Source organism: Coenobita brevimanus, chromosome 80, assembly GCF_032717465.1.
Source record: "Coenobita brevimanus isolate Jiangsu-jjx chromosome 80, ASM3271746v2, whole genome shotgun sequence".
In the NCBI taxonomy this organism is placed as follows: Eukaryota; Metazoa; Arthropoda; class Malacostraca; order Decapoda; family Coenobitidae; genus Coenobita; species Coenobita brevimanus.
The window spans coordinates 8,161,661-8,294,305 of record NC_137033.1 but is presented as its reverse complement, the minus strand read 5'-3'; the positions used below and the strand labels follow the sequence as shown (position 1 = coordinate 8,294,305).

Here is a 132,645-nt window from a genome sequence, read left to right as displayed (position 1 = left end):
GGATGCAGTGGGGTAGGGCTGGCGCTAGGTGGGGTGTAGTGGGGTAGAATAGGGGTTGGGTGGGGTGCAACGGGGTAGGATCGGGACTGGGCGGGGTGCATTGGGATAGGAGCGGAGTTGGATGGGGTGCAGTGTGGAAGGATTAGGGTTTGGTGGGGTGCAGTGGGGTAATGGCAGCGCATGGTGGGGTGCAGTGGGGTAGGATCGGAGTTGGGTGGGATGCAGTGGGGTAGGATTGGAGTTCGTTGGGTTGCAGCGGGGTAGGATTGGGGTTGCGTGGGGTGCATTTGGGTAGGATCAGGGTTGGATGGATTGTAGTGCGGTACAAGCTGGGTTGTGTGGTGTGCATTTGGGTAGGATCAGGGTTGGATGGATTGCAGTGGGTTACATGCTGGGTTGTGTGGGGTGAAGTAGAAAGGACCCGGTGCTGAGTAGGGTAGAATCGGGTACGAGCGATGATTGAGGGAGTACAATGGGATGGGATCGGTACGGTATGGTACGAGCGTGATTTGATGCTATGCAGTAGGGTAGGAGTGGGTTGGGTGGGTAGGAGAGGGGTTGTGTGCAGTGCAGTAGGGTAGGACCAGGTGTTGAATGGGGTAGAGTGGGGTACGAGCGATGTTGGATTGGGTGCAGTGGGATGGGAATGGGGTTGGGTGGGGTTGAGTGTGGTACAAGCGGGGATGGGTGGAGAGCAGTCAGATAGGACTGGGGTTGGGTGCAGCGCAGTGGAATAATGGCGTGCTTGGATGGGGTGAAGTAGGGGTAAAGTGGGGTTTTGTTGGGTGAGGTGGGGTTGGATCGGGATTGGATAGGATGCAGTGGAGTAGGAAGGGTGCTGGGTAGGGTGTAGTGGAGTACCGTGGGGTAGGAGCGGTGTTTATTGGGCTGCAGTAAGGTAGGACCAAGGGTGGGTGTGGTGCATTTTTTTTTTTTTATATATATATAATGAATGGAGGAAGGAAAAACAAAGGGAAAAAAAATAAGTCCATGTGCCTAAAGGCATCTTCCATTCATAAAATACTTATCGGTATAACAATTGGATTTAAAATCGAGAGGATTAAATGTATGTGGGAAGCAACTCCCAGGAAGTGAATTCCAGAGAGTTGTAGTTCTGGGGATAAATGAATTTTGATAAGCAGAGGTTCTGCATTGTGGGGGAGAGAGTGTAAGTTCATGGGCGCTCCCAGCTGCCCGAGTATTTCGGGAGAAAATGCAAATTGGGTAGGAGCAAGGTTTGGTGGGGTACAGTTGGGTAGGAGGGTGTAGGGTGGGATGCAGGGGGTTCGAGTGAGATCGTTCTTAGTTTGGGGCTAACGAAGACTGTTTCTGTCCCATCATCCTACGAGGGTTTTCTTAAGCTACTTGAAATTGTCTGAAGCTAGCAAAAAATAAGAGTAAATAGTGACGTCAATAAATTGAGTGCGCTGTGGTTTAGGCGCTACGGTTTAAGTCTCGGAGGTGGCCAGATTTTTTTGTTTTTGTTTATCATGTAGGTGTTTTAAATTTTATTATTGCTACCTCTAGACGATTTAATACAGAGTTGAGTAGGTTTCTCTTATGGAAGAGCAACGTGAAAATTACACACAACCCCTCTAGTTCGAAAAATAAATTACCCTATCCGAATTTACCTTAAACTACCGTATCAAAACTAATCTGCCTTTGCTGACTACAGCACCCGACCCTTCCCTACGTTATCTGACTATATCCTACCCCAATCTACCCTACACTGCCCTACCAAACCTAACCTACCTTGTTTGACTACCATACCCAACTCCATCCAATCTACCCTACCTGATTCTACCCTACCAAACCTAATCTACGTTGCTTGCCTATTTTATCCTACCCTACATTAATGTCCTCTATCCTAACCTTCCCTGCCCTACCCTATACTATTTTACCCTACCCTACCCAACAATACATTACCCTATCCTATCCCACAATACATTACCCTACCCAATCCCACACTAATTTGCCCTACCAAACCTGATCTACCTTGCTTTCCCGTTTTACCCTGCCCTATACTGTTATCCTCTATCCTAACCTACGCTGACCTACCCAACCCTACATTACCCTACCCAACCCAACACTACACTCCCTTCCCTGTCCCACACTACTTTACCTTACCCTGTCCCACATTACTTCACCCTACCCTACCTTACCCTACCTTACCCTACCCTACCTTACCCTACCCTCAATTAACCTACAATCCTGTCCTCTACCCTACCCTACCCAACCCTACCCTAATTTACCCTACCCTACCCTAACGTACCCTACCCTACCCTACCCTAACTTACCCTACCCTACACTTTATCCTATCATCCCATCCCCTCCCCTCCCCTAACCTACAATCCCGTCCTCTACTCTACCCTACTGTACCCTAACTTACCCTACTCTACACTTTACCCTACCCTACCCTACACCACTGTCCTCTAACCCACCCTACCGAACCTATACGTACCTACCTACCTACCTACCTCCCCTACTCAACCTCACGTCAAAAACCTACCCAACACTGCATCCTTAGGCACTCCACAACCCATGCAAAGGATAACATTTGTTAATCACCCTATTTTAAGAAATTTTCAAGAGAATTATTGAACCAAAATTTTTTATAGAATTTAGGAGGCTGGAAGTATTTCATAATTTGTATTAATAATCTGTTTCTTTATGTTTATATTGATTTATTGCTTATATTTGTGTATCATTGTTTAAATACTCTTTCCCCTTTCACTTGGCCTAAAATTTTTGTCTCTCCAACTTCATTCCGAAATTGTAACTAAAGATTAACGCTGGAACCCTAACTTTCTTTTCTCTCCCCGAACCTACCTTACCCTACCCTGCCCTATTCTTCTCTGTCCTACTTCACCCTACCCTACTCTACCCTACCTTACACTATCCTATCTTCCCCTACAATACCCTTCCCCACCCTACCATACCCTACCCTTTCCTAACCTACCTTACCCTACCCTACCTTATCATACCCTACCGAACTCCTCTCTACCCCTTAACCTACCTTACCCTACCCTACCCAACTCCTATCCCACCCTACCCTACCGTACCCCACCTTACCCTACCCAACCCTACTCTTCTCTACTCTGCCCTATCCTACTCTTCCCTACCCTACCCTGCCCCTACCCTAGGTTATTAAATCTCTTTACCACCATTTTCTATTTTTTCTTTTCACCTTCAGACAATATTCTTCAGCAGCCTTTTGAACTGGAGGGGTTAAACTTGAGCGGGTTTGGGTGGGTGCATTGGGGTAGGATCGGGGTTGGGTGGGTTACAGTGGGATAGGATCAGGGTTGGGTGAGGTGCGGTGGAGTAGAAGAGGGGTTGAGTGGGGTGCAGTGGGGTAGGAGCAAGGTTAGGTGGGGTGCAATGGGATAGGAGAGGGATCTGGTGGAATGCATTGGGGTAGCAGCGAGATTGGGTAGGGTGCAGTGGGGTAAAGATGGTGTTTGGTTCGGTGCACTGGGGTAATGGTGGTGCTTAGTGGGGTGCATTGAGGTAGGATCGGGGTTGGGTAGGTGCAATGGAGTAGAACGGGATTGGGTGGGGTGCAGTGGGTTAGGATCTGGGTTGGGTGGGGTGCAATGGGGAAGGAGCGGGATTGGGTGGGGTGCGGTGGAGTAGGAGCGGGGTTGGGTGGGGGTGCAGTGGGATAGGATCGGGGTTGGGTGGGATGTAGGGGGGGTAGGATCGGGTTGGGGGAACTGGGGGTTGGCGTCGGGTTAGGTGGGGTGTGATATTAGTTTGAAGAAAGTAAATAAGTCGTTTCTTAGTCTGGTAGTTAATGAAGACTGTTTCTGTCCCGTCATCTTGAAAGGGTTTCCTTAAATTGTTTGAAATCGTCTGAAGCCAAGCAATAATAGAGTGAAAAATGACGTCAGCAGATGGAATGCGCTGTTCTTGACGCCAAGGATCGAGTCTTGGAGGTGGACAGATGTTTTATATATCATGTGGACGTTTTGTATTTTATTTTTGATACCTCCAGACGATGTGATTTAGCTTTAGGTAGCCTTGTCTTATAGAAGGTTCAGTGAAACTTATATCTAACCCCTCCATTTCGAAAATAGTTATATGAGTCCTCGTGCTGAATTAGCCTGGAATTCTCGCATTCCAGCCATAAGGTGGCGCCACCGATGCATTGCTGCGACGAAAGGAGGTCAAGCGGACACCTCCCTTTTTGCTCTAATTTGGTGCAAAATTGCCATCTCTCTCTCTCTTTTTAATGCTGAGTCATAAGTATAGCTTAACGGTGGAATTTTTTTTCCTTTTTTAGGTTATTTCTCGTAGCTCAGAGGCAGCGTGAGACAATACTACGACCCTGCATCCATTTCATAGCATTTCTTAGTGGCTAGCATCGTATTCTAGTGTTAATGTATTGCTACGGGTCAGAAATCGAGATGGGGAGATGGCAGGTGTATTTTTAACCAAGTTAAAGTGAGTAAAATATCGTATTGCATCTCGCAGGTTCCTCTAAGGCTCTCTCAGCCAAACAGCATAGTCTCCCCCTTCAGCTGAACATAGAGCACGCCCTAGCATTAGAGGATTAGCTTAGGCATGTATTAACTCCCGATGCTTGGGACAATTCTAGTGACATTCCAGTTAAACCAGATGATTTTACCGAGGTGAGAGTGAATCATGGTCTTAGAGAGTTAATTCAGTCAGCATTAACCCCCTCATGATTAGAATAACTCTAGCATTTCATTACAGCCGACAACAGGCGATTTGGTCCAGCCGGGTGACAGCCTGACAGATACGGCAGATAAAAATAACACAGAGACGGTAAGGAATGTATTGTAAATTATTCAGAACAAAAAACATAAAAAAACGCTAAGTCCTATTTTCATTTGCTCCCTATGCTGTATATAAGTAATTACATGATACTCAAAAATAAGTCTTGTAAGTGGTTCTAGATCGTAACAACTCTTCTTTAGCAACTTACTCTGCATGTTACACTTTAGTATTAATTTTTTTTTTTTTGTACATAACATGTAAGGAAACTACAGTAGATGTTCCAGGCGTTACCGAAGTGTGATAGTGATGGCTGAGTTTGTATAGGCTTGGCTTATGAAGTGAAGAGACCCGGGTTCGATTCCCGGGATATTCAGAAGGTTATATAAAATTTGTTGTGGCTAGTCCGTTGTGACTTGCTGCACACATATAGAAGCACTTAGACACACACTTACAGACAGACACGAAGGATATACGCTTAACGGTAGGGTGTGGAAGCCAAGGGGGTTTTATTTTGAAGTCCAAAAAACCAATATTGGATTTTGGGACTTGTAAATAAAACCCCCTCTCTTTCCACGCCCTATCTTTATGCATATGCTCTGTGAGTCTGTAGGTGTATTGTGTGTATGTCTTAGTGGATGTGTGCATATGCTGTGTTTTTTGTGTATGTAATGTAGTAGTCAACTAAGTGACTACCTACAACCCCGCCACGTCTCCCCACTGGGCAGGCCACTAAGTGACTGCCAAACTACCTTAATTAACTGCTTTGTCACCCGGGAGTCGAACCCGGATGTAAATGACAGGTCACTACGGACACTGCCACATTTTTAAGCTCCTCTATCCTCCCGGGATTCGAACCCGGGTCTTCTATAGTGCCAAGCCAGCTCTCTACTCACTCTGCCACCATCACCACACTTAAATTGCGGCCAAAACTGGTACTGTATTTTAGTTATTTGGTACCATTAATAAACAAGGGGAGACTGAACTGACTTGCATATATGAACTGCTGAGGAAGGGTTGTTACGATGTCTCCAGAGTCACTTAGAACATTCAGAACTAATTTAGTGCAATGCTAGTCACGAAGAAGCACAGTATAATGTTTCTGGGCCACATTCAGAGCTGGTAATAAGCTTTGATAAGGGGAGAGTGTCTACCTAATAGGAAAACCCTGATCGATTTTGGCAAGGATAACTGTAATAAGCTTGGAACATAGATTGGTTTTGATAACTGTGCAAAAGGAATCGGTTTTTGGATCTCCTTTAAGGCATTATATAGTCAAAGGAACAACCATTAACCACACTGATAATGGCTTGGGCAAAAGGGTAGGCTACCACTTGTAAAACCACTACCCACAGTGGGCTTGATTATACAGACAGCCCTCCTCCTAACACAATCAAGCAGTCCTCTTCATAACTCTCCATTTCATCCTCATTCTCCTTCCCTCCACCTGACTCACATGCACTCTCCTAGTTAGTCTTTTGTGCTACATCCTCCATGCATGGCCAAACCACCTCAGTGTATCTCCTAATGCTTTTTCTCACAAAGCTGGCAATGTTCCATAGGCAGCAATGGAACTTTTCATGGTATATTTTTTCCATTACAGACCTAAGTTTCGAGGACTTTCTGCATATACTCATTATATATATATATATATATATATATATATATATATATATATATATATATATATATATATATAACTTACTAAACTGGGGGAAGCTGGCAAATCTGCTTATCTGTGTCTTTCTCTCAAACGCCAGACACCTCAATCCCAGAGGGGAAAAGGGAAAGGGAAATTTTCCCCCGAGCTAGACCTTATTAGATCATATAGCCCTGGTAGGTGACAGGAGGACGCTACCCCTCCTGGCATGGCAGCTACCAGGCAATCCCAGAAGAGGTGGCCACTCAAATCACCTCCATGTCGCCCTGTCCCCTACCATTTTGCTGTCCTTCTTCCAACTTACACCCCCCTCTCTCAAACACCTCTCCACTCCATCACTCCACCTCATCCTCTGTCTCCTTGGTCACAAATAAATAGTCTCCATGTCGCCCTGTCCCCTACCGTTTTGATGCTCTTCCCCCAGCTTACACCTCTCCCTCATATACCTCTCTCCTCCATCCCTCCATCTCATCCTCTGTCTCCTCCCCTCCACCTCACTCACATACACACTCCTAGTTGATCACTCTCCATCCTCTCCACAAGGCCAAGCAATCAGTATATCTATCCGAGTGCATTCCATCACAAAGCTGACAGGTCTGTTCCACAGCTAGGAAAGGTACTTTTAATAGTATTTTTGCTCCACTCTAGACCTAAGTTATGAGGACCTTCTGTATACACTGGTAAATGAACAGCTCTGAATAAGTTTTGATAAAAATATATGAAACTGATGAAGAATCCAGATAACCAGACTACTGGTATAAAGCATGGTATTAATAATGCTGATATGAAGTGGTATATGAGAAAGCGAGATGTAAGTTGGGGTTTGGACAGCAAAATGGCTGGAGACAGAGCAACACGGAGATTATTTATTTATGGCCACCCTTTGTGGGATTAAGGCATCTGGCTATAGAAACAGATGAGGTAGTACTGTTATACAATGCATAATCCTGAGTACGTAAGAGACACAGTTAAGAAAAAAAATGAGATAAAAGTAAGTAAGAGATACAAGAGGACCTCGAGGACTAGTCTGCAGGAGCATCACCAGTATCTTCCCTACGCTGTATGAAATATGCCTGGTAGTAGCAAGAAATAGTCTGAAAGTAGCAAGAAATAGCTGGGAGCAGCAAGAAACACTTAGTATTATGTGAAGCTAGCATTGTGGAGGATGATACAGCCAATATGATGCTATTTGGCCTAATCACATAACATGGCAGTAAATAGTACATGGGACTCATGAGCTGGTATTCTTGTTGGTTATGGAAACTCCCTAACACCATTTCCTATGTGGTTTATTTGGTTTATTACACCTTAATGTGTCATTCTGTGTTACAAGAATCCTTCCAATATGACCATATGGCCAAAAAGATAATAACCATACCATAAAAGGTTGATTAACTTGATACACAATGTATTCTTTCATTGTCTTCAAAATTCTTAAAAGTGTTCACATTTAGCATATTTACAAAGTACATTGGTAGGAGGAGGCCGTAGCACGGGCCGAACAGGGTAGTACTCCCGAGGGGAATGGGAATGCTGGTGATAGGGAGAGCTGGAGCTCCTGTTTCACTAGCTATCTAACCATCCCCCTTTGCTGACCTTTTCAGTGTGACAGTAACATGGAGAGTAGACCAGCATAGTCTCCCAAACATTACCTCTAACTATCTATGCACTACACCACATGCACTTTACATTTCACACAACGTATCCCACTACGTTACAGGGGTTGGCGCCAGCAAGGGCATGCGGCCAGAAAACTTTGCCCCCGCTACCTAGTGGCGGACTTCTGGGGGGAGGCATGGCGGGGGTTCCGCCGGCATAGATCATGGGTCCAGGGCGAGATGGGGCTCGGGCCTGTGCTAGAGGGTACAGGGCATTGCGGTTCCCAGGCTGCCGCTTCCGCCCAATAGAGAGGGGCCCGAACCTGGGAGTAGCGTCCCAGGAGGCTGCCCTATCAGTGGGTGTATAATGGTGGGATAGTTGCAGTGCCAAGACGCGCTTGGAGGGTGTCCCTGCAGCTGTCCTGGCAGGGTGCCCCGAGGCCACTACCACAGCCACTGGTAAGCTGGTGGGCTAGGGGTCCCAGATCCATTGCCTGGACCTGGGATTGTGCGGTAAGTGGGACCTGTGCTGTGTCTGTCCCCATTTATTAATACTGAAGATGACAAAACAAAAAAGGTTTCAAAGCAAGCCTGAGGACAGTAAATCACCCATGGGGATGAGGGTGGGTTCATGGAATGTGGGAAGTTTGAGGGGAAGAGCAGGGGAAGTCGTTGAGGCATTCAGTAGGAGGTGGGTGGACGTGGCGTGTTTGCAGGAAGTCCGGTACAGGGGTGGATCAGCCAGAAAGATTGTTGGGAAGGACTGTTGCTATAAGTTGTTTTGGCAGGGGAGGACAGATGGATATGGAGGTGTTGGTGTGATGGTTGCGGAGAAATGGGTGGAATATGTTATGAATGTTTTGAGAGTAAGCGATAGGATATTGGTTGTGAAAATTCTGTTGGGAAGAAAGATAGCTGTGATTATATCGGCATATGCTCCACTGGCAGGATTGGATGAATCAGAGAAAGATAGATTTTGGTATGATTTAATACGTGTAGTGGGTGGTATGCGGGATGATGAGATAGTGATTTTGGGAGGGGACTTAAATGGTCATGTAGGTGAAGCAGCCCAAGGTTATGAAGGAGTGCATGGGGGCTGTGCATATGGTCTAAGGAATGCAGAAGGGAAAAGGATACTCGAGTTTGGGGAGGCAACGGACATGATTGTGTGCAACACATATTTTAGGAAAAGAGACAGTAGGTTAATTACGTATGAGTCTGGGGGAAATAGCAGTCAGATAGATTATTTTCTGGTTAGGAGGGCCGATAGGAGGTTAGTGAGGGATGTTAAAGTTATAGGAAGTGAGGAGTGTGTGCAGCAGCACAAACTACTGATTTGTGATATGGTGCTTAAAGAACAAATGATGAAAAAGAGGACTTATGTACCTAGGAGGAAAATATGGAAGCTGAAAAACCAAGTAGTAAGGGATGCCTTCTATAGCGAGTTGAGGAGAGTGGTGGCTGAACAGGGAGCTGTAGACAGAGGCGTTAATGAACAGTACAGAGCCCTCAAGAACAATTTCTTGAGAGTTACTGATGTAACATGCGGCTGGACAAGAGGACCACCAAGACATAAAGTAACTTCATGGTGGGATGAGGGTGTAGAAGCTGCAATTAAGGAGAAAAGAAGGCTTTTCCGGGAATGGAAGAAGGGTGGTAGCAAAGAGGAATATTTGGCTGCCAAGCGAAGGGCTAGGAGAGAGGTATACAGAGCAAAGTCTGAGTCACAGAGACAATTATTACTGATAACCTAAATCATGGGGAAAGGAAAAATATATTTAGGGTGGCAGGTCAGGTGAGGAGGGATAATCGGGATATCATAGGTGAGCAGTGTGTGAAGAATGATGAAGGAAGGGTAGTGGTGAACAGTGAGGATATTAAAGATGCATGGAGACAGCATTATAACCGGTTGTTGAATGAGGAGTTTGACTGGGACAGGGAAGGTTTGGAGCCAGCAGATCCAGTGTCTGGCCCTTGGCCTTTGATTGATACTGCTACTGTGAGTGAGGCAATAGGCAGGATGATGGTGGGGAAGGCAGCAGGTGTGTCTGGGTTGACTGCCGAAATGTTGAAGGCCTCAGAATATAGGGGTGAGTTTAGTCACTGACCTGATAAATAGGATTATATATGAGTGTGTTGTCCCAGATGATTGGCTGAAGAGTGTAATTGTAAATGTGTATAAAGGGAAGGGTGATGCCCTGGAAAGAGGGAATTATAGAGGTATAAAGATTTTAGATCAGATAATGAAGGTAATGGAGAGAGTTTTAGAAGGTATGATTAGAGAAAGAGTGAATATTGATGAGATGCAGTTTGGGTTTATGCCAGGTAGGGGGACCACTGATGCCATATTCATTGTTCGACAGCTTCAGGAAAAATATATTGGTAGGAGATTGTATCTTTATTTTGTTTTTGTTGATTTGGAAAAGGCCTTTGACAGAGTCCCTAGAGAGGTGGTGAAGTGGGCAATGAGAAAGCTTGGCTTGGAGGAGTGGCTGGTTAGGGTGGTTATGGCCATGTATGTGGGTGCTCACACCTAGGTGAGAGTGAATGGAGATTTGAGTGATGAGTTTTCCGTGAATGTTGGTGTGCATCAGGGGTCAGTCTTGAGTCCCATGTTGTTTATCATGGTACTCTGAAGCCCTTTTCACGTGACTTTAGAAACGGACTCGTGGGAGTTGTTGTATGCTGATGATTTGGTGTTGATTGCAGAGAATGAAAGGGAGGCGGAGGAACGGTTTAGGAAGTGGAGAGATGGCATGGGGGCAAAAGGGTTTAAGGGTAAATGCAGATAAAACAAAAGTGATGATATCTAGGTTGGTGGCGGTACTGTCAAAGACGAGGGAGAGTGGCCATGTGCAGTTTGCTGCCAAGGGCGTGAAGTAATTCCATCTTGTGTGTGTGTGATAAATGGGTGCATAAGAGATGTAGTGGTATCAGAGGTAGACTGCAGATAATGCTGATTTTATGTGTACGGCGTGCCGGGGGTGAGCAGGTGGAGATCGTCAGACGTGAAAGAATTGAACTTGCTGGTGAATCTCTTGAGTGTGTGGAAGAGTTTTGTTATTTAGGAGACATGTTGTGTGCTGGAGGTGGGGCTGGAGCTAGCTCTGTGGCTAGGTGAGAAGTGTGGTTGGAAGAAGTTCAGGGAGCTCTTGCCTCTCCTGACATTGAGGGGGCTCTCCCTACGTGCTAAGGGGTCTTTGTATGCAGCGTGTGTTAGAGTGTAATGCTGTATGGCAGTGAGACCTGGGCAGTGAAGGAGGAAGACATTCGCCGGCTCAGACGTACAGAAATGACAATGATTAGGTGGATGTGCAGTGCGTCCCTGCGGCTCCAAGGCCTGGAGGGGCTGGGTTTACAATGGAAGAGTTGAGAGGTAGGATGGGACTGGAGTGTATTGGTGTTGTGATGAGGAGAGGTAGATTGAGGTGGTTTGGACATGTGGAGAGGATGGGGGATGATAGTTGGGTGAGGAAGGTGAGAAGTGTTAATATTGGGAGTGGGGTTATGAGGGGTAGACCGAGAAAGACATGGGACGAGGTCATTAAGTGTGACCTTAGGGTTAAGGGACTGAACAGGGAGGCTGCAATGGATCGTGCAGCATGGAGAGCCGCCATTAGGTGACCAAGGCCGACACATGCAAGCATGTTGGAGCCTTTAAAAACGAAAACGAATTGGTAGCTATGATGGCAGCACATTAAGTTACTCTGGCAGGAGGTAGTGTTACAATCTAAAAGTATATGAAAAGTATATCACAAGCACCAAGTACTGTACGTCACAGAATGGTTCAGGCATTATCAAAGTATATCAGTGAATTTAGTGGAATAAACTATCTCCTTCTCCAGCTCACTTGCTATCCTGCTACTCTCTATCCTGCACACTTTAAAATACACACATCATACCGTAAAGGAAAAATACAAAGAAAAATACAACCTGTAACCTGTTCTGTCTGGTGCTCCCATCTCCTCTCTGGTCTCTCTCAGCTGGCTCTAATTCTGTCTCTCCTTTCTCTCTAGCATCAGTCTATCATTGGCTCAGATTCTGTCTTTCCTCTCTCCCTAGCATCAGTCTCTCTATCACCTGGGAAAATACAGGAACATTAAACATTCCTAAGGAGTGGATTGCCTACCACAGTAACTATACAAGTGTCACCATTACTGCCTCTATGATCCCTACTACATCACCTAGAAATACACACTACAGGTTTGAATGTGATTCTGGAGGCTGCCTAACAATTTTTCCATAGCAATTTATTCACACATCACTTTAATCTTATTACTGATGCAAACTACTGATATTAAAAGGAAAGTAAATTGCTAAGGAAAGGGTGCCACAAAGCCTCTTAAGCCACTTTGACCCAGACACTATTGGCTTCTTTGGTCTGTCATTCTTGCTCTCCAGGACTGCCATCTTGTTCTTGAGTTGTCTTCTGTGGTTGCTATCTTGTCATCTAAGATTGCCAGCTTGTTCTTGAGTTGTTTTCTTTGGTTGCCATTTGTCATCCTAGGCTGTCATCTCATCTTCTGCTGTTGCCCTCTTGACATCTGCATGTTTTTGGCATATATTGTCACCCCGCTGCCTAGACTTGTCTTGTCTCCTAGGGTTGCCATCTTGTTGTTTGCGGTTGCTTTTCTTCTAAGACTGTGGTGTTGTTACTCCGGTGTTGCCATCGGTTTCTGTGAAGGAAAATAGCAATTAGGTCAACACTTTTCTCTGTCTTATGCACTATACTAGAAGCACTTGACATAACACACGCTGTACTCTACTATGTCACATGGGATGATGCTAGCAAGGGAATGTAGCCAGAAAACTTTGCCCCCAATACCTACTGATGGACATGATGGGAGACGTGGTGTGGGCTCTGTCAGTGCAGTTTTGGGGCTGGGATGGGATGGGGCTCAGATCTGTGCCAGACGGTACAGAGCATTGTGGTTCCCAGGCTGTGGCTTCTAACCAATAGAGTGGGGCCTGAAACTGGGAGTAGCTTCCCAAGATGCTACCTTATCACTGGGTGTATAATGGCGGGGCAGTTATAGTGCCAAGGTGCGCTTGGAGGGTGCCCCTGTATGTCCTGGCAGGGTGCCCTGAGGCCACTGCCACAGTCACTGGCCATGGCTGGTGGACTTTGGGTCTTTAACCCCCCTGCCTGGACTTGGGGATGTGGAGATGGGCAGGGCTTGTGGTCTATCCCCTCCTTTACTTACCTACTGTTACGACCGTGTCCCACACTGCCACAGGCTTCAACAGCAGTAATTCAGTACAGAAAGGACATAGCCCAGTGAACTGTTTTTCGTAGGGTCAGCCTTTCAGGGTACACAAGATCAACTCAGGCGGCGTAACATCACAAGCTTCTCGCGTCATTGTCTTTATTTACCAAGTAATTACACTGTATGCTTGCCACTACACATCACTGATTTCAAAAGTGCTGGAATTACACTAACTTTGCACTTCCACAAGTAAAACTAAACTGACACTGAAAGTCCTCTATTCTTTCCCCCATCCTTTTATAATCGTGCACAACTGAATGTTCTAGTACATACTCCTAGCAACAACAGTTTTCTATGTAGGAGACATCCAAAATATTCTAGAGCTTTCTATCATTACCTAACACTCTACATGCTTTAGCACAGAAACTGAAATTAAATCCGAATATTACATACCGGTAATCATCCAAATAAAACATTATAGAGAAAATTAAAAATTAATGCATATATTTACAAGATACCTCCGCTCGCAACAGCAGGCTCTCTGGCAACTCTGACTCATAACTCAAAATGCAAGAAGTATTGTATTGGGAACCTTCCAGCACCACCCAGCTAACACTTCTGCTTCTTAACACTACCCCTCCCTAGTCCTTTTGTCGTTCTGATAAAACTACACAATATTCACAAACATAGTCCTTAATCAAAACAAAACATTTAGTTATACACAAATTAGTCCTCCAACTCATCAGATCTTCTCCTATGATGCTTCTGATGATGTCCCTGCTCCTCCACACAGTCCACTCCTCCTGGAATGACTTGGTTCCCTTCCTGTTTCACTTCTTCTCTATGGAAACAGTCACCATCCTCATGTACTTCAGTGCCTTGGTCTTCCTCCTAATTGTTGACTACTCTTGTGCACGATTCCTCAAAAACGTCCTAGCTGTACTACCCTGGCCCATGGTGCTGACACAGATGATTCACATATACCATCTCCGGACGAGACTTCCTGCCTCCCTGAATTCGGTACGTTACGTCTGATAGGCAGTATAAGGCCCGTCCCATGGGCTCTGCAGCTTCGGTGACTGTCCCTTCTTCTGCTGAGGAGTGTATAACCAAACTTTGTCACCATTCTCGAAGCTCACCTCACTTGCCTTGGCATCATATTTGCACTTCATCACTTTGCCTAAAAACTTAAGGGCTCCTCGCACTTGATGATGTACCTCAGTCAGCTTTTCCTGAAGATGCTTCGCATAGCTGGAGGTGTCCGTAGGCAGCTCCTCACCAGGTGGTCATCCCATTAACATGTCAACTGGTACACATAACTCGTGGCCCAACATCAGTTTTGCAGAGGTGTAGCTGGTAGACTCATGGGATGCAGACCGATATGTCATCAGCAACACAGGTAATTTCTGGTCCCATTCTATCCATCCCTCTAGGCAGTACTGTATATATATAAATGTTAGTTTTGTTTTTAAAGGCTCCAACCTGCTTGCATGTGTTGGCCTTGGTCACCTAATAGTGGTTCTCCATGCTGCTCAATATCTGGCAGCCTCCCTATTCAGTTCTTCATCCCTGAGGTCACTCTCACTGACCTCGTCCCAGGTCTTTTTTGGTCTACCTCTCGCAACATTACCCCTAACATTAACACTTACTTTCTGCCCCCAGTTATCATCCCCCATCCTCTCCACATGCCCCAACCATCTCAATCTACCTCTCCTCCTACCTCTTAACTCTTCCATCGTAAACCTGGCACCCCTCAGGCCTTGCATTCAAGGATGCACTGTACATCCACCTAACCGTTGCCATTTCTGTACATATGAGCCTGCGAATACCATCTTCCTTTACTGCCTAGGTCTCACTACCATACAGCATTACACTCCTAACACATGCTGCATACGAAAATCCCTTACCATGGAGGAAGAGCCCTCTCAGTGTCAGAAGCGACAACAGCTCCCTGAATTTCTTCCAACCATGTTTCACACTAGCCACAAAGCTAGCTCCAGCCCCATCCCTAAAACATAACATGTCTCCAAAATAACAAAACCCTTCCACATACTCAAGAGACTCACCAGCAAGTTCAATCCTTGCCACCTGACAATCCCCACGTGCTCTCCCAGACACACTGCACACATGAAATCATCATTATATCACAGTCTACTGTACCACTACATCTCTTATGCAACCACTTATCACAAACACTGCACAAGATGGAATTACTTCCCACATCCTTGTGGCAAATGGCACATCGCCACCCTCCCGCTTCTTTTGCAGGACCGCCACCAGCCCTAGATACCATCACTTTTGTTTTATCTGCATTTACTCTCAGGACCTTGTGGCTCATACCATCTCTCCACTTCCTAAATCCATCCTCCGCCTCCCTTTCAGTCTCTGCAATCAACACCAAATCATCGGCATACAACATCTCCCACACAATCCATTTCTGAAGTCACGTGAGTGGGCTTCATGTACCGTGATAAATAACAAGTGGCTCAAGACTGACCCTTGATGCATACCAACATTCACAGAAAACTCATCACTCAAATCTCCATTCACTCTTACCTGAGTGCGAGCACCCACATACACAGCCATACCCACCCTAACCAGCCACTCTTCGATTCCAAGCTTTCTCGGTGCCCACTTCACCACTTCCCTAGGGACTCTGCCAAAGGCCTTCTCCAAACAACAAAAACAAGGTACAGATCCCTTTTCTTTCCTATATATTTTTCAAGAAGCTGCCGAACAATGAATATGACATCAGTGGTCCCCCTGCTTGGCATAAACCCAAACTGCATCTTACCAATATTCACTCTTTCTCTAATCATACATCTAGAACTCTCCCCATTACCTTCATTATCTGGTCTAAATGCTTTATGCCTCTATAATTTCCACTTTACAGGGCATCACCCTTCCCCCTGTACACATTTACAATTACTCTTCAGCCAATCATCTGGAACAACACACTCATATATAATCATAAATATCAGGTCAGTAACTAACCCCCCTCCTATATCTCCTGAGGCCTTCAGCATTTCAGCAGACACACCTGCTGCCTTTCCCATCTGCATTCTTCCTATTGCCCAGCTCACAGTAGCAGCATCAACCAAAGGCTAAGGTCCAAACACTGGATATGTTGGCTCCTTCTAGAACTCTCTTCATTACCTTCATTATCTGGTCCAAAACCTTTATGCCTCTATAATTTCCTCTTTCCAGGACATCATCCTTCCCCCTGTACACATATACAATTACTCTTCAGCCAATCGTCTGGAACAACACACTCATATATAATCGTATTTATCAGGTCAGTAACTAACCCCCCTCCTGTATCTCCTAAGGCCTTCAGCATTTCAGCAGTCAACCCAGACACACATGCTGCCTTTCCCACCTGCATTCTGCCTATATCCCAGCTCACAGTAACAGCATCAACCAAAGGCTAAGGGCCAAACACTGGATATGTTGGCTCCTTCTAGAACTCATACATTATCTTCATTATCTGGTCCAAAAGCTTTATGCCTCTATAATTTCCTCTTTCCAGGGTATCACCCTTCCCCTTGTACACATTAACAGCTACACTCTTCAGCCATTCATCTGGAACAACACACTCATGTATAATCATATTTATCAGGTCAGTAACTAACCTCACTCCTATGTCTCCTGAGACCTTCAGCATTTCAGGCAGTCAACCCAGACACACCTGCTGCCTTCCCCACCTGCATCCTGCCTATTGCCCTGCTCACAGTAACAGCATCAATCAAAGGCTAAGCGCCAAACACTGGATCTGCTGGCTCCAAACCTTCCCTGTTCCAGTTAAACTCCTCATTCAACAACCAGTTATAATGCTCTCTCAAGGTGTCTTTAATACCACCACTGTTCACAGCTACCTTTCCTTCATCATCCTTCACACACTGTTCAGCTATAATATATCTGTTTTCCCTCTTCATCTAACTTGCCACCTTAAATATCACATTTTTCCTTTCCACACTAATTAGGTTATCCTGCAAAAGTCTCTGAGACTCAGATTTTGTCCTGTAAACCTCTTTTCTAGCCAAACACTTGGCAGCAAAGAATTCCACTTTGTAATCACCCTTTTTCCATTCACAGAAAGGCCTTCTTTTCTCCTTCACTGCAGCTTCTACACCCTCATCCCACCACCAAGTTACTTTATGTCTCGGAGTGAATGAAAGTCACGTGAGTATAAGTGGCTGGGGAATGGCTGGGAGTTGGAGGGATGAGAGAAGAGAGGAAAAAATCAGTAGGATGGAAGTTATGGAAGCAATGAAGTCAAAATGAGGAAAGCCCCAGGAATTAATGGAGTGTGTGGTGAAATAATGAAGCATGGGGGAGAGATAGTAGTAGAATGGATATGGAAGTTGAGCAGATTGGCCTGGGAGGAAGGTAGAGTCCTAGAGGACTGGAAGTCAGATATAATTATTCCCCTGTATAATGTAAAAAGGGAAAAAGAATTCTGTGGTAATCACTGGGGCATACGTCTTCTTAGTGTAATAGGAAAAGTACATGGTAGGATACTTATTGACCAAGTTAGGGAAATAACAGAGGAATTAGTTGGAGAAGAACAAGGAGGTTTTAGGAAGGGAAGAGGTTGTGTAGATCAAATATTCATTCTTAGGTCGTTAATGGAAAAGTTTCTAGAGAAGGGAAAGAAGCTGTAGGCAGTCTTCACGGAATTGGAGGTAGCATATAACAGGGTGGATAGACAACGAATGTGGAAAGTACTGAGGATCTATAGAGTAAATGGCAAGTTGTTGAATGCTGTGAAGAGTATGAATGAGGGTGCTAGGGCTGCAGCCCATGTGGATAGTGAACTGAGTGAACTTTTCAATCTGGATGTTGGATTGATATATGGATGTGTCATGTCCTCATGTTTGTTCAATCTGTAAATGGATGGGGTTATAAAAGAGATACAAGGTAGGGCAGTGGATGTTGGAGTGACCCTAATGAGAGAAGGCAGTATTTGGAAACTCCCTGTACTGTTGTTTGCAGATGATACTGTAATCGCTAACTGAAGTCAAGGGAAAACTGCAAGGTTTGGTGAATGAGTTTGGGAGAGTGTGAAAGCAATAGAATCTAAAGGTGACTGTAGGGAAGAGTAAAGTAAAGGTCTTTTAGAGAAATGAGTCACTGAATGTACAGTGAGGCTGGATGAGGAGGAAATGGAAAAGATGAGTGCATTTTAGTACTTGGGTAGTGTGATGAATAAGAATAGAAGTTTAGAGGGTGAAATGCTTGAAAGGGTACAAATGGGAAGAAAAGTTGCTGGTTCTTTGAAAGCAATAATAAGAAACAGGGAAGTGAGCATGAAAGTAAAAAAGTCACAGCATGACAGTATTGTGATACCAACTTTAACCCATGAATGTGAAGCTTGGGCCTTGTTGGAAGGACACAAGTCAAGAGTGGGAACAGTGGAAATGAGTTATTTGAGAGAAGCGTGAGGAGTTACAAGGAGAGACAGACTGACAAATAAGGAAGTGAAAGAGCACTGTGGTGTGGTTGTGGATGTGACAGAAAGCATTAGGAGAAATACACTGAGGTGGTTTAGCCATGTGAAGAGGATGGAGAGTGAAAGACTAATGCGGCGAGTGTATGCGAGTGAGGTGGAGGGGGGGAGAGGAAGGGGGAGGCCGAGGATGAGATGGAGGAATGGAGTGGAAAGGTATGTGAGTTGGGGGTGTGAGCTAGGAGCAAGGCAGTGAAATGGGTTGGACAGGGCAACATGGAGGCGATTTGTTTGTGGTCACCCCTTACAGGACTGAGGCATCTGGCAATAGACAGATAGGCAGACAGATAGAAGATAATTATACGAGTTCAGTTCTTGTGAATTATGCTATCATACAAATTACAGTATACTGCTTGGTTGTCTTGTTTATTGTTCAGGATTACTGCATTCGTGTTTATCAGAGAAGTCATACACAATCACTCCACGCTGATGATTTCAGTCTGTTTTTTTCCTTTATTGTTGACGACTAATGATACATCTAAAAACAGTTTCACACTGCACTTTTTTTTTTTTTTTAATGACGATGCCCCGAAAGCACAGTACTTCTCAACGAAATAATCATGATGCTGGGCAGTGATTTTTCAAGGGTTGATTAATTAGAAGTTTTTGCTTGGTCGGGGATTTTCAAGGTTAGGTGTAGTGGCAGTCCTTGGTGGTTAAAATTGTGGGGTGTATTGGGGGTCAAAACTTCTCGGTCAGATTAGGTTAGGATGCACTGATGTGTCCAATCAGTAAGATCATATGTAAATACACTGCCATGCATGTCTTAAGACAGACATATTTGTAATAACCTATCTTTACGTATATTTTTAAAGAAAAATATGGAGCTCCCAGAACCTAACCCCCTATTTTACATGTAAATAGGTCACAATTCTGCATGAATTTGATTCAGCACTAGGTTCTGCATAAACTATCTCATGTTGTTTGAAGACTGTACTGTACTATATTACTACCTTCTGCTACTACCACTACTACTGCTGCTGCTGGGCATTTTTATTAATATAGTGAAGACGGGTAGTAACCATGACACCACAATGGTATGCCTATGTCTATCTATCTATCTATCTATTGCCAGACGCCTCAATCCCGTTCGGGGTGGCCACAAACAAATCGCCTCCACGTCACCCTGTCCCCTGCCATTTCAGTGCCCTGCTCCCAACTGTCAACTGTGGTTTTTAAATTATAAAATATCTGCCTTCAACTGATTTATTATAAGTATAAAACTCTTATAAGAAACCAAACAAAAACTGAAAAGGAATTTTTAAGGTGATGATTCAAATAATTCCTATCAGCACCAATAATTTCTGGTGTTCAAAGGAAAATTCTTTCTCTTCAAGTAGCTCACAGACAGGACCGGGGGAGGAGTTTTGCTAAATGTTTATTTCCAACCTCACAGTATCTCCCGCACCATTACTGCAGTGTGATCAACTCCACAGCTTACTTTCAAAACCTGTCCTGCAATGGCAACCTGTAAAAAATATAAATAAATAAATAAAGAAATATATAAATGGTTCAATAAGTATACAGATAAATGGTATCAGTCTCAATATTATCATCATCATACTGACACCAACATTATTACAGTCAAGTTGCCTAATCCGTGGCAATTAGAGACTGGTACCTACCAGCGGATTATGAATTCCACGGTTTACAAAGTTAAAAACCAATGGGAAAAAAGGATATTTAGTCTGGACCCTCGAGGAAACCCCCTAGAGCCAAGTACGCAAACTTCTCTCCTTTCTCCACTCGATGAATAATGTCCAAACACTGTTCATAACTGAAAGGAACCTTCTTCTTGGACCACAGCTGGGTCGAATGTCGTCTTGGGCGGTTGGGGCCATCCATAACAGAGATCAGGGAGAGGTAACCTTGACAAAAAAAAGCCCAGGTAGCACTCAGAACTCACGGGGGAACACTGGTATCTGGCAGTTGGCGGGGCAGGGGGTAAAGAAAACATGGTGGTTGTAGTGTGCACACTTGCCACCAGGGCCAGGCTATGACTGGCTGCTGGGTCTAGGTTGTCTGTGATTGGCTAGCAGCCGTGGAATACTGTACATCATGGATGCCCGGATATTATAAATCTCCTCGGAAATGAGCCACTTTGGAAGCTAGGAACCACATTGATTGAGTTTTTTCTGCAGATTAATAAAAATAGGGGCTGGTTGGAAAAAGTACAGTATCATGGATAACAAATCCGTGGCTTACAGATACACGAATTAGGCGACTTGACTGTATTGTCATTATTATCACCATCATCAACATCATCAATAAGGTTGAGAAATAAGAATGTAAGGAAAGCTATTTATACTGTACTGTATAGACTAGTGAAAACTCTCTATACTGTACATGTCTTCTCTCATCACTATCATCTAGGTATAAGACAGCAGAAGGTATTAACAAACTGTCTAATGATACAAGTCATGCAGAGTGAAATGGGGCACATATCCATTCATTCATTATAACCAACATCATCACTATTACAGTACAAACTCACTCACTCACTCACTCTCTCTCTCTCTCTCTCAAAAATATATATATATATATATATATATATATAAATATATAGAGTACGGTATATATATATATATATATATATATATATATATATAGAGTATATATATATATATATATATATATATATATATATATATATATATATATATATACAGTATATATCTATATATATATATATATATATATATATATATATATATATATATATATATATATATATATATATATAAATAAATAAATAAATAAAAATAAATAAAATAAAAATACAGCAGATAAATACTGAGAAGGTGGATATTGCAATGGAACTGGTACACATTGCACAGGATGTATGGACGAGGAAGAACAAAATGGGATAACAGAAATGAAGGGAATAGGCTAATGGAACAACAATGAAAAGAATTTAAAATGGGAGAAGGAGAAGGGAAAACTGGAGACAAATATAGTAAAGATTCTATGTAAGAAAAGAAAAACTGTGGAGATCTCAATATGAAACACAGGTGTGGTTATGTTTGGAAAGTTGTAAGTATAATGTGAAACAGGTCAAAAAACAAGAAGAAACAGTCGGGGTTAAAGAAATGCTGAACAAAATAAATACTGAAGTGGAAAAAATGGCAGTACAAAATACAGGAAGTTCTTGAGAAGCAAGGACAGTATAAGAAGGATGAGTCATGGCCAGTGAGGATTATGGCTGTAATTAAGTTTAAGATGGAGAGTGTTGGGAATGAAATCTTGAGTATATCATAGGAAAAAAAAAAAGATGGATTATAGGAAAATTATTACTGTATAAACAAGGATCTGAAAGAGGACGTGAGAGAGAAGCTAAAGCTCTTACAAGAAGAGGTCAAGAAGCGAAATAATAATAGAACAGACAATGACCACAAGATTTTATATATATTTTTTTGGTGACTGATGGCCATGAAAATCAGGAATTTGTATGTAAAAATTATCAAGTAATGAAAAATAAAACTTGGGATGTCAAAACTACAAAGAAGAAAGCCAGGGTGTCTGAGCTTATATACAGTGTGTGTGTGTGTGGGGGTGGGGCAGCTGATTGAGTGTATATAGACCATTTCACATCTCATAATATTAGTCATGTTGAATTATGAAAATTTGTTTAAGCCAAATCCTACAAAATGACTACATTTTGTTTATTCCAGGTGGGGTAAGCATGCATCCATGTGGTCTGACAGTGGAACTTTGAGAGGGATGGCCAGGGAAGCCAGAAAATCCTCTGTTATGCTCCAGGACCAGGGTAGACCAACGATGTCACAGACAGCAGGAGCAATTCGTCTCCTGAAGCACTCTCAAGTTTTTATATGTCAATAAATATATTTTTAGTACAGTGATCCCTTGGATACTGCATATAATTGGTACCATGCCTAGTGTGATAACAAAAGCACAGAACTAATGGGACTTATCCTAATTGGTACCAGGCAACCCACTTTTAAACTCGAACTTTTACTTTTACAACAATTTAGATACACTAAATACATACATACTGTTATGGAAAGTATCAGAAAAACACACAGGCATGGCTTGGTTAATAGAAATTGATAAGGAAGAAACATATACCATATAGAGATCTGAGATGGGCTTGAGGTAAGGGTTTCTAAGGTTAGGGACTAGGATGCCAGGACCTCATTTCTGAATCCCTCAAAACCATCAGAAACTGCAGATTTTGCATAACCATTGCCAGCAGAAACCAGTTCAGGTGCATGATGATGAAATTTTTTAGCCAAAAATGTGCAATGATGAAAGGAGTGAAGATTTTCATCTAGCAGTGACAACAAGAGCAGCTATAACCAAGGGATCACTGTACCTGTATTTTGTATCTCTCAAGTACCAAATTAATTTATCCTATTGAAACAAAACTTCAATTTGGTTCAACACTGATTCAAAGTGTGTGCCTTTGTATGCCATTTAACATTAAACCTACATCCTATTGTATATAACACTTTCCAGAATTACTGTACTATTGTTGCTGGAGGGACTGCTGCTGGAGGCATTGGTAAGTCAACCTCAAGGCCACAGATAATAATAAAAATAATAATAATCTGGCCTTTTGTTTCTCAAAAAGCACCAGTTATTCCTTTGGGAAATTCACTAGCGCTCGACACACATACATTATCTTTACAGTTACAAGAATTGTGATACTTCTCGTGTATAATACAAGCTACATCATATATACATGAAAGTGGCAATAATCAAACCCTATAATCATCCATCATAGTACCTCTCTCCAGGTCTTAGCATTTTGAAAAAAAGAAAGGCTTTCAGCTGTCTCTTAAAGGATGCAACAGTAGAAAGTTGTCTTATGGACAATGGCAATCTGTTATATAATCTAGGGGCTCTATACACAAAAGAACAATCCCAGAAAGATGACTGGTGAATGGCCCCTGGCTCGTCAAGACGCAAGGTATCACCTTCACCACGTAACACCACTCCCAGGCGTGCCGATGGGAGTTTTAACAATTCAGCAAGATACTTCAGTTCACCAAACTTAAGAACCTTGAATGTAATAAGACACAGTTTAAATTCAATTCTAGCCTTTATTGGTAACCAATGCAACTCAATCAGAAATAGGGTAGTTGAGCTTCTCGGGGGGAGACCAAAGATAAGCCGTGCTGCCCTCTTCAACACAGACTGAACTTTTGTTAGTATATTATTTGGAAGACCAACCCACAGTGAATTACAATAATCAACACGAGACACGACCACTGAATGGACCAATGTTAAGAGACACCGTCTATTCAGGAATATTCTCACAGAGTACAGATTTCTGATAAGCAAGTTACACCCTCTGACAACCTGATTAATAAGTTCTTTGTAATTTAACTTAGAATTAAAATAAACACCCAGATTTCAAACAGAACTGACTGGATGAAGCTGTGACACGCCAATGTTCAGTGTCATCACCCCTTCTGTTTCCTCTGATGATGATGATCTTAGTTTTACCATCATTCAGCCTAAGTTTCCTCTTAGCCATCCAAATCTTAATATCAGACATAAGAGATTCAAACTTTGTCTTAGTATCGTTGATATCTGACATCTTAACATAGAGCTGGGTGTCATCAGCATAATGATAGGACACATCATGAGCATCAAGTAGAGACGATAAACTGCTGTGTAGATAGTAAATAGAATTGGACACAAAACTGATCCTTGAGGGACTCCAAATAGAAGGGGAGCAGAATCAGAGCTAGCGTAATCAACAACCACTCTCTGAGATCTGTCCGACAGATACGACTTAAGGAGCAAAAGGGCACTACCACGAATGCCATAAAAATATAGATCATCCAACAATAGTTTATGATCTACTGTATCAAACTGACAGATCCAACAGAACTAGGAAAGAGGACATCCCACTACAAGTGTTTGCCACCAAGTCACTCTGAATCCTTGTTAGTGCAGTTTCAGTTGAATGGTATTTTCTGTAAGCTGACTGAACAACAGGAACAACTCTGTTGTGTTCCAGTAGTGATACGAGTTGATCAAGTATGGCCCACTCAATAATCTTGGATAAAAAAGACAGGTTAGAGACGGGACGATAATTTGCCATGCTCTCGACATCAAGGCCAGGTTTCTTCATTAGGGGCCTAAGCAAAGCACGTTTCTCAGACTGCACAAAATTACTTTCTAAGAAGCAACTACTCGTTATGTTGCTGATAAACATAAAACCTCAATCTGTGCCTAGTCGATAGACAACTGCAATTCTAATGGTATTCTGATGGAAATTTATTAATACTTCCATAAATTCAAATGAAGATGGGGTCAGGTCTGAGTCAATGAGGGAAACTTTGCAAGTGCTGCTGAGTAGATAAGTGCTACGCCTCCTCCCGGATAGTCAGCAGCAGGCCTGGGAATACTAATAATAGAATGTGTCTTAGGCAATGCATTACGAATAATATCGATATCAGACTCATACAACCAGGTTTCAGTCAAGCACAATATGTCACGCTTGTGCTGATTTAGTTTCATTAATATAGTGTATTTTTATTACAGACAGAACGAATATTTAAAAGACCCATCTTTAACTGGTTAAAGAGGGACGTAGTCAGTTTTTTGAATGGTCAAAAATGGTGTTTTCAATCAATCTGTTCCTATGAGAAATCACAATTGGACAGTCTCTACTTGATGCAAAATGGGCAACCGATTGTGAATCTGAATTAGCATCATGACGTCTTAAAGAAGAGCAGTTGATGCATTTGGGACAATTTCTGTTACTACAATCCTTAGATTTATGGGCTCCAGCACAAAGACACATTTAGGCTCATCATTTTTTCCAGGACATCTCTCAGATGTATGACCAAAGCCTTGACAGTGATGACACTGTGTAACCCAGAGTCTATCGAAAGCGCAGCATCTTATAAGATCCACAGAGATGTAATTGCCCTGTTCTACAATGGGGGATCTCACCTCTGGTGACATCTTCAAGACAGCAGTTTTGGTGTCATTCCTTGTTCTTGTGAAAAGAAGGTTGAGGGTACAACGTCGATCAAAGGGCATCTTAATTTTATTGTTTTTTCTCAGAATGTTTGGGATGATGTCAGAGCCACCCAAGGTAGAGGAAAGGCCTGTCACGGTCATTTTAGGCAGCATTTTCTTTGGTTCTGATATGCAGAAAATGCCCTCAGGGCCAAAGTGATCAGCCAACACTCCAGTTGCTTTGCCTTTGGCCTCAGCTGACGGAAACTTCGTTACCAGCCCACCAGCCTTGGTCTTAAGACAGCTATCAACCGGTACTGAGTTAAGTACACCTTTGATGTCTTCTGGTCCCATCTGATTTGTCAGGGCATCAGCACCGCTCTTTGGTTTCACAATCAGTACATGCTGATTATGAATGGCTTTTTTCTGACCATGAGCGCTGATCTCAATCACGCCCCCAGGAAGATCCTTCCCTTTCCCCACGAGAGACCCACGAACAGCATCCGCAAATGACTTGGCCTGATCTTGCGTGACTGCCCCTGTATTTACTGGGTCATGTCAGGATTTATCTTTCAGTGCAAAATGTGTTTAACGCAAATCAGTCCCGCATACACTGAGGGTCTACTGTACAAGGAAAGTGTCTGCAGACACGTCCTATACTTTGCTGCAAAGATTAAAAGTAGCTTAATAAAAGATGTACAAACGGCCATGCCACGTGCCAACGGCCATGCCACGTTGAGTACACCGCTTCCCATCCGATCAGCGAAGTTAAGCAACGTTGGGTCTGGTTAGTACTTGGATGGGTGACCGCCTGGGAACACCAGATGCTGTTGGCATCCCTACGTCAAGTGGGGTTGGTGGAGGATTAGTGCCCCTCCCTGTAAAACAATTAACTCTAAGCCCTTGGCCACCCCATTTGGGATACATGGCGTCTGGCAATGGATGGATGGATGGATGGACAAAGGGACTTGAGACTGGGAACAGGGCATGCAATAAAGTATGGAAAAGGTAAATAAAGAGCAGGAAATTAATACAGTACAGTACATAAAGATATCATGACCGGAAGATATGAAATGCGAGGAAAAAAAAAAAAATCTTCTACAAGTTGGTTAATGACAAAACAATAAGGGAGAGCATTATGATACTGAGAGATGGTGATGTCAGTACTGTACTTGTATAGGAAGATAAGTATTTTTTAATTTTTTTAACTGGATGAAAAAATAAAGCTCACCATCCACTCACTCAATGCAGTGCTGCTCTCGGGTGTCTGCCCTGTCCTCTCCTCCATCCTTCTTTTCTTCCATCTTCTTCTATCTTTCTTTCCTTCATTCTTTCCTCATCCTTCTGCCTACGAGTGACTTTACACTCCCTCTTCTGTCTTTCATTTCTTCATTCTCTCCTTTTCCTTCTGCCTATGGGTGACTCTACACTCAATGACAAGCCCAATGGTTTCCTGTACACCAGGAAACTATTTACAATGCTGGGTGGTAACCATATAACCAAATTTTGGCGCCTGGTGGTTTAGTGGGTAATTATTGTGCTCCAATCGGATTGAGCCGGTGAAGGTTTATATCCAAGGGATGGTTGGGGTTTATTGCTCACGTAATGCCACTCAGGGATGAGTGAGGTTGGTCACTCTCATCTTAAATGTCAGGACCAACTGCCTAGCCCCGGGTTCCTATGCTCCTCATGGGGCAATGTAGGATTGGATGGATGGATGGAAAAAATAAGGACCACGTACTAGGGCCAGAGAATGGCCGAGAGGAAAGAGATACAATATACCTCACCATATTGAACCTCATTAATTCAAACTTTGGATATATCGACCACCCTGACTCTAACAAATGAAACTCATCAGGATCTGATGAAGGATTGACTTTGTGAGGTGATGTGGGGGCTGACAAATTAACAAGGTACCGTAAATAAATACGAATTTTCACATTAATCCCTTCACTAGCTGACGTAATAGAGCTAAAGGCATGTCCAGAAAGTGGTCCTGTCTGGATAGTGGGCACCAGCCTCCTGGATTGGTACTTATGGATCCTAACCAGCCTAACTTTGAAAGCCACCTAAATAACTCCCTACCGGACATGCATAGCACCTATTCAAACCTATTGAAGACCCTATTCACATCAATAATGGACATAAAGCATGAAATAAATGAAAAGGAACCAAAGAATGAGGAATTAGAAGTGACTGTGCCTCAGCCAGGGTACTTACATCACATTTGTGGCTGCCTTTCTAAGGTTTTGGCAGTGGTGAAAACGCTCTTGAAGCACGTACAGTAATCCAGTGTTGTGCTACACTTAATTCTTTGCACTGTGAGTTATAATTGTTTAACACTACACATTGTTCTTAACTGCACCACTGCAGTTCTAACCACAAGTTTAAACTGCCAATTTGCACTCCACAGTTGATCCTTTGCACTCTAAGTTCAAATTTCTTAACACTGCACAACACTGGAAATTCTCATGTGGTCTAGAGGCAAGGTATTGCAGTATATTCACTGTTTATTCACAAAAAATGAGCACGTGTGGCTTCCAGTGCGATAAGCATCTATTCACAATGGAAGTTAGGGAGTAACTGTTGATGTCGGAGAAACAGAGTTGCCAGATCGCAACGGCCACATTACCAATCTCCTCAACTTTCATGACCAAATTTAACTTTTCATTATCAAATTCGTAAAGCTAGCATTTATTCTTCACTAATTATATACTGTATACAAGTGGAAATACATGTAATTCATTCATTCATTGCCAGACACCATGTATCCCAAACGGGGTGGCCAAGGGCTTAGAGTTAATTGTTTTACAGGGAGGGGCACTAATCCTCCACCAACCCCACTTGACACGTAGGGATGCCAACAGCATCTGTTGTTCCCAGGCGGTCACCCATCCAGGTACTAACCAGACCCAACGTTGCTTAACTTCGCTGATCGGACGGGAAGCGGTGTACTCAACGTGGTATGGCCGTTGGCATACATGTAATCACTCTACTTATAATTAACAGCATGTTGATTATTTTCACGCTATGTAGGGTAGCAGATTAATCAGAGAGAGCAAACAATTCACCATCTCCATCCTGTGTATCCTCATACATGTGAAAAATCCGTTTGGTAATGCATTATTCTGATTCATTACCAAACAAATTTTTCATCATCAAACTGGCCCACATTTGGTATTGAAAAATAACAAATGGCAACCCTGACAGGGAAGGGGGGAGGGGGGAGGAAGGAAGGGGTGAAGGGGCCATGGTGTAAGCAGATGTTTGGTGCCGCGCAGCAATTTCAAATTACGGGTGGGAAAAAATTTGGATTTGGGGGGGATTTTTTTCTTTTTTTGGCCATTTTTCGGTTCCGATGGTCCAGGCCCACAATGTCCGGTAAGTGGGGATGTCCAGAAAGTGGGCGTCTGGAAAGTACAGGGATTACTGTATTCTCTGTTCTATACTGCAGTACAGTATTGTGTACAGTACTGCTGACTGAAGCATTTTACATTTACCTATACAATGCAAAAATAAAATAAAATAAAATATTCAAATACCTTAGTGTGAACACTTGCCCTTCCACTGGGTTTCCACCAAACAACATCTATTACCATACAATGCAACTCTAAGTTCGTTATAGCCCTCCTACAAACAATGGACATGATGTCAGTCTCTTCCCCCAGTTAGTCCATTATTTTGAGGGTTATTGCAGCTAATGATGGACTTGGGCAAGAGGAATGCAATCGAGCCAGGCTGAGAAGTTGCACAAAAGCTGAAACAATGTGGACAACAGTTGGTGTGACTAATCTATAACAACAGGCTACAGTGTTTTTAGAAAAAGGAGAACTGACAATGAGCTGGAAAAGGGCAAACTTAATGCAGACCTACAAAGCAGGTGACATAGAAGATATGCTCAATAACAAGCAGGTATCCCTTACCGAAGTTGTTTGTTAACTGTGCGAAAAAATATGAGGAAAAAAAAAAAAAAGATGGGCACTGTTCCAGAATTGAAAAAAATTAGGTAATAACTGTAAAGAGTTTGGATTCAGGGATGTATGATTTTGTATCACTAACCAACTTAGGTTCTATACTAGAATGGTGGATTTTTAGCTACAAAAGGAGGGCTGGGAGTCTTGTGTCTACTTTATTTATTTATTTTTTTTAATGTAAGGAAGAAGGAACCAAAGGCCAGCAGCCCACAAATTGTTCCCTCCAAAAAATATAAAAACAAGATAACAGAGAGCCAAATTCAAGATCCATTCATTCTGAGATGCCTGGACACACTGTGCATTTGAAAGACTGGAGATCATAAGAAGTAGGAAATACAGAGAGAGGGAGACAGTTGCAGAGTTGACCTGTTGCATAAATGAAGGACTGGGAGTAATGGTTAATTCTTGCATTAGAAAGTTGGACAGATATGGAATGAGAGTTTGTTGTCAGATGGGTGCTATGTGCCCGCTGTAGGGATAATGCGATGCAAGTAGACAGTTCAGTGGGGCAGTGACTACTGAAGTAACGACAGAAAATGGATAAAGATGCAACAGTGCAGTGAAGAGACAGAGGTTGAAGGAAGTCAGTAAGAGCAGGCGAGTTAATGGGATGAAAAGCCTTTGACTCCGCCCCACTGAGATGAGCTGAATGTATGGAGTCTTTCCAAACATGGGAGTTGTACTCTACACAAGGGTGAATAAAACCCACGTATAAAGTCAACAACTGTACGGGTTAAACAAGGCATGGAGCCAGCTTAGTACATCTAATCTCTTGGAAGCTGATTTTACAAGAGAGGTAATATGATCTTTCTAAGATAAATCCCATGAGAATGAAGCCCCAAGTATGTAAATAGATGATGCAGATTAAGATGGACATTGTTAAAAATTAGAGGATACTCCTGCGAGAGATTCTGTTAGGTTGAAAGATGTACGAACTGAGTTTCTGATGCATTAAAAATAACAAGACTACTTTTACCCTAATCAGAGATATGAGCCAAGTCAGACATAAGGCCTGTCATTGCCTCATCCCTTGCTTGTTGAAGTAAATGCTGAGATGGACACTGCAGAATGCCAATGGAAAGGTGAAGGGTGGAGTCATCAGTGTATGAGTGGATTGGGTTAGATGTACAGCATAGAATGTCACTGATGAATAGAAGGAAGAGATCTAGTGATAGAACAGAGCCCTGAGGAACACCACTAGTGATAGCTCTAGAACAGTGGCCATCTACAACAGCAGCTCTAGAATGACCAGAAAGGAAGCTAGAGATGAAGGAACAGACCAGCAGGAGTGGAGCTTGGAAATTAAAGATTTATGCCAGACTCAATCGAATGCCTTTGAGATGTCATGTGCAATGGTGAAGCTTTTGCCAAAGTCCCCAGAGGAAGATGACCAGGAGTCTGAAAGGTAGGTGAGAAGATTGCCAGTGGACCGTCCCTGGCGGAACCCATACTGATAATCAGAAAGAAGGTAGTGATTGGAAGAGTGTTTTAAATTTTTTTTTTGTTTAGAGTAGACTCAAAAACTTTTGAAAGACATGAAATTAAAGCAACTGGGTGATAGGTTAAGGACTGGGAATGTTCACCCCTCTTTGGGACAGGCTGAATGAGGCAAACTTCCATGAAGAAGGAAAGGTATAAGTTGACAGACAAAACTGAAAGAGTTTACCTAGGCAGGGTGTCAGCACAGAAGCACAGTGCTTGAGGACAACAGGGATCTCATCAGGCCCATATGCCTTGTTAGTACTGAGTCCAGTAAAGGCAGAAAATACATTATTTGAAGAAATTTTAATGTCAGCCATGAGGAAGTCAGAGGGGTAAAAGTGATGGAGGAACAGCACCAGAATCATCGAAAGTGGAACTGGAGGAGAAAGTCTGAGCAAAGAGTTCTGCTTTATCAGTAGAAAAAATAGCTACAGAGCCATCAGAGTGGAAAAGAGGATGGATGGATGAAGAAGTAAAGTTGTTAGAGAGGTTTTTGGCAAGGTGCCAGAAGAAGCAGGAAGAATTTCAGTTGGAGAGATCAGAGCATTTAGTACAAAATGAAGTTATTTTAAGCAGGGTGAAGAACAGAGCATGATTCCGGGTAGAAACATAAAATACCGTAGATCAAATTCAAGGGTGGGTTGGCTTCGGTACCTTTTGTAGGCCTTCTCCTTGTTGCGGACAGCATTAGAACAAGTGTGATTAAACTGAGGTTTTCTTTCATTAGTCAAAGGTTATGAGAACAGAATGTATGCTTCCATGCCTGAGAGAATAGCCTCTGTAATGCGCAAGGCACACTTAGATGGCTCTCAGCCATGGATGCAATAATCATTCCAGGGAAAATCAAAGAAGTACTGCCTGAGGACCTCCCAACCATCGGCTCCAAATTGTCATAGCCGCCGCTTCTCAGGAGGGTCCACAAGCCTTACTGGAGCAATAGGACAGCTTAAGGCGATAAGGATGTGATTGAAGCAGCCCACTGGAGAGAAAAGATAAATTGCGCAAGCAGAAGCATTAGCTGTAAGAAAGAGATCAAGTATGTTGAAACTCTCTCTAAGGCAGTCAGCAATATGGGTAGGGTGCTGTACAAGCTGCTCAAAGTCATTAAGGATAGGAAAGATGTAGGCTTGTTCATCAGGTGGATCAGTGAGAGGATAGAAGAGCCAGAGGTGGTGGTGAACATTGAAATAATCTAGAATGGAGATTTCAGAGAAGGAGAAACTGATAGGAGGTGTTCCATCTTAGATGTATCATAGTTAAAGAATTTTTCATAGTCAGTAGAGTTAGGGGACAAGTAAACAGCACAGATATATTTGGCCAGAGAATGACAGGAAAGCCGAAGCCAGAGAGTAGAGAATTCAGAAGATTCACGTTCAAGAATGTGAGAGGAAGCTATGTTGTTACATACATATACAGTACACAACAGCCACCTTTGGCTTAGAAATGAGTACAGAGAAAGTGGGAAGATACAGAGAAGGGTTTGCCATCAGTCGCCTCAGACAGCTGAGTCACAGTGAGGAAGAGAGGGTGAGGTTTAGAGGAGAAGAGATGGTGTTCAACAGAGGAAAGGCTGCGAATGTTGCCGAAATGAAGATGTGAGTCAGACAGTAGTTCCAGGCATCTTGCTTGGTCATTACCCGGAAAGGGGTGGATGGAGGGGGCTCTGATGGTCCCCCTACCCCCCCTGGGGACTCTGTGACTGTCATGATTTTTTTTTTTCTCTCAACAGGAAGAGTAGTAGTTTGGTGTTGACAGTTACAGAACTTGTACTGGAGATCATTCTGGCCTACTTTCTGTATTACTGAAATGCTGATAAAAGTTCAGTAAAGAGGGATGGTCAGAAGCTAGTCCCACTGGTTGAAGAAACAAGAACTCTAGCTCTTCCTGTCATCAGCTTTCCATCCACCCTGGGAGTACTGCCCTCCTCGATTGATGCTACGGTCTACTACCAGACCTGAGTCAGAGAAAAGAACTTCATAAGGTTCCACACAGAAGATTAATGTGGAAACTGAAAACTACTGTAAGAGGCTCAGATGAAGTTGTTAAAACTGATAAACACTTGGTGGTATGACAAATGAGAACAGTTACGCTGGAGTGTGACGAGGTGTGCCTCGAAGTCAAGTGCTGGCTCTCATTATGAATCCGATTTATTGTATGCACCATAAATGACATGCCAGAAAGGTTAAGTAGTTATAGAAGTACTTTTGCAGACGATGACTGTTATTACCGGTTGGGAAAGGTCCTGGCGAACAACCAACTTTGAGGTCACCATTAAAAAAATACTGATACTTTTCATCGAGTGAGACCAGAATGGAGTGGATGGGAAAAATGCCATTCAACAAAATCATTATGAATGACCAGACATGCTCAAATCTATGCTGTCCAGAAAGGTATTCCTAGTGTAGACATCTGGTTGCTACACCAGATCTTCTTCAGTCGCTGGTGACCACCTCCAACCCCACATAGTTGGAAGATAGTTTGAGGAATTTTATGGACAGTGTGGAGTGTGTGTGTGAGACTATAAAAAGATGCTACCCAGTACTCCTTATAAAGAGGACAAGAAGCCTTCATAGTGTACCTGTGAATGATTATATGATAGGCAAAGGGAACTACAAGAAATACATCAGCAGTGAACCTTCCATCTATTCAGCCATCCACTCATCTGATGCATGTCTCCACAGTGTGATTTTAAAAGATAAGACAAGTTTCTGAAACATTCATTCACTTGCTACACTATTTCACTGGAACTTGGCTAGGATTTCCATCCTTTTGCAACTTATTTCACGCAGCGCAGTGGCAGAATGAAGTAGAGCTATGGCCTGATGTCCTTTCCATAACACTTCTTTGGGACTAGCACTGTATTCTAGTGCTTAACTCTTCTTACAGCTCGGCATTCATGATACTACAGATGAGAGTGATGGACCAAGTAAAAGTGAAAAGAGTTTATGTGTATGTATTTATCCTTCTCTCTCTCTCTCTCTCTCTCTCTCTCACACACACACGCACACACAAAATAACCTACCCTGAGAGGAAAACACTGGTCACTGGTGTGTCCCTGGCCAAGACAACCTCCAGGGTTTTTGCCCCATGTAAACAGGCAACCATGGCTGTTGATGGCTGCAAAGTGGTTTACACCGCTCCATACACTCACTACCTGAAAGAATGTAAGTAAATAATGGCTTCAGACATCATTTTCATTATTATCATTAACATCCTAACCTTTTGTTTACACCACACCAAATACCCACTACTTCAAATAATGTTACACATCTTAATACAGTAAAACCTTGATATAACAGACTTCAGTAGACCAGAATTCACTTTTACTGGACTCGAGAAGCTACTGGACTAAATTCCTACATATCGGAAAAAGTCCGATAAAGCCAGAAGCGGTCCGGACTGCCTGACCACTTCAGCTATGTTCACTACAATAAAGTAAATAAAAGACATGTTTATCGGCATACAGTACAGTATTATTGTACATATTAAACCATTTGATTAACGTAGTGAAGTTATAACACAGTACAGTACCGCAAAGGTTGTCAAAACAGCTTCTTAAAAACCGTTCATGCTATCCGGACAAATGTCTGATATATCGGAAAATGTCTGGGTTGGCAAGGGGAAGTCCAGATGTTGCTTTTATCAGAATTTCGCATTTTTCGGAATGGTTTGGGCCCCAATTAGTCCGTTATAGTAAGGTCTTACGGCACTGGCTTCAATCTCCATCATTTTCATTATCATCAACATCCAAGCCATTCTTCCACCTGAAGACTGATGCTTGGGGCACTATGAATTTCATTTGTGCCACTTCCAATTGTCACTGCTGTATTTGAAAGGATATATATATACACTGCCCACAGGACCACTTTTTCATTATATTACTTGTCTACCCTTAAAACTATATTCAGCTTAGGATATACTTTTGAAATGGGGGAATAGATGTAGCCTTAATAAACCCTTTCAAAACAAGATGCTTTTAGTAAGATAAAAACATTTGTTTAGAACCAGTAAGAACAAACTAAAACAGATGTCATCCATAATGCAGAGGTTAATAGTGGCACTGTATTTTTCCATCCATCATCCAATCCTATATTGCCCCATGAGAAGCGTAGGAGCCCAGGGCTAGGCAGTTGGTCCTGACATTTAAGATGAGAGTGACCAGCCTCACTCATCCCTGAGTGGCATTACATGAGCAAGCAACCCCAACCATCCCTTGGACATAAACCTTCACCGGTTCAATCCAATTGGAGCGCAATAATTACCCACTAAACCACCAGGCGCCAAAATTTGGTTATATGGTTACCACCCAACGAAGTAAATGGTTTCCTGGTGCACAGGAAACCATTTGGCTTGTCACTCAGTGTAGAGTCACCCACAGGCTGAAGGAAGTGAAAAGAATGAAGGAAAGAAAGACAGAAGAGGGAGTGTAAAGTCACCCAAATGCAGATGGACAAGGAAAGAATGAAGGAAAGAAAGACAGACGAGAATGAAAGGAAAGATGGATGGAGAGGAAAGGGCAGACACCCAAGAACAGCACTACATTGAGCGAGTGGATGGTGAGCGCCCCCACCTACCGCAAACTGTATTTTTACTGTCATAAAATTTTTGGCATCATTTTTATCACCATTCTTACCATCAGCATCACTACTAGCATTCATATTCAACTTCCCATCCAATAGTAACAGCATCTAATCACTCAACGTAGTGTTAACTTCAAGTAACTACACTGCTGAGAGGGATGCCTTCATGTGGTAGCTTGACATAAGTGGGCAGCTCCAGTACTTAGTCTTATATTCTTCAACAATATAATCATAAGAATCTAAATAAGCAACAACACAGAGAAACTAAAGTCTTCACAGGAAGAGACTAAATAACAGAAACTGAAAATCAAACAAAATAGCTGCACAAATAAATTAATAATGATGAAAGCACTGATAAGAAACATGAGATATTATTTAACTGATGCACATAAAAATTAAGAAGTGGTATTTAAAAACATGAAGTAAGGGAGATAATGGATGTGGAAGGGGTTGTGAAAGCAACAATGGAAAAGATGAGGATGACTGAGACACAAATCTTTTAAGATTATGTATAGTAATGTGGATAGTCTGATAGCTACGAAAATGGAATCAGTTGAGAATATAAAAAAGAAGCCACAAATTATATGTCTGAAACCAAATTGAACACTGACATTAATATGAAGGTACTAAATGGATGGAATACAATGTGTGGAGGAAGACAGCCAAGGAAAAATCTGGAGATATGATAATTATCACTGATTTATCTACCGTATCTACCTACCTACCTACCTATCTGTTTGTGTATCTATCAAAGACAGATGCCCTGATGAGCCAATGTCTGGTGCAGTTACTCCATGTTTGTGTTACAGATCTGGAGGTGGAATTTGGTTTTTAGTTTGCTTCATGGGATGGCATTAAAGGTTTTATTACCATCTATTGTTGCAAGAAGAGTATGTTGTGCCAGTCTAGTGGAGCTCATGTTATCACATGCATGCTGTCCAAGGTTGGTTAAGAGGTGTGTGTGGAGGGAAAAGATCTAAAACTGTTGTTGTGAGGGAGCATGGGGGACATGAGGTGTGATCTTGTCACAAATGTTGAGTAAAAACTAATACCAGCTCTTAAGCAGGTATAAGAATCCACTCTGCTCTAATTTAAAGTCCCTCCAAACCATAACACACTTACTCATCTCAAAACAGACACTCCTTCAACATAACTTCAATATAAACCTCTGGGAGTGCTTTTCCGAAGTCACCAGTTTCCTGGAGTCCATCAGGTTCATATCCAGATGAGCCTAGGGTCACGACAATAACAGCCAGTATGTCGTTATCATCGTCACCCAATCCCATTTTGCCCCTTGTGAACAACTATCAAAACTCAAGGAACACAAAATGAGATGTTTCAAGCTGCCATCATAACAAATCTTTTTAAACATCCCATTGTTCTTTTCTCTCATCATTTTCCAGCAATTGCTAGGAAGGCACTTGATTTAGTTCCCAGTCCATAGAAAATATCACCTACACCACAGCTAATATCAATATGGGGATTTCTTAAGTGCAAGTATGCCATGGTAAAGGTATAGCCATGCTCTAGACTACCACCATCCTACCTTAGCATCAGGCGTAATGTCATTCTGTCCGAATAACGTTGAGGGTATCACTGTGGGGTCCTTTGCATATGTTACTCTCGGCCCTCTTCCAAGGGGACCATAGCCCCAGCTGTACACCTGTCCATCCTCTGGAACAAAAACACATGAAATGAAGATTGCTGGTACTTGAGGGAAGGTGGAATGAGATGGAACAGATTGCAGATATGTATGCTGAGGGGTAAATGATAGGGGGTGGAGTTTGGCGGCATAGTTACAAAAGTGGGAATAAAATGAAAGACTGCAGTACATGGACTGGGATGGAAGGGAGGACTGCAGTTAACACACTGAGAATGAATGAAGACCTGCAACTGAAAAAAAGGCTGGGGAATACATGAGAAGAGCAAGGAGTGGGATGGAATGAAGGAGTATAACTGCAAAACTTATAATAGAGTGATAGAGTGTAGTATACAGACTGAGTTGAAATGGAGGATTGTGGTTAACATAATGGGATGGAAAGAAGGACTGTAGTTAAGGATGAGGTGGGCCAGTCCTAAGTCTTTTATTGTTTGTCATGGTGCTTGAAGCTCTCTCAAGTGGCTTCAGAAAAGGACCCATGGGTGATGTATGCTGATGACTTGGTATTGACTGCAGAGAATGATAGGGTCGTGGAGGAAAGATTTAGAAAGTGGCGAGATGGAATTAGGCACATGGGTTTTTAGTAAATGTGGAAGAAACAAGTGATGATATCTAGGACTAGTGGTGGTACTGTCAACTAGAGGGGGTGTCACCATGTGCAGTTTGCCACAAAGGTGTGGGAAGTAACTCCATTTTGTGCAGTGTTTGTGATAAGTGGGTGCATAAGTGACATAATGCTATCAGAGGTAAGCTGTGAAATAATGTTGATTTCATGTGTGCAGTGTGTTGGGGAAAGCATGCAGAGATTGAGATGAATGAAAGGACTGATCTTGCTGGAGAGTCTCCTGAGTGTATGTAGGAGTTTTTTTTATTTGGGGGACACATTATTTGCTGGAAGTAGGGTTGGAGTTGGCTTCATGGCTAAGGTAAGGAGTGGTTGGAAGAAATTCCAGGAGCTGTAGCCTCTCCCAACATTGAGAGGGCTCTTCCTCCGTGCTAAGGGATCCTTGTATGCGGTATGTGTTAGGAGTGTAATGATGTATGGTAGTGAGACGTAGGCAGATGGGGAAGAGGATATTTGTTGGGTCAAACATACATGAGAAATGACAATTACAGTAATCCCTTTATGACCTGGATGCCCACGACCTGGACACCCCAAGTCCTGGACATTTTGGACTTGGGTCCATGAGTCCAAATTCTGGATTATTCCCTAAGATATCTGGATATCTGGGACACCAAAAATGGCCAAAAAATGTCAAAATGCAAAAAGAAAGCCAATATGTGTTCATCCCTACTCTAAATTTGCCGCGCAGTGACGAACAGCCGTGTTTTGGCGAGCAGTTCCGAAGACGTCCGCTAGAACGCCCCTGTATCCTCCACATTTCCCGCTTACCCACTGTCACAACTGCACGCTCGTCGCCATGGCTGCCCACATGCTCACTTTTGTGGTGGTGCCCTACCTCTGACAGTGAATAAACTACAATACCTTGCCACTAGACCACATGGGAGTTTACAGTTTTGTGCAGTGTTAAGAAATTAGAATTCAGTGTGCAAAGGATTAAGAGCAGAGGGCAACACTGGCGTGTTGCAACTGGCGTGGCACAAGTAAGAACAGAATGTGCAGTGTTAAATAATTATAATTCACAGTGCAAAGGATTAAGTGCAGCGCAACACTGGAATACTGTAGGTGCTTCAAGTGCACCATCACCACTGTCAGAGCCATTGAGGAGGCGGGTTAATCTTTGCAACGGCCATGGACGTGTTGTAAGTACCCTGTACACTGCTAAATATTTTCCATACTCACTTCTAATTTCTCATTCCCTGGTTCCTTTTCATTTATTTTAATGTTTCTGTCCCTTACTTGTGTGAATATGGTCTTAAATAGATGCTGTACATGTCTGGTAGGGAGTTATTTAGGTGGCTTTCAAAGTTAGGTTGAGTTGGGGTCAATAAGTACCTGTCCAGGGACATTTTCGCCAAGTCCTAGACAAGACCAAGTCCTGGACGTTGCTTGGGTTCTATTATGTCGGATCTTGGAGGGATTACTGTATTAGATGGATATGTACGGTAATACATCCTTGAATGTGAAGCATGGGGAGGGAAGCTAGAACTGTCATTTAAGAGTTGAGGGAAATGATGGAACTTGAATGTACTGGTGTTGTGTTAAGGAAGAGTAGACTGAAATGGGTTCGGACATGTTGAGTGGATGATGATGACAGTTGGGTTAGGCAGGCGAGAGTGTGAACATCAAAGGTATGGTTGTGAAAGGCCGACCAAAAAGGACTTGGGATGAGGCCATACACTTAGAATGGAACCTCAGGGATAGGACAGTGAGAAGCAGACCAAAAAGGACCTTGGATGAGGCCATACACTTAGATTGGAACCTCAGGGATAGGAGAGTGAATAGGGAGGCTGCCAAAGATCAAGCAGTGTAAAGAGCCGCCATTAAGTGACCAAGGCTGACACATGCAAGTGTGTTGGAGCCTTTATAAATGATACAATACAAGCAATATATTGAGGAGTCAAAGATAAAAGGTGGACCAGGATGGTATGATGGACTATTATTCAGAAGAATACATACAATGAAGGACTGAAGGATGAGATTACATTACATGGAGGACTGAAGCATGAAATGACATTAAATGAAGGACTGAGGGAAGAGATTACATTAAATGAACGACTGAAGAATGAGATTACATTCAACGAAGGACTGAAGGATAAGATTACACTACATGAAGGACTGAACTATAATGGCACCTCACCATCCAGCAAAAGACACACAGTGCTGCTCACTATAATATTCACAATACTCAAAATTATTTTATTAGGTTTAACAAAGATATTTCTAAGTGGAACAACAAGATGTACAGAATCCTTCATTAACCCCCTTCACTACAAGAGATGGTGGTAGCTGGTAGGTGAGGGTGAGGGTGCATATTTCTTCCTTCACATCTGTCATTTTTTTTCTGTGTATGTCCTCTCTTCCTATTTCTCCCATCCTTCCTGTCACTATTTATTACTCTTCTTTTCACTTAGGGCAGCTTTACACCGAGTGATATGCCATATGGTTTTTTGTAACTCAGGAAACTACTGACCATGCTGGGTGGTAATCATACTGCCAAATTATCGGGTGACGTGGTGTCTACAACGGTCCCCCTATTAACTAGGTGGCGATGTAACTGCCACATCCATCCAAGAATCATGCCTCCACACTGATCCTCATGATCCCATTACCTCGCTGTGCAAGATGCTCTCATCTGCATGGGATCGCTGGTTCACTGCAAGCAGCGGACCTGCAGGGGCAGTTGCTTACAAGCGGTTGATGGGCCTTCTTGATCAGACAGACTGGGGTAGCACAATAACAACAACAAAAACTACTAGAGATCCTTCACCAGTTGAGTAAACACGTCTGTTGGCCTCTCCTATTTTGGGTAACAATCACTGAAAATACAGCACCATAACAGAACAAATGAACCCCTCACCATCCAGCAGAAGGCACAATGTTCCACCTGATGCAATATCCACCACTTTCTTCTTTACACCTGGTAAGTGCAATCGTCGAGCAGTGTGAATCTGCATCTCGTCTGTCACGGAGCTCAGTTGGTGGTACTCAGAATTGCCCCACCCAAACACCTCACCTCTGTCTGGGAAAAGAGGATGGAGAGGTAAGAAAATCATCATCAGTCTCACGAACCTCATTTAACTGCCCCTGTCAAACAGCTCATCCTTGTCTGGGAATGAAAGATGTAAAGGTATGAAAACCATCATCAAAACCATCATCATCATCACCATTACCATCATGATCTTTTATTGCAGACCTTTTTCTCCACCTGAGATGAGGAGAGGTAGAATCCAGAAACAAGGGAAGAGGGAAGGTACAAAAGTGAGAGAACGATTGAGAAAATGTGCAGTGAAATCTGCATTATGTCTGTCACACAGCATAGGTGGTGATGCTCAGAATTACCACAAATGAACACATCACGTATACCTGAGAATGAAGTCTCAAAGAAGTAAAATATGTGACAAGAAGTGGAAATTCCTAATCCACCTCAGGCAGAGAAAGGTGGTGAGCACATCATAATGCAGCCAAGGTGAACTCGTGTCTCCCTAGGAAGGGCAGTTTCTTTAAGATGAAAGTTTGGTGGGGTTCACAATGTTGTCTGGCTGAAGGTTTTGAATGGATATAGTGCCAATCACTGCCTTCATCAGCATATCCAATGCCCTGCTTCATCCTGGGAACCTCCAGCATCGTATGGTCGTGACAGAACTTGCAACTGGCTATGCTGTCCTCACATATCTCACCCACCCTTCCAAACACTCCTCTTCCTCTTTTTTCTTTCTCACCAATGTACTTCTCTATTCTTTTCTACCAAACCACAAATAGCCCACCTTCTCCAACAATACCCACAAGTTCATTTTAAAAAACTTTGTAAGGTGCCCTATCAGACTGCATTCTTTGAAAACACTTAAACCACTAAGGGTGTGAACACAATCAGCTTTGCACAGAAAAGCAAATCCATCCATCCATCCATCATCCAATCCTACATTGTCCCATGAAAAAATATAAGAGTCAAGGGCTAGGCAAGTTGGTCCTAACATTTAAGATGAGTGTGAACAGCCTCACTCATCCGAGTGGCATTATGTGAGCAATAAACCCCAACCACCCCTTGGATATACAGTAAACCTTCACCAGCTCAATCCAACTGGAGAGCCATAATTAACCACTAAACCACCAGGCACCATAATTTGGTTATATGGTTACCACCCAGCGTAGTAAATCGTTTCCTGGAGTACAGGAAACCATTTGGCTTGTCATTCAGTAGAGTCACCCACAGGCAGGATGAGGAAGAGGAAAAAATGAAGGAAAGAAAGACAGAAAGGGGAGTATAAAGTCACCCACAGGCAGAAGGACGAGGAAAGAATGAAGCAAAGAAAGACAGAAGAGGAAAGAAGGATGGAGGAGGAAAGTGCAGACATCTGAGAGCAGCACTACACTGAGTGAGTTGATGGTGAGTGCCCCCACCTACCACAGACAAATAACAATAGCAAACAAGAATAACAGACCAACATCCCCACCATTATATCATCATCATCATAACAACAATACCAACATACCACTAAGGGCGAGGACACAATCAGCTTTACATGACACCTTGATGATTTTTTCTCCCTCCACGTCCCCAATGATCGGCCCAACAGATGGCTCGTTATTGTAGTGGCCACGTCCAGTCTGCCCATCTGCTCCCCATCCACATGAGTACACAACACCACAGTCACTCAAGAAGAAACTGTGGAAGAGAGGAAAGTGACATTATATGGGCAGTTTTCACCTAATACAGTACTGTCAGATGCCTACGACTCACTCTCAACTGAATATAATAATCTGGTGAAGGCTGTCATGGAATACTGTACTGGAGTTGTTCTGGTCATATCAGTTAAAAGTAACTGCATTAACACTATCAGACTCCTATGATGCACTCTTTGCTAAATACACCTTAAATGATTCCGGTGCTGTTCCTCCATCACATCCTCCCCTCTGACTTCCTCATGGCTAACATTTAAATTTCTTCAGCTGATGTATTTTCTGCTATCACAGGCCTCAGTACTAATAAGGCATATGGGCCTGATGGAGTCCCTCCTGTTGTTTTCAAGAACTGTGCTTCTGTTCTTACACTCTGCCTAGGCAAACTCTTTCGCCTTTGTCTATCAACTTGTACCTTTCCTTCTTGCTGGAAGTTTGCTCTCATTCAGCCAGTCCCAAAGAAGGGTGATCATTCCCAACCCTCTAACTATCATCCAATTGCTTTAACATTCTGTATCTCAAAAGTTTTCGAGTCAATTCTTAATAGAAAAATTTTAAACCATTTTTCCTATCACAACCTTCTTTCTGATCGTCAGTATGGGTTCCGTCAGGGAAGCTCTGCAGGTGATCTTCTCACCTACCTTTCGGACTCCTGGTCATCCTCCTTTCGGGACTTTGGCAAAAGCTTTGTCATTGCACTTGACATCTCAAAGGCTTTCGATCGAGTCTGGCATAAATCTTTAATTTCCAAACTGCCCTCTTACGGTTTCTATCCTTCTATCTGTGCTTTCATCTCTAGCTTCCTTTCTGGTCGTTCTATAGCCACTGTTGTAGACGGCCATCGTTCTTCTCCTAGATCTATTAACAGTGGTCTTCCTCAGGGCTCTGTCTTATCACCAATTCTCTTCCTTTTATTCATCAATGACCTTCTAAGCTGGACATCTAACCCTATCCACTCATATGCTGATGACTCCACTCTTCACCTTTCAATTTGATTCCCACAACGTCCATCTCATAAGTTACTTCAACAAACAAGGGATGAGGCTATGGCACACCTAATGTCTGACTTGGCTCGTATCTCTGACAGAGATAAAAATAATCTGGTTGTTTTTAATGCATCAAAGACTCAGTTTTTGCACCGATCAACCCGACAAAATCTTCAACAGGTATACCCACTACTGATTAATAATATTCAACTTAATCCTGCATCATCATTGAACATGCTTGGGGTTTCATTTACTGGGACTTATCTTGGAGAGATCATATTACATCTCTTGTAAAATCAGCTTCCAAGAGATTGGGTGTGCTAAGCCGACTCTGTTCCTTCTTTACTCGTGCACAATTGTTGACTCTATACAGGGGTTTTATCCGCCCCTGTGTGGAGTACAACTCTCATGTGTGGGGAGGTTCCCCACATACAGCTCTTCTCAATAGGGTGGAGTCAAAGGCTTTTTGTCTCATTAACTCTCCCCCTCTTACTGACTCTCTTCAACCTCTGTCTCTTCACCGCACTGTTGCATCTTTATCTCTTTTCTATCGCTACTTCAATGGTCACTGTTTCCCTAAACTGTCTGCATGCATTCCTCCACCTCTACGAAGGGCGCGTAGCACCCGCCTAACAGCAAACTCTCACCCCTTTTCTGTCCATTGTCCAACTCTCTAATGCAAGAGCTAACCGTTACTCCCAGTCCTTCATTTATGCAACAGGTCAACTATGGAACTGTCTCCCTCTGTCTGTATGTCCTGCTTCCTATGATCTCCAGTCTTTCAAATGCAGTGTGTCCAAGCATCTCGAAATGAATGGATCTTGCATTTGGCTCTCTATTGTATTTTGTTTTTCTTTTGGAGGGAACAGTTTTACGGGCTCATTGCCTTTGGTTCCTTCTTCCTCAAAAAAAAAAAAAAAAGGCAAATCTGCTGCTGGGTGGAAGACAATACCAGAGTTGTCCTGATCATGCAAGGGTTAACTGTATCAGTATTAATGCTCTCTGGCTCTTACCCTCATCTCAGCATCATAAAATCATCTGGCATTAGTTGGAATACAATAACAGTGATGTCATGATCATGCAAGACTTGGGTCGCATGACAGCTGTTATCAGGTGAACAGGTTGATGCATATAGGATCGTACAAATCCTTTCAAAATGAAAGAAACCTCCAACTCACCTAGTATCCTGGCCGCATTCAATATTACTGATGTTTATATCATGGAGTGCACTGATGCGATAATAAACAGGCTGGCGGCTATAGTCCTCCTCAGAGATGATGGGGCGAGCACACTGGCCATATGAATTGTTCCCCACTGTCCACACTTGACCTGTGTCTGTCAGCATTACTGTGTGTGCTCGACCACATGACACCTATTGAAGAAAGAAGGTTTTAATGCCAGTCAATGACTAACTCACAGACGAATGGCCACCCCTTATGGGTATATGGCACCTAGCTATAGATAGACTGATAGAACTACACAAAGGGAGAGGGAGAGGGAGTGGGAGAGAATGAGGATAAGATGAAAGGGTGGGATGAGGAGGTATCTGAGTAAGTTTGGCATCAGCTGGAAAGATGGTGGCCTGATGATGGACAACAGGATGACATGGAGGTGATTCATTTATGGATACCTCTCCTGGAATTAAGGCATCTGCTTATAGACTTCAGACTATAAGAGGGTCACTGAAGCAAACAACCAAATTTTGTAGAGTTCCAATCTTCCCCTAGAATATGACTGACCACATGACACCTGCCATGGAGACAAGATTTACAATAAAGCAGCAATAAGAAAGGAATAATGAAGAACTAGCATCAAGGAATCAATTCATTATATGGTACTAAAGCTGGCATTAAAGTAGTCTTAGTATTTAAGTGGCTTGGGGATGAAGTGGCCTGACAATGAGGCAGCTTGGTGATGAAGCAGCTTGGCAATGAAGTGGCCTGATTGGTCAGATGGCTGAAAGGCTTGACCCAGGAAGTGAGGAAGATTCAACATCAATGGGAGGTCTTTAAACTTTTCAAGTCATGAAACCAAATGTCTAACCTGAAAAAAGAAAAAAAGAAACACTGACATATCAAGAAGAGAGGTAGGACAGAGGAGAAGAGGACAGTAAGGTATGAAAGACTGGAGACAAAAAGGCCCCTTTTAGTCACCTCTTACAACAAGCAGGGATACAGGGGACAAACTCTTGACCCCCTCTCCAGTGGTAATAAACCAGTAATTACTGGTCTGTGCATCTATCTACCTACTGTATTATGTTACAAACATACTGAGAAAGAAAAATTACCCCTAAACATGCACAAATGGTTAAGCTTGTGTGTTGAAGCCAGGATACCTAGGGTTTTGAATGACATGTGAACGACTGTATGGCCCATTTCGCTGGGGCAAGAAGACCAGTAATATTGGCATTATCAAAGCTGTACTGAAAAATCATCACATCATACCATCACCAGGCTACTTTGTTTTCATATCTCTCTCTCTCTCTCTCCTTTTCCTTCTAACTTCTCTCTTTCAGATGTAACTCACAGTTTATATCTGCAAGAAAAGCTGTAGTCCACACTATGAAGGCTCAAAAGAAGAGTTACCATCAAAATGAAGTTGATTCCTGTGGCAACAATCACAAAGTGCTAGCAGCAGGTATGAATAATTTACTGTTCATGGGAAAGCAACTGCAAGACCATATTCAGTAACTGATAATCAGTCAACTTCGGACTCTGTTGCTTTTTTCACAATTAAGATATCCTGCATTAGAGGCAATTCAGACAGAGCCTCCTTAATGAAGAATTTTCAGCTGAATTCCAAATGCAGCATGCGCTGAATAATGTTTTCATTATTCCATCCAGTGGATATGAATAAGGTTAGAAACTAAAAGAGAGATCTGAATAAACATTTTACCCTTTGGAGGCAGCCAGAGATCAACCAGCATGCAGCCACCATTACTTGAACAAGGCTGATGCATGCAAGCATGTTGGAGTTTTTGTAAATGGTACAATGATAAGATCCTATAAATGTCTCTAAAATGCCAGCTATCCATGTCCACATGGCAGAACTTACTTTTAAAATAATAACAAGGTTTTAGTAAAGACGTATCCCCACCATGTGGTAAAGAACATACAGTACAGATATGCACTAATAAGTATGGCAATTTCATACATAGAGGCATAAACTAGGACTCGTACACTATCTTTCTTTAAGAAGTGAAGATGATCCAGCAAGTAGTTTCCAAGATACAGCCATTTACCGATTAGTTTCCTTATAAGGAAATAGCTCATAAAATACTTATAAAGTGACAATTTCATATATAAGGACATAAACTAGGACTCATACTCTATCTTGCTGTATATGAAGAGAATCGAGAACGAAGTTTCCAAAATATAACACAAGATAGATTTTTCCTTATATGGTCATAGCTTGTAAAGTACAGATGACATACTGTAGTATGGCAACTTTACATATACGGGCATCAACTACGCCTCATACTCTTTCTGTGTGATGTGAAGCCAATCCACCAGGTAGTTTCCGAGATAAAGGCCTGGACGGAGAGACGGACAGATGGACAGACAGACAGACAGGAGCAATTCCTATATCCCCACCATATGGAATAATGGTGGGATAAATAGATGCTTCTCTGAGGATAACTTAACCCCTATCAGAAAAGTATGCCTTGTTATGGCCTCTTCTCAATATACCCAGACTTGGCATAGTCTGTCTATCTGTCTCTCTCTCTTGAGTTTTATGCCATGTCTCCTTTTTTCGATAATGGCTAAGGCAATGCCCCCACGCAGAGGACTCATGTTTGGAGCGTGTATCACTTTATGACCGGATGCCCAGCCTGATGTCTACCAATGACCCTTGGGTGGACTCGAACCTCTGACCCTTCAGCCAGAGCAGAGTGCTCTAACCCACTGTGCCATGGCTGCTACATGTCAAATTATTGTTCAGCATCCAACATGTCAAATGAAGAGAGAACCTGTATTTTTCCACAGGAAAAATCATCAGAGAAATTACCAATATGCCGGGAATCGAACCCAGGACTCTCAGGTGAAAGCCAGGCAGCATACCACTACACCACGACCAGGTAAAAGTTAACTCACGTTGTCACAATCTTGTAACCAACGTCCCTCCGCCCCCCACTGTGGGCATGAAGAGGGTGAGTTAACCCCCTGGCACTTGGGCAAGTAGATGCTTTTAATCTATCCCAAGCACTTACGGCAAGTCAGAATGAAGAGAGAACCTGTATTTTCCACAGGAAAAATCATCAGAGAAATTACCAATATGCCGGGAATCGAACCCAGGATAGATTAAAAGCATCTACTTGCCCGAGTGCCAGGGGCAGACAGACAGATAGACAGATATTCTTCAATATTAACACAAACTTTTCAAGCACTCATAAATTCCTTGGGAAGAATTGGTTCTTTTGAGAAATAAGAAACCTGATTCTTCTTATTATTATTATTACTTACTATGACAATTGCTGTACTTCTCCCCAACTACATTAGTTTTCTTTTTTTTTTCACCTTCTCTCTCACTCACACACTTTTACACTGCTTTATACCATGTCAGATCCTCACCAACTTTCATTTTTCTCTTATTCCTTCTCATTTTTCTTCAACTTCTCTTACTTACTTTTACAAATGTTGTACTTTTTCTTCTTAACTATATCATCATTTTCTTTTTTTCCTTCACCTTTCTCCCTCACACACTCTTACACTGCATTTATACCATGTCAGACCCTCACTAACTTTCATTCCTCTCTCTCTCTCTCTCTCTTTCACTAGAAAAGGTAGTAATGAATAAATCTACCCCTTCCCAGACACCATTAGTGTCACAGGAGAATCTGAATGATTGAGGGCAAAATGAAAAACAGCAGAAAGTCTCAGAGGCAATATGCTGAGATGGCTAAGAAAGGTACCGGAGCAGATCCAGTTTTGTGGATGCCATGGAAACTCGCACATTCCTGAATGGTGATTCACTGGTCTGAGGACAGAAGTCTCACTCTGGGAAGTTACGTTGGGGTAATAGGAAGATCAGAACCTTTCCAGGTGCCGGAATAGTAAAAATTGCTGAAGTTAAAAAAAATGGATAAAGGAAAACAGGACCTCAGTAACCACCCAGGTAAATGGCAATGACCTCTTCCTCAGAAGCAGCAAGACTGGCATTATAAAAAAGACAATAGGAGATGCCATGACTCTAGCTGATGAGGTAAAGCTGAAGACAGACTGAGGTATGATGACTGGCATTTTGCCAAGGGTGTCTGCTGCTAATTATGCCATCAGTACAGCAACAGGCATAAATTCCTATGGCTGACTTGTGCACCTGGAAAAATGTGAAATTTGTTGACCCATTTGATGAGTCCTTTGGGTGACAAAAATTTTACCCTCAGGATGGTAAAATTTAAGTGACATTAGAAATGAAGAGAGGTTTGGAAGTCAGTGAGGCTAGGGGACTGACAAGAGATCAAGCTGGCTGGATGAATACTGTAAGGAGATGCGCATGATCAGGGATTTGGCACCCCATTTTAACATGATACTGTCCGGACTGACTCTATCGGATACATTTATGTGAAGCTACAGAACGTGGTGAATGGTTTTGGCGTATCAGATAAAGCCAGGATTCCGAGGGCTTGAATGGTGAGAGAATGGATGCGTGGCCCATTGGATTGGGCAAATTTGGGCTGACTGGTCATTGCTTCTCCTCATCCTGCCCTAAGGTGGGAAAGGAGGTCCAGATGATGATGATGATGATGATGATGATGATGATGATGATGATGATGATGATGATGATGATGATGATGCTGATGATGATGACGATAAGAAAGGTTTACTTTGGCAAATTCCTCAATCAGCATCTCTTTAGCTTGTAGATGCCAAGCCATGATGTGGTGGCAAGCTGTCCAGTACAAATGCAGCAGACATCAATAAATTCTCCTCCAAGATCAAAGAAGCGACCTGAGAAAGAGTTCCTTTCTCAGAAAATGCTGGAGGTTCTTCATCAGTTAGAAAATCCCCTAAGAGAAAATATTTGGTCCCTGTGGGTAAATGAACCAACTAGAGGCAACAGCATCCTAGATCTTGTGTTCACTATGGATGATGAAAGTGTTACCTGATTGTCAGTTGGGGAATCACTTGGAAGTAATGACCGCAACCTGGTTAGGTTCTCTCTAAGTGTTTGTTGTGAAAGATTATCTGGACCTCATATAAGAATCCTGACATCAATCAAGCTGACTCTGCAGGTTTTATAGAGAGTTTTATGAATGCTGGACTAAACAGTAGTAATGTAAATAAAATGTATCACTCATTTAAAGAGAAGTTTTTAGAACAACAGGCTGCATTCATACCCTTCAAGTCCACAAAGCCAAGCTTAGTTGAACCAAAATGAATTGGTAATGATGCAGCCGCTGCAAAAAGAGAGAAATGCGACATACAAGAGGGCCAAAAGTATACAGGACCAGAATTATTTGGGCTTCTTCAAAACTGGATGTAGAAAAGTGACATCTCTTCTAAAGTTGGATTTTTAAAATGAAGAAATCAGTGTGGCATCGCAATGCAAAAAGAGCCTCAAAGAGTTCTTCAGCCATGTAAATAATAAGAAACCTTTCAAAGGTAGTACTGGACCACTACTTAAAGATCAATCAGGTGTAACACAAATCTTGGATACAGCCAACACTCTAAACAACTATTCTGCTTTGGTCTTTATGTTGGAAGATACTCAAGACATTGCAAGACCAATACTGGCCCATGACAGTGAAGATTCCATCATCCTCGGATGTGCTCCTGAGGAGGTGGCAAGAAGAATCAACAAATGTTTACAAATTACTTGGTCCAGATAAAATTCTTCCAAGAATTCTTAACCCGCGCCGTCCCGGCGACGTGAATTAATGTCCGCACATGATGTGCACTCATGTCCCAGCGACGTGAATTAACGCGGCAACATTGCAAGTTGCATAATTTGCACAATTTTCAATTTTCGAGTGATTTCGCGAGTGATTTTTGGCACGTATACACGGGACACCTTCCTCTATTCCTCTACAAGATGCCAAGCAGGGACAATGCCTTACACCACACAACCTCCCCCCCCCCTTGCACGCAATTGTCTCGGCAATTCACCTGTTGCCAGTGACCTGGCCAATAAAGACATTCAGGCCCGGAGTGATTCCCCAATCGATGACAATGTGGAGGACAAAGTTTACATAGCATTAGAGGAAGAAACTGTCAGAAATGATGATCAGGTAATGTGGGAAAAAAAGGTCATGAATGGTGATGAGTTAGTGAGTGAAACAATGCTTATAATGCCTATATTACTGTTTGAAAACCAATATACTCTTGTACTACATATAAATTCGTACCAAGTAAATAAATAAATACTGTTTATGAGTGGATAAAACAGTTACCCTCCCATAGAACTTGTTTTCTTTGGTGCCAGCCTGTTAGAAAACCCAGTCAGGTAAGGAGGAACTCGCACCTGGATCGAGTATTTTAAACCTCAGGTGAGCGATTTCTCTATGAATTTTCGGTTTCTCACCAAAAGCGGATGTTTGAGCCAAAAACAAAACAAAAAAAGGTCCAAAAATGTCGGGACTGGCGCGTACCACTGCCCAGAAAACGTCAGGATGGGGTGGGTTAAAGAGGTATGTGACCAGGTAACTCCTGGTTCAGATGACATATATCATGCCTAACCAATTAACTTGAATTTTCCCAGGAAATGCTGAGGGAGTGTGACAGGAACAGAGCAACATACATTCTCTACCAGTACTTAGATTTTCAAAAGGCATTCAATGAAGTGCCTCATCTCAGACCAATGTCAAAAGTGCATGCAACTGACAGAAATACAACAGTGTTCTGGCACCCTTGGTTCCAGAGTTTTGCTGGATGAACCACTTTGCAGGAAAAAGGAAGGCCAGATATGTCACATATAATAATTCAAAAGGGACCAACGGAGGTCAAGAATAACAATTCATCAAAACACCTCTGACCCACTATCCTTCAATGTAATCACACATGCTCCAATTTAAGTTCTTCATGGAAAAACTGAGCCTAGCTTTTTATCAGGCTACCTGACAAGTCTATTTCATCTAACGCTGTTGAAACCATTCCATCATCACTTGATCATGCTTTGCATTCTTTCCATCTTTCATGGTTTTTCTAATGTTCATTTGCTTCTTCCAATCACTGTCTGCATAGAATTTCAGTATTTTTTCCCTTTGCTTCTTTGTATCATAAGCAGTTGACGAACCAATACCACATGTGTCACACAGCTTTCACACGGGAACTCCACATTCCAATTTTTTCAACAGTTCTACAGTATCCTGTTTTATTGCTTCTGTTTTTAGCATAATAAAATATCTTACTCCATTAAATCTCCCCAAACGGATGTTCATCCATCCATCCATCACCTAATCCTATGTCGCTCCACGAAAAGCGTAGGAGCCTGGGGCTAGGATAGTAGGTCCTGACGTTTAAGATGACAGTGACCAGCCTCACTCATCCCCGAGTGGCATTACGTGAGCAATAAACTCCAACCATCCCTTCATATAAACCTGCACTGGCTCAATCTGATTGGAGCACCATGATTACCCACTAAACCACCAGGCACCATAATTTGGTTATGTGGTTATCTCCCAGTGTAGTAAATGGTTTCCTGGTGTACAGGAAACCATTTGGCTTGTCACTCAGTGCAGAGTCACCCACAGACAGAAGGAAGAGGAAAAAATGAAGGAAAGAGAGAAAGAAGAGGGAGTGTAAAGCCATTAGGCAGAAAGAAGAGGAAAGAATGAAGGAAAGAAAGATAGAAGAGGAAGGAAGGAAAAGAGGAAAGAGCTGACCCAAAGCAGCATTACATTGAGTGAATGGATGGTGAGCACCCCCAAACAGATGTTAAAATATCATTTAGGCTAGACTGGATGGGTGAGTATAAATATATGTATGTGAAAATATGGGCCAATGCTGTAGGCACTGGGTAGCTACGTATTGGTTACTATGGTAAAGGCATGCCTCGTGGTGATTATGGTAGGTTTCATCTGGAGAAAAAAAAAAAAAAAAAAAAAAGTGTAATAATGCTTTATGCACTTCAAACTCACTAATAAAGTGCCTCATTAGATACCAGTGATGGAAATAACCATCTGATTTGACTGCAGTAGCAATTAAGAATACTCTGAAGTGGTAATATAATATTTAAAGGTAAACTTGACTAGAAGAATGAGAAATATAATGAGCATTGTTTTAGTCACAAGAACAGAAACTGATGGTTGGAAATGGTTAAATGTGGCAATTTCGTATTCACAGAGAAAATACAATGATAACAATGCTGGCTAACAAAGTTACAAGAAATAGGAGGAAAAGGGACACCTAGTTCAAGATTGGGCACAGCAGAACTGGTGTAAACAATGCTGATCCAGTTCCTCAGTCTTTTGGGGGGTTATTATTCAGGTATTAGGCAAAAAGCTGAGAGAAAACTTGTGGGCCCTGAACCAATTAACATTTATTCCCAATTATTATTTTATTTGGTCATTTAGAGGTTTCGTCACTGCAACTGTATGGAGGACTGATTAACCAAGATTGACAAGCCAAATGGTTTCCTGTAAGTCAAGAAACCATCTACAATGCTGGGTGGCAACCATATAACCAAACCATATGTGCTCCCTAAGTGTCAACATGTGAGTTGGTGGAGGGTTAGTGCCTCTTCCTGTAAAACAAATAACTCAAAGTCAGCGGCCACCCCTACCGGGATTGTGGTGTCTGGCAATAGATAGATAGACAGGTTTGACTGTACTGAAATAGACTAGTTTACCTTTGAAACCACCACTGACACTTGCATCATTCTTAGAAGCCATAGCTAAGGTTAAATTAAGTAAAATGAGATAAGAATAAGACAAAATACGATCACCTCCAAGACACACTGTTTAAGCAAACCAAATGGACATGCATTACACTCAACAGTATCTGTGGCCACCTGGTGAACTAGTCTGGTAGGCTTGGGAATTTCAAGTGTTTTCTTGCAATTCTGTCTGGATTGAGAGGTGCTGGACCATCTGATGCTAGAAACTTGGTGTTGTACCTGTATTAATAGGAAGGTTATACTCTGGATACAAAACTGGCTAATGGATAGGAAGCGCAGGTAGTGATCAATGGAACTATTTCTGACTGGGCTACGTCACTTCTGAAGTTCTACAGGGGTAAGTCCTTGGTCCACTCCTGTTCATAATTTATTTAAATGACATTAATGTTGGTCTGTCAAGTGTGGTCTCAAAGTTTGAGATGACATCAAACTTAGAGCAAATGTGAGCTGCCTTGAAGGGATTCAAAAACTCCTGGCAGACCAGTAGGCTGGGGGAATGGTCTAGTAAATACCCTTTAACTTGCAGAAAAGCTAGTTGATGCATACTGGCTATGCATATCCTGGGTCAGATTATTCATCTGGGGGGAGAACTCTGAGGATGACTGATCTGGAAATGGACTTTGGTGTACTGATCATTAGTGGCCTAAAATTATCCATACAGTGCATCAAAGTACAGAAAAAGGCACCTCAATTCTCTTCTTGGAGAAGAGCAGGTAGGTTCTAGGAAGGGGAGAGGTTGTGTAGATCTGATATTAATCCTTAGATTTTTAGTGGAAAAGATTCAAGAGATGGGAAAGAAGTTGTATGTGAGCATCATGGATTTGGAGAAAGCATATGACAGGGTGGATAAACAAGGGATGTGGAAAATATTAAAAATGCCGTGAAGAGTATGTATGATGGTGTTATGGATGCAGTGCATGAGGATAGTGAAGGAAGTGAATTTTTCTAAATGAATGCAGGATGTGTCATGTCTCCAAGGTTGTTCAACCTGTATATGGATGAGGTTATAAAAGACATACGGTACAAGGTAGGGCAGTGGATGCTGGAGCGGCCCTAGTGAGAGAGGGCAGCGTTTGGAAACTTCCTGTAATGTTGCTTGCAGATGATACTGTATAGTCAAGTGATGATGAAGGGGAGCTGCAAGGTTTTGGTGAATGAGTCTGGGATAGTGTGTAAGAAACAGAATCTAAATGTGAATGTGGGGAAAAGCAAAGTTATGGTCTTCGAGAGAAATGAAGTCACTGAATGTACAGTGAAGCTGGATGATGAGGAAATGGAAAATGTGAGTGCTTTTCAGTACCTAAGTAGTGTGATGAGTAGGGATGGAAGTTTGGAGGGTGAAGTGCTTGAAAGGGTACATCATCATCACCATCCAAACCTCCTTTCACACTCTAGAGCAGGGTGAGGAGTAGCAATGTCCAGACAGCCCATATTTGCCCAATCCAATGGGCCACGCTTCCATTCACTCATCATTCAAGCCCCCAGAATCCTGGCTCCATCAGATATGCCAAAAACATTCACCACGTTTTGTAGCTTCACAAAAACGTATCCGAGAGGCAATCCGGAAGCTGCCATGTTAAAAAGGGGTGCCAAATCCCTGATCATACACTTCTCCTCACAACAAACATCCAGCCAGCTCAATCTTATGTCAGTTCCCTAGCCTCACCAACTTCCAACCCTCTCTTCCTCACACACTCATCCACAATATTCCTCCACCTTCTCCTTGGTCTACCTCCCCTCCTCCATCCTTCAAATTCACTCAGATATACCTTTTCACCACTCTATTGTTACCCATTCTCTCCACATGACCATACCATCTCAGTACACTCTCTTTGATTCTGGTGTCCACCAACTTTTTCACTACATATCTTTCATGAATCACATTATTACATATCCTATCCACCTCTGTACTCCACATACATTCCTCAGCAGTCCCATCTCCACTGCTCGTATTCTTTTCTTTTCATGCCACACCATAGTCTCACATCCATATGTTAAAGTTGGCACTAACACTCCGTCATGTAAGCCTTGTGTAGCTGCAATAGTCAAGACTCTGTTTCTTATCAAGGCCTTCACTGCACCAGCTACTTTTCTTCGTTGTGTCATCTAATTTCCACCTCTTTTGCACATTTTCCTCTCTCATCTATCACTGTACCCCAAGTATTTGAACTCTCTCACCAATTCCAGTCTCTCTCTCCATTCACTGCAACATCGCACTGGGAGTCACCTTCTCTCGCAGTAACCATCACTTTACTCTTTTGTACATTAACTCTCAAGGCACGACGCTCACAGACATCAGCAAAATTCTGCACTAGCCTACCAAGTTCTTGTCTGGTATTTGAAAGCAGTACTGCATCATCAGCATACAACACGTTTGAGATATTCCATCCATCACCATTCAATACCAATGCCATCCCCCTCTCCATTACTCTACTCCTCCATTACTTTACTATGTTGGGTGGTAACCATATAACCGGGATTTTTGGCAGGGTTAAGTATCCCCCAGATTCCCCTATCCAAAATCACTTAATCAAGGGAGTTGTTTCTTGAAAGGGTACAACAAGGAAGAATGGTTTATGGTTCTTTGAAAGCAGTGATAAGAAACAGGAAAGTGAGCACAGAAGTAAAAAGGTCACCACATGATAATATTGGGATACCAACTCTAATGTACGGAAGTGAAGGTTGGACCTTGCTGGAAGGACAAAAGTCAAGAGAGAGAGAGCTGTGGAAATGAGTTATTTGACAGAAGCATGTGGGGTTACATGCTGAGACAGATTGACAAATGAGGAAGTGAAGGAGCGCTGTCGTGTGGACGAGGATATGATCGAATGCGTTAAGATAAATACACTGAGGTGGTTTGGCCATGTGGAGAGGACGGAGAGGGAGACACTAACAAGGTGAGTGTATGTGAGTGACGTGGATGGGGGTAGAAGGAACGGGGAGGCTGAAGGCATGGGGTGGAGAGATATATGAGAGAGGGGTGTGTGAGCTAGGAGGAGGGCAATGAAATGGCGGGGAACAGGGAGACACAGAGGCGACTTGTTTGTGGCCACTCCTTACGGGATCAAGGCATCTGGTAATACATAAGATAGAAATTGCTTGGCTAAAGCCAGATGTGGTTTCGTTACAGGAATAAAGATATTGTTCTCACATTCTAAACCTCCTGAATACAGCCGCTTCTGGAGTACGCTGTGGAATTTGGTCACCTGCTGGTACACTTGGGGAAGACATAGATTAACTTGAAAGAGCTCAAGCTAGAGCTACAAAATTTATTCCATCCATCACGAGAATAAGTTATTACGACTGTCTGAGGGCCCAAGGACTGCTTCCATTAGGAACTCATAGACTACAGAGTCAGCTCACTGAAGTGTATAAAATACCGAATATGTTTCACAATCTTGACCACTAACAGCTGCAGAGTCTCAACATGAACTCAACATGCAACAATGGTTGAAGGCTGGAACTGAAAAGATTTAACACCAGCATATGTGAAAACTTTTTCACATACAAGATCTGCTCCACTAAGAGCAAACTCCCCATGGATACTGTTAATAGCACTACACTAAAGCAATTTCACAGAAATCTCAATAGGATCTTTCACTTGAAGGAATGTGCAGTGGGAAGGCATTCCCATGTAATCTGATGTACCGGTACCTCTCACTATGGAACTGCAAGGTCTTTGAGATATAAACTTTTCCTTGTAACTCTCCCTCTTGCTCTCTCCTTCCACACCACATTCTAAATCTCTCTTCTTTCTACTTTCTTTTGCCAGACCCACTTCCTATAACTTCTTTATCTTTTACATACACTTTCACACTCTTCATGCACACCTCATTTTCGGTTCTCCTCCTCCACCTTCTCAGTCACTTACACAGTCTTCCACTCTTTTCTTCATCACATTCTCTCATTTAACACTAAATATATTGCTCAGTGTTAAGGTCATAGTTCAAAGCTTTGCTCATCTCCACTAAGAAAGTTCATCATGGAAAAATAATCTGTGTTGTTTCAAACTGTCTTTGCTACTTGTGAATCCCTAGCTATAACTTTCTTTCAACAAGGCATAAAATTAGAGGGTTGTTGTTGTGGTTACAGGATCATCTCAGCTTGCTGAAACTGTCCTCCTGTAGTTCACCACACTCCTTTCCGGGGAAAGGGAGGGAGATGGGGGAACAACTGCATAACTGGGCAGTACAGCTGTCTCATTATATTGGTGCAACCTTATGAAAGTGTCCCTCTCTAGCACCATAATTTGAGGAATAGCAGAAACTATGACTCAAGACTATGCACAACATTACTCCACTCCATTCTCTTCAAACACCACACAACCATACCTTAACAACATTGGAACCTCCAAGTGGTACTTCAATGGGTGCAGGACTTATCAACATGCCCAATGGGTGGCCGGCTCTCGGTTGGTGGCCTCCTAAAAACAAAAATGATAAAAATGAATGAGGAAACCTAAAAGATTAAAAATCAAAATGAATACTGTACTGACTACATCTCTCTCCCTTTCAATGAAATCCACCTATCTATCTATCTATTGCCAGATGCCTCAATCCCATAAGGGGTGGCCACGAACAAATCGCCTCCACGTCGCCCTGTCCAATGCCACTTCACTGCCTTACTCCCAGCTCACACTTCCCTCTCTCATATACCTCTCCACTCCATCCCCCCATCTTATCCTCAGCCTCTGCCTCCTTCTCCCCCCTTCCACCTCACTCGCATATACTCTCCTTGTTAGTCTCTCACTTTCCATTCTCCCCACATGACCAAACCACCTCAATGTATTTCACCTAATGCTTTCTATCACATCCATCCATCCATTAAATAATAATAATAAAATATATAAGTACATGATATTATTCGTTCATTTATATACATTCATATACATGCTCTTCTGTCTTTTATTCCTTCATTCTTTCCTTTTCCTTCTGTCTATAGGTGACTCTACACTGAGTGACTAGCCAAGCGGTTTCCTGTACACCAGGAAACTATTTACTATGCTAGGTGGTAACCATATAACCAAATTTTGGTGCCTGGTGATTTAGTGGGTAATTATTGTGCTCCAATCGGATTCAGCCAGTGAAGGTTTATATCCAAGGGGTGGTTTGGGTTTATTGCTCACGTAATGCCACTCAGGGATGAGTGAGGTTGGTCACTCTCATCTTAAATGTCAGGACCAACTGCCTAGCCCTGGGCTCCTACGCTCCTCATGGGACAACGTAGGATTGGATGATGGATGGATGGATGGATGGATGGAATATATAAATGCTTGCATGGACCAGTCTTGGTGAGCTAATGGCAGTTCTTCATGCTGCTCAATCTTTGGCAGCCTCCCTGTTCAGTTTCTTATCCCTGGGGTCACACTCCATGATCTCATCCCATGTTTTTTGGGGGCTTCCTCTTGCAAAACTACCTTCGGTGTTCACACCTCTCACCTTCCGCACCCAACTGTAATCCTCCATCCTCTCAACATGCCCATATCATCTCAATCTACCCCTCCTCATCACAACACCAATACATTCAAGTCCCATCCTTCCTCCAAACTCTTCAGTTGTAATCCTAGCACCCCTAGGCCTCAAACTCAGGGATGCACTAAACATCCACTTAATCACTCTCACTTCTGTGCATCTAAGGTTACAAATATCCTCTTCTGTTGCTGCCTAGCTCTAACTACCATACAGCATTACACTTCCAAAAAGCGATATGTGAGGACCCCTTAGCATAAAGGAAGAGTCCTCTCAATGTTAGGAAAGGCAATGGCTCCCTGAACTTCCTCCAACTACTTACCCTAGCTACAGGGCTAGTTACAACCCCACCTCCAGCACATACCTTGTCCTTCAAATGACAAAACTCCTCCACACATTCAAGAGACTCTCCAGCAAGATCAGTCCCTTCACAGCTGTTAATCTCTACATGCTCTCCCAACACACCGCACACACGAAATGAGCATTATAGCAGACCCTCACTAAATGGGCTAACTGGAAGGAAGCCAGGTTCTTTAAAGCTGAAAGTTCATTATATCCGAGGGTCCCTCCCTCAGGTGGGAATTCAAGCGCGTGTTTGAAAATAAATGAGAACAATATCATATTCCAGTACTATAAATTAAAACTACACTCTACCCTCGGCTATCACTCCCAATTGGTCCTGTTATGACTGTGCTATAGCTGAAACCACGATAGCCGAATTGAAGAACTTATGGTAATAATTCTAATTGGTGCCATGACCTCAATATTTACCCCTAAGATATCCTCTTTGTACCACATATTAATATATAATAGTCTAAAAATGAGCATGTTTTATGATGTGATAACGATTCTTATAAATACACCTCACAGTTGATTCATTAATGTTATATTTCTTCCCCACACTTCGCTTGGTCTGACCATCCTCTATAAGTTTCACATTTCCTGTTTATCTGCATAACTTTGGTTCTTCCTCTTCTTTATTTCCCTGCCAGGTGCCACAGCATTATGTTGGGTGACGGTAGGGGGATGGGGAGGGGGTACGTTGGCCATGGTCACATTATAAAAAGGGTTATTGTTCTCGCTATTACTGTTCACTGTCTGAGGGCACGCACTTGAATGGTTTGGCAGGCAGGAGACTCGGTCAGGCGGCCAATCAGTGCTCAGCTGGCACTGACGTCACACGACCAATCACGGAGTGAAGCTTTTGTTGGCTGGGTGGAGCACTGAAGCCTGGGCTTTTTTAAATTTTCGAACATTTGTGGTGCGCGATAGCAGGCATTTAGTGCATGATAAAGGTATTTGGGTAGTTTTTTATATAGGCGTGATAGCGAGATCCGCTATAGAGGAACCCGTGATAGCCGAGGGTTTTACAATAACTTGGCCCATACTTTTGCCCTTTTGTAGATTATTTCACATTCTCTCACATCCTTGTCACAGTACTTCTTCATGACTGGTAGAGTATTATTATAGTCTGTTATTCAATGAGGAGAGGAAATTTCAGGCCAGGCTGGAATAAAAAGGGTAGGAAGCATATGAATTTGGCCCACTGTGCCCCATTAAACGACTATTGTTCGTTATAGCTGATGAAAGTTTGGAGGGCTTCATGGTGTTACATTAAATTTGACATCTCCTACATCGGGGTTCATTATAGCAAAGGTTCACTGTATTTCACAGCTACATCTAATACCACTATATCTCTTAGGTATCCACTTATCACAAACTCTGCACAGGATGGAGTTAATTCCCAAATCCTTGTGGCAAACTACACATGGCCACATTCCCTCTGCTTTGACAGTACTGCCACCAGCCCTAGCTATTATCTTTTTTGTTTTATCCCCATTTACTCTCAAACCCTTGTGTTCCAATCTGTCTCTCCACTTCCTACATCTTTCCTCTGCCTCTCCTTCACTCTCTGCAATCAACACCAAGTCATTAAGCTATATCTCACATGGGAGTCCATTTCTGAAGTCACGTGAGAGACACAAGCACCATGACAAACAATAACGGGCTCAAAATGGCCTCTGATGCATGCCAACATTTACGGAAAACTCATCACCCAAATCTCCATTCACTCTCAACTGGGTGTAGGCACACATATGCATAGCCATAACCACTTTAACCAGTCACTCCTCAGTCCCAAGCTATCTCATTGCTCATTTCACCACCTCCCTATGGAGTCTGTCAAAGGCCTTCTCCCCCCCCCCCCAAAAAAGGAGTACAGTTCCCTTTTCTTTCATATACAGGCATACTCCGGTTTATCGATGCAATTGGTTAAATGAAAGCCCATCACTAGGCAGGGTATCATATCTTTGGATAGACTTAACATGTAAAATATAGGCATGCTCTCTTGAGCCTTGGGTTTCTCCCCCCAACCAAGTCCTAAACACCCAAAAGAGTCCAAAAACAAGTTTCTAGCTAACCTAAACCCCAAAATAGCATTAAAACAAGCTAAACTAAGCCTAAAAGCAGTTTACAGCTCACCTACAGTGCTCGTCAGAAGTATGGAGCGCCCTGCGTCCCTCCTGAGAAACAAACCTTTCAACACTGAAAAAACATATAAATAATGCATTTTATTTACCTTTAGTGCTTCGTAGGGTAGCCTTTACGTTTCTTCACGGACCTGAGACGTCTTGGAAGTGAAAGGGCGAGGCTCCTGAGGTGCTGGAGCGGTATTTTGTCCCAGGAGTCACGAATGGCGGCTTCCAGCTTAGGCAGAGAGCTCACGTCCTTCCCTTGGAGACTCTTCTTTACGAGGTACCAGAGGTTTTCAATCGGGTTGAGGTCTGGGCTATTTCCTGGCCAGTCTGTCATGAATGATACCTCACAGTCACGAAGCCAATTGGTGACCAATTTGGCCTTGTGAGCAGGTGCACCGTCCTGCTGAAACACTCGTGCACCTGTTAGCTCGAAGGAGTCTGGTAAATGATCACACAGAAGCTCCAGATAAACATCCCGATTCACTCTGAGGTTCTTGGGAAGTACAACAAGCTACCCCAAACCCTTCCCTGAGAAACAACCCCATACCATGAGTGAATCAGGATGTTTAACTGTGCTTTCTACATACCGTGGGTCAAGTGGGTCACTACCTTTGCGTGCTCCTCTGTTACAGGTAACACTAAACGTTGCCTCATCAGACCACAACACTGACAACCATTGCTCCTCACCCCAGTTTAGATATTTATTAGCAAAGGCAAGCCTACGAATTCTCTGGCTGCTAGAGAGAAGAGGCTTTTTCACAGGCCTGTGACTTGTGTAACCAAGCTCATGCACCCTACGAGACACTGTTCTCACTGACACCTCACCAAACACTTCTGGGTTGCTCTCCTTAATTTTCCTTGCACTCACACGAGGATTAAACTCCACTGCACGTTTTAAAACATTAACAGACCTTGGGGAAGTTTTCCTAGGCCTACCAGACCTCGGTTTCTTTGTGGGAACTTCACCATTGTTTTCCTCCCGAAACCGCGCACACCAACGACGCACTGTCGATCGTGCCACACCAACCAATTCACTAATTTCCTTTGTCTGGTGGCCTGCCTCCTTTAGAGCAATGATCTGGGATATGATTTCACTCGATAGTTCACGGGTAGGTGCCATAACAAAGTTTTAAAGGCCAAAACACTGCGGGACACTCGGTAAAAAATGGCGCAATTTGAGAGGGACACTCAGCGGAGTTCCTCTCTCTCAGGCAGCCCGTGGGCGACTGAGGCGGGAACCAACCAGCATGTCGGAAGGCCTCAGGCTACCGTGACGTCATGCTCGGAGCTCAAACTTGTGGCTCAATTCTTACCCCCAAAAATGGGTGATTTTTTTGGGCCATAAGTATTGCGCGCCCGGCGGACAACGCTGAATACTTCCGACGAGTACTGTATACCCAAAAATAAGATCTGAAAATCATCAAAACGTCTGGAAAAAATCAAACGGTAAACTGTATCCCCGAATGACAATGTTCGCCCCATCTGTCTAAAAAGCATTAATCTAAGTCTAAAAACAACTTATAAATCAAAATAAACAAAAAATTTAAGTCTAAAATATCATCAAAACTGGTAAACCCATCATTATACTGGAGTTTGGCCATTGTTCCGTGGGGTAGGGTGGTATTTCTACCTCCATCGCTATGCCGGGGTATCGCATCTCAGGGTCTGTCTGTTTATTTTTCCTGAAGCTGATGGACAATGAATATGGCAGCAGTGGTCCCTTTGCCTGGCATAAACCCAAACTACAACTCATCAATATTCACTCTATCCCTTATCATACCTTTTACGACTCCCTCCATTAACTTCATTACAGTAAGACCTCACTATAACGGAATAATTGGAGCCAAAGCCACTCTGAAAAAGCGAAATTCCAATAAAAGCGACATCCGGACTTCCCCTTGCTAATCCGGACTTTTTTCGATATATCAGACATTAATCCAGATCACACCAACGGTTTATAAACTGTTTTGACTACCATTGTGGTACTGTACAGTACTGTGTTATACCTTTACTTCATTAATCAAATGGTGTACACTCAAACCTCGATTTAAGGGACCTCCATTCAAGGGATTTTGGATTTAAGGGACTCCATATTCTACCTGACAAATGGAAAAGACCATTAAAAAATGATACTTAATGTCAAGGTTATTCACCTTAACATGTTTCTTTATACAGTACCCATAAAATAATATTTATAATCATACTGTATAAATAAGATAAGTGAAACAATCATTGCATTTCATAATTACCCGGTAGATTGTCTTTATATGTGGCAAAACAATGGGCATTTTCAAGTATGGGACATTTTCAAATAAGGGACAAGTTGATTCCCCATTTAGTCCCCTAAATCGAGGTTTGAGTGTATATAATAACACCATACTGTACACTGATAAACATGTCTTTTATTTACCTTATTGTGGTGAACATAGCTGAAGTGGTCAGGCAGTCTGGACTGCTTCTGGCTTTATCGGATTATTTCCGATATGCAGTATAGGAATTTAGTCCAGTAGCTCCTCAAGTCCGATAAAAGCAAATTCCAGTCTACTGAAGTCCGTTATATTGAGGTTTTACTGAACTTGGTCCAAAACCTATATGTCTCTATAATATCCTTTTTCCAGGACACCACCCTTCCCCTTCTATGCATTTACAATTACACTCTTCAGCCAGTCATCTAGAACAAAACACCCACATAAAATCTATCCATCTACTGCCAGGCGCCTTAATCCCATAAGGGGTGGCCATGAACAAACTGCCTCCATGTCGCCCTGCCCAACGCCATTTCACTGCCCTCCTCCCAGCTCACACACCCCTCTCTCATATACCTCTCCACTCCATCCCTCCATCTCCTCCTTGGCCTCCCCCTCCCTCTCACACCCTCCACCTCATTCACATACACTCTCCTCATCAGCCTCTTGCTCTCCATCCTCTCCATATAGCCAAACCATCTTAATGTATTTCTCCTAATGCTTTCTATCATATCCTCATCCACACCACAATGCTCCTTCACTTCCTCATTTGCCAGTCTGTCTCTCCATGTGACTCCACATGCTCCTCTCAAATAAATGATTTCCACTCCTCTCACTCTTGACTTGTGTCCCTCCAACAAGGTCCATGCTTTACTTCCCTATGTTAGAGTTGGTATCATGATACTGTCAAGCAGCGACATTCTTACTTCCATGCTCACTTTCCTATTTCTTATCACTGCTCTCAAAGAACCAGCAACCCTGTTCCTTGTTGTACCCTTTCAAGCACTTCACCCTCTAAACTTTCATCCTTACTCATCACACTACCCAAGTACTGAAATGCACTCACAATTTCCATTTCCTCCTCATCCAACCTCACTGTACATCCAGTGAATCCATTTTTCTCAAAGACCATAACTTTACTCTTCCCTACATTCACCTTTAGATTCCGTTTCTAGCACACTCTCCCAAATTCACCAAGTCTTGCAGCTCCCCTTCGTCTTCACTTAACAATACAGTATCATTTGCAAACAACAGTACAGGGAGTTTCCAAACACTGCCCTCTCTCATTAGGGCTGCTCCAACATAAACTGAGCTACCTTGTATCTCAATTATAACCTCATCCATATACAGATTGAACAACCATGGAGACATGACACATCCCTGTTTCAATCCAACCTTCAAATAGAAAAATTCACTCAGTTCACTATCCACATGCACTGAAGCCTTAGCACCATCATACATACTCTTCACGGCATTCAACAACTTCCCATTCACTCCATATATTCTTAATACCTTCCACATTCCTTGTCTATCGACCTTGTCATGTGCCTTCTCCAAATTCATGAAGGCCGCATACAACTTCTTTCCCGCCTCTAGAAACTTTTCTGCTAAAGACCTAAAATTGAATATCTGATCTACACAACCTCTTCCCCTCCTAAAACTTCCCTGTTCTTCTCCACCTAATTCCTCTGTTATTTCCCTAACTCTGTCAATAAGTATCTTACCATATACTTTTCCTGTTACACTAAGATGACAAATGCTCCTATGATTACACACTTCTTTTTCTCCTTATCCTTTGTACAGGGGAATAATTACCATATACCTGACTTCCAATTCTCCGGGACTCTACCTTCCTCCCAGGCCAATCTGCACCTCTGTCATGCGCTCCTTCGAACAAAGTTTATTTACCCAAAATGATCCCCAGTTAGTTCAATTGTCTCATCAGCCTCTATACCCCATTTTCTCACTCATTCATTTACCACATCTATCCACCTTCTTGGCCTGCTATGCCTCCTCCCACCTTCACTATCCATGTACACCCAATCTATCTATATTATAGTATAGTACTACCTAAGCACAATCCCATTAACTCAAATTTCACAGACTTCCTTACTCCATGCCTTTCCTAAATCAATATACAGTACAGTATTTCATAGGTAATCACACACACCTGGCACTAGTTTAGCTCCCAGTCCATTGAGAACATGAATTACATTGCACCATAGCCAACTCAAATACACAGCTAAAGTGATTCCTCATGAAGAAGCTTGGCAACATTTGAGATGAATGACTGATGAGTCAAACCTTTCACTAAAGCTTGCTAAACATAGTGTTGAGGAGGAGGAGGAGGAGGAGGAGTCATCTAAATGAGGTTATTAATCTTACCTATTTGTGAGTCTGTGTTGATACCAGTGCCAAAGCAAGTGTAGGGAGACTTCCTGTGCACCGCCAGCACTGTAAAGCCGTAACCACATGCTACATCAACAACCTGGAAAACAAGTACCCAGTACAGAGAGTCCTCTTTGTATGCTGTTATCATCTTTTTGCCACTTTGTCCACAATAGTTAAAAAAAGGGGGGAAAGCTACCTAAAAAGCTGACTTGTCCATTTTCTCCTACATACAGTACCAGTTTTATGCTAATATATATAGGTGTATATACTGTATAATGAATGAATACATATATATATATATGTGTGTTAGCTTTGAGTGAAACGAAGATGAAAGGGAAGGGTGAGTCTATGTTTGGAAGTGTGAATGGAAGATTGTCAGGTGTTGATTGAGGAAGGGCAAGAGAAGGTGTGGCCTTGTTAGTGAGTCCGGAAGTACAGCAGTGTGTGATTGAATGGAAGTAGGTGTCATCGAGACTGATGTGGGTGAAAGCGAAATTTGAATATGAGTTGTGGGTGTTTGTGAGTGCATATGGGCCTGGTAGTAAAAGGGATGAAGAAGAGAAGGAGTCTTTCTGGAATGATGTTGATGAGTGTCTGCAGAGTTTTGGAGTGAATGTGAATGTGGTAATGATGGGAGATCTGAATGCTAGAGTGGGAAATGTAGCAGCTGAAGGTGTAGTTGGTACGTATGGTGTGACTGGAATAAATGAAAATGGGGAGCGAATGATAGCGATGTGTGTTGAGCGAGAGATGGTGATTGGAAATACGCTGTTTGAGAAGAAAGATATTTATAAGTATACATGGGTGAGACAGGAGGGTGGAAGGGTTGTTGATAGAGCTTTGATGGACTATGTGGTTGTGTCTAGGAATGTAATAGGAAGATTGTTGGATGTGAGAGTTCTGAGAGGGGAGGGTGGAGGTATGTCTGACCACTACCTGGTGGTGGGAAAGTTAAGAGTAGGTAAGAGATGGGTGAGAGCTAGGAGGGTTAGGTGTGGCAGGGAGGTTTTGAAAGTGAGTGGGTTGGATAAAAGAGAGAAAAAGAATGAGTATCAGGAGAAATTGAAAGATGAGTGGAACGCAGTGAAAGATCGGGAAAATGGCAGTGTGGAGGAGGAATGGCAGTTATTTAAGAGTGCTGTGGTGGGGCATGCAGAAGAGGTGTGTGGTGTGAGACGTGTGGGTGGTGGTATAAGAAAAGGAAGTGAATGGTGGTGCGAGGAAGTACATATGGCTGTGGCTGAGAAGAAACGTGCATATGAAGTGTGGCTGCAGAGGAGGAATGAGATGTCATATGAGAGGTATAAGGAAAAGAGGAATAGGGCGAGAAGGGCTGTGCGTGATGCTCAAGTGGCAGCAGATGAGAGATGGGGTAGGTGGCTGACAGAGAATTTTCAACAGAATAAGAAAATGTTTTGGAAGGTGAAAAGGGTGTGAAAGGGAGAGTCTGGGAAGGAAGAACAAGTAAAAGCAAAGGATAGAAGGATGTTAATTGAGATGGATGCAGTAAGGAAGAGATGGGTAGAGTATTTTGAAAGATTGTTAAATGTAGAGGAGGAAAGGGTGGCTGAGATTGTGGTGGATGGAAGGGTGCAAGGAATAAATGTGTTGGGAGAGTTGAATGATTCTTTGATCACGAAGGAGGAAGTGGAGAAGGCAGTAAAGGAGATGAAAACAGGGAAACCTGCAGGTATGGATGGGTGTGCTGTGGACTGCCTGAAGGGTGGTGGAGTGACTATTGTTGACTGGTTAGTAAGACTGTTGAATGTGTGCTTTGTGAAAGGTATGGTGCCAGTTGACTGGGCAAGTGCTTGTGTGGTCCCGCTGTATAAAGGCAAGGGTGATAAGTATGAATGTACTAGCTTTAGGGGTATAAGTCTGTTGAGTGTTATAGGTAAGGTGTATGGTAGAGTGTTAATTATGAGAGTTAGAGAGGGTACAAAGGGAGTGATTGGTGATGAGCAGTGTGGCTTTAGGAGAGGGAGGGGATGCGTGGATCAGGTGTTTGCGGTGAGACAAGTGTGTGAAAAGTATTTAGCGAAAGGCAAGGATGTGTTCTGGGCATTTATGGATTTAGAGAAAGCATATGATAGAATTGATAGGAAGGCTTTGTGGACTGTTTTAAGATTGTATGGACTTGATGGTAGGTTACTAAAAGGGGTGAAAAGTTTTTATGTAAATAGTAGAGCGTGTGTAAGAGTGGGAAATGCTGTGAGTGATTGGTTTCCTGTGAGAGTGGGGCTGCGACACGGATGTGTGATGTCGCCTTGGTTGTTTAATATTTACATGGATGGTGTTGTAAGGGAGGTGAATGCAAGTTTTAGGTGAAGGTCTGAATCTGGTGAATGTTGATGGTGGAGAGTGGAATCTGAAGCAGCTGCTGTTTGCAGATGATACTGCACTGGTGGCTGATTCAGAGGAGAGATTGAGACAGTTGGTGGAGGAGTTTGGAAGGGTGTGTGAAATGAGGAAATTGAAAGTAAATGAGAATAAGAGTAAAGTGATGAAGTGAACGAGGTTGGTAGATGGTAGGGGTATGAATATAGTTTTGAATGGCGAGTTGCTTGAGGAGGTAGAGTGTTTTAAATATCTAGGGTCACATGTTGCTGTGGATGGAAGAATAGATGCAGAAGTGAAGTTTAGAATAAATGAAGTAGGAAAGGTGCTGGGAGGAATGAAAAAAGTGTTTATATGTCGTTCGCTCAGAATGGATGTAAAGAGAAGGCTGTATGAGGGTGTTGTGGTACCGACTGCATTATATGGGGCTGAAACATGGAATATGGGTGTAGCAGAGAGGAAAAGTTTGAATGTAATAGAGATGAGGTGTCTGAGGAGTATGTGTGGAGTGACGCGTATGGATCGAGTGCGGAATGATGAAGTGCGAAGGAGAACTGGAGTTGTTCGGGAGATGGCTGGTAGAGTGGAGCAGAGGGTGTTGCGATGGTTTGGGCATATGGAGAGAATGGATAATGAGCGATTGGTGAAAAAGATAACTAGATCTGATGTGAGAGGTGCAAGGCTGAGAGGAAGACCACGAATAGGATGGATGGACAGTGTGAAGAGAGCGCTGGATGCGAGAGGGATATCTGTTGAGCAAGGAAGAGTGGCTGTGTGTGACAGAAATAAATGGAGAGAAATTGTGAATGAATAAGTGATGACGCAGCCCTGAAGGGATATTCTCCCGCATTTGGTCTGATCAGCTATTTCAGGTCAGGTGCGGGTAAGGGGATGAGTCTGTTATGATGTGGCAGGGGTAAACCAGCTCTGCTGTCGGGCCCTGCTGCGGATGTCACTGATTGCATTACGCAGTTGACCCTTGTGCGGTGTGGCGCGGTGAGGATCTGTCCGTTCTTCCCATTGGGGTTAAGATGCAAATGAATGTGTTTGAATGGATGAGTAAATGGGGAGTATGTCGTCCTGTCTCGGCTATCTCCCTTTTCTTGGGGGAAGCAGCCTAGGTATATAGATAGATAGATAGATAGATACTGTACTTAGTATATATATATATATATATATATATATATATACAGTGAATCCTCGAAATACGAAAACCCGAAGTACGAATTTTCGATGGTATGAAATCGATTAATATAGAACAAATTCCACAGTACGAAAATATCTGTCTCGATGATACGAAAATCGATACTCGATAGAAAAGGAAATGCAGAGATAGCCCGATTATCCAGACTATATGATGTGAAGAAGTGCCTAAATAGTCTGAAATCACGATTTATCTGGCAGAAACAAAACACAAGTACTGTTAGATTGAGTTATTTACTGGTAAATGTACAATGAAAGATACAACTATCTTCCAAGTTCAGTCTGAAGAAAATTTACACCAGGCAAAATACAATGAAAACCCTGTCTCTACTAGTGCGTGTTTCAAATGGTTCGATTTTTTCAAGCTATATTCGTCAAACTTTGGGAAGATACCGTACTTGTGTCTTTTATTGTACACTTGAAGCAGCAGAAAGACTTTACCAATTCAATTCATAATCCTCCAGCTTGTTTCTGTAATTTTCTGAAAACTTTCAGTTTGGCATATTACTTTTTCTTGCTGAAAAATTTCCTCCCTGTGGAGAGGGTGGAGGGTGAAAGACTGACGAAGGAAGTGTATGTGAGTGAGGTGGAGGGGGGGAGAGGGAGGGAGAGGCCGAGGATGAGATGGAGGGATGGGGTGGAGATGTATATGAGAGAGGGGGGTGTGAGTTGGGAACTGGGCAGTGAAATGGCGAGGGACAGGGCGACTTGGAGGCAATTTGTTTGTGGCCACCCCGAACGGGACTGAGGCATCTGGCAATAGATAGATAGATAGTTATTATCGTTACTTTCCCCTACGATCGTTTCCAGCGCAGTGGAAGAAACTTAATGTGCTCAAAGGTGGATATCGTTTCCCAATTTCCCAACTGGCAGTTAGGTTAGGTTAAAATTATTAAGTACAGATAAGCTCAGTTAGGCCAGGTTTAGTTAAACACTTAGGGAAGAACAGTCCTTTCCACCATTATGTTAACAAAATAAACAAGAGTTGTCACACCAGAACAGCTAAAAATGACGGGGAAACAGATTTAATGAGAAACGTTTACTGTATTTACCAACCCATAAATAATCTGAAAAATATAACAGACTATCAGGAAGAACTGATTTGGTAAGGTGCTTTTACTGCTTAAAGCAAAACGTATGTTTAGCCCCCTCAATGGCTGTGGGTTCAGATACTTGCGTGCTCCCATGGTCAGCCTTGGGACCATTTTTTCAAGTTCTAAAATCAATTTCTTTTTCTTACATATGTGAAAAGACTCATCTGGCACACCTGGCTTTCCCCCCCCCCCCCTAAACCCATCCTGTGATTTGCTATGATTTGTGTAAGAATAGAATGAGGATGCATGTTACATCAGCATGTATACATCGGCCGAAAACATCCGCGACGAAGTTGAACTGTGAACGCCAGACTGCTTGAGGTGGTAGAGTAGGGCCGTGTAAACACACCAGTGACCCTCATTCCCTTCCCATAATTGCTCGCAGTTTTTTATAGCTCATCCTAACTCAACGTCACTGACACCAGTACAGTAAGGCGTTGTTCAGGGCCAGCAGCTATGAAAGCGATAATGGAATACATTATTGTTTGTATCAGTCCTCTCTCTTTCACACATACACATAAAAACAAACAAAAGAATGAGCAGTAAATGTACACTAACTCTAAGGTGCAGAAATAACTGTGCTCAGTCGGTCCGAAATATATTGGGAAGAGTGATACCGAACGAAGACTGTGGAACTGAATGCTAACCTACGAAAACATGTGGGACGAAAGAGTAATTTTTTTCTGATTAGCAAACATTTTTGTTCCATATCGTCTCTTAAAATTGTAAAACCCATAATCTTTCATGTAAGCATACAGCCTAAAGACCTTACCAATTCAGTTCATATTCCTCTAGCTTGTCTTCTTTATTTTTCTGACTATTTTGAGGGTGGTAAATTATCTCTTGCTGAAAGAAACTTACTCAAAATTAGGGCGCATGTAACATAAGCATGTAAACATCGGCGAATACATTTGGAGTGAAGAGAATGCCTGACTGATGGGATGGTAGAGTAGGGTCATGTACACACACCAGTGACCTTCACTCCTTTCCCGTAATTGTTCGCAGTTTTTATGCCCTAACTCAACGTCATTGACACCGAAACAGCGAAGTGTTGGTCAAGGCCGGCAGCTATGAAGGGGTTAATGGAATACTGTATGAAAAATTCAAAATGGGTGCGGTGCATAGCGCCATACTTGCTTGCTGAGAGAAAACGAACTAACCCCTCTCTGGTAAACAAATTTTCGCGTGCTTCTCAGTTACGTCCACGTCCCTCCTCTCCTCACAGCCTCGCTGTATGTGAGACTATTTTCGCAGCCCTTCACCTTTTCGTATTGTTTCGCCATGCCTCCCCAGCTCCCTGTATCATCTCCAGCATTGGGGGAGCCCGCTGCAAAGAAGCAGCAGCACCGTACCCTAATGATGGAAAGGAAAATGGAAATTATAAGACCCCATGAGGAGGGGCAGGGAGTCTCGGACTGGGCATGGTTTAGGCCTTGCTGTTTCCACCACTGGGACTGTGATGAAGAAAAAGGAGAGGTACAAGAATATGGCCATCTCCTTCTCTACAATTGTATACAGGTATTGCTTACTTCTTAATAAGGGGGGGTGAAGTTTAGGTGGAGGTCCGAGGGGGTTCTGGGACGCATCCCCCCATTTATATGCATATTTCAATGGGGAAAATCGTTCAGATACACGAAATTTTGAATTTAGAAGGTTTTTTTTTGGTCCCTATCCCTTTCGTATATCAAGGACTCACTGTACAGTAAAAATGAAGAAGACAGAGAATGTGACGCATGTGTATTGCACAGATGGATCAAGTCTGCTTGGCCTGAACTCTTCCTATACTGATCTTGATCAAGTCAGGCACCAGTGATTGCCTTTTGTTACAAGGCAAATATTAAAAAAAAAAAAAAAAAAAAAGGAAAGAAAGCTCTTTGATAATAACAATAAATGTGATCATACTCAGTGTTAACATATGAACTAAACTCTTCTTTGAATACAGAGTGGCATGATTCAATCTAATGATTATGATCCTAATTTGGTCTAGTGATCATGATCCTAATTTGACAATATATAAAACTATTAACATTGATAAAGGCTTAGTACAAAAAAAATCTTCATAAAAGTGAAAAAATATTTAATTAAAAAAAAAATCCAATAAAGTAAACCTGTCAATTTAAATTTAAAAATCTGATTTAAAATACTACAATAAAAAAAAATAATAATTGTATACAGTATATGCTATTTTTTCCAATCCTGAGTGTGAGTAACCTCCCCCATACCAAGTGCTAGCCTGTGGTGCACTGCCTTACTTCCACTTCAAATTCACATTATTATTTTCAACTTTGTAAGTCTGTTTATTTGAACAGTGATATATAATAATGCCTAATGGATGCACTGCAGCAAGTGGGAGGAAAAAGATGCAGTATGGTGCTCTTTGGACAGAATTCCCATAGGCACAAACAGGGTTGGGGAAAAAAAAAAATTATTAAAAAAAATCTGATTTAAATTAGTCCTTTTGTGGTACGTGGGGGTGCCCACCATCCACTCACTCAATGTAGTGCTGTTCTCGGGTGTCTGCCCTGTCCTCTCCTCCATCCTTGTTTCCTTCCATCTTCTGTCTTTTTTATCCTTCGTTCTTTTCTCTTCCTTCTGCCTAAGGGTGACCTTACCCTCCCTCTTCTGTCTTTCATTCCTTCATTCTTTCCTTTCCCTTATGCCTGTGGGTGACTCTACACTGAGTGACAAGCCAAATGGTTTCCTGTACACCAGGAAACCATTTACTACGCTGGGTGGTAACCAAATAACCAAATTTTGGTGCCTGGTGGTTTAGTGGGTAATTATTGTGCTCCAGTTGGATTGAACCGGTGAAGGTTTATATCCAAGGGGTGATTGGGGTTTATTGTTCATGTAATGCCACTCAGGGATGAGTGAGGCTGGTCACTCTCATCTTAAATGTCAGGACCAACTGCCTAGCCCCGGGCTTCTACGCTCCTCATGGGGCAACGTAGGATTGGATGATGGAGGGATTATTTAAATTAAAAAAAAACAATTTTATTAAAAAAAAAAAAAAATGTGATTTTTTCCAACCCTGATCAGACTAAACAAGAAATGAATATCAGCACAAAGACAGGCTAGACAATTATTAAAATCCTGAAAACAAATGCATATTGGCTTGTTATTTATAGCTGCCTTGCTGATACTGTGAGTATATAACATATCAGTATCGGCAAGTGTCAGGATCAGCAATATACTGTATAACTTTGGATACAGTACTACTGCAGTACAGTATTGTACATAAAACACTGAGAGTACCAAGTAACTCTTGCATTAAAGAGCTAGAGTGAAAGGAGTACAAGTTTATTGACAAATGGGTACTGGGAGTCTGCTGTAATGGGGGAGGAGTGCAAGTACAGGTGTAGACAATTTGGAATAACGGCAACCACTGAAATAACAAGTGAAGGAAGAGAGACCTAATAATGCCTACATCTTCATTCTCTCTGTTTTTGAGTTGTATCCTAAGTGGCATTAGAGATTTCATTACATCTCTCAATCTCTCTCTTGGCAATTTATTCTGCATATCATAACTTCATGTTCTCTATTGGCATTTACCTATTCTTTGTATCAACTGACTGCAGCTATCTATAACTGAGTATAAGGACACTGATAAAGTGTTGCAAAATCTCCAAGCTTAGAGTACTTAGAATATGACCTTCATTCACAGAACAAAAGTAGGAAGACCTCCACTCCTGGTGGCACAGTACGTGCCAAACTTTAGTCTATCGAGTTGCTGGAGTGATGGTAATTTCTGCTGGCATCTGAAGCAGGTTCACTCCACCTAGGAAAGGTCTATCTTAGCTGTTGTTGCTTAACCCCTGTTTGTTTGGCCAAGTAGACCCTCTGACTACAAGTAAGCAACTGCTTCTGTAGGGCTATCCTACAAACAGAGTACAGTTTATTGTACACCATTTAGGGGACTGGCACCCTCTTATGGTGCAGAGTGCCTTACCAGGGTAGTAGTAGTAGTAGTAGTTGTTCCCTAGGCAGTCTGGCCGAACAGCCCCGAGTCCCCAAGGAATGCCATGGCCGAGACCGGGCTTTCCCACAGAGTTCTCAAGGAGTGTATGTTGTGTTATTGGCGTAGGTGATTGTGTGCAATGCAGTCTTCCATAATGTGCTTAATGGTATGGGGTGCTGTGTTACGTCCTGGACAGGCATCAGTGACGGAGTCATCCAGCCCCTTCTGATAAGAGGGCTGGATGATGCCCACATCTCATCCTGGCCAGGCAGACCCTGTCCTCACAAGGGAGATAGGATTCTGAAGGGTGGATATCAGGAGGCCGTGCATGCAGCTGTGTGTTGTCTTTAAGTGACTGAATGGAGTGGTGAGTGATTTGTGTATTGATATGCTTCTGGGACCTGGTCTGAGGTGGGAGGGGGGAGAGATGATAGTATTCGTGTATGATATGTTGAGCCGGGTGTTGTTTTGATTACCAGGGTTGAACCAGGGTCCTTCCCATGGTGAGGAGCAGGGAAATATATTGAGGCTAAGCTCCCAGGTGGATGCCTCAGCTATTCATCCTTAGATGTACGGCATCCCAACCCAACATATAGGTTCCTCACCAGCATCCCTCTCTCAGTGAACAGGTTAATGAAAGCTACAACTAACTCTTCCCATGCAAAATGACTCCCAATTTGAGTAAAACTGAACAATAGCAGCTTTGTTGTTGTAGTCCCAGGTCCACCTGGATGTGAACCTAGTAGACAGCAGGCAGTATTTGTCCCTTCTCCTGCAGACCACAATCCTCCTTTTGGGGTACAGGGAGGAGGCTGACAGATGTTAGTACAGTACTGTACAAGAGAGAAGAGAAGCCATCCTGTTATATCTAAGCCACCATGGGAAAGAATCCCTCTCAAGCAACAATAAAGCATAAAAGGTATTGCCAGGCTAAACAGGTTATGGGATCAAGCACAAACGAGGAAAAACTGCCAAGTCTACCTCACTTGGCAATACTCAACGAGCTTTAAGGGACTGTAACATGAATGGTAGTTTCTGCTGGCATTTGGTGTTGTTGGGCCATATGAATGAGGTTCAGCACAAAATGAGACTCACCTATACCTCTAGATGATTCATTCAGCTTCTGGGCGACTTCTTACACTGAAGGGTAAGTTATAGTTTTCAATCACCCCCTCACTACCAAAGACCTTCCCTATGATGATCAAATTATCTGGAAGCAGTAATTATAAACTAACAATGTATTCAACTGGATGCAGGGGAATAATAACAGGATCAGAAATGCCATTGTCCTCACTCTGTGGTACTCCCCAAACTCGACTCTGTGGGGGTGTTGTATAAAGGGTAGCCGCTGTTGCCTCTTGGTACGGTCAGGACGGATGAAGGAGGCTCGGCCCAACCCACCATGGTCTGCCACTCCCCACATATACAGGAGGGTGTCTGGCCTTGATTGTTCACCAATATATTCAAACTCTGTGGGTTAAGAAGTAAAATAAGTTCTCATCATCATCACAATCTATCAACCTTACCACCATGACTGTTATCATCACCATCATCATCATCATCATCCAGACCTTCATTCACACCAAAATTCATCATCATCACTTGTACAATCACAAATCACACACTACATGATGCCAAGCTTCCCAACAATTGCTTGAAACTGTTGGGAAAAAGAAATCTCAGATGCATGATAAGATCTATATCAATGTTGGTCACAGTTTGGATTTTGACTATTTGCTTGTGGCTCTGGTCCTGCTGCAAGTGATGATTGTGCAGCTAGTTACCAAGCTTGTTGCCACACTTCACTCTCATGGCAGTACCTCCCAGGGTCAATGATAGTAAACCATCTCATAACTATGTCACATACTTATGTACTGTACCTGTAAATCTATCTATCTATCTATCTATAGCCCGACGCCCTAATCCCGCAAAGGGTGGCCGCAGACAAAACGCCTCCAAGTCACTCTGTCACCCACCATTTGACTCCCCTCCCCCCAACTCACCCCCCCCTCCCTCATATACCTCTCAACTCCATCCCTCCACCTCATCCTCGGTCTACCCCTCCCTCTCCCTCCCTCCACCTCACCTACATACACCCTCTTAGTCAGTCTTTCATTCTCCATCCTCTCCACATGTCCAAACCACCTCAGTGTATTTCTCCTAATCTTTTCAACCACATCCACATCTACCCCACAACGTTCCTTCACTTCTTCATTCGTCAACCTGTCCCTCCACGTCACTCCACATGCTCCTCTCAAGTAACTCATTTCCACTGCTCTCACTCTTGACTTGTTCTCCTCTTGCAAGGTCCACGCCTAGCTTCCATACGTCAGGGTAGGGATCACAATACCATCATGCAGTGACTTCTTAACTTCCATACTCACCTCCCTGTTTCTCATCATTGCTTTCAGTGTGCCAACAACCTTCCTTCCCTGCTGTACCCTTTCACGTACTTCATCCCCCAAAGTTCCATCCTTACTCATCACACTACCCAAGTACTTGAATGCACTCACATTCTCCATATCCTCACCATCCAACCTCACTGCACACTCTGTGACTTCATTCCTCTCAAACACCATAACTTTACTTTTGTTTACATTAACTTTCAGCTTCCTCCTCCTACACACTGTCCCAAATTCATTCACCAAACCTTGCAACTCCCATTCATCTTCACTCAACAATACTGTATCATCAGCAAACAGCAACACTGGAAGCTTCCAAATCTCACCCTCATTCATTAGGGCCACCCCTACATCCACTGCCCTACCTTGTACCTCCTTTACAACCCCATCCATATATATATTAAACAGCCATGGAGACATTACACACCCCTGTTTCAGTCCCACATTGAGATCAAAGAACTCACTCAGTTCACCATCCACTCGCACCGTAGCCCTAGCTCCCTCGTACATACTCTTCACAGCACTCAACAATTTCCCCTCCACTCCATATATTCTTAATACCTTCCACATACCTTTCCTATCTATTCTATCATAAGCTTTCTCCAAGTCCATGAAGGCAGCGTACACTTTCCTTCCCTTCTCTAGATACTTCTCCACTAAACATCTTAGAACAAATATCTGATCTACACACCCTTTTCCCTTCCTAAATCCCCCTTGTTCTTCTCCAACTAGCTCCTCTGACATATGCCTAACCCTATCAATGAGTATTCTACCATATATTTTACCAGTCACACTAAGAAGGCAAATACCCCTATGGTTACCACATACTTCTCTCTCCCCTTTTCCTTTGTACAGAGGAACAATTATACCTAATTTCCAGTCCTCTGGAACCCTTCCCTCTTCCCAAGCCAATCTACACAACTTCCATATCCACTCCACAACAATCTCACCCCCATACCTAAGCATTTCACCACACACTCCATCAATTCCTGGGGCCTTTCCCAGCTTAATCTTCTTCATCGCTTCCACTACTTCCGACCTACTGATCTCTTCCTCCCTCCTCTCATCTCTTCTTCTCCCAGCCATTCCCCAACCACTTATACTCACACTGCTCTCACTCTCTACATTCAACAAATCCTCAAAGTGCTCCTTCCATCTCCTCAATTTCTCTCTCTTCTCCACCAACAATCTATTATTCCTATCTTTCACTCCCCTACTATTTCCCCTTTCACACTGCCTTACTTTCTTTACCTCCTGTAAATAATAATAATAATAATAATCATCATCAAGTCTTTCTTTCCTACATTCTTTCCTCTTCCTTCTGCCTGTGGGTTACTCTACACTGAGTGACAAGCCAAATGGTTTCCTGTACACTAGGAAACCATTTACTAAGCTGGGTGGTAACAATATAACCAAATTTTGGCGCCTGGTGGTTTAGTGAATAATTACGGTACTCCAATCGGATTGAGCCAGTGAAGGTTTATATCAAAGGGATGGTTACGTAATGCCACTCAGAGATGAGTGAGGCTGGTCATTCATCTTAAATGTGAAGACCAACTTGCCTAGCCCTGGGCTCCTACACTCCTCATGGAGCAATGTAGGATTGGATGATGGATGGATGGATAATCATCAGGACCTTTTCTCCCACTTATGGATGGGATGACGTAGAATCAAGAAAACAGCAAAAGTATCAATACAAAAATGGGAGGAAAACAAGGAAAAAATAAAGTATGAAAGTGGAAAGAAAACAAGGAAGGAAAAAACATTTGGACTATAAACACCTTACCCAGTAATATGATTCATACTTTCACTGACTGAACTTTCATGCCTCTAAAATCCTGGCTACATCTCACAGACATGTAAAGTCTTGGTCAATACAGTAGAGTAATCCCTAGATTATCCATACAGTCCTCATCCGTTCATGCTCCATATCCGTTCATTAGGACTTGGCTATATTAAAACTGCAACCGGATTAATTTTCCGAAACCGTTCATAAAAGCTCCAGCTTCAGCGGCTGGTCAGCCAACAAAGTAAAAAAAATTTGTTCAGTGGCTCACTGGTTTCTCTGTCCATGCGTGGGTAATAGACCCTAACCCACAATGTAAGCGAGAATGGCTGTATGGATCCCTAATGTATGGTTGAAATCACCCAGCCATCCCGATCAACAGAAACATACCAGCTGCATGTGAGGAAAGCAGAAATAAACCACAAGGTGAACGAGAATGGCTGTACGGCTCCTTACTGAATGCTGAAAGTTCCTCGGCCAGCCACATACGGGAACATACCGTGCTCAAAGAAGTAACCCAGAGCCTAACCCACCAGCAGCACAAAACTGCCTGTCCGCCACCTCACCGAATGGTGAAAGTCCCGTGGCATCCCTCGCTTCTCCCACTCCCCCAATCCCTCCTCCATCTCTCCCCATGTTCACAGCTGGCCGGCTTTCCTCCCTCCCTCTTCCTCAGTACTCCCCCACCTTTCTGTCATCTACCATCCCTGTGTGAGTTTTTTTTATTTTTTGTGATTTATTCGAATTCTATTGGTCGTACTGAAATTCCAAAACGAACATGAGAAAGCTCATGAAATTCTGCATCTAGACATATCCTTAGCTCTTGCATGGTGAGGGCAAAATTTTGGGCTAGAATGTTGGGAAGTTATTTGCAGGTATTTTTTACCCTCCAACAAGTTTAGTCTCAGTGTTTTTTTGTAAGTTTACTCATCAGTTTTTGTGTTTTTATTAGCTTAACTTATTCTATAAACACCAGCAAAGATGGTGATATAATACTTATACCAATATAACCAATTTCCGGGGGACAAATTGAAATTCAAAGAAATTTTTTTCTTTGTGAATGGGGTCAGTCATTACTCTTACAGTCTGAAAAACCTTTTGAATTCCAGAGAGGGCTAAAAATACTGGAACCATCGTCTTCACTTTTTTTTTTTTTTTTTTTTTTTTTTTGGGGGGGGGGGGGTTTTGTTGTTTAGGCATTGCTTTCTGAGTGTCTAGCATTACACTGGGTATTCCCATGTGTGTTTTAATGTTTAAACACAGCTGAAAGACCAGAGAACATTGCCAAAATTAGGAGGGGTACTGTGTATTGCAGGTAGAATATTTGCGGATTTTGGTTGTTTATGCATTGTTTTCTCAGTGTCTAACATTACACTGGGCATTTCTATGTGTGTTTTGATGTCTAAATACTGCTGAAAGACTACAGAACACTGCCAAAATTAAGAGGGGTATTGTACATATTGGTAGGGTTTTGCATATTTTTTTTTTTTTTTTTTTTTAGTTTCCTTAGAGTTTAGGATTATATATACTGCACATGCCAATGTGTGTTTTGATGTCAAAGAAGAGCCGAAAGACCGCAGAATACTGAGGGTACCATGGATATTGGTATTTTTTATTGTTGCTGTTATCTATGCACTGTTTTCTCAGTGCTTAGGATTATATTACATATTGCAATGTGTGAAAGGGGGGTGTGAGTTGGGAGCAGGGTAGTGAAATGGCGGGGGACAGGGCGACTTGGAGGCGATTTGTTTGTGGCCACCCCAAACGGGATTGAGGCGTCTGGCAATAGATAGATGGATAGATAGATAGCAATGTGTGCTCCGATGTCTGAAAACAGCCAAAAGACCTCAGAACACTGCCCAAATTAGGAAGGGTACTATGCATATTAGCAGGATTTTGCAGTTTTGTTTTGTTGTTTATGCATTGTTTTCTCAGTGTTTAGGATTATACTGCGTATTGCAATGTGTGTTCTGATGTCTAAAAATGGACAGACAACCAAAGAACACTGCCAAAATTAAAAGGGGTATGGTACACATAGGCTGGGTATGGGTATAGGTAGGGTATGGGTACAGTAGAGGATATTGTTCCATATCCATTCATTGCCTGTATCCAGTCATGCCTTTGGCTCTATTATGATGGGTAATCGAGGGATTATTTTACAGTATTTACTTTACAATTCTGGGGTACCAAACAAGTGAAAATAGATTCCAAGTTTTTTTATTATTAGAGGTAAGTTTAACAAGATTCTGACAGTTTCAAAACAGTGTAAGAAAACTATGGAACAAAAATAAGTATGAGCTAAAAGAGATCTCACCAGGTTCTGACAGTTTCATGACAGTGTTTACTAATTACCATCATACACACTGCATCCCACTGTGGGAAATGAGGACAAAAAGTTCAACATATAAGTGGCTGCAGAGAAACAGCAGAAAGAGAAAGGGTGATAAAAGACTAAAACCTAACAGAAACAAAACTAAACACAAAAGTACACAATTCAGGCAAGGCTTAATGCTAAAAAATCAAACTACTGACCACAACAGTACCATAGTTTTGCGTACCTGGCAATTCCTCAGCATGCTTTGGATCCAGTGGTTTCCGAAATGTTCTCTTCTTCCGCCTGATTTGTTGAAAAGTGCCTCCACCCACGTAGTATGGTTTCAGTGCTGAAAAATCAGTACTTTGAACTTATCCTCCTACTGCAGTTTCCTATGTGTTATAATACTCAAAATCTAGTCAGTCCAAATGAAAGTTTTACCATGATGCATGTCTCCAAAACAGACTGCTACAATTAACCTCTTCTGTATAATAATGTCTACCTGTCTATAGTCAGAAGTCATAATCCCAAAGAGAGTGGTAATGGCCACAAACAAACTACTTCCATGCCACTCTGTTGTCCACAACTAGCTTGCCCTCACTCCAACTCATCCTTGATCTCCCCCTCTCCCTCTCCTCCTCTACCTCCTTCACATATACTATCCTAGTTACCATCTAATTTGCCATTCTCTCTACAAGGCCACACCATTTCATGGTGTTACTCCTAACTTTAAGAAAAGAAAGAAAAAAAAAGTATCAATATTAACCTTTTCAATACTACTGTACCTCCAGATAATTTTATTCAGTTTTAAAATGACAAAAGGAAATGAAAGAATGAAGGCTATACTGAACCCCTTCAGTGAGTAAAACCTTTACAATGCTAAATAAAACTGGTTGGAAGTAGCAAGAACAAACCAGTAAGCACTCATCAGACAAAAAGCATTAAGTTCCTAAAACTCATAAATCATCATCATCATGATATCTTTTTCCAATAGGGATGGGGTGAGCTAGTATTCAGAAAGAGAGGAAACAAAACAGAGGAAGAACTAAATAACAGAATGCTCAATGAAAGGAGCTAGACGCCTCAGCCATCCACTATTCAAGCCCTGAAATTAACATAAAAAAATCTTAAACCTGTTAGTATAACACTAAGAGAACATAGCTACCAGACAGGAGTAAAAGACCTGCGGTAAGCCCCTTCAATCAATGGATGTCATTGCTATTTTATTCCTGCTGCTCCCAGATTATTTTATTCACCTTGGAGTACACTTTTTGAACAAAAGGATTTAAACACTGCATATTGGTAGCCTTCATTCACCTCTTTACTGCCAGGATGCTCTTGTGAGCTGAATTGGCAGTAAGAATAATATAAATTCTGTCCTCCGACTAAGGGGTTAAGTTATGATGAGAAAGTGTGAGAGAGAGAGAGAGAGAGAGAGAGAGAGAGAGAGAGAGAGAGAGAGAGAGAGAGAGAGAGAGAGAGAGAGAGAGAGAGAACATGAGTAAGACATCACCAGAATCAAGGGGTTGATGAAATAAAGTTAAAATGGTTTGTGTGTGTGTTGGGGTGGTGGTCATCTGCTATGAAAGCTGACAACTACATGACAAGATGCAGAAAAGAAGATAAACAAAACAACAGCAATAGGTATAACATCATCCTAATCCCCCCACCCCCCATGAATGTGGTAGGTCAGCCTTCTACCTTTAAATGTTTGGGACTATGGTATCCTAGCCTCAAGCACCTATGCTTCCAAGAGGGTAATAAGGGACTGGCTGTTACCATTTTACTTGTCTACTTGTCTTACCTCGACATAATGTACTCTGCACTGACTTCAGTAATGTTGGCACCGACATTTATCTGAAAAGAAGAAGTACAGTACAGTGTTAAGAACAGGGAATGTATTATCACATCATTCTAACCATTTTTCACCCTTTCACTACCTAGGGAACTGCCAAAGTTGCATCAAATTGTTGGCTCAGTACCAAGGATAGAGAACAAAGTCCATCCTCTGCCTGAAGGAGGTAACTGAGAAAGTAGGTAATAACCTACGAAATTGGACTGTGAAAGCATATGATGTGCAGAGAGAGAAACTTTTTATTTATTTATTTTTCTTTTTACGTCTCCTGCTTAGGGATTCCAGGAGGAAGAATGTACGGTAACTAAAGAAATACTGTACAAATGTACATACACTGTAGCTACTTGAGATGCACAGCAATCTATTACTGTAATGTAATTGACAGCATTAATCAAGTACTGTATTTTGAAAAAGTTGGCTTAATACAACCAGAATATGACAATTTGAAAAACTTAAAGACTAGGTAAAAATGGGTGGAAGGGGAAACACAGGAAGGAGCTCTAATTATTTATTTCTCATCATTTCAGACTATAAAAAAACAATATTCCCTTATATTCTCTATGATGATAGGCTTTGTCTTGTCCAAAAATGTTTGAGACTTAGAGAAATTAACCCTTTGAATCTGTAGGTATGACATCCTTTTCCATTTATTTCTTTTGTTATTAGATAAATTTTATTCAACTTAGGAAATGATTCTCATACTGTACTAAAGTTTTACATTTTCATTTTTCATTTATTTATTTTTTAATGCAGTACCTACCCCCTCCAGTTTAAAGAGTCTGTGCTAATAAAAATCATTAGGTGATAGCAAAAATACTGCATAATGAAAAAGACAACCCCAGGCTGACTGGGTTAACCTCCTTTCTCTGTCCACCTCCCACCTATTTTACTCACTTGTCACTTCAAAACGTATTCAAAGTGGCTTTGGGGATTTCATAACACCTCTGTCTCTGCAATCTGTTCTGCATATTACCTTTTAATATACCGGTACTCTAGTAAAGCTTGCCCTTGTTTTATGATAAGGATGCATTTGAAACATCTATTGCATAACGATTTATCGTATTTCTAGTACTGTAATCATAACAGGTTCAACGAGTATATGTTCTATTCAAGTGCCACCCACCAACGAAGTCAAAAAGCAAGTTTGCAACTCACTTAAACTGCTAGTTATTTCATTTTACTTGCTGCTTACCATTAAAAAAAAAAAAAAAAAGTCACAAAATAGTTTTGCAACTCATCTAAGCTGGTAGATATTTCACTGAACTGCACTTCACTTGCTGCTTGAACTCCAACAAAGCACTATTCTAATTTCAATTATTTCATTCCATTGCACTTCACTTGCTGCTTGAACTCCAACACAACACTAATGTTATTTCATTTCACTGTACTTCACTTGCTTCTTGAACTTCAACACCACTCTACTGTTCCTCCACTGACACTAACACACCCAACAGTGACCAGATAGATAGATATACCGATATATATATATATATATATATATATATATATATATATATATATATATATATATATATATATATATAAAATATACATATATATACTGTATATATATATATATATATATATATATATATATACATATATATATATATATATATATATATATATATATATAAAATATACATATATATACTGTATATATATATATATATATATATATATAGCCCGAAGCCCTAATCCCGCAAAGGGTGGCCACAGACAAAACGCCTCTAAGTCACTCTGTCGCCCACCATTTGACTACACTCCCCCCAACGCACCCCCTCCCTCATATACCTCTCAACTCCATCCCTCCACCTCATCCTCGGTCTACTCCTCCCTCTCCCTCCCTCCACCTCACCTACATACACCCACTTAGTCAGTCTTTCACCCTCCACCCTCTCCACATGGCCAAACCACCTTAGTGTGTTTCTCATAATGCTTCCTATCACATCCACGTCCACACCATAACGGTCCTTTATATCCTCATTCATCAGCCTGTCTCTCCATATATATACATATATAAATATATATATATATATATATATATATATATATATATATATATATACACACACACACACTTTCCTGTTTGTGAGGATATGTTTCAGACCACACATCACACCACAGATCCATGGTCAGATGATGTTCTATTTAAGCCACTGAATCCAGATTCTTGGATCTATCAGCCACAAATCAGCAGAATCCGTGATCTGCTGTGAAGCCACCTCTCAAGTAAGGTAGAGTTGGCTCAAACACTATCATTCTCCTAGCTCCTCCAAATATTATTTCAATTTTATTGGCCACTCTGACTTTTTATTTATATACAGTAATGGCATCAGGTGAAGGAGATGTATAACAAGTACCAGGTACTCAAATACGACTTTGGGTAATTAGATCAGAGACTGTCAGATAAAAGTGTGTCCAAAGATCATGAAACATGATCAAGCAATCAGGGTAACATTCTTGTCTGGGAATGCTAGTGAATAATGGCTAATTTTTTGGAACTGCACCCAACTAAAGGACACTGAAATTAAAATGCTCATGTGTCTGGGAGAGTACGCGGAGATTGCCAGGCGTGAAAGGACTGAACTTGGTGATGAGTCTCTTGAGTGTGTGGAAAAGTTTTGTTATTTGGGAGACATGTTATGTGCTGGAGATGGGACTAGAGCATGCTCTGTGACTGGAGTAAGGAATGGTTGGAAGAAGTTCAGGGAGCTGTTGCCTCTACTGACATTGAGAGGGTTCTCCCTCTGTGCTAAGGAATTTTTATATGCGGCAATTGTCTGGAGTGTAATGCTGTATGGTAGTGAGACCTGGACAGTAAAGGAATAGGATATTCGCAGGCTCAAAAGTACAGAAATGGCAATGATTAGATGGATGTGTAGTACATCCCTGAGTGCGAGGCCTGGGGGGACTAGATTTACGATGAAAGACTTGAGAGGTAGGATGGGAGTATAATGTATTGGTGCTGTGATGAGGAGGGGTAATTGAGATGGTTTGGGCATGTGGAGAGGATGGGGGATGATGGTTGGGTGCAGAAAGAGAGGAGTGTTAATGTTGGGTAGGGTAGCAAGAGGTAGACCGAAAAAGATCTGGGACAAGGTCATTCAGTATGACCTCAGGGAAAAAGGACTAAATAGGGAAGCTACCAGAGACTGAGCAGCATGGAGAACTGCCATTAGGAGGACAAGGCTGATGCATGCAAACATGTTGGAGCCTTCAATAACAAAAACAAAAAGCAAAAACAATTTCTGAACTAAAGGCATTTGAAACACTTTTACAGGCTCCAGTCGCAAATGCTTTTTACCATACTTAGTAAATATATATGGAAGAATTAGTATAGAGACAGTAAGAAAGATATCAGAAGGCCTAGTGAGTGATGAATAGGGTGGCTTTAGGAGTAGCAGAGGATATGTGGATTAAATACCTGCAGTGAAACAGATAGTGGAAAAGGTTTGAGAGAAGCGCTGTAAGGTGTTTATGGCATCTATGGATCTGGAAAAAACATATGACAAAGTAGACAGAGAAAGACTGACAAAGCAAAAAGAGAAGGATTGTGGAAGGTTTTGCATATGTACGGTGTAGATGGTAAGCTGCTAGGTGCCGTTTAGAGTTTTTATGATGGTAATAAGGCATGTGTATGGGTAAATGGGCATCTAAGTGAATGAGTCACAATCAATGTGGGTGTACAACAAAGTTGTGTGATGTCCTCATGGTCGTTCAATATATATATGAATGGGGTGATGAGAGAAGTAAAAGCATGAGTAATGAGGAGAGGGATGGCATTGGTAATAAATGGTGATGGATGGAATATCTAAAACCTGATGTATGGTGATGATGCAGTATTACTTGCAAATACTGGACAAGAGCTTGGTAGACCAGTGCAGAGTTTTGCAGATGTCTGTGAGCATAATGTCTTGAGAGTACGGTAAATGTAGAAAAGAGTAAAGTGATGATTACTGAGAGAGAAGGTGATGCCCAGTGTGATGTTACGGTGAATGGAAAGAGACTGGAATTGGTGAGAGAGTTCAAATACCTAGGTACAGTGATAGAAAAGAGAGCAAATGTACAAAAGAAGTGGAAAGTAGAGTGACACAAGGAAGAAAAGCAGCTGGTGCTATGAAGGCTCTGATAAGAAACAGAGGCTTGGGTTGTGCAACAGTGTGAGGCTTACATGAAGGAGTGTTAATGCCAACTTTAACATAGAGTATAAGTGTGAGGCTGGTGTGGCATGAAAATGGAAAGAGTAAGAGCACTGGAGATGGGAATGTTGACGAATGTATGTGGAGTATGGAGAGTGGACACTGGACAGAATATGGAATAATGTGATTCGTGAGAGATCTGGAATGAGCAGGTCTGTGGACACCAGAATTGAAGAGGGTGTACTGAGATGGTATGGTCATGTGGAGAGAATGGATGAGGGAAGTGGTGAGAAGCGTATATCTAAGCGAATCTGACGGAGGGAGGAGGCGAGGTAGGCCAAGAAGAAGGTGGAGAGATATGGTGGATGAGTGTGAGAGGATGAGAGGTAGAGAAATTGGTAAGGCTAAGGGATTGACAAGAAATAAGCTGCCTGGATGAATTTTGTGTGGGACAGCGCATCACCATGGATTTGGCACCCCTTTTAATGTGACAGTTTTCGGACTAACACTATCAGGTAGGTATACTGTACAGTACCGGTATATGAAGATACAGTACGTGGTGAAACTTTTGGCCTATCAGGTGGAGTCAGGATTCCATGGGCTTGATTGATGAGTGAATGGAAGCGTGGCCCATTGAATTTGGCAAACTTTGGCTGTCTGGACATTGCTATTCCTCACCCCACAATAGGGTGGGAAAGGAGGTCCGGATGATGATGATGATGATGAGTAAATAAAGTGAGGGGAGTTGCTCCAGCTCCTATCTCTGCCTTTTAATGAATCTACATTAAAATGAATTAACCTAACCTAACCCATAGTGAGGGATTTGTCATTCAGAGTAATATTAGTCATTTGTGTACAGTTATTTCCCTCCATTGGTATAACAGAAGGATATATGGAACCACCTCTCAATCATTTTAGGAGTTTTCCTACCTTTGGACTGATTCAGGGACTTTGTGAAGGTGTACAAAGTGCATTTTCAAGTATGAGGAGGTTCTGTCAATAAACAAGGAAAATTCTATTTATATAAGGGATAAAGAGACCAAGCCTCCCGCACTGCAGTATGATGGTGTTACAATTATAAAATGCCAAAACCAGCAGGTTAGGATAGATTAGGCTAAATCACGTTAGGTTTGGATAACTTTGGTTAGGTAAGGTTAGGTTTTGCCTATATAGGTTAGGTTAAGTTTGGTTAGGCTATGTTAGTTTAGATATGGCTACAGATGTGGATAAATTAGGTGGTTTGGCCATGTGGAGAGGATGGAGAGCGACAGATTAATGAGGAGAGTGTATGTGAGTGAGGAGGATGAGATGAAGTGATGGAGTGGAGATGTGTATGAAAGAGGGGGTTGTGTGTTGAGGGGAGGGCAGTGAATGACAGGGGACAGGGTGAAGTGGAGGTGATTTGTTTGTGGCTGCCCCTTACTGGATTAAGGCATCTGGCAATAGACAGACAGACAAATTTAGATTTGGCTAAGTTGAAGTAAATTAGGCTGGGCATGGGAAGGTTAGAATAAATGGTTAGGTAACAACCTAACCATAATCTAGGTTAGGTATGGAGAAATCAGCATTGATGAAAGCTGATCATTGTACCTTCTAAAATGGTGACCTGTCTTTGGCACACAAGATGGCATTTGTCGAAACTGAAAATGCAGTCAGAAAAAAAAAAAAATTGCATGAAGGCCTTTGGTAAAGAAAAACAAAAAACTGCAAAAGTATATTGGTCCCATGTCTCCTTGAATATAAACATAAGTATACGTTCAATCAATCAATCAAGAAGGGGCAAATGCTGAGGGGCACATAGCCTCACTCACCCACTGACTCCACTCATGCAGGGCCCCTCCATGCAGCGACTCTTCCTCCTCTAAGTATCTCCCGACAGGAGTGATATACCTGCTCCAACCCTGTGTCATGTGGCCTTCCCCTCAGCCTCCTCCAACCTGGGTTAACTCGTTTAGAAATCACCCTCTGAGCAGGATCAGCCTTAAGAAAGTGGGCCATGTCCCCATACAGCTGGAGTTGGCACCGACATATTATGTGGATAATAAGCCATGATTCAGTCTTACAGAGTAGTCGCTTATTACGCACCTGGTTGTACCAGCGATATCCCATGATCCTGTGAAGACACTTAGGGTACCAAAGGAGTCAATTTGCCACTTCAGGTAACTGTTTAGGATCCATGTCCCACAACCATAAAGTAAGACAGAGAGCACCAACGTCCTGAAGGTATGAACTTTCGTCCTTCTACACAAATAACAACAGCGCCAAATACCAGAGCTGAGCGAATCCATGACCCCGTAGGTCTGAGCATTGCGACGAGATATCTCACTGTCTGATCTATCATTGTTATGGACCACACTACCAAGATAAGTGAAGCTTTCTAAGACTTCTATATCCTCACCACATGCTTGGACAAACTGAACTGCTTCAACCAACAAACCACCAAATGCCTTAATCTTGGTCTTAGCCCAAGAGACCTTTGATTCCAATGGCTTCGCATGCTCATGAAATTCCTAGAGCGCACTCAGTAGGATCTGCAGCAACTCTGCTAGGATAACTGCATCATCAACAGAGTCAAGGTCAGTAAACCTGAAATTGCCAATTGATACCCCACAATGACTTCAACTCACAGCCCAGTCCAGTACTCAATCCATACATGCATTGAAAAGTGTGGGGGCAAACACATCCCTGTCGTACACCAGAACTTACTGGGAAGAAGTAGGATGTTCCCCCTTCCACACTTGACAGCACTCTCAGTGTTTGAGTACAAGCCAGCAATCAGTCAGATTATCCCTACAAGGATCCCACAGAGTCACAGGAGTTCCCATAGTAGCTACCTCAAAATTTACTGAGTCAAGCACCTTCCTGTGATCCACATAGGCTGCTAGCAGACCTTGTCGAAGCTTAAGACGACTTTCCACAAGAACTCAAAGAGCTAGGATACGGTCAACAGTAGACTTCTTGGGGGTGAATCCAGACTGCTCAGGCCCAAGAAACTTTAGCAAATGGTCCCAGATAAGCATCAGGAGAATGTAAGCAAGAACTTTGCCTGGCACTCCGAGCACTGTAATACCACAGGAGTTACTACAGTCACACTAGTTTCCTCTTCCTTTCCAGGCAGGAGTGACCAAACCCTTTGTCTAGTCAAGAGGAATTATACCAATCTGCCAAATGGCTTCTATGCCTGCATGTAACCCCATGATCATGGCTTCGCCTCCAGCTTTGATCAGTTCTACTATGATGTCACAAATACCAGCTGCTCTACTACTTTTCAACCTAGCCATGGCCTTCCTGATTTCACCTAGAAAAGGCACGGCTTTGTCAATTGGTGGGACAGCAGTCAATGGTTGTACACCAGCCGAAAGAAGCTCTCCACTGGGAGGTTCAGCCATATACAGCTACTAGAAGTACTCAGCTCAACGAGCTCTATACTTACTTGCCCCTGACACGAGCTGTCCATCTGCTGTCCGAACAGAGTTAAACTGAGAGGCAGGTCTGGAGTGGAGCTTCTTTAGGTTTGGTAAATGTGTCGGTCATTTGCATGAAAACTGCCTTCCACCTCTTCAGCGATTTCCCTGACATACTTCCATCCATCCATCCATTGCCAGGCGCCATGTATCCCAAACGGGGTGGTCAAGGGCTTAGAGTTAATTGTTTTACAGGGAGGGGCACTAATCCTCCACCAACCCCACTTGACACGTAGGGATGCCAACAGCATCTGGTGTTCCCAGGCGGTCACCCATCCAAGTACAGTAATCACTCTAATATCCGGACGCCCAATAACCGAACATCCCCACTAACCGAACCTTATCGTCCTGGGATCAAACATTCCCAAAATGGTCCGAAAATCCAAAAAAATTGGAAAAAAAATCGATTTTTTGCCGTCCGTAATTTGAACTTGCCGCGCGCGCCGCGTGAGAGCATTGTTTTGGTTCGTCATTCCTCCGACGTCCGATTGAGCGCCGCTGCATCCTCCCCACTTCCCGCCTGTCTCTCACCGCGACAAGACCTACGCTCTTCACCATGGCTGCCCACGTGCTCGCTTTTGTGGTGGTGCCGTACTTGCTGCAAGGCCTCCTGCTGCTCTCTGCCCTACTCTTAGTGTGTGTGATGATGGCCCCGCCTCCTGAGAAAAGGAAGAGAGTGGTGTTGACTCTGGAGAAGAAACGGGAGATATTGGAGAAGGTTGATGCGGGTTGGTCTTCCTCTCGCATTCTCCGCGAGTTCAACCTGGCCCGGTCGACTTTGTTCGATATCAAGCGTTCCCGAGACAAGCTCATGCAGTACACGGCTGACTTCTCGTTGAGAAGCAAACGCAACGTGGAGAGGAAGGTTATGTTTACCCCCAAGTATGCAGAGATCGACCGCTCCACGTTGATTTGGTATCGACAGCAACGTGCAGCTGGTGTGATGGTACGTGGAACGGAGCTGAAGGCTGCTGCTGAGAAGTTTGCAAGGCTTCACGACGCCCTAGACTTCAAGGCATCCGAGGGTTGGCTCTTCGCGTTCAAGTTGCGACATGGCCTTACTAACCGTAAAGCACATGGCGAAGCATTGGACGCTAACGAGGATGGAGTTGACGAGTTTCGGCACAAGGTGAAAGGCTTGATCGACAGGGAGGGCCTCACTCTCGGTCAAGTCTATAACGCTGACGAAACTGGCCTATTCCATCGCTCGGTGCCAACGAGCACTCTCGCCGATGAGACGGAGAAGCGTGTACCTGGCCGCAAGCTTTCTAAAGAACGGACATCTGCTTTGTGTTGTGCCAATGCTAACGGCATGCACCGGCTTAAGCCCGTTATCGTTGGCCGTGCAAAGCAGCCTCGGTGCCTTCGTGGGGTGATGGATGTCCTTCCTGTCGTATGGTACCATTCTTTGAAAGCATGGTTCACAGCTGTGATTTTCGAAGACTGGTTTCACCATCACTTCGTCAAGGAGGTCATACATTACCAGACGAAGACACTGGGAATTCCTCGCGACCAGGTAAAGGCTCTCCTTCTCCTCGACAATGCACCTGCCCACCCGTGCGACAAGGACTTGGTTGCTGAGAATGGCCGTATTAGGTGCATGTTTCTGCCACCTAATACGACTGCTCTCATTCAACCAATGGACCAAGGAGTGATCGTGGCAACAAAGCGCCTGTACCGTCGGAAGTTCCTGGACGAGGTGATGATGGTTCTCGAGGACGAGGACGAGCGCAGGGAAGGACGTGACACTCGAGGCAAGCGGACTTTGGAAAACCTTCGCCGCTACAACATCAAGTCTGCGCTGTACAACTGGGCTGGTGCATGGAAGGAAGTCCCTGTGAAAACTCTTGAAAATGGTTGGTCTCGTCTGCTTCTCGGAACAGATGTGGAGTACGATTTCCTAGGGTTTGACGTGGATGACTTCCATGCACGGCTACGTACGCACGGCGACGATGTTGATGTGGACGATGTTCGTGAGTGGTTGGACGACGACGAGGGCGATCCTGGGTATCAGACGTTGTCTGATATCGAGATCGCGTCTTCGGTTGCTGGTGTCAGTCCCGAACTTGAAGATTCCGACGACGAAGGCGATGATGATGCAGACTCCGCCCAGCAGGACACTACTCCAGCCATCCCCAAGCTGAGCGCACTCCGGGAACATCTAGAGTTCGTCCTAGACTACCTGGAACACCCGGACTGCGACAGGGAGATGGGGCCCTTGGGACTCGTGGAGGAAGTGCGTGCTTTCCGGCAGCGCATCATCAATCGCCAGAATCGTCGGTCCTTGCGTCAGTCAACGATTGACAGTTTTTTCAGGCCCGTGACCCCTGCTGTGCCAAGCCCTGGTTCCACTCCGTTGCCTCCCCAAGACAGGCCCTCATGCTCCGAGCCACAGCCCAGCACATCAGCTACAGTGGAGTCACCGCTCGACGTGAGTTTGCGGCTGTCTTCAGAGTCTTCTGTAGTCGGTACGCCATCACCACTACCCACCGATGCACCCCTTGGACGCCTGCCAGTGATACTCTCGGGCTCTGACAGTGAATAAACAGCAAGAACTTCTCCACTAGACCACACGGGAATTTTGAGTGTTGTGCAGTGAAAAAAACGGTGTGTTGTGTTAAGGTTTTCAAGTTGGGAGAAAAGACTAAGTAGAATAGAAATTTAACGTAACTAACCTTCTTTGTTTTGGCTTTGGAAACTTAAAAAAACTTGGGAAAAGTTAATGTGCAACACTTAAATTTAATGGAACATTATTTGGACTAAAGTGAACACTGTGAAAAGAACGGACTTCTGTGTGTTATTGACTAAGTTCAGTGCAAGACTTCAGGAAGAGTGTAGTGCAAGTGCTTCAGGAAATCGTTCTTACTGTCAGAGTCCGAGAGGAGGCGGTTATTCATCGAGGTGGCCAGGGACTTGCTGTAAGTAGCCAAAATGTTTCATGTTGTACTATATCCCATACTAAATTTACCAGAATGTTTCATATTGTATTTTTTCCCATACTATACTTACCAGAAAGTGTCATACTGTACTTCTTTCCATACTAAACTTACCTCATGCATGTGCAGTAGGAATGTGTTTTTCAGAGTTCGGTTAGGTTCGGTTAGGTTAGGTTCGGTTAGAGTCCATAAGTACCAGAATGTTTATTAATGTATGAACATACTTCTAAACCCACATTTTATGTTTCTATTGCATTTATTTCAGTCATTTATGTGCCTTATTGGTGTGATTTGGGTGTTAAATAGGTGCTATGCATGTCCGGAGGGAGTTGTATAGGTGTTTCTCTGTGTTAGGGTCCGTAAGTACAAGTCCATAAGCTGGGGCCCAATATCCGGACAAAACCAATATCCGAACCTACCGATGGCTCTATTGATCCGGATATTGGAGGGGTTGCTGTACTAACCAGACATACTTCTCCTTGGTAATTACCTCATACTGGGATAAAACTGACCAATGCATAAATATTAGTCACATAATTTAATTCATGATCATCCTTGGCAAGTAGTGCCATGCAAAGCTGAGGAAGAATATCATGGGTAACTCACCTGGTTTACTCACCTGGTTGGCTACCCTATTACAATTAACAGTATGGCTCGGTAGGAATCTGCTTTTCAAGAAGTAGGGCAGCCCATACCTGCTGGCACGCCAGCCCCGTTTCCTATATACATCATCATCAGAATAGACTATTGATTAGAGGCTGAGTTTTGTGCCATATGCACGGTAGTTGCACTACTTGAAGGACTTCGAATTAAGAATCGTAGTTATTCAATATAGTCGAACAGGATGTGACCCAGTTGTGAGTGGAGGGACTTTTTAAATGATGCAACTGAGTCAGCGCTAACAGCATCAGGTATTATTTTACAAGTGGACAATATGCAGTTTTGGAATTTTAGCACCATTATCGTATAGTATAGTCCCTAAGGATCACAAATAACCCCCCTTACCCCATTCAGAAATTGATTATTACTCCCCTAAGATAGGTTAGGTATGTTGGTTTTTGTTTGGTTAGTTTTCTTGTGTTCGGTGAGGGGCATTTCCGACAAAAATGAAGGTCAGAAACATTCGAATCGCATCAAAAACTGCCAGAAAAATATATTGAACTACCTAGGGGGTGTATTGTCCACTTGTGAAAATTTACCCTGCATCATCTGAAAGAGAGTTCCAGAGGTCTATACATCTGATGCTGAAAAACCTGCGTCTACACTCGGCTAAAGATCAACTTCACAACCAGTTACTGTTATTATGATAACAAACAGACCCTCTTGTTCTTTTATCATGAACGGGAGAGGAGAAATCCAAATTCATATCCGAATCACTCATGATATACTCATGATCTGTGAGTACAAATACCTGAGGCTCTTATTTATCCTGTACTTCCGGTTCCACGATATTTCGTCGTCAGGACGATTCGCCATCACAACAAATTAAAGATAATTCGCCGTCAGGACTTTTCGTTTTCGCCGTCTGGACGGTTCCCCGTCATTGATTTACATATCAATTGCTAGTTTTTGAGTTATAAAAGAGATGGTGGTTTGTTGTTTTTATAAAAAATGTAAAATGTGTCGGTATTAACGGGAAAAAATATATGTTTATATATATACTGTATATTGCTAGATGCCTTAATTTCTTATACGGGATAGCCACAAACAAATCGCCTCCACTTCACCCTGTCCTCCGCCATTTCACTGCCCTGCTCCCAGTTCACACCTCCCTCTCTCATATACCTCTCCACTCCATCCCTCCATCTCATCCTGGGCCTTCCTCTCCCTCTCTCCCCCTCCACCTCACTCTCCTCGTCAGTCTCTCACTCTCCATCCTCTCCACATGGCCAAACCACCTCAGTGTATTTCTCCCAATGCTTCCTATCACATCCACATCCACATCACAACGCTCCCTCACATCCTCATTTGTCATTCTGTCTCTCCATGTGGCTCCACAGGCTCCTCTCAAATAACACCTTTCCACTGCTTTCACTTTTGACTTGTGTCCCTCCAACAACGTCCAAGCCTCACTTCCAATCGTCAGAGTTGATATCACAATACTGTCATGTAATAACTTTTTTACTTCCATGCTCACTTCCCTGTTTCTTATTACTGCTTTCAAGGAACCAGCAACCTTTCTTCCTTGTTGTACCCTTTCAAGCACTTCACCCTCCAAACTTCCATCCTTACTTAAAAGTACTTACATTTTCCATTTCCTCATCATCCAACGTCACTGTATATTCACTGACTTCACCTCTCGCGAGGACTATAATTTTACTCTTCCCTACATTCACCTTTAGATTCCGTTTCTTACACACTCTCCCAAACTCATCCACCAAGCCTTGCAGCTCCCCTTCGTCTTCAATTAACACAGTATCATCTGCAAACTAAAGTACAGAGAGCTTCCAAACACTGCCCTCTCTCATTAGGGCCACTCCAAGTTCACTGCCCTACCTTGTATCTCTTATAACCCCACCCATGTGCAGATTGAACAACCATGGAGACATGACACATCCCTGTTTCAACCCAAACTTCAAATAGAAAAACTCACTCATTTCACTATATATATATATATATATATATATATATATATATATATATATATATATATATATATATAGTGTATAATTCCCCCCCTCCTATGGTCAGACTGCTTGTTACGCGCTGTTAATGTACAGGGAAACCTCCTTCGGACTCCTCAAATTTCTTTGGCTATCACATAATTATGCATAGCCACCATATTTTTAAAATCCCATCAGTGTCTCTGGTTAGGACATCTTCACTTGCTCATTGACAATAATTGAAGACATTACTATATGGAAGACCATATAATTTAAAGATGGGAAAACCATCCTATGATAGCTGAGAAGCAAGGTAGCAGCGTAAGAGCAGTATAGTTTCTTTTTAGGACATTTTGTTGGCAGGGCAGAAAATTGGGGACCTGTATCATTAAGCACCGGGTGTTACAAATGTGCAGAGAGGAGGATCCTGACAAATCTTAGAACTAAAAAAGTGACAGTGACTGAAGAAAATCTGGTCAATGTGAACATTTTAATCAACACGAATGAGGATTGTATATTGATAAATATAACAGGACTTTTATTACATGTCCCTAGCAAATAGAGAAAATGGAGTAGCCAGAGAAGTGGCAGTGACGCCATTACCTCACCCAACCTCTCCATACCCCACTCTACCCCACCCAACCCCACCATTACCCCACCCTACCCCACCCAACCCCACCATTACCCCACTACATCCCACCCAACCCCACCATTACCTCATTACACTCCACCGAACCCCACTATTACTCCACTACACCCCACCCAACCCCACCATTACCCCACTACATCCCACCCAACCCCACCATTACCTCATTACACTCCACCGAACCCCACTATTACTCCACTACACCCTACCCAATCCACAACCACCTCACTACATCCCACCCAACCCCACCATTACCCCACTACACCCCACCAAACTCACAATTACCTCACTACACCCCACCCTACCCCACAATTACTCCACTACACCCCACCAAACCCACAATTACCTCACTACACCACACTCAGCCACACCATTGCCCCATTACACCCCACCCAACCCCACCATTACCCCATTACATCCCACCTAACCCCATAATCACCTCACTACACCTCACCCTACTCCACCATAATTTAATACACCCCACCTAACCCACAATTACCTCACTACACCCCTCCCAACCCCACCATTACCCCACTGCACCTCACCCAATCCCACCATTGCCCCATTACATCTCTCCGAACCCCACCATTACCTCACTACATCTCATCCAACCCCACCATTGCCCCACTATACCCCACCCAACCCCACCAGTGCCCCACTACACCCCTCCCAACCCCACCATTACCTCACTACATCCTATCCAACCCCACCATTGCCCCACTACACCCCTCCCAACCCCACCATTGCCCCACTACACCCCTCCCAACCCCACCATTGCCCCATTACACCCTACCCAACCCCACCATTACCCCACTACACCTCACCCAACCCAACCATTACCCCACTACACCCCACCCAACCCCATCATTACCTCACTACACCCCACCCAATCCCACCATTGTCCCACTACATCCCTCCGAACCCCACCATTACCCCACTAAGCCTCATCCAACCCCACCATTGCCCCACTATACCCCACCCAACCCCAACATTACCTAACTGCACCCCTTCCGACCCTACCATTGCCCCACTATACCCCTCCCAACCCAGGCAGAGGGAGGGAGGGAGGAAGGAGGAAAGGAAGGATGGAACGAAGGAGGGAAGAAAGGAAGGAAAGAAAGAAGGAAGAATGAAAGTAAGAAAGTAAGTAAGGAAGGAAGAAAGGAAGGAAGGAAGAGAGGAAGGAAGGAAGTAATGAATGAAGAAATGAAGTAAGTAAGTAGGTAAGGAAGAAATGAATGAATGAATGAAGGAAGGAAGTAAATAAGTAAGAAAGTAAGTAAAGATGAAAGGCAGTAAGTAAATAAGAAAGTAAGAAAGTAAGCAAGGAATGAAGAAAGTAAGGAAGTAAGGAGGTAAGTAAGGAAGTAATTAAGGAAGTAAGGAAATAAGCAAGAAGGTAAGGGAGTAAAAAATTAAGGAAGGAAGGAAGAACTACGTAAGTAAGGAAGTAATTAAGTAAGGAAGGAAGGGTGAAGGAAATATGTATTGAAGTAATTACGTCAGGAAGGAAGGAACGAAGAAAGGTAGGTTGGGAAAAAAGGAAGAATGAAAGTAAAAGAGAAATGAAGGAAGGAAATATGTAAGGAAGGAAGGAAGAAAAACACAGACAAGCTTCCAGAGAGTCAGAAAGATACACACACACACACACACACACACACACACACACACACACACACACACACACACACACACAAATACACAGACATAGGGAGGAAGACAAATAGATACACTGACATACAGGAAGACAGACACACGCAAACGCAGACACACATACAGATAGACAGCTAGACAGACAGAGAAACACAGGAAGACAGACAGAGAGTTACAGATACCAAGACAGACCGACACTCAGAAAGACACAAAAAGATGCAGGTAGACAAGCAGAAACCGTCACGGAGTCAGACAGTATGCCACATAAACAGAGAGAGGGGGGTGTAAGTTGGAGGGATGGAGAGTGAGAAACTAACTAGAAGATTGAATGAGGTGGAGGGAGGAGAGGGTGAGACCGAGGATGTGATAGAGGGATGGAGTAGAGAGATATATGAGAGAAAGGGTGCAAACTGGGAGGATGGAGAGTGAGAGACTAACAACTAGAAGAGTGTATGTAAGAGAGGTTGAGGGGGGAGAGGGAGCGGGTAGACAGAGGATGAGATGGAGAGATGCAGTAGAGTGGTATATGAGAGAGGGATTGTAAATCGGGGGGATGGAGAGTGAGAGACTAACTAGGAGAGTGAGTGAGGTGGAGGGGGGAGAGGGACGGGGAGACCGAGGATGAGATAGAGGGATGGAATAGAGAGGTATATGAGAAAGGGGGTGTAAGTTGGAGGGATGGAGGGTGAGAGACTAACTAGGAGAGTGAGTGAAGTGGAAGGGGGGGAGAGGGAGGGGGAGACCGAGGAGGAGAGGGAGGGATGGAGTAAAGAGGTAGATGAGAAGAGGGTGTAAGTTACGGGGGAGGGTGGCGACATGGCAGGGGACAGAGCGATATGGGGACGAATTGTTTGTGGCCACTCCTTACGCGATTAAGGCGTCTGGCTATAGACAGATATACAGATAGGAATGATATTAATGATAAATGTTAAGTAGCATGATAAAAACTAATATTTTATTTCGAACTAGAGCTCAGTGAATCATGGAAGCTTCGAAACCCGTCAGTCACCCTCTAACCGTGAGAGGGGAAGGATGCCGAGCTGTGTGTATTTTGTCAGTGTTAATAGTGTTTAAACAACTTCCCCAACTTGCCGAGATTAACAAAGGTAAGAGAGGGTATTGTTCATCAGTTCATTGATAGCTACCAGTCCTTTCAGTTGAACCAAATCGTCTTTTTTTGTGTGTGATAAGTGGTGTAGAATTAAGATATCTGAGAAGATTGTGGAGTCGCGTGGAGAGACTGACAGAGTTGCCGTTTCGTGGAAATCTTCTACTAATGTGGAAAAACAAATGATCGACGGACATAGACGTGGAAAAATTCCTCGCTACCCATTTACTGGGCCGAGGAGAGGAGGTGCGGGGGAGGGGGCAGCTGGGGATTATTCCCAGGGCCTGGGCCCAAGGGGAGCCCCGAGCCCTCCAAGATAGTGTTATGAGGGAAGATAGTGTTAAGAGGGAGCAAATTATAGCACAGCGTAGTTCACACATTGGATTCTATAGAAAATATATAAAAGGAAGTGAAAGTAGTTATGTATAAACACATTAAAACATAGCTATGCATTACTTTTACAGTACAGAGTTGTGTATTGCTGAATTTTTATTTCATATTGAGGGGGCCGAGGGATATGAAGAACATCTGGCTCTCCGTCTTCTTTTGTTTCAGCTTCCTATAAACTTATCAATCCATCAGAAATGCATATACATAAACACATACATACCAAATAGTATTTCTCATTGTTTTTACGTTATATAATATAGTTTCCTTGTAGTTATTATCGTTGTTTTATAGAGAGGGAGGGGAAGGTGCTTTGGCTCACTAGGATTCTTTTGGGAGTACATCAGTGTGTCATGACACAATGGTTAGGGAGCAGTCTAGCAATGAACTAGACTTCAGTTATATTTTATATAGCATAGTTTTCAGGGGAAGGGGGAGCCGGTTGTCTATAATCTTGATCCGTGTCTGGTGATGGTTGTCCGCGGCCGTGTCCCTTTATGTATTTCTGTGCAATAAAGGAGATTTTGACATGGCTAGGAGGCATTAACATGTATTGTTATATATATCTGTCATAGTTAAGTCGTTGAAAATATATCGTTTGTGCATAATACATTAATTTAAAACAAAGAAGAATACGTTGTGGACCTCTGTTTACCAGTACCCTGCCGGCAATATCTTTCTGTCCATCTGTTTATCGCCAGACGCCATAATCCCGTAAAGTCCCTGTCAGACATACATGACTCAAGGGTCGACTGCGGCGCGACTCAAGGTCGTGTCCTTCTTGGCTCCCACGCCTCCCGACTGGCCCCGAGTCTGCTCTGCTCACGACTGCCTCACGACCGCTTCACGACTACCTCACGATCGGTTGTGTTGTCCTCAAGAATGCAACAAGATTGCGAGGCGACCACCAGGCGACGGAGCTACGAGTCTTCAAATTTGAAATTTAACGGATTTTTGTCAGCCACGACCTTGACAAGACCGCCCACGAACTCAACACGACTGCTTGACGCATTTGGGGAATGAACCCCGACCCCCCCACGACCGACCCATGGGGCGGGGGATCACACCTGGACCACCAGTGACACCCAGCGTGAGGTGGGGCATCACATCTGGACCACCAGTAACACCCAACCCCACCTTATATAACCATCCCAACCCCATAATATCCACACCAACCCCACATCAAGTAGTTAACAGGTATAAAGACAGAGATAATTGATGTATGGTAATAGATTTCCAGATTTTATTACACAAAAGTAGGTTTTATTTTGAGTTGGCTTCATCAGTAGGCTCTGGTGGGTCGGTGGGCAGGTGGGTGGTTGGGTGGTAGGTGGGTGGTTGGGTGGTAAGTGGGTGGTGAGTGGTAGGTGGGTAATTGGTAGGTGGATAAGTGGGTGATAAGTGGGTAAATGGTAGGTGAGTAAGATGGTGACAGGTGGGTAAGTGGGTGGTGGGTGGAGGCAAGTGGGTGGAGGCAGGTGGCAGGTTGGTGGAGGCAGGTGGCAGGTGAGTGGTGGCAGGTGGCTGGTCGGTGGTGGCAGGTGGGTGGTGGGTGGTGGCAGATGGCAGGTGGGTGGTGGTAGGTGGGTGGTGGCAGGTGGGTGGAGGCAGGTGTGTGGAGACAGGTGTGTGGAAGCAGGTGGGTGGTGGAAAGTGGGTAGTGGCAGGTGGATGGTGGCAGGTGGATGGTGGCAAGAGTCATGTGGGTGGTAGCAAGTGGATGTTTTTTTTGTTGGCGACAGCATCACGACAAGCAACGACTGCATCACGACGCACCTGATTGAGCTAAGACTGCTTCACGACCAATGCATGACACTCCCTACTAAGATGCAACTGTGACACGACTTTTGGGAAGTCGTGAGGCCCGACGAGTCGTCCCAGCAACTCAAGAGCGCCCTGAAGAGTCTGGGTTTTGTCGGCGAATCAAGGGACGATTGATGAAAAAATGCGTTACGACCTTGAGTCGCGCCGCGGTCGGCCCTTGAGTTGCGTATGTGTGACAGGAGCTTAAGGGATGGCCGTTTGTCTTTGAGTTAGTGGTTTTACTGGGAGGTGCATTAACCGTCCTCCAACCCACTTGTTGACAAGTAGGGAACACGTGCGAATTGGTTATATGGTTACCACCCAACGTTGTAAATGGTTTTCCTGGTCTACAGGAAAGCATTATGCATGTTATTGAATGTAAAACCACCTGAAAATGAAATACGAGTAATAAAAAACTATAGAAGAGGTGGGAGAAAGAGGAGGAGAAGAGGGCAAACAGAAAAAGTATGATAAAGGCAAAAGGAGACGTAGGCAGCACTACATCAAGTGAGTGGATGATGGTCGCCATCTTGGAATCACATCCATTAATCCTTCCTTGAAGTATTCGGCCATCTCCGATATTTTGCTCGATTGTTTCTGTGTTGATCTCTTTATTACCGTCTGTGACGTTTCTTTTGCTTTCTCATATTTCGACTGAGTGCAATAGGTTATTCCTCCTCCATCACCTGTATGATTTTGTTGAGCGACATTTCTTGGTCCTGTGGAGTAGCCACACTATGTCATGTATTCATGTATTCAACAGGCCAACTCTGGAACTGTCTCCCTCTGTCTACTGTATATTTCCTACTGCCTATGGTCTCCAAGCTTTCAAAACGCAGCATGCCCAGGCATGTCGAAATGAACGAATCTTGAATTTGGTTCACTGTTGTTTTGTTTTGCTCTTTTCTTGGAGGGAACAATTTTTTTCCTTTTTAATGCGAGGAAGAAGGAACCAAAAGCTGAGCCCGCAAAACGTTCCATCCAAGAAAAAAAGAAAAACAATACAAAAGAGAGCCAATTTGAAGATCCATTCATTTCGAGATGCCTGGACACACCGCGTTTAAAAGACTGGAGATCATAGGCAGTAGGAAATACAGACAGAGAGAGACAGTTCCAGAGTTGACCTGTCGCATAAATGAAGGACTGGGAGTAACAGTTAACTCTTGCAGTAGAGAGTTGGACAGAAAAGGGATGAGAGTTTGTTGCTAGACGGGTGCTACGCGCCCGTCTCAGAGGTGAGGGGATGCAAGCAGACAGTTCAAAGAAGCAGTGACCATTGAAGGAGCGACAGAAAAGAGATAAAGAGGCAACAGTGCGGCGAAGAGACAGAGGTTGAAGGGAGCCAGTAAGAGGAGGAGAGTTGATGAAACGAATAGCCTTTAACTCCACCCTATTGAGAAGAGCTGTTTGTGGGCTTCTGGCCTTTGGTTCTCTCTTGCATAAAAAAAAAAAAATATCACGATATCAGTAAAACCTTCCCCCAGTGTTCTTTTGGCCACTTTCATTTGGTACCCTAAGTGTACCAGTGAAGGGTGTTGCCAGGACTGTGATGTGTGCACGAGTACTTAGCGTCACCCACGTTGGAGCGCTACCTCACTGACACTCTCCCACACTGACACTGTGTTTATTATCATAGCATTTCAGTTGCAACACTTCCAAATTGGCATGAGTGTCGTAACATGAGGACTGACCCCCTGCTCTGGTGGTAGGTGAACCTCTAGGTCACTCCAGTCCTCTGTGTTCAACCCAGGTACCTCCAGCCGTGTGTGTGCATTGCCTTACAAGGCCGTGCACAGTAATGACCTCGGAGTGTGGGAATCATCTCCTGACATTAGACTGGTCGTGTTTGGTGGGAACAAAATAACTTTTATTGGTGTGTGGTAGTCTTCATTTTAAGTGGGATGTCCAGGCCAGGTGTACGGTGTTATCATTGCATCACTTTTCATGTCGCTTCATTTATAAAGGCTCCAACATGCTTGCATGCGTCGGCCTTGGTCACTTAATAGCGGCTCTCCATGCTGCTCGATCTCTTGCAGCCTCCCTAATCAGTCGCTTAGCCCTAAGGTCATACTCAGTGACTTCGTTCCAGGTCTTTTTCTGTCCGCCTTGCAACTCTACCCCCAACGTTAACACTTCTTACTTTCTGCACCCAATTGTCATCCTCCATCCTCTCCACATACTCAAATAATCTCAGTCTACCTGTCCTCATCATAACTCCAATACACTCTAGTCCCATCCTTCCTCTAAACCAGAGGTTCCCAAGCTTTTCCTGGTCATTCTCTACTTTTTCCAAAATATCTTTGATGATTCCTTCCCCCCCCCCCCCGTGTACTCCAAAAAGGGGAAATTCTCCTCCCCCCTCCTTTGGACTTGTTTTAAATCAGTCTAAATTATAGAGTTATTCACTTCCATTCAGCATTAGTTATTTTACTGTAACAACATGAAAACTAGTGCTATTATGGAGATTTTTCTAAGTTTTTGAAATACTTTAGAGATTTTTACTCCTATATACTATTATAATTATTCGTGGATCAAAATTCTTACTTTACTTTTAAAATGCCGACAATAAAAGCCAAAATGCATTTGACCATAAAATATAAGAATTCTTAAAACAATAACTCATCAAAAAATCTACTACGGCCAATTTGTCCTTATCTGTTTATTCTCCTCCTGGACTGACCAAATTTTCCCCCGGGGGGCGATTCCACCCCATGTGGGAACCCCTGCTCTAAACTCTTCCATTGTAAACCTAGCCCCTCCAGGTCTCGCACTCAGGGACGCACTGCACATCCAGTTGATCATTGTCATTTCTGTACGTCTGGGCCTGCGAATATCCTCTTCCTTTACTGCCCAAGTCTCACCACTATACAGCATTACACTCCTAACACATGCCGCTTACAAAGAACCCATAGCACGGAAGGAGAGCCCTCTCAGCGTCAGGAGAGGCAACAGCCCCCCGAACTTCTTCCAACCACCTCTTACACTAGCCACAGATCCAACCTCACCCCAGCACATAACTTGTCTTCGAAGTAACAATACTCTTCCACTCACCCGAGACTCACCAGCAAGGTCACTCGTTTCACTCCTGACAATCTCCACATAATAAAATAATAATAATGATAATAATAATAATAATAATAATAATTATTATTATTATTATTATTATTATAATAATAATAATTATAATAATAACAATAATAATAATAATAATAATAATAATAATAATAATAATAAAAATAATAATGATGATGAAGATGATGATGATGATGATGATGATGATGATGATGATGATTTTTGTAGACAGATAGACGTCCGGAACTGCAAGACATCCCCAGCAAGCCAGTCAGAAAGCCTGGGGAAAAGCCTGTCAGAAAGCCAGGGGAAAAGCCAGTCAGAAAGCCAGTCAGAACACAGGTCAGTAAGTCAGTCAGCCATCACTTCTCTCAGTTCAAAGCTAAGTCATATTTCTCTTAATGTCACTATCACTTGCCAGTTAGAGTTAGATGGATAGGTAGATAGATAGACGGACAGATAGATAGATAGATAGATAGATAGATGGATGGATAGATAGATAGATAGATAGACAGATAGATGGATGGAGGGATGAATGGATAGACAGATGGACAGATAGATAGATTGATAGATAGATAGATAGATGGGGAGATAGATAAATGGATAGGCAGATGGATGGATGGAGGGATGGACAGACAGATAGACAGGTAACTTTACACAGCCACATTTCGCACACACACACACACACACACACACACACCAATGAAGCTTGCCTGCCCTACCTGAGTGATGTGGGTGAGGTGGAAGAGGGGGAGGGGAAGACGGAGGTTGGGATGAAGAGATTGAGTAGAGAGGTCCCGGTATGTGAGAGATGGGAGTGTAATTTGGGAAGAGAGCAGTGAAATGGCAAGGGACAGGGAGACAGGGAGGCGATTTGTTTGTGGCCATCCTTTACGGGATTAAGGCGTCTGGCTATGGATAGATGGATAGATAGATGGATAAATAAATTGTCCTCATTATGTCTTACTATGATAGTCCATATTCTAAAAACTAAAAGGCCCAGTGAAGACCTGTGTGTTTCAAAGTTTATAATTAAAGTATCATACAGGACTATCTATGTATTTATCTATCTGCAAACTTACCTAAAACTGCCATACCAAAACTAATCTTCTTTTATTGACCCCCTACATACCCTACCCTACCCTTCTCTACCCTTCCCTACTCTACCCTACCCTACCCTACCGTATCCAACCCTATCCTACCCTACCCTACCTTACCCTAGCCTTCCCCACCTTATCCTACCATACCCTACCATACCCTTCCCTAAACCTACCCTACCCTACCCTACCCTACCCTAACATACCCTTCCCTACCCTAATCGACCCTAACCTAACCTACCTCTCCTTGCCGTAAGTTACACTACTCGTATTTTACTCTGCCCTTCCCCACCCTACACTACTTTACCCTACTCTACCCTACTCTACCCTACCTTACTTTATCCTACCCTACTTTACTCTACCCTACCTTACCCTAACTTACCCATCCTTATTCTTACACTACTTTACTTTACCCTTTCCTGCCCTATCCTACCAAACATACTTACCTACCTACCTACCTACCTCCCCTACCTTACATCATGTCTAAAACCTACCCAGCACTGCTTCCCCAGGTACCCCAATAACCCATTCAAGCGACAGCATTTTTGAATTACCCTGTTTTTGTTTTGTTTTTTTTTTTCTTCAAGAGATATTTTAAAGTAGGGTAGGATCGGGGTTGGGTGGGGTGCAGTCGGGTAGGATCGGGGTTGGGTGGGGTGCAGTCGGGTAGGATCGGGGTTGAGTGGGGTAAAGGGGGTTGGAATGAGGTTGGGTGGGGTGCAGTGGAGTAGGATCGGGGTTGGGTGGGGTGCAGTGGGATAGGATCGGGGTTGGGTGGGGTGCAATGGGGTAGGATCGGGGTTGGAGTGGATTGCAGGGGGTTGGAGTGGGACTGGGTGAGGTGCAGTGCGGTAGGATCGGGGTTAGGTGGGGAGTAATGGGGTAGGATTGAGGTTCGTTGGGGTGCGGAGGAGTAGGAAAGGGGTTGGGTGGGGTGTAGTGGGGATGCAGAGGTGATAGGTGGGGTGTAGTGGTGTAGGATCGGGGTTGGGATGGGTGCAGTGGAGTAAGTTAGGGGTTGAATGTGGTGCAGTGGGGTAGGATCGGGGTTGGGTGGAGTGCAGAGGGGTAGGAATGGGGTTGGAGTGGAGTGCAGGGGGTTGGAGTGGGATTCTGTGGGGCTCAGTGGGGTAAGAGCGGGGTTGGATGGGGAGTAGTGGGGTAGGGTTGAGGTTGGTTGGGGTGCAGAGGGGTAGGACTGCGACTGGGTGGGGTGCTGAGGGGTAGGATTGGGGTTGATTGGGGTGCAAGTGGGGTAGGATTGAAGTTGGGTGGGGTGCAGTGGGGTAGGATCAGGATTGGATGGGGTGCAGAGGGGTAGGCTCGGAGTTGGGTAGAGTGCTGAGGAGTACGAGTGGGGTTGGTGGGGTGCGGTGGAGTAGGAGGGGGTTCGGTGAGGTGATGGGGGATGGAATGGGATTTGGTGGGGTGCAGGGTGTTGGAGTGGGGTTGGGAGAGATGTGATATTAGTCTGAACAAAGTTAGTATGTCGTTCTCAGTCTGCAAATTAATGAAGACTGTTTCTGTCCCATCATCTCAAGGGGATTTTCTTCAGCTGCTTGAAATCGTCTGAAGCCTAGCAATGATAAAAAAGTAAAAAATGACGTTAGGAAATGGAATGCGCTGTTCCTAGACGTCATGGATAGTCTTGGAGGACAGATGTTTTTATATCATGTAGACGTTTTATATTTTTGTTCTTGATGCCTCCAAACAGTGTTATTTAGCTTTAGGTGACCTTGTCTTATGGAAAAGCTGAGTGAAATCTTTATCTAACCCCTCCATTTCGAGAAAACTGATATGCGTCCTCGTACTAAATGGGCTTGGAATTCACGCATTCCACGCATTAGATGACACCATCGCTGCATTTCTGCGACGGGAAGTGGTCAAGCGGTCGACACCTCTCCTTTTACTCTAATTTGGCCTAAAATTTCCCCCTCTCTCTCCCACATGAATGCTGAGACGTAAATGTAGATTTACTGGGTGGAAAATTTCTTCCTTTCGTAGGTTATTTCCAGTATTCAAGAGGCAGATTGAGAGCACTACGGCCCTGCATCCATTTCAAAGCATCTCTTCATGACTAGCATCGTATTATAGTGTTAATGTATTGCTGCATGTCAGAAATCGAGATCGGGAGATGGCAGTGCATTTTTAATCAAGTTAAAATGAGTAAAATATCGTATTATCTCTCCCACGCTCCTATGAATCTCTCTCAGCCGAATAGCATAGTCCCCCTGTCAGCTGGACATAAAGTACGCCAGAGCATTCGAGGGTTAGCTTAGGCATTAATTAATCCCCTGATGATCGGGACAGTTCAAGTGACATTCCAGTTAAATCAAATAATCTTTATCGGTCTGCCTCTCTCAACCCTACCCCCAACGTTAACGCTTCTCACTTTCTGCACCAATTGTCATCCCTCATCCTTTCCACATACCCAGATCATCTCAGTCTACCTGTCCTCATCACAACACCAATACACCCCAGTCCCGTCCTTCCTCTAATCTCTTCCATTGTACACCAAGCCCCCCACCAGGCCTGTGGCCCTGTATCGCACTCAGGGACCCACTGCACATGTATCCAGCTAATCATTGTAATTTCTATACGTTTGAGAATGCGAATATCATCATCCTTTACTGCCCAGGTCTCACCACCATAAGGCATTACACTACTGACACAAGCATCATACAAAGATCCCTTAGCACGAAGAGAGAGCCCTCTCAACGTCAGGAGAGACAACAACTCACTGACCTTCTTCCAACCACTCCTCACCTTAACCACAGATCCAGTCCCACTCCAGCACAGAACATGTCTTCATTCTCCCACACACTCGAGAGACTTCTCAGCAAGGTCAGTCGCTTCACGTCTGAAAATCTCCACATCATTTATCTATCTATATAAGTAGGCTGCTTCCCCCAAAGAATGGGAGGTAGCCGAGACAGCACGACACACTCGACCTTTATTCACACACACACACACACACACACACACATTTACTTGTATCTTCGAATCAGCGACATCCGCAGCAAGGCCCGACAGCAGAGCTGGTTTGCCCCTTCCACATCATAATGGATCCAGCCCCTTACTCATACCTCCACATGATAATAATAATAATAATAATAATAATAATAATAATAATAATAATAATAATAAAAATAATAATAATAATAATAATTGTTATGCTAGGCGTTTTTAGGTGGGTTTACCGTCCTAATAACGCCTAAGGTATAGCTGGGTTCCCTTTTTAGACCGGAGCTTAGACACAGTATGAGAGGAACAAGGCATAAAAACACAGAGCAACAACCTCACACGTATAATACCAAATTCTGGTTACAGGAAGCTAGACTTTGTCCAAAGGCAAGTAACTGGAATGGACAGGTGTTTGTACAGTAGGTTATAGGTATCTCGCAGGATACCGACAGACAGACAAACACTGCACTTAAGGGAAGATGTGACTACTCTTTGTTCTGGGGCTGTTTGTTCTTTATAGTATTTCTATAACTGTCCCACGTTATACACTGGTTGTTTTTCTTCTCACTTTTCACTTTAGTTTGGCTGCTTTAACGCTGTCACTGTACTTTCTACTCGTGCAATCACTTTCACTTTCACTGTCACTGTACTTGGAGCTCGTGCAGTCACTTTCACTCTCACCCGTGGGCAGAGAGAGATCACAGTCGCTATAGGGATATGGGGCAGGGGGAGCGGGCCAGCCAAGGGGGAGGGGGCCGGTGGCTCACAGGTGGCGCCCAGGTGTCGGCATCGCTCCTTCAGGTGTGCTGTTGTTGAGGGGCTACAGGACTATCCGTGGGGGCATCGTCCATTGGGATGGGCTCTGGTTAGGTGTATTGAAGGGCCCCCCCACTGGAGGGGCTTGGTACGGGGGTCTGGCCCTAGGGACTGGGGCCGAAGATTCTTTGAAGACGCTCCTGCAGGCACCAGGTGCGGGAAGAACATAGCTCTTCCTCTGGACTGGAGAGGTCATGCCCTAGGGTGCTGGGGGCAGAGTGGAGGGCCCGTCTGCTGCGGTCTCACTCCCGCTGTTTCACCATCAGGGTGGGGCTGTGGCGTTGCGGGTGGCAGGAGTCCGACAGGTGTGGGTCTCCCTCTGGTGCCGGCTGGATGAAGTGTAACCCCCGGGGTCAAGATGGGTTCTCTCCACCAGTCCTGGATAGAGAGGTGCTCCTCCTGGGGGCTACCTTGGGCTGGGAAGCCGAGGGCAGGACTTAGTCTGCCACCAGAGGGGTGGCTGGAACAGAGGTCTCCCTCAGGTAGCCAAGTCGAAGGGGGTAAGGGGCTTTTGAGGTGCCTCTCCCTGGTGCAGCTACCGGCTGTCACCCAGGTCCCTTCGGCAATGGGGGAGGAAGGTGGCTACAGGCCGTCCCTGTCCCATTGGTGAGGCATCTGGCCGTCACCGTGGCCCGACTTCCAGGGTCTCCCTCGTGTTGCGGAGTCACAGGGGTGAGGGGCTTTTGAGGCACCCCTCCCTGGCGCAGCTACCACCTGTCGCAGAGGTTCCTTGGGCAATGGGAGGAGGGCAGCTACAGGCCATCCCTTTCCTATCGGTGCGGCAGCTGGCCATCACCAGGGCCCAAGTCCCTGATGGGACCGTAGATGAAGTGCGGCTGCCGGCCGTTACCTGCCTGTGGGTGAGGCTATCGGCTGTCACCGAAGTCCCGTATGAGGGGCGACGTGTAGGCGAAAAGCGACTACAGGCCGTCCCTTGCCCTGCTGGTGCGGCTGCTGGCCATCACTGGTGGTGTGCCCCTCGGGGCAACTGCAGAAGGGGAGAGGCGTACCATTCTCTTCCCGCGTGCGGCAACTGGTCATCACGGGCTCTGCAGGGGGGGGGAAGCAGCACTAGCAGTGGCTACTGGCCGTCTCTTTTGGGTGCGGCTACTGGCTGTCGCTGTTGCACGGCTGCAGGCTGTTGCAGGGGCACGGCTACTGGCCGTTGCCTTAAGTGTGCGGCTACTGGTCGTCACAGGTGCACGGCTATTGGCCGTTGCTTTAGGGGGTGCGGCTACCGGCCATCACAGGTGCACACCTACTTGCTGTTGCAGGGGCACGGCTACAAAGTCACGTCCACTTGCTTGGAGGTAGTAGGTCTTGGTGTTGCTGGTGTCGTGATCTGAGGTCAGGTGTTGGAGGAGGGTGATCCATTGGGTGGTTGCTCTATTCTTGCCAAGGTGTGGGGTGTAGGTTAGGAAGAGGGTGGAGGGCAGGGAAGAGGTACAGAGGATCTGGAGGAGGTGGTGTGGTCTGCGGACATGGCGCTTCATGCTGCAGGCTGGTGTCCAGGTGGCGCATCTGACTCTCATGGTGGTAGGTGATTGCTCCTCCAGTGGTCTCAGCTGAATGCTGGCGATGGCGGCGGGGGTGGTGGTTATATGCTGGGGAGAGACGCAGGTGTTTTCCCCAGGGATAGGGGTGGAAGGAGATTTCTGCTGGGCTTGGTGTGGTCTGAGGGTGATGGGGGTGGTGTTGGGGTGAATAAATCCGGTGGGGGAGGTGAGACAGAGGGGATGGAGGATGGAGTTGTGGCGTACCTGCCAGGAGGGCGTGAGAGGTGGCCGGATCGGATGATGGTGGTTTTTAGGGTGAGTGTGGGTGGCGAGGTAGGAGTGCTGCCATGTGGTGCTCTGGTTGTTCGTGGTGTGGGCGTCGGGGGTGTGGATTTGGGGGTGGAAGGGGAAGGTGAGGTGACGTTGCGGAGTGGTGATGTAGGGGTAGGGGTGGTGGAGGAGGGCATACAGACAGGTGGTAGTGTGGGTGTTGTGGGCGGTCTTGGCGTGCTAAGGTGGCGTGGCAGTGGCGGGGTGGCAGGCGAGGTGGTTTAGGTGCTACCTCGTGGTGTTTTTACTGCTCTTGGTGAGGTGCTGTGGTTGGTGGCATTCGGTGGTGGAATTTGGGATGGGGGTTTGGGGATGGAGGAGGGAGATGAGGTGATGTCGGGGGGCAGTGATGTAATGATGGGGGCAGCAGAGGATGATGGGCGGGCGTGTGGGCGTGAGTGGGTGGTGGGTGGTCTTGGTGTGCCCTGGCGGTATGAGGGTGGTGAGGTGACAGGTGAGGTGGTGTGAGGTGGTAGGGTTGAGGGAGGCGGTGGCGAGGGGGTGGGGGGTTGGCTGGGGAAAGGGATTTGTGGCAGTGGTGAGGTGGGAGGCGAGGTGGCGTAAGGGGAGGAAGGTGAGAGTAGGTGAGGATAGGAGGGAGGAGGAAGGGGTGATGTAGCAATTGTAGGAGTTGAAGGGTCTGAGGTGGTGAGTGGTGGTGAGGTGGTGCGGGGGTCTGGTGAGGTGGTGCGGGGCGTGGCGGTGGTGCAGAACGGGCACACATGGCGATTCCTGTATGTTCGTGGCGTGTTATGATAATCTATGATCACTTGGTAAGGGTTAAGGACGTGGGTGATGGTGCAGGGGCCCATGAAGTGGGGGTATAGTTTGTGGGGGATTGGGAGCTTGGCAACCATCATGGAATCACCTGTTTGTAGGGGTTCGAGGGAGTGGCGTTGGGTTGGAGGTCCAGGCTGTTTTGCAGGTGGCGAAGGCATCGTTTGAGATGGTGAAAGGGATCGGACGTAGGGGGCGTGGTGGGAGGCTGCAGGTGTCGACGTAGTAGCAGAAGGAGAGGGACCTCCCCAAAGATCCACTCGTGAGGGTATATGTCGTCTTCTCGGGGGCAGAAGTTGATTCCCCACTGGACGATTTTAACGTGCAGGCCAATCATCATTTTTCATCTCCTCGATTCTAGTCCGCACTTGATTCATGAGAGTGTGGTGGTTCCTCTCACAAATTCCGTTCCCCTGTGGCCAGTAAGAAGAGGAGTGGGAGATGTGATAGCCAAATAGGTCAGTTAGCTCTCACCATACGTTGCTGGTAAACTCGGGGGCATAGTCTAAGTGCAGGGCCTGTGGAATTCCAAAATAGGGGAATACGTGGCAGATGAGGGCATCAGCCACGGTGACGGCATGATGCTCTTTGGTCGGGCACAGGACTTTGGAATTTGTATCCATAAAGGTGATGATACAACGGTTTCTGGACTTAAGGGGCAGGGGCCCTACCACATCTATTGATAGCAACTGCCAAGGCTTGTGGGTGGTTATGCTGCCTGATGGGCCGGTGGTGCGGGTGATATCCTTGCCTAGCGCACAGGAGCGGCAGGACTGGGTGACTTGCTTGGCTAGGTTGCTGGGGTTGGGGGTCCAATAGGTGTTGTTGAACACCTGGAGGAGCTTCTTGATACCTAAGTGGATTCCATTATCGGCGTGGAGATCCTTCATGGTGTCTAAAGCGGTGTCAGGGTCGAGGAGGATGTGGCCTGATGGGGTGAATAAATTGTCGCCCTGTCGGTGGAGCCTGGCTAATAAGCAGGTGGAATCCAGGAGGGGTGGTCCTTGCCACCCCACTGTTGGAGGAGCTCCAGCTTGCATTGGATGGCACGGAGGGGCAGGTGCGAGAGTGCGTCGGCGTTAGTCCGGAGCTTGCCGGGGTGGTAGGTGATCTCGTAATTAAATTCCTCCAACGTCTCCCTCCATCTGATGAGCTGGGCATTGTGGGTGTCACACTGCCGCAGCCATTGGAGTGACTGGTGATCTGTGATGATAGTAATATTTGTTCCGGAAAGATAGGCCTGGAAATGCTCCAAAGCCCAGATGATGCCTAGGCACTCTAGCTTGGTCGCGGCGTAATTCTTCTTGGCCTGGTTAAGGGTGCGAATGGTGCAGGCAATGATATGTTCTCACCCCTCCTGGACTTGGGCAAGGATGGCACCAATCGCGATCAGGAAAACATCTGTGTATAGACGGAAGGGCAGGAAGTAATCAGGGAAAGCTATGATGGGGGCAGTTATGAGCTTGTCTTTCAGTTCCTGAAAGGCAGCCCGTTGTTCACTGGTCCAGGTAAAAGGTTCTCCCTTCTGGGTCAGATCGTGTAGGAGCTTGGCGATATTGGCGAATCCCTTCACGAACCGACAGTAGTATGAGGTGAGACCCATGAAAGCTCGGACCTCGTGGACATCTTGCGGTAGGGGGAGCTCTGCAACAGCACATAGCTTGTCGGGGTCAGGTGAAATGCCGTCTTTTGAGACTATATGCCCCAGGAAAGCAACAGTCTTGGCAGCCAGGACGCACTTGGAAGGTTGGAGTTTAAGGCTGGCCTTGCAATTGTGTTGAACGACCTTCCTGAGGCACTGAAGGTGATCAGCCCATTCTTACTGAAGATGATTATGTCGTCTAAGTATGCCAGGCATATTTCCCAGGTGAGGCCACTCAGGACAGACTCCATCAATTGGGAGATGGTGGCAGGGGCGTTGCAGAGTCCGAAGGGCAAGACATTAAACTCATAATATTTTCCATTGCTAGTCGCCGTTTTCCCTCTATCCTTGGGATGTATGGGGACCTGCCAATACCCAGATTGGAGGTCTAGGGTAGAGAACCAGGAAGCCCCATGCAACGAGTCGAGGGAATCAACAATCCTGGGCAGTGGGGTGGCATCTTTGGTGGTAAAGTCGTTAAGGCAACGGTAGTCCATGCAGAATTGCATGATGCCATTTTTCTTCTTAACGAGGATGACGAGAGAGGATCAGGGGCTGGTGGAGGGTGAAACAATGCCAGCATCGAGCATTTCCTGGACCTGCTGGTCTTCCTCTGCTCATTGTTTTGGGTTCTTCCATAGTGATGGTTGGCGGACAGGTGGTCCTGTGGTGTGTATTTCGTGTGCCAGGTAGGTGGTGTGGCCGATATCAGTAGGTCCTGACGTGAAAAGGTCCTGAAAGTCCAGGAGTAGGTGGCAGAGAGTGTCGGCTTGGTGAGGTGAGAGATGCCTGGGTATGGGGGGTAGCGGGGTGGGGGAGGGAGGGGAGATGGGGGCACGTGGCCCTGCTTCTTCCATTCCTCCTACCACAAGCCCCTTAGATAGCGTGTCGGGGGTCATGGTGATGTTAGCGATGTGGACCGCCACGATGTAGGGGGAAGGAAGGTGGGGGATAGGATTCAGGCCGAGAGAGTTCCGGGCACCAGGTCCGGGGAGAATGGGCAAATGTTTCGGTGGGCCTGTTCAGTGGCAGCCATGTTTCATGGTGAGGGGGAATTGTGATAGTGGAGGTGGTGGTAGGGAGGAAGGTGGGGTGAACAGGGGGGCTAGGAGAGGGATCGGGGGAGGGGGGCAGACGGGTGGGATGTGGTGCTGGGGAGCGGTGTGGGGAGGTCTGCAGGTGCACAGGGATTGTGGGGGATTGGGTGAGGGGACTGGTGGCTCCTGAAACTGAAGTTGCCACTTGTGGCAATTGATGGTTTTCCGTAGCTTTTGCAGGAGGTCCAGTCCCAGATATCCATCATAGGAGCGACAAGCTGGGTCAAACACAATGAATTTGTGCTGGGTAGAGACTTTTTGGTGGGTGTCGGTGTGTAAGGCCTGGGTTTCCCTATGGATGGGTAGGGGGCCATCCCCTCCGTCCACGAGATGAGTCGACGTAGGGAAAAGTGGGCCAAAAGCCGATTTGTGACGGGAGTAGAAGTGACTATAGAGGCACGATCTGGCCGTTCCCTTATCGACCAGAAGCCTCGTTTTAACCGTGTTGAGTCTCATCTTATCGTAGACTGGGGGGCGATATTTCTAAGAGAGGGCCCCCGCCACCATGGTGAGGTGTGGGGGCGGGCCTAAAAATCCAGCTGCTGTGAGATCTCCTCTTCCTCCAGTTCTGTTTCCCAGGATTGGTATCTCTTGGTGGTGTGATGTCGTCTTCGGGGCCCTCGTTTTCTAACGAGGGTACCTTGCATTGGCCTGGTGTGTTAGATTTACGTCGGGTTGCTTTAAGCTGCTCCCAGGTGTCGTGGACTGGGCACCTGTGGCTACAAGCGGAGAACACCCAGGGATTGATTGTGATTAAATTCTAGTTCTCCTTGTATGCCAGGCGCTTGTTGGTGGGGTGTGCCCTAGGTGGTTTTGGCATAGGGCTGGTGTGGGTTGGTAGTGGCCGAGGCTTGCTGGGTGAAGCTGGTTTATTCGTAGAGAATTTACTCACTACGTTGGTTTGTTGAGGGGTGGAGCAGGTCAGAAGTTGCCGTATTAGCTGGATGTCCTTGTCCAGATCTCCCATAGGGTTGTGTATGGTGAAATGTTTCTTTTACCATACCAGGGAGAACTCTGAGCAGGGTGTTAAACATGTGCTGCTCCCGGGTTTCCATGTCAGCTTCTGGGAAAGTGGCAGTGACGAGCCGCCTGGCCTGGATGAGAGTGTCATCCAGGCTTCTGTCGTATGTTAGGCTGTTCAGCTGGGACAATGCCGCAACTTTTCCTAGAGATGGTGTGATCACTTCTACTACGATCTTGGTAAAATTCGCCCATGTAAGGTCGGGGATGACTTTGGGTGCAATACTGGCTGCTGCCTTGCCCAGAAGTGGTAGAGTGACCGTGATCCTCTGTCTGTCATCCTCAAAGCCAATATCCAACAGTGGCTTGACTATGACCAAGTACGTGTGGATATTGTACTGCTCCTGATTATATTTGGGCAGTTGTACGTGCAGTTTGGTTGCCATTTTGCCGATTTCCCTGTTTGCTCCTCTCTTAAGTATGCCCTGGTCAAGAACCACCACTGTCCACAGGTGTTAAGCTAGGCGTTTTTAAGTAGGCTTCCCGTCCTAATAACACCTAAGGTATAGCTGGGTTCCCTTTCTAGACCGGAGCTTAGACACAGTATGAGAGGAACAGGGCATAAAAACACAGAGCAACAACCTTACACGTTTAATACCAAATTCTGGATACAGGAAGCTAGACTTTGTCCAAAGGCAAGTAACTGGAATAAGTCGGATCAGGGGTTAGTGTTCCAGGGTTAACGCTGTCACTGTACTTTATACTCGTGCAGTCACTTTCACTTTCACTGTCACTGTACTTGGTGCTCGTGCAGTCACTTTCACTTTCACTCGCGGGCAGGGAGAGATCACAGTCACTATAGGAATGTGGGGCAGGGGAAGCAGGCCAACCAAGGGGGAGGTGGTCAGCAGCTCACAGGTGGCAGCCTGGTGTCACCTGTGCTCCTTCAGGTGTGCTCTCGTTGAGGGGCCGTGGGGGCGTCGTTCTCCGGGATGGGCCATGGTAAGGCGTGTTGAAGGGCTCTGCGCTGGAGAGGCTTGGTATAGGGGTCTGGCCCTAGGGACTGGGGCCGAAGATTCTTTGAAAGCGCTCCTGCAGCCGCCTGGTGTGGGAAGGGCGTTGCTCCTCCTCCAGTATGGAGAGGTCACGCCCCAGTGTGCTGGAGGCGGCGTGGAGGGCCCGTCGGATGTGGTCCTACTCCCGCTGGTTTGCTGTCAAGGTGTGGCTGCGGCGTTGTGGGCGGCAGGAGTCCGACAGGCGTGGGTCTCCCTCTGGTGCCGGCTGGATAGAGTGTAACCCCAGGGTCAAGGTGGGTCCTCTCCACCAGCCCTGGATAGAGAGGTGCCCCTCCTGGGGGCTTCCTTGGGCGGGGAAGCCAAGGGCAGGACTTGCTCTGCCACCAGAGGGGCGGCTCGAGCAGGGGTCTCCCTCAAGTAGTGAAGTCGAAGGGGATGAGGGGCTTTTGTGGTGCCCCTCCTTGGCACGTCTACCGGCCGTCGTCGAGGTCCCTTAGGCAATGGGGGGAGGGTGGCTACAGGCCGTCCCTGTCCTGTCAGTGCGTCAACTGGCCGTCACTGGGGCCCGACTCCCTGATGGGATCGCAGACGAAGTGCAGCTGCTGGCCATCACCTGCCTGCGGGGTGCAGCTACCGGCCATTGCCGAAGTCCCGTATGAGGGGCAACGTGTAGGCGATGAGTGGCTACAGGCCTCCCTTGCCTGCTGATGTGGCTGCCGGCCGTCCCCGGTGTCGTGCCCCTCGTGGCAACTGCAGAAGGAGAGAGGGCGTACCATATTCTCTCCCTGCGTGTGACAACCGGTCATCACGGGTTCTGCGGGGGGGGGGGGAGCAGCATTAGGAGCGGCTACTGGCTGTCTCTTTAGGGCACGGCTACTGGCCATCGCTGCTGCACGGCTACAGGCTGTTGCAGGGACACAGCTACTGGCTGTTGCCTTAAGTGTGCGGCTACCGGCTGTCACAGGTGCACGGCTATTGGCTGTTGCTTTAGGGGGTGTGGCTACCGGCCGTCACAGATGCACGGCTGCTTGCCATTGCAGGGGCACGGCTACAGGCCGTTGCCTTAAGTGTGCGGCTACCTGCCATCACTGGGGTGCTGCTTGGAGATAGTTTTCTAGTTCCACCTCGATCCTGATGCAGGCTGGGTCGGTGAAAGGGTAATGCACCCAGAATGAGGTGTTCGCGCTGGGTGCATTCCGGGGAATAGGGGCACATGGCTCTATGGGATTTAGGTCCATATCGCACGGACGTCGTGCGCACCCTGTCTACCCCTCTGTTGTCGCCTCCTGGGGGTGTCGTGATGCAGTCTGTTGTCGCTGTTGTCGTCATTTCAGTAATAATAATAATAATAATAATAATAATAATAATAATAATGATAATAATAATAATCTACCTATCTTTCTATTGCCAGACGCCTCAATCCCGTACAGGGTGGCCACAAACAAATCGCCTCCACGTCTCCCTGTCCCCCGCTATTTCACTGCCCTGCTCGCAACTCACCCCCCCTCTCTCTCATATACCTCTCCACTCCATCCCTCCATCTCATCCTCGGCCTCCCCCTCCCTCTCCCATCTTCCACCTAATTCACATACACTCTCCTCGTCAGTCTCTCACCCTCCATCCTCTCCACATGGCCAAACCACCTCACTGTGTTCCTCCTAACGCTTCCTATCACATCCACATCCACACCACAACGCTTCTTTATATCCTCATTTGTCAGCCTGTCTCTCCATGTGACTCCACAGGCTCCTCTTAAATAACTCATTTCCACTGCTCTCACTCTTGACTTGTGTCCTTCCAACAACGTCCAATAATAGTAATAATAATAATAATATCAACAAAAATAATAATAATAATAATAATAATAATAATAATAATAATAATGATCATGATGATGATGTTGGTGACGGTGGTGATGGTGATGATGATGATGATTTTTGTCAACAGACAGACTTACGGAACTGCAGGAAAACCACAACAAGCCAGTCAGAAAGCCAGGAGAAAAGCCAGTCAGATAGCCAGGGGAGAAGCCAGTCAGAATGCCAGGTTAAAAGCCAGTCAGTCAGCCAGCCAGCCATCACTTCTCTCCATTGAAAGCTGTCATTTTTCTCTTAATGTCACTATCACTCGCCTGTTATATTAGGTTTAAATAAATAGATAAGTAAATAGATAGATAAATGAATAGATTGATCGACAGACAGACAGATAGATAGATAGATAGATAGAGGGTTGGAGGGATGAAGGGATAGATAGATGGACAGGTAGATAGATAGATGGACAGATAGATAGATGGATAAACAGATTGATGGTTGGAGGGATGGATAGACAGATAGATAGGTAACTTCATACTGCCACATTTCACACTAACACACATTACTACACACACACACACACACACACACACACACACACACACACACACACCAATGAAACTTGCCTGCCTTACCTAGTGAATGTGAGATTAAATAGGAGAGTGATGTGGGTGGGGTAGAGGGGGGGGGGAAGAGGGAGGGGAAGACCGAGGATGAGATGGAGGGATGGAGGAAAAGGGTATATGAGAGGTGGGGGTGTAAGATGGGAGGATGGCAGGGAAATGACAGATGACATGGCGACATGGAGGCAATTTGTTTGTGGCCATCCCTTACGAGAGTAAGGCGTCTGGCTATAGACAGATAGATAGACAGACATTGTCCTAGTTGTTTCCTATTATATTAGTCCATATTCTCAAAACTAAACGACCCACAGAAGACCTGTGTGTATCAGAGTTTATAATTAAAATATCATTAGAGAACACAAATTTTCTTCTAAAATGATTGTTAAGTAGTAGGAATGGCAAAAGTGTACAGATACCAGATGAAAAAAGCACAGAAACAAGAGAGCATTCAGGATGGGAGGTGATTTGGAGACCTATACCCATTACTACACTCCACATGCAGCTACAAATTCGTAGCTGGTGGAATGTAGTAATGGATATAGGTCTCCAAATCTCCTCCCATACTGAATGCTCTCTTGTTTCTGTGCCTTTTTCACCTCTTATCTCTGTACTTTTGCTATTCCTACTTCTTCACAATGATTTTAGAAGAACATTTTTGTTTTCTAGTTTATGATCTTTTTGTGGAAGTATAACTACGCATAAATCAAGTGTTAAATTTGGATTGTCACATGATTAGCATACTGGAAGAGTAAAATGAGGGACCTTCCAGTGAAAAGAAGCTGTAGCTAACCAATAGCCTACTGCGCAAAATGGCGAACTTGCGGGTGACTGCGAATCGGTTTTCAGGCAGAAACTCGCGAACTGTACCCTGAATGCTTTTCTAAATATGAAAAGAAACATCTACACTTGACAAGCAGCGTTTTGGTGTATAGCAATCTCGTGTACGCCTTTTGGCTTGGAGTTATAACTGTTGAAGAAGAAAGACAGAAAGAAAGAAAGAAAGAAAAAATGAAAGAACAAAATCGATATTTTTGCTGTTCGATTTTGCGCTTCCTGAGGAGGTTAGCAAGACTTTACGAGTACTTTTGCACTCGAACAACGAAGGTCTTTCAGTTTATAAGCTTTCAGCTTGGTTTTGCACCCGATTTAGCGTGAACGCTCCTGTACCCTATGTACATGACGCCAGTTTGCATCTGTGCCATTCCTACTTACGGAATGGCTACCGCACTGCGTGATACACGACTATCTATATATTTATCTACCTGTAAACTTACCTAGAACTACCATATCAACACTAATCTACTTTTATTGACTCACCCTACCCTATCCTATCCTACCCTGTCCTACCCTACCCTTCCCTACCCCACCTTACCCTTCCACATCTTACCTTACCCTACCCTACTTTACCCTACTCTAACGTACCCTTCATTACTCTACCTTACAATACTTTGCCCTCCCCTCCCCTACCCAGTTCTTCCCTACCCTACCCTACCCAACCCTACCCTACCCTACCCTATCCTATCCCACCCTACCCTACTCTACCCTACCCTACATTACCCTACCCTAACCTACCCATCCATACTCTACCTTACACTACTTTACCCTTCCTTACCCTACCGTACCAAACATACTTACCTACCTACCTACCTCCCCTACCCTACCTCATGTCTAAAACCTACCCAACACTGCTTCCCCAGGCACCCCCTAACCCTAGCAAGGAAAAACATTTTTGAATCATCCAGTTTTATGATTTTTTAAAGAGATATAATAATGGAGGGTAGGATCGGGGTTGGGTGGGGTGCAGTTGGGTAGAATCGGGGTTGGGTGGGGTGCAGTGGGGTAGGATCGGGGTTGGGTGGGGTACAGGGGGTTGGAATGAAATTGGGTGGGGTGCAGTGGAGTAGGATCGGGGTTGGGTGGGGTGCAGTGGGGTAGGATCGGGGTTGGATGGGGTGCAGTGGTCGGGGTTGGGTGGGGTACAGTGGGGTAAGATAGGGGGTTGGGTGCTATGCAGTGAGGTAGGATCGAAGTTGGGTGGGGTGCAGTGGGGTAGGGTCGAGGTCGGATGGGATGCAGAGAGGTAGCAATGGGGTTGGAGTGGATTGCAGGAGGTTGGAGTGGGATTAGGTGAGGTGCAGTGCGGTAGGATCGGGGTTGAGTGGGGTGTAAAGGGGTAGGGTTGGTTGGGGTGCAGAGGGTAGGATAGGGGTTGGGTGGGGTGTAGTGGGGATGTGGCGTTGTTGGGTGGGGTGTAGTGGTGTAGGATCGGGGTTGGGTTGGGGTGTAGTAGATAGGGGTTTGGTGCGGTGTAGTGAGGTAGGATCGGGGTTGGGTGGAGTGCAGAGGGGTAGGAATGAGGTTGGAGTGGAGTGCAGGGGGTTGGAGTGGGATTGGGTGGGGCTCAGTGGGGTAGGATCGGGGTTGGATGGGGAGTAGTGAGGTAGGGTTGGGGTTGGTTGGGATGCAGAGGGGTAAGAATAGGATTGGGTGGGGTGCTGAGGGGTAGGATTGGGGTTGGTTGAGGTGCAAGTGGAGTAGGATTGAGGTTGAGTGGGGTGCAGTGGGGTAGGATCGGGGTTGCGTGGGGTGCAGAAGGGTAAGATCGGGGTTGGGTGGAGTGCAGTGGGGTAGAAATGGGATGGGTGGGCACCCGTGGGGTAGGATCGGGATTGGATGGGGTGGTGGGGGTTGGAATGGTGTTGGTGGGGTGCATGGTGTTGGAGTGGGGTTGGGTGAGATGTGATATTAGTTTGAACAAAGTTAATATGTCGTTCTCAGTCTGCGAGTTAATGAAGAATCTTTCTGTCCCATCATCTTGAGGGGTTCTCTTAAGCTGATTGAAATCGTCTGAAGCCTAGCAAAGATAAAGAGTAAAAAATTACGTCAGCAGGTGGAATGTCCTGTTCCTAGACGCCATGGATCGAGTCTTGGAGGTGGACAGATGTTTTTGTATCATGTAGACGTTTTATATTTTATTTTTGATGCCTCCAAACGATGTTATTTAGCTCTAGGTGGCCTTGTCTTATGGAAGGACTCAGTGAAATTTTTATCTAACCCCTGCATTTCGAGAAAACTGATATGCGTCCTCGTAATGAATGGGCTTGGAATTCACGCATTCCACGCATTAGATGGCACCACCGCTGCATTGCTGCGACGGGAGGTGGTCAAGCGGTCGACACCTCTCTTTTTACTCTAATTTGGCCTAAAATTCCCCTCTCTCTCCCTCATGAATGCTGAGTCGTAAATGTAGATTTACTGGGTGGAAATTTTCGTCCTTTCGTAGGTTATTTTCAGTATTTTTGAGGCAGAGTGAGAGCACTACGGCCCTGCATCCATTTCAGAGGATCTCTTCATGACTAGCATCGTATTATAATGTTAAGGCATTGCTACATGTTAGAAATCGAGATTGGGAGATGGCAAGTGCATTTTTAGTCAAGTTAAAGTGAGTAAAATATCGTATTATCTCTCTCAGGCTCCTTTGAATCTCTCTTAGCCGAACAGCATAGTCCACCCCGTCAGCTGGACATAAAGAAAGCCCTTGCATTTGAGGATTAGCTCAGGCATTTATTAACCCCTTGTTGGTCGGGTCAATTCTAGTGACATTCCAGTTAAACCAAATGGTTTTACCGAGGTGAGAGAGTCATGGGGAGCTTTAGAGAGTTAATACACTGTCAACATTAACCCCCGCATGATTGGAATAACTTCAGCATTTCTTTACAGCTGACAACAGGCGATTTGGTCCAGCCGAGTGTCATAGGAGCCTGACAAATACGGCAAATAGAAATAACACAGGGAAGGTAAGGAAAACATTGTAAGTTATTAAAAAAAAAAAAAAAAGGAAATATAATACCAAGTCCTACTTTTATTTGTCCCTTACATAAGTAGATGCACGATACTCTTTACTTCTTCGTGATTAGTGTTAAGTTAAAGTCTTATGTATTCTAAGTGCTTCTAGATCGTAACAACTCTTCCTTAGCCACTTACTATACACACTACACTTTAATTTTTTTTTCCCCAGATAACAATTAAGGAAAATATAGTAGAAGTTCCAGACAATTTCTAGATGTGATAAAGACGGCCGAGTCTGTATAGGCTTGGCGTACTGAGGAAGAAGACCCGGGTTCGATTCCCGGCGAAGATAGAGGATTGTTTAAAAACTGTTGTAGCCTGTCCGTAGTGACCTGCTGCACACATGTATACAAGTACCTAGACACATATACCAACAGATACAGAACATGTGCAAGGTAAACACTCACAACATACTTGAAAGCGTAAGGCATGGAAACCCAGGGGGTTTTATTTTGAAGTCCAAAAAAACAATATTGGATTTTTGGACTTTGAAATAAAACCCCCCTTCCTTCCACGTCTTACCCTAATGCATGTGTTCTTTAAGTCTGCCTGTAGGTGTGTGTGTGTGTTTTATCTTTGTGTCTGTCTTAGTGGATGTGTGTGATGTCGAGTATGTGTTATGTCTTGTGTGTCTGTCTTAGTGGATGTGTGTGTGTGATGTCTGTCTTAGTGGATGTGTATGTGTGATGTCTTGTGTGTATGTGTGTCTGTCTTAGTGGATGTGTGTGTGTGTCTGTCTTTGTGGATGTGTGTGTATGGAATATAGACTTTTACATTCCCCCCCCTCCACACCCCCTGGCCAGTCAACTACGTGATTGCCCACAACCCCGCCACGTGTCTCCACTGGGCAGGCCACTATGTGACTGCCAAACTACCTCTAGTTACCTCTATGCCAACCGGGAGTCGAACCCGGATCCAAATGACAGGTCACTACGGACACTGCCACATTTTTAAACATTCCTCTATCCTCCTGGGATTCGAACCCAGATCTTTCTGGTGGCACGCCATCTCTCTATCCACTCCGCCACCACGGCCACATTTTGATTGCGGCCAAAACTAGTACTGTATTTTAGTTATTTGGTACCAATAATAAACAAAGGGAGACTGAACTGAATTGCATATATGAATTGCGAAGGAAGCGTTGTTACGATGTTTCCAGTGTCACTTAGAATATTTAAGACTAATTTAATGCACTGCTAGTCACGAAGAAGCACAGTATAATGTTTCTGGGCCACATTCAGAGCTGGTGATAAGCTTTGATAAAGGGGACAGTGTCTATTTAATAGGAAAACCCTGATCAGTTTTGGCAAGGATGACTATGTAATAAACTTGGAATTTGAATGGTTTTGATAACTGTGCAAAAGGAATCGGTATTTGGGTTCCCCTTTAAGGCATTAGTCGAGGGAATAACCATTAACTACACTGATAATGGCTTGGGCAAAAGGGTACCAGTTGTAAACTAGCTACAGTACCTACAGTGGGTTAGATTACATAGCCCTCTTCCTAATACAAGCACCCTTCTTCTTAAGTTCATTTCATCCTCGTTCTCCTCTCCTCCACCTGACTTACATACACTCTCCTAGTTAGTCTCTTCTCCTCCCTCCTCCATGCATGGCCAAACCAACTCAGTGTATCTCCTAATGCTTTTTCTCACAATGCTGGCAATGTTCCATAGGCAGCAATGGAACTTTTCATGGTATTTTTTATCCATTACCGACCTAAGTTTCGAAGACTTTCTGTATACACACAAATTACCTCCATGTCGTCCTGTCCCCCTACCAATTCGCTGCCTTCCTTCCAACTCACACCCCCCTCTCTCAAACACCTCTCCATTCCATCCCTCCAGCTCATCCTCTAGCTGTCTCCTTGGTCACAAATAAATCGTCTCCATGTCGCCCTCTCCCCTACCGTGTTGATGCTCTTCCCCCAACTTACACCTCCTCCCTCATATACTTCACTCCTCCATCTCTCCATCTCATCTTTTGTCTCCTCCCCTCCATCTCACATTCACTCTCCTAATTGGTTACTCTCCATCCTCTCCACAAGGACAGGCTATTAGTATTTATCAGAGTGCATTCCATCACAAAGCTGGAAGGTCTGTTCCACAGCTAGCAACGGAACTTTTAATATTTTTGCTCCACTCTAGACCTAAGTTATGAGGACTTTCTGTATACACTGGTAAATGAACAACTCTGAATAAGAGTTTTGAGAAAAAAATATGAAACTGATGAACCCAAATAACCAGACTACTGGTATAAAGCATGGTATTAACAGTGCTGGTATGAATTGGTATATGAGAGAGGGAGGTTAAGTTGGGGTTAGGACAGCAAAATGGCAGGAAATAGGGCAATAGTTATTTATTTGTGGCCACCCTTTGTGGGATTAAGGCATCTGGCTTTATAGACAGATGAAGTACTACTGTTATATAATGCATAATCCTGAATAACTAAGAAACGCAACTAAAAAATAAAAATATGGAGAGAGATTACAGAGGACCTCGAGGACTAGTCAGCAGGAGCATACCCAGTATCTTCCCTATGCTGTATGAAATATGCCTGGCAGTACCAAGAAATAGTCAAAGCAGCAAGAAATAGCCTGGGAGCAGCAAGAAACACTTAGGACTACGTGGAGGATGATACAGCCAAGATGATGCTATTTGGGCTAATCACATAACATGGCAGTAAATAGAACCTGGGACTCAAGAGCTAGTATTCTCGTTGGTTAAGGAAACTCCCTAACACCCCTTCCTACGTGATTTATTTGGCTTATTACACCTTACTGTGTTGTTCTGTTACATAAATCCTTCCAATATGACCATATGGCCGAAAAGATAATAACCATACGATGAGAGATTAACTTGATACACAATATATTCTTTCATTTTCTTCAAAATTCTTACAAGTGTTCACATTTAGCATATTTACAAAGTACATTAGTAGCTATGATGGCAGCACAGTAAGTTACTCTGGCAGGAGGTAGTGTTATAATCTAAAAGTACATTACAAGTACAGTATATCACAAGCACCAAGTATGTCACAAAATAGTTCAGGCATTATCAAAGTATAGCAGTGAATTTAGTGCAATAAGCTATCTCCATCTACAGCTCACTTGCTATGCTGCTCCTCACTATCCAGCACACATTAAAACACACACACAATCACACCGTAAAGGAAAAGTACACAATCACACCGTAAAGGAAAAGTACAACCTGTAACCTGTCTTGTCTGGTGCTTGCATCTCCCATCTGATTTTTCTCAGCTGGCTCTGATTCTCTCTCTCCTCCCTCTATAACACCAGTCTATCAACGGCTCTGATTCTGTCTCTCCTCTCTTTCTAGCACCAGTCTATTACCGGCACTGAGTTTGTCTATCCTCTCCCCCTAGCATCAGTCTCTGTATCATCTGGGGAAATACAGGAACGTTAAACATGCCTAAGGAGTGGATTGCCTTCCAGAGTAACTATACAAGTGCCGCCATAACTGCCTCTATGATCCCTACTACATTACCTAGAAATACACACTACAGGCTTGACTGTTAGTATGGAGGCTGTCTAACAACTTTTTCGTAGCGATTTAGTTTAGACATATAATAGGAGGTAGGAGGAGGCTGTAGCATGGGCCGAACAGGGTGGTACTCCGGAGGGGAATGGGAATGCTGGTGATAGGGAGAGCTGGAGCTCCTGTTTCACTAGCTATCTAACCATCCCCCTTTGCTGACCTTTTCAGCGTGACAGTAACATGGAGAGTAGACCAACATACTCTCCCAAGCACTTCCTCTATCTATCTTATGCACTACACCACATGCACTTCACATATCACACAACGTATCCCACTACGTTACAGGGGTTGACGCCAGCAAGGGCATGCGGCCAGAAAACTTTGCCCCCGCTTCCTAGTGGCGGACTTCTGGGGGGAGGTGTGATGGGGGTTCCGCCGACATAGATCATGCGTCTAGGGCGAGATGGGGCTTGAGCCTGTGCTAGAGGGTACAGGGCATTGCGGTTCCCAGGCTGCTGCTTCCGCCCAATAGAGAGGGCCCGAACCTGGAAGTAGCATCCCAGGAGGCTGCCCTATCAATGGGTGTATAATGGCGGGATAGTTGCAGTGTCAGGGCGTGCTTGGAGGGTGTTTCTGCAGCTGTCCTGGCAGGGTGCCCCGAGGCCACTACCACAGCCACTGGTAAGCTGGTGGGCTAGGGGTTCCAGATCCATTGCCTGGACCTGGGACTGTGCAGTGTGTGGGGACTGTGCAGTGAGTGGGTCCTGTGGTGTCTGTCCCCCTTTATTAATACTAACTATGACAAAACACAAGAATAAGTTTCAAAGCAAGCCTGAGGACAGTAAATCACCCAGGGAGATGAGGGTGGGTTCGTGGAATGTGGGAAGTTTGAGGGGAAGAGCGGGGAAAGTCGTTGAGGCATTCAGTAGGAGGTGGGTGGATGTGGCGTGTTTGCAGGAAGTCCAGTACAGGGGTGTATCAGCCAGAAATATTGTTGGGAAGGACTGTTACTATAAGTTGTTTTGGCAGAGGGGGACAGACGGATATGGGGGTGTTGGTGTGATGGTTGCGGAGAAATGGGTGGAATATGTTATGAATGTTATGAGAGTAAGCGATAGGACATTGGTAGTGAAAATTCTATTCGGTAGAAAGATTGCTGCATTTATATCGGCATATGCTCCACAGGCAGGATTGGATGAAGCAGAGGAAGTTAGATTTTGGGATGATTTAATACGTGTAGTAGGTGGTATGCGGGATGATGAGATGGTGGTTTTGGGAGAGGACTTAAATGGTCACGTAGGTGAAGCAGCACAAGGTTATGAAGGAGTACATGGGGGATGTGCGTATGGTACAAGGAATGCGGAAGGGAAAAGGATACTCGAGTTTGGGGAGGCAACGGACATGATTGTGTGCAACACATATTTTAGGAAAAGAGAGAGTAGGTTCATTACGTATGAGTCTGGGGGAAATAGCAGTCAGCTAGATTATTTTCTCGTTAGGAGGGCTGATAGGAGGTTAGTGAGGGATGTTCAAGTTATAGGAAGTGAGGAGTGTGTGCAGCAGCACAAACTATTGATTTGTGATAAGGTGCTTAAAGAACGAGTGATGAAAAAGAGGACTTACGTACCTAGGAGGAAAATATGGAAGCTGAAAAACCAAGTAGTAAGGGATGCATTCTATAGCGAGATGAGGAGAGTGGTGGCTGAACAGGGAGCTGTAGACAGAGGCGTTAATGAACAGTGCAGAGCCCTCAAGAAAAATCTCTTGAGAGTTACTAATATAACATGCGGTTGGACAAGAGGACAACCATGACAAAGTAACTTGGTGGTGGGATGAGGGTGCAGAAGCTGCAGTTAAGGAGAAAAGAAGGCTTTTCCGGGAATGGAAGAAGGGTGGTAGCAAGGAGGAAAACTTGGCTGCCAAGCGTAGGGCTAGAAGAGAGGTATACAGGACGAAGTCTGAGTCACAGAGACTTTTACTTGATAACCTAAATCATGGGGAAGGGAAAAATATGGCATTTAAGGTGGCAAATCAGATGAAGAGGGATAATCAGGATATTATAGGTGAGCAGTGTGTGAAAAATGATGAAGGAAGGGTAGTGGTGAACAGTGAAGATATTAAAGATGCATGGAGAGAGCATTATAGCCGGTTGTTGAATGAGGAGTTTGACTGGGACAGGGAAGGTTTGGAGCCAGCAGATCGTGTTTGGCCCTTGGTCTTTGATTGATGCTGTTACTGTGAGGGAGGGAATAGTCAGGATGAAGGTGGGGAAGGCAGCAGGTGTGTCTGGGTTGACTGCCGAAATGTTAAAGGCCTCATGATATATAGGGGTGAGGTTAGTCACTGACCTGATAAATATAATTATTTTTGGAGACATGAATGGCAAAGTTAGGAATGTACGAGTGGATGGAGTGGTTGGTCAGTGGGGTGTGCCAGCTGAAATAAATGGGAATGGTAGTGCTTTGATGGACATCTGTGCTGGTAAGGGGTTGGCAATAGCCAACACCTACTTTCGGCATAAGATGATCCACCGGTATACATGGAGAGTAATGAGGAGGATGGATGGTGAACTTGTTGAATGAAAGGCAATGATAGATTACGTGTGTGTGGATGAGCGAATGAGAAGACAAGTGTTTGATGCAAGAGTGTGGAGAGGGTGGGGGAATGGAGTCTCGGACCTTCACTTAGTGATGGCTAAGATAAAGCTGCAAAGAAAATGGTTGAAGAGATGAAGGGGAAGACAGGAGGAAACAGCTCCTGTGAGAAGAGTGGAGAATTTGCAAGATAGTGAGAAAATGGCAGAGTATAAGAGTATAGTGGAAGAAAGATTGGGAAGGTATGAGCTAGAGCAGATGGAAGGGGTGGAAGACGTCTGTAAGATATTCACGGAAGAGATAGGCGCAGCGTGTGAGGTGTTTTGTGGAGTGAGGAGGAGATGCAAGGGTGTGCAAGGGACAGTATGGTGGAATGATAAGGTGAAACGAGCTGTGGAACAAAAGAAGAAGGCATATAGTGAATGGTTAGCTAGTAGAGGTAGGGGAGAAGATAAGAGAGAGGTATATGTGAGCAGGAGAAGGGAGGGAAAGAGACCGGTGAAGGAAACTAAGAAGAAAGTGGATGAAAAGTTTGGGAGGAATCCGAGTGTGAAATGGAGGGAGTGTAAGAAACTGTTTTGGAAGGAGGTAAAGAAAGTAAGGTGGTGTGAAAGGGGAAATAGTAGGGGAGTGAAAGATAGGAATAATAGATTGTTGATGGAGAAGAGAGAAATTGAGGAGATAGAAGGAGAACTTTGAGGATTTGTTGAATGTAGAGAGAGCAGTGCGAGTATAAGTGGTTGGGGAATGGCTGGGAGGAGAAGAGATGAGAGGAGGGAGGAAGAGATCAGTAGGTCGGAAGGAGTGGAAGCGATGAAGAAGATCAAGTTGGGAAAGGCCCCAGGAATCGATGGAATGTGTGGTGAAATGCTGAGGTATGGGGGTGAGATTGTTGTGGAGTGGATATGGAAGTTGTGTAGATTGGCTTGGGAAGAGGGAAGGGTTCCAGAGGACTGGAAATCAGGTATAATTGTTCCTTTATACAAAGGAAAAGGGAAGAGAGAAGTATGTTGTAACCATAGGAGTATTTGACTTCTTAGTGTGACTGGTAAAATATATGGTAGAATACTCATTGATAGGGTTGGACATACGGCAGAGGAGCTAGTTGGAAAAAAACAAGGGGGATTTAGGAAGGGAAAAGGGTGTGTAGGTCAGATATTTGTTCCAAGATGTTTAGTGGAGAAGTATCTAGAGAAGGGAAAAAGTGTATGCTGCCTTCATGGACTTGGAGAAAGCTTATGACAATAGATAGGCAAGGTATGTGGAAGGTTTTAAGAATATATGGAGTGGACGGGAAATTGTTGAGTGCTGTGAAGAGTATGTACGAAGGAGCTAGGGCTACAGTGCGAGTGGATGGTGAGCTGAGTTCTTTGATCTCAATGTGGGACTGATACAGGGTTGTGTGATGTCTCCATAGCTGTTTAATATATACAAGGATGGAGTTGTAAAGGAGGTGCAAGGTAGGGCAGTGGATGTGGGGGTGGCTCTAATGAATGAGGGTGAGATTTGGAAGATTCCGGTGTTGCTGTTTGCTGATGATACAGTACTGTTGAGTGAAGATGAATGGGAGTTGCAAGGTTTGCTGAATGAATCTGGGACAGTCTGTAGGAGGAGGAAGCTGAAAGTTAATGTAAACAAAAGTAAAGTTATGGTGTTTGAGAGGAATGAAGTCACAGAATGTACAGTGTGGTTGGATGGTGAGAATATGAATGTGAGTGCATTCAAGTACTTTGGTTTTGTGATGAGTAAGGATGGAACTTTGGGGGATGAAGTCTGTGAAAGGGTACAGCAGGGAAGGAAGGTTGTTGGTTCACTGAAAGCAATGATGAGAAATAGGGAGGTGAGTATGGAAGTTAAGAAGTCACTGCATGATAGTATTGTGATCCCTACCCTGACGTATGGAAGCGAGGCGTGGACCTTGCAAGAGGGGAACAAGTCAAGAATGAGAGCAGTGGAAATGAGTTACTTGAGAGGAGCATGTGTAGTGACATGGAGGGACAGGTTGACGAATGAGGAAGTGAAGGAACGTTGTAGGGTGGATGTGGGTGTGGTTGAGAAGATTAAGAGAAATACACTGAGGTGGTTTGGACATGTGGAGAGAATGGAGAATAAAAGACTGACTAAGAGGGTGTATGTAGGTGAGGTGGAAGGAGGGAGAGGGAGGGGTAGACCGAGGATGAGATGGAGGGATGGAGTTGAGAGAGGTATATGAGGGAGGGGGGGTGAGTTGGAGGGAGGGGGGGTGAGTTGGAGGGAGGGGGGGTGAGTTGGGGGGAAGGTAGTCAAATGGTGGGTGACAGAGCTATTTGGAAGCATTTTGTCTGTGGCCACCCTTTGCGGAATTAGGGCATCGGGCTATAGATAGATAGATAGTGTTGTCGTAGATGATCGGCTGAAGAGTGTAATTGTAAATGTGTATAAAGGGAAGGGTGATGCCCTGGAAAGAGGAAATTATAGAGGTATAAAGGTTTTAGATCAGATAATGAAGGTAATGGAGAGAGTTTTAGAAGGTATGCTTAGAAAATGACTGAATATTGATGAGATGCAGTTTGGGTTTATGCCAGGTAGTGGAACCACTGATGCCATATTCATTGTTTGACAGCTTCAGGAAAAATATATTGGTTGGAGAAGGGATCAGTATTTTGTTTTTGTTGATTTGGAAAGGGCCTTTGACAGAGTCCCTAGAGAGGTGGTGAAGTAGGCAATGAGAAAGCTTGGCTTGGAGGAGTGGCTGATTAGGGTGGTTATGGCTATGTATGTGGGTGCTTGTGCCCAGGTAAGAGTGAATGGAGATTTGAGTGATGAGTTTTCCGTGAATGTTGGTGTGCATCAAGGGTCAGTTTTGAGTCCCATGTTTATCATGGTACTTGAAGCCCTCTCACGTGACTTTAGAAACGGACACCCGTGGGAGATGTTGTATGCTGATGATTTGGTGTTGATTGCAGAGAACGAAAGGGAGGCGGAGGAAAAGTTTAGGAAGTGGAGAGATGGTATGGGGCACAAGGGCTTAAGGATAAATGCAGATAAAACAAAAGTGATGATATCTAGGGTTGGTGGCGGTACTGTCAAAGACGAGGGAGAGTGGCCATGTGCAGTTTGCCACAAGGGCGTGAGAAGTAATTCCATCTTGTGAGGTGTTTGTGATAAATGGGTGCACAAAGAGATGTAGTGGTATCAGAGGTAGACTGCGAGATAATGCTGATTTTATGTATACGGCGTGTCAGGTAGAGCAGATGGAGATTGTCAGGCGTGAAAGATTTG

General features: G+C 44.2%; 1 protein-coding gene and 2 non-coding genes across 4 annotated transcripts; 1 reads left to right on the top strand and 2 right to left on the bottom strand.

Moving 5' to 3' along the window:
• Window positions 1–19,973: 19,973 nt before the first annotated feature.
• Window positions 19,974–94,985, bottom strand: LOC145409186 (RCC1-like G exchanging factor-like protein). Of its 2 annotated transcripts, XM_080279678.1 has the most exons (12): window positions 94,956–94,985; window positions 82,952–83,004; window positions 81,392–81,496; window positions 75,940–76,115; window positions 66,048–66,150; window positions 57,803–57,894; window positions 44,816–45,009; window positions 42,465–42,637; window positions 40,832–40,993; window positions 37,236–37,363; window positions 34,132–34,263; window positions 19,974–20,182 (listed from the first exon to the last, which is right to left on the bottom strand). In XM_080279678.1, exons 2-12 carry the CDS (start codon window positions 82,998–83,000, stop codon window positions 20,105–20,107), a joined length of 1,392 nt encoding a protein of 463 aa, XP_080135804.1. In that variant the 5' UTR covers window positions 83,001–83,004; window positions 94,956–94,985; the 3' UTR covers window positions 19,974–20,104. The 2 variants fall into 2 exon arrangements, with proteins under 2 accessions (XP_080135804.1, XP_080135805.1); XM_080279679.1 differs by lacking the exons at window positions 57,803–57,894; window positions 66,048–66,150.
• Window positions 26,371–26,489, top strand: LOC145409404 (5S ribosomal RNA). The gene has a single exon (XR_013899075.1). It is a non-coding gene; the product is annotated as a 5S ribosomal RNA (ribosomal RNA).
• On the bottom strand, window positions 28,512–28,630 carry LOC145409414 (5S ribosomal RNA). Its single transcript, XR_013899078.1, has one exon. It is a non-coding gene; the product is annotated as a 5S ribosomal RNA (ribosomal RNA).
• Window positions 94,986–132,645: the final 37,660 nt, after the last annotated feature.

Coding starts and splice junctions, on each gene's coding strand:
- LOC145409186 (XM_080279678.1), bottom strand. CDS start 83,000: ATGTCGGTGCCAACATTACTGAAGTCAGTGCAGAGTACATTATGTCGA. Junction 81,497..82,951: donor GCAGAGTACATTATGTCGAG/GTAAGACAAGTA, acceptor CTGATTTTTCAG/CACTGAAACCATACTACGTG. Junction 37,364..40,831: donor ATTGTGCCTTCTGCTGGATG/GTGAGGGGTTCA, acceptor TTTTTGTTCCAG/AGGATGGACAGGTGTACAGC.